The 144,179-nt window shown below is 46.7% G+C and overlaps 1 long non-coding RNA gene across 1 annotated transcript; it reads right to left on the reverse strand.

Moving 5' to 3' along the window:
* Nucleotides 1–32,097: 32,097 nt before the first annotated feature.
* Nucleotides 32,098–108,996, reverse strand: LOC138849181 (uncharacterized). Its single transcript, XR_011387601.1, has 2 exons — nucleotides 108,736–108,996; nucleotides 32,098–32,460 (listed from the first exon to the last, which is right to left on the reverse strand). It is a non-coding gene; the product is annotated as an uncharacterized lncRNA (long non-coding RNA).
* Between the last annotated feature and the right edge of the window lie 35,183 nt (nucleotides 108,997–144,179).

A 144,179-nucleotide genomic window follows, 5' to 3' on the forward strand; every position in this document is an offset into this window, starting at 1 on the left:
GTCTCTCTCTCACTGTCCACTCTGCCTGTCAAAAAAAAAAAAAAAAAAAGAAAAAAAAGGCAATCCAGAAGTGATGGGAAAAATGTTTGTCTATGAGAAGAGCCTGGAAAACCATGACGGGATTGGTTTCCTAAGGAAGCATACTTCCATCCTCAGGAGAGGCCTCACGACGCATGAAAGCTGCTCAGAACCTGGAAGAGAAGGGGACTGGAGGCCTCTCTTGCCATCCCTGCCTGTGGCCAAGACTTCTATCCAAACTCGAGTGTTACCTTGAAGGGAAGGGAGTGCATTATTTGTGCCCTTTTTTCCATAGCTACTATGAAGCTTGCTAGGTTATAGATTGGAGCAACTGAAGGCAAAGAAGCCTGGACATTAAGTCTGAGGAGGTACAGAGGACAGGCTCTGGGAGGGCCAGCAAAGCTGTCAGCGCCAAAAAAGCCAGATCAGTAACTGGGCAGATGGAGCAGGCGGTGTCCCAGAGACGTCATTTTAAATATATAAATATTTCTTTGAAAGACAGATACAAAGGAACACAAGCTGCCATCTGCTAGCTCACTTCCCAGATGCTTGCCAAGGCAACGGCTGGGCCAGGCTGAAGCTGTGAGCCAGGAACTCAATCTGAGTCTCCCCCGTGGATGGCAGGAATCCAATCTGCTGTCTCCCGGCCTGCACATTAGCAGGACGCTGGAATCAGGAGGGAAGCCGGGACACAAACTCAGGCACTCCTATGCGGGATGCAGACATCCCAGCTCGCATCCTAACCACTAGGCCAAAAGGAGAAAGGAGAAGATGCACAGCTGTGTTTCCCCAGATTTACTCTTTTGCTAGGACTTGTCTTTGAGGAATCTGGCTTTCAAAGAAGCCACAGGCGGTATGCAATGGCCTCAGAAACTTCCTGTGGGCCCCATTGTCTGAGGCAGTGATTTAAGCCCAATTGTTCAACTGTTAACAGTTCACACTGTCCAAATTTGAAAAACAAGCATGGTCCTTCATTCCTGCAGAGTCCACCCAGGAGAACTGCCTAGTCTAAGGCACACAGAACAGGCGGGTCATGTAAGCCCAATGGTCCCAGCTTTGATTTGGAACCTCAACTGGAACATCCTAAGAGGATTCACCTCAAGTGGAATCCCAAGTGGAATACAGGCTACAGGAATGAATGGAGAGGAGTACAAAATCATTGCAACCATCAACTCCCATTCCTCTGCCTTGCCACACAGGCCTGAAGATGAAAATCTAATTCAACCGCTGCATAATATACTGCTGTGGAATTGTTTTTATTAACTTTTTTCTTTTATAAAAGAATTCTATTTCTTGACCTTCTGGTTCTTACTCTGGAGATTAGACACAGTGACAGATATTTACAGAACTTTAGTCTGTATTTCTGATTTTTCTAAGGAAAACAACCCAAATACCAATTATTCCACCACCCAGGGAAACATCATTACTGTGTTATTCTATGTGTTTCTAGCCATCTTATCAAAGCTTGGTTAATGTAATTCAGATGCTGTCACAGAATTTGCCAATGGACTCAAATTGTTTACAATTTTTATGTAGTTACATAATATTCAATCTTAGGGATGTGCTGAAATTTATTTGATTGATCATATAATGCTGGGTACTATTTCAGAAAGTGTTTTCCTAATATAAATAATACTGCAATAGGTAACATTCATACCCAAAGCTTGAACCCCATATTAGATCATTTCCAGAGAATAAATTATCAAAATTTAAGATTACAAAGTGAGGGGCCTGCACTGTGGCACAGTGGGTTAAGTCACTGCTTGCAATTCTGGCACCCCCAGCTGGCTGGAGTCCTGGTGCTCCACTTCCAAACCAACTCTCTGCAAACACACCTTGGAAAGCAGACAATGGTGGCCCAAAGGTTTGGAGGTTTGGGCCCCTGCCACTCACATGGGAGACCCAGATAGAATTCCTAGCCTCAGCCTAGCCCAACCCTGGCCATTTGGGGAGGGAATAGCAGATGAAAGATATATCTGACTGTATCTGTGTCTGTCTGTCTCTCAGATGGAAGATGTGTCTGACTGCCTCTCTCTTTTCCTCTCTCTACATAACTCTGGCTTTGAAATAAATTAATCTTAAACAAATATTACAAAGTCAAACTGTATGAACATTTTAAAGCAATACATAGCACCAAACCATCTTCAAGAAAAGTCATCCTCATGAAATGCCCACAGCTAACTAGAATTTAACCTATACTCTATCAATCTCAGGACCACTTTCCAAATGAGCTACGGTGTCTGGGACTGGAAAGAAGGCGTGTCCACAGAGTGCAATGTCCACAGAGATCTGTCAGGAGAGGCAGAGCTGGAATCCAGCCAGGGAGGAAGAATGCAGTGGCTCTGTGCTTTTCAGTCACCAACCTCCACCGATCCTTTTTGTGGTACCAACTATCTAAGACCATCTGAGTGGTCCTTCCCTGCTCCAACACCAAGCATGTGTTATCTTTTCCAACACCAATTCTCTGACACCAGCTGGTGGTCCAAAAATCCAACATTAATAATAAATAATTCTAACATTATCCAGAGTTATCACAGACCCATTAAGGGCTTGGTCCTATAAGATCAACCTGCTTCAGGCACTAGTCACAGGTCCAAAGTTGCCACTTGTACTTCTAACTCACCAGCCATTCATGTGGGGGTTCCCACAAGGATCAATAACTCACTAGTCCTACTACTAGAACTCAAGCATGCTCTTACAACTTATTACCCCTGTGTTACAAAGACTGAAACTCAGGAGTGGCCAAATGAAATAGACACATGAATAAAGACACAGGGATTGGCACGGAGGGCCTCCATGCCTCACTAAGTGCACCACTCTCCCAGCAGCTCAGTGTGCTCAACCTGTAACTTCCTCAAACCCTGTCATTTTAAGGGTTTCATGGAGGCTTCATTGTGTAGCCACAATGGGTAAAATCACTGGCCGTGATGATTGAACCCAATCTCCATTCATCCTCCCATCTTGGGAGGTCCAGAAAGAAGGAGGTGAAAAATTCCAACCTCTAATTATAGTGTGATCCCTCTCTGATGACCTGCCCCTCTACTGAAGTTATCTAGGATCCACAGTCACCTCATTAACACACCAGCAACAGTAAGTTGCAATAACCTCAGGAGCTCTGGGCTGAGAACCAGAGACAAAGACCAGATGTTTACTTTGTATGAAACCACACCATTCCTTTCTCATTTCCTGTTTTTAAGGCTAGTATGAAGTCCTGTCGCCTTCTGACTCCAAGGGCTGGGCACCATAACTAGGCTCAAGCTAATCAGTGTGTCAAAACCCTACTCAAGCTGTAGAGATTGGCCCAAAGCTGAACATATGATTCAATCAATTCCATTACGTCCCAATGAGACTTAAAGGTAAGAGATTTCCATGCTTCCCCATGAGAGATGATATGGCAAAAACACCAGGTCTGGGAGTGTTGCAGCCATATTTTGCTAACAAATCATTACAAAACACAAGAACCAAGTGGTGATAAGCAGAAAAGCACCTAGGAGTGTTTGATGAAGCCATGCCCAAACCAGAACGTTCCTGGACTTCTAAGTCACATGAAAATTCCCATTTTGATTTAGCCAATTTGGATCACATTTTCTGGACTGAAATTCAAAAGACTGTTAACTGGCACAAAGTATCTGTAGACGCTAATCATCTTGGAATAAGGGGATCTGGGTCAGAAAAGCTGAACACACAGGTGAAGTCAGAGCCTGGGCTCACTCTAGAGAGGGGCCAACGGGATGGGAGCTGGACAAGCATGTGCACAGACACCTGATACCCTAGAGGTGAGCCAGGCCCAACTCATCAGCATCAGCAGGGGCAGGCTAAGCAAAGGAGGGAGAGCGTTCCGCATATCATCTAACACTTGAAAGCACACGGCCTGGGTTTCACGACCTAGAATCTAGGCAGAAAGGCAGGAGTTCTGTTCCAGAGCCAGAGAGTGGAAGGGTGCTGAACGTGCAGCACTGGGTTAGGATTTGGGCAAGGAGAACCGAACATGAGCCTGGGGCTTCTACACCCTAGGAGTGACACCAACAGTAATTTGATGAAGCAGCTATTGATACTGAGGTCCTATATTCCCTACCCTCATTCCTTCTGAAATCCAAGTTTCTGCAGGAAGACTGAGCCTCTCATTATAGCACTTAAACACCCTCATCTGTGAGCTGGTTGTATTAGACATGTGAGAAGATCAATAAACACTGGGCACAGGAGCCCTCTAAGGCAGGACTGAGAGCTCTTGAGGACACAGCTGCCTTGTGCTTCAGTGCAGTCATTAACCCCACAAGTGGAGGCAGGAAGAGGTGGGGCCCTGCCTCTTTCTGCCAGCAGGGCTTTAGCCTAGAAGCAGAAAGGATCCACAAGCACAGTACTCATAGCAGGAGCCACTAGACCTCGATGGATGCTAAAAGCAGAGCAAACAGCCTCTCCTGAGTACCCATGTAGGTGCAGGGGCATAAACTTCACAGGTGAGTTTGATTCCAGAGGCAGCTTATTACCATGTAAGGTAAGAGCAACATTCTGGCCAGGGCCAAGAGCTCTCAAACTCAAGTGTGCACCACAATCATGCAGAGGACTTGTTCAAACACAGACCTCTGAGCCCCACTCCTACTGTTTGATTCTAGAATGTAAGGACAGTGTCCTGAAAACTGGCTTTTTTTTTTGACAGGCAGAGTGGACAGTGAGAGAGAGATGGAGAGGAAAGTCTTCCTTTGCCATTGGTTCACCCTCCAATGGCCGCTGGGGCCGGCATACTGCGCTGATCCGAAGCCAGGAGCCAGGTGCTTCTCCTGGTCTTCCATGCGGGTGCAGGGCCCAAGGACTTGGGCCATCCTCCACTGCACTCCTGGGCCACAGCAGAGAGCTGGCCTGGAAGAGGGGCAACCGGGACAGAATCCGGTGCCCCAACCAGGACTAGAACCCAGGGTACCAGCGCCGCAGGCGGAGGATTAGCCTATTGAGCCGCAGCGCCGGCTGAAAACTGGCATTTTAATGAGCACCCAGGTACAGCCAATGCTGCTAACCTGGAGATCACAATTTGAGAACATCCATGCCCATGGTTTTCAGCCCTGACTGTATGTTAGTATTCTGATTTATTTATAAAGAGGAGGGGCCCAGGCATTTCACAGGTGCATCTGATATACAGTTAGGGTTAAAAAAATATATGAATTGTTCTAAAGTGCTAAACCAACTCAATGGGGCAAAGAATAGTATTGAGCAAATGGGGCTTGGACAACTGGATATCCACAACCGTTAGGACAGTCATGACTAAAATCAAGTTATTCCAAGTGTTGGTGAGGAGGTGGAAAATTAGGACCCTTGTACTCGCTGCTGAGAATATAAAATGCCACAGCCCCTGTGGAACAGTCTGGCAAGGGATGGTATTTGGCCTTGCGGTGGCTAGGACATTTATGTCCTTCATATGAGTACTTGAGTTTGATTGCCAGTTCTGGCTCCTTCTCCAACTTCCTGCTTGTGTGGATCCTGGAGACCCTGAGAGGGTAGCAGTGTTGGCTGAAGTATAGCTGAATTATTGGAAGCCATCTAGAAGACTTGGATTCAGTTCATGGCTCCCTGAACATTGTGGGCACTGGGGAGACAAAGAGTAGATGGAAGCTCACTTGCTTGCTCTCTATCTGCCCCTCAAAGAAAATTAGCAAATAAAGAAAAAAAAAGTCTAGAAGGTTGTTAAAAGCTAAACACATAGTTACCCTATACCCTAGGAGATCCACTCCTGGATGTATACCCGATATAAATAGAAATATATATATATATATATCCACACTAAAACTTACACATGGATGTTTACACAAGAGTTACAACAAATAGTGCAGGCAACCCCAAAGCCAATCTTTTTTTTTTTTCTTTTTTTTTTTTCTTTTTTTTTTTTTTGACAGGCAGAGTGGACAGTGAGAGAGAGAGAGACAGAGAGAAAGGTCTTCCTTTTGCCGTTGGTTCACCCTCCAATGGCCGCCATGGCTGGCGCACTGCAGCCAGTGCACCATGCTGATCTGAAGGCAGGAGCCAGGTAAAGCCAATCTTCTGATGAGTGTATAAGCATATCTAGTACAACCATATGACCACACATTACCTGGTGATAAGAATGGATGCCACTCCATGGATGAACCTTGAAAACACTATGCTAAGTCAAAGACGCCAATCACAAACACCACATATTGTACGACTCCACATACCTGCGATTCAAAGGAAACAGGCCAATCTCCACAGACGGACACTAAATGAGTGGTAGCCTAGGGCTGCTGGCAGCACAGTGCAGTTGATTGCTAGTGAGCACAAGTAAACTGTATGCTGTGTGAATAAAACCATCTTTAAAAACCTTTCTAGGCCTTTGGGAAAAGATAATATTAGTGATGCATGGCTGGAAATAAAACCCTGCCGAATTTTCTTAGGTCACTCACCCCTGCACCCTAAGAAATAGGATAGTAGGCAATTCTGGTGGATTGCACATTTCACAAGCCTCCTCTGAGCACCACTTCCCATCCCGGCTCTTCCTTTATAACCATAATCTGCTCCAAAATTTTACAAGCTGTATCATCACATAGAAGCTAAAGCACTACATTGCGTATTGATCCTTAAAAAGACACTGACAAAGCTGACTGCTCGGGGGCTTTGTTCCCCAAGTGCACTGTGAAGGTTGAGCCACTGTCCCTGGTGAAGTCTCCCACTCCGGTCACACCCAGGACTGAGCTGGCGTGCAGAAGTTCAGCGTTATACTAACGCCAAGCCCTACCTTCCCCCACCCCTTATACGGCACCAGTCAACTCTTCCTTGCCACAGTGAGCTCTCTGAGGCAGCTAACTCCAAAAACAGAAAAGGCTTTTTAGCTCACAGTTTTGGAGATTCAAGTCCAAGACCAGTTGGCCTCTTTGGTTTGGCACCTGGAAAACACGGGCGATGGCAACAGTAGAGGCAGAGCGTGTGCAGAGGCAGGGTCAACCAGGAAGCAGCCAATGTGCTGGCCCGATTCCACTTTTACAGCTGACCCTCTTGCAAGAACTACCTACCAAGGGCACCTGCCCTATCACCAAAGGACTTCCCACCAGGCCCACCTCCCAAATACCACAATTTCCTGAATTTTCTGCTCTCTCATTCCATTAATTTATACCTTGGAGTTCAAGGTGTCGCAAGTTCGGGAGCCAGATTGTGTTCCAAACAGCAGCAGGCGGCTATCCTTGAGCCATATCCGAGAGTCCCTACAGCAAGGCTTCGCTGCCTGGAGCCTGCGAATCACCAGGGTCTTGCCGAAAACTATCCTCTGATTCAGGCAAGGGCCCGAGAGTCTCCTACCAGACACCCAGGGGATTCTGAGCCTGCTAGTCTGGCAATCTTGTTTTGTGTAGCAAAGTCCTAAGTGATTCTGATGAGGGTGGCCTGTGAAACCGCATTCGAAAGCATCACTGCTATAGAGCTGTCGTGGTGCTCAGTATACCCAGCGGTTACGTCTTGGCTCACATACTGCACAGGAGATGTTGGTTCATCCAATAGGATGCCTGTGAAGATCATCCTCCCCTCAAGATTGTCCTCCCCTCAGGCCCCTGGTTTGGCTCAGTGCGTGACAAAGCAGAATCAGCATCACGTGGAAACTGAGTAGCAAAGTCAAGCCTCCATCAGAAACAATTCCAGGGTGAGTGAGCGCTCCAGCTGCTCCAGCCACTCCAGCCGGCTTTGAGGACCCCTGTGTTAAAGTCACAGACAGTGCCTGTGTGGCCTCCCAGGCCTCCTGCACCCAACCCCTGCCCCTCTCCTTCCTGTTTCCCCAGTGTGCCTTGAGGACTCCCTGACTGCTGTTCATTTCACGTGGTGAGGCAAACAAAGCACAAGTTTTGCAGGAAGAAGGTCTACTTTCTGGGTGAGCACGGTGCATCCCCTTGGTGCATAGCTTAAGGAGGGAGGCAGTGATTGCCCCCAGAGGCCTTTGTGAGGCATTGACTTCCCGCTCCTCTGCACCTAGGCCTGGGAACCCAGCACTGTCACAGGGAAGGCAGAGGGCTAGGCTCTGCTGGCTTCCTCTTCTTTTGAGAGGCAAGGTGTTCCGGAGCTCCCCTAGCTTCTGTGTTGGGTTGCAGTTGCTTAGTGGGAAAGGGAGTGCAGGCAAAGGAAAAGCACACGCAGTGTGCAGCAGGAGGCGATGCTGACGACCTGGACTCGGCACCCAGGAAAGTCAGTCACCTCGGCTTGGAGCCTGCACTTTGGGACCTAGGGCCAAGCACACCCACGTCTTGCATTGGCACTGCACTGTGGCCAATGAGTCTTCTCATCACTGTGTCCCCAGCACCCAGCACAGTGCTGGTGTAAGGTAGGAATGGACTGATTATTCCTACAGACTGGCTGCCTGCAGGCTCACCCCTGCAGCCTCTTCATTTAACTCCCTAGGAAACCCAAGTCCCAAAATGCTGGATGACTTCCCAGTGGCAGAGCCCACCTAGAATCCAGGCTCTTGGACCCGCCACCTTCACCCCTACAACTCACACCCCAGCTAAACTCTCTAAGGCCAGCTTTCTGTATTTTTCTGTAAGATTCAAGTTATATCTGGAGAAGTAGTTCAGGTCTGAGTTTTTTTGTTTTCATTAATATTAAATTATAGTGTGGAGAAAGGTCTCTGAGAGACAGGTCGGTCCATTCTATGCACGTTATTTTAGAGTCCAGTGTTACAGCACAGTAGGTTCAGCCACTGCTTGCAGCATCCCATATCCGAGTGCTGACTCAAGTCCCAGCTCCTCTGCTTGTGGTCCAGCACCCTGCTAACATGCCTGTACAGGCAGCAGATAATGGCTCAAGTGCTTGGGCCCCTGCCACCCAGGTAGGAGACCTGGATATAGTACCAAGCTCATTGCTTCAGCCTGGCCCAACCCCTTTCATTGAGACCATTTGAGGAGTAAACCAGCAGATGGGAGATCGCTGTCCTCTCCTTTTCTTTCTGTCCCTCTGCCTTTCAAAGAAATAAAAAAATCTTTTAAAAAAGGAAAAAGTCGCTTTTCATCAGCCTGGGTTTGCACTGGCTTTGAGCTGATGGCAGGCCTGGTCCATAGTCCAGGTGTTTGAACTGCAGTCAAGTGTGAAGAGCTCGTCCAACGAGAACATGCACTTGGGGTTTATTTCTGGTAGCAGTTGCTAGTTCGTGAGAAGGGGAGTGGCTGACAAGCCTCACAGCTGGGTTTTGGTTTTGGGGTTTTACACTCGTGAAAAGACTTGTTGGGGGTTTTACACTCGTGAAAAGACTTGTTATTTGCTACAACGTTAAACATGTACGTGAAGGGGGAAAACTTTCCTTAGTGAAAGGAAAAACCTTGAATTGGACTCTAGACAAGTGCTTGGAAATAAAATGATTTGCTAAGATTACCAGAATGCATTATTTATGGTATATGTTACGGAGCTGGGAGAAGGCATATGAAGAAATCCAGAGGACTAGAGGATTATAAAAACAAGGCAGGCTGAGACTTACTTGCTGTTCAGCTGCAGTACCACTGAACAGCAGCCTCGGGATTCCTCTTCATGCAACAGGAGGGCGTTCTCCAGGCCTCTCCGGGCACTCACTTCAGCCCCTCAGATGCAATGACAGCTCGCAGAAGAACCCAGACATCCTGCTGCTCCTGGAAGGGAAGAGCACATCTTCCAATAAGAAGTATCATGGTGATAATGTCATCGGCAATAACTGTTCAACAATGGATGACCTGGCTGTGTTTTCCAATCATTTTTAACTCTAAGAACTTTTATATGCATTGTCAGTTCGCCCTCACAACGCACCTGGGAGGCATCTAGACAGGTGATGTGCCAGTTTTATTTCTTTAGTGAACACCTTTCATGTGCCAGGCATATTACATGGGAATTATATAAAACAAAATAGAAATATCCCCTGCCCAAATGGAGCCAACAGTTTTGCGGGAAGGCAGGCATTAAAGAGTAAGTCTATATGAAAAAAAGGTTTGTACTTTGCAGTCATCCTTCAACAGCCATTTATCAAAAGCTTGCTTCATACCACACTCTGGCTTGTAGAAACTTCCTGTCCTTGTATACCGGAACTTCCTGTGGAATCAGGAAGAGACTCCAAACAAGAAAATGGCACTAAAGAGGGGGAGAGGGGTAGAAGATTTTACCAAAAAAGAGATATTTGAACTGAAAGTGAAAAAGCTGCTAGGACTTCTGCTTTTCAGAGAAAATGAGTTTTTCAAGAAGAAGGAGGGAAAAGGATGTGACCCTTAGGTGTGAGGGAAACTTGGGAGTTGGGGCAGCAGCAGGAGGGCTGCAGAGAGGGGCTACAGAAGGTGAGGCTGGCCATAGACAGGGGTCAGCTAGGACAGGGGATAGAACTCTTGTGCTGAGAGTTTATTCATTTTTTGGGCAACAGGGTCCCTTTAAGGGTCTCAGCAGGGCATTCATATAATCAACTTTACATTTATTAAAAAAAAAATTGTTTCCAAAGTAGAGTACGGATTTGAGGAAGAGGCCAAAGGAGTGATACCAGTGAGAAGTTACAATCTACAATAAGATCATTCAAACAAGGAATAAAATAAACTACATGGGGAAAGGGGAGAATTGTTCAATAAACCTCGCTGAGAAAATGGTGTACTACCTATGTCATCTACGCGATTTCATGCAATGCACACAACACCTTAACTGGGAGGATCTTAGTATTCTCATTTTGCAAATGAGATAACTGAAGCACAGAGAGCTTTAGTGATTTCTCCAATGTCACTTATCTACTAGGAAGTCGGAATCTGAGCTCAAAGCCATGCCACCTGTCACTGCACGTTGCACAGAGCGGACACTCAGTTTGTCTTGGCTGGGTGGGCACCTGTTGGTCCTGTATGGAGTAAATGCAATGAATGTAATGTCAGGGGTTCAGAGAAGAAAGTGGTTTAAGTGACCCTTTCCCACCTGGAGGGAGTTTTTACCCTGCAAAGTCCAACAGCATCCCTCGGTCTCCCTGTCCTCTGATGGCCAAAACCTGGTAGACAATGAACTCAACAGCAGTCTCCAAGATGAGCCACCAAAACTTCACGAAGTGAACAAAGCAGGATGCAAGTGGCAAGAAACAGGCCACTGGGAAGAGAGGCTGACGATCCTGGCTGGGACTTCTCTTTCCACCCACTCTGCCTGCTCAGCAGGCCCATACATCACTTTTCCCCCAGACTGTTAATTAGAGAGACACCCGCCACCCTGACATAACATGGTAATTATGAAAACAGAGCGCTGTGCACAACATAACATGGAAATGAAGTGACATGCATCCAATTAATTAAACTTTCACAGCTCTGATCGCTTTTAATTAGGGAAGCTATCCTTTTCACTCTCCTCGCGATCAATAAATGAGCTTTGCAATACATACATATTTTTTAATCAATTAGCAAACAGAAAAAAAAGTAAGAGTTTATTGCCAAGAGAGCCAGGAACTACTCCACAAGCCACACCTGTGTGCAGTGTCCATGTTGACTCAGGGCTAAATTTACAAGCCCCTGCAACATGAAAGGCCGCTGGTAAATGCCCCATTGTTTCCTCTCTCTCCCGTTATTTTTGTTTATGGATTAAGGAAATGCATTGAAGACTCCAGAAATGAGGAACAATATCAGCAGAAGAGCTCAAAAACTATGCTAGTCATGTCGTCAGTGTGGTGTGTGTGACTACAGAACAGCATCCTGTTGGACCCAACACACCGTTCCTGGAGCACTGCCCACAGATCAATGAGGGTCAGCCGAAGGGGGCACTAGCCAAGCCCCTCGGATCAACCAGCTCAGCCCTCCTAATGGATAGGATCACTGGTGCCAGCAGCCAGATCACCTTGCATAGGATCATCTCAACACCACTCACCCTGTAGGCCACAGTGTGCTGTGTTCTTATGCTATCTCTGAGCAGATTTTTAAATCCCAACACTGAGGAAGAGAGAAAGTCCTGAGAATGAAATAAGCAAAAATTTTGGCACTGAGGGTATGAAGAAAGGAGCAGAAGAAGTGCGGTACGGAACAGACAGGGTGATTCAGGAAGCTAAGGCCCAGAACGAACCACACAAGTAGGGGTGTTCGTTTTATGCAATGATCCCTGTTTGCACCTTAAAAATACTATGCTGGGTAGTATCGAAAGCAAAACCAACCCAACAATGAAACTGTGCTGGCCAAGACCGAAACCCTCACAGTTGACCCACAACTAATGGATTGCTGCCCACCCTCACACTGATTCCAGAAATGACTTAAGAAATCTTATCAGCTAGTTTCACTTCAGCTTCATGTCACAGAAACCTGGCCTCAGATCGGCTCAGTGTGGAAATGCATTCTCTCACATCACAGGACATCTGGAAGACCAGACGGGGTAGACTTCAGGGTTGGTTGATTCCATGGCTCAGTGAAGTTTGGGGGATCCAGTTTCTCTCCATCTGGCTTTTCCTCCACTCTCAAAGCCGGCTTCATCTTTACCCTGGTTGCAGGCTGGCTACAGCAGATATCATATCCAGGATGGCGAGGCCCAGAGGAGGCAGAGAGCGTCTTTCCTTACCTGTAAGAGAACAGCTGCCTCTCGCAGAAACCCCCAGCAGGCTTCTCACACTTTCTTGTTGAGTCCCCAGCGCAGGGAAGGAAATGATCTTGGATGCCATTGACTCAGCCCCCTCGGTCAGCTAGAGTGGAAGTTGGAGAATGAATCCTGGTGTGCCCTATGGAAATCTAATTCTTCATAGGATCATGGCAGCCGCTAACAACTACTGATTAATTGGCACCAAAGATAAAGATCTGTTAACCATCCTTGGACTTGGAGAAGAGGTGACAGTTAAGGGATCAGAAAGCATGGCTTAGTCAGGGTGAGGGCATGAGAAAGGTAGAGGAGAAACCATTTTGATTGGAGAAGAGTCTGGGTTATTGAGTTAAGAAGAAACCTATGCCCTCCTCCCCAAAGACCTGGCACAACCTGTCTAAACTTATGAAAAACAAGTTTTCCATGAATGGGACACACAAGATGTGGTTCCATATTATCAGTAAGAAATGCAGTTGGGGCTGGCATTGTGGCACAGCAGGTTAATCTGCCACTTGAGATGCCAACACCCCATATCAGAGCACTGGTTCAAGTCCCATGTGCTCTGCTTTTGATCCATCTCACTGTTACTGTGCCTGAGAAGGCAGCAGAAGGTGGCTCAAGTGCTTGGACCCCTGCCACCAACGTGGGAAACCAGCATGAAGTTCCTGGCTCCTGGCTTTGCCTGGCCCATCCCAGGCTGTTGCAGCCATTTGAAGAGTGAACCAGCAAATGGAAGTGTGCTTTCTCTCTCCACCTCTCTCTCTGTCTCTCCCCATCACCCTCTCTGTAACTGCCTTTCAAATTAATGAGCAAATCTTTTTAAAAAGAAGAAGAAATTTGGTCTGTGTGTGTACCGTCAGAAGAGCCTACATTAACCATCAGCTGAGCAACAGAAAGTTGAAGTAGGAACCGTATATCTAGAATTCAGGACCTCAGAGAGCAACCACAAGCAACATCCCCAAAGAGGACACCTGAGAGATTTGGTATCAAACAGAGAAAGCATTGGCCAATCTCCCTTTCTGACTGAGATCACCACTCTTTTGGAATGGCAGTCTTAAAGACCCTTCTCTTTTGGCTTGAGGTGGGAAGGGAACACCCACCAACCTCCATTCCTAAAGAAATTCTTACTCCCCAATCTCCCCCACACTTGTCCTGCTCTTCCTTATCAGCTGCAGGTGGAGATGAGCTAGATTCCATGAGTTTGTTGTTTTTTGATTGGGTTTTTTTTGGGGGGTGGGGGGTAGGGAGGCAGGTTCTGTATATAGAGTATAGCACTTCTGTTTAGAATGTGAGGATATCTGTCACTCATTGTTTTCGACTTTGCAGCTTTCCATGATGGATGTAGGGGCCTATTTAACATCCCAACAGAATGATAATCATCAAATAATCAAGGAAAACGAGGAAGAAGGAGACAGAGTGGGTGGGCATAGTGCAAATGAGTTAAATCCTCAATTTTCATAGTTAGGGTTAAAATAGTACTTAAAATCATAGATCAAAAAGCAGAAATATAGCCCATTACAAGGAAATGCCCACCAGAATTAAATCGTAAATAGTTCAACGCACTGGAAACAGACTCAGCTTGCCACCACAAGCTCATCTGTACATTGCTTTGCTAAATATTTGAGACAAAACACCTGAAAGAATAAATTATTGTCCACTCTTGTATCCCAGCTGCCTGATAGGTAGTAGGTATGCAATACTTGTTTGTTGAATGAGCCAATGAAGTGTTCCAAATAAGAGCAATCATTTGATACATGCGCAGCTATCTAGGCTGCAAGTTGTTGCTTCGTGCCTTAGTGCTAAGGTTCTAGGCTTTCTTGAATGGCATGGGCTCACCTGTGCCTCCAGATCTCAACTCTCAGTCTGGGTCTAGTCGGGTACAAGTCTAGGAGACCGATTTTGAGTGCTCTGTCAACCTGACATTTCTACATCAGAAGAACATCTCTTCTTGTTGATCCAATCACAGTTTCACAGTGTTCCGCCCAGTGAGTCCCATGCCAGGTATTCAGCTGAATGGCCACATTCTGGGCTCTCAGCATGAGGAATTTGCTCACAAGAAGGTCTTTAGAGCAGAGTCAAAGGGAGCAGTTGTCATCTGAAGCTGTCTCGCAAATTCACTGGTGATCTAACATGTACAGATGATAAAATATCTGGGGCAGATGACCACACTGCCACCCTACTCAGCATAACCTGCTGCGAGTCCCCCACCCGTCCATGGACGTTGACCAAGGAGTTTTTTCGGTAAGACTCCTCTGAGGACTTCTAGGACAAGAACTTTGAAGAGGCAGAATGTTCCTCCAAATGATAATGGGAAAATCCCTTAGGACCAGTATACACATGACAGGTCAGGTCCTAAGTCTCCCTCTGAGGATTTCAGCAGTGCTTTAAATATCATCAAGTGTTCTGACATGCTGATTTTCAGCTTCCATTGGAAGGAAGCTGTCTGAACATTAAAATATAAAAAACTGAAAATTCGGTTTTAAAAATTGTTTTGCAATGATACAGTAACTACTGACTTTGGGTTTGCATGTTTTAGTAAATCGCGTACTATGCAAATTACTTAAATTCTCAACGTATTTGAACTGAATTAGTTGTAGAAAATAAATGTGAAAAACACTGGTTCAATTGATCCCTCCTCTGGGGTCACCATCTGTCCACAAGACCTTCTCCTATTTCACTGCACCAAATGAGTCTCTGGCTCTGAGCTCAACAGGGCCCGTGGTAGATCCTGACAAGCTGCCTTTAAAGAGAAACACATTGAGTGCTCTGCTTCCAGCGAGGTGGGGCCAGACTGTGAGCCTTATTTGTCACCCAGGAACTGCCCGGGCTTGTCTCTACCCAAGGGAGACTCCAGCAGCCAGGAACAGTCCCACCTGCCCCCACTCCTCCTCTCCAACTCACCAGCCAAGCCTATGTGAGGGCAGCCCACTACCGGCTCCTCTCCATTCTTTGCTGTGGACCAAGAATGATTCTGAAGGATTTGTTAGGTGACAAATAGTCTAGGGGCTAAAGCTGAGCACACAGAACCCTCCCATCACATATTTGCACTGCCATCTCTCCAGCACCCATTGTCTCAAATCTGAGCTGCAGTAATCACTGGTCTGCCCCAGTGATTTGCAAAGTGGGGGCTGCCAGACAGCTTCTGATCTGGCTTTGCTGTTGCATCGTGACACATGCAAACAATAAGCCTAAAAGGATCCTACAGATAACCGAGATGGTCCCACACAAAAGGGAAAATCAGTCGTGCTGCCTTGCCCGTGGAGTCATCTCTAGCTGGACTTGGGTGCCTCAAGTCAGCTTTAGCCAAAGATAAAGCCAGGCAGCATCAGGGTGCCATTGTTTGTATGTACTTCCTTTCATTTTTACTGCAGCCAAGATAACACACAGCACCACCAAGAAATTAAGCTGAGGTCAGCTCTAGTCACGGACTCAGAGATCACAGCTCTCTGTCACCCTGGGGACTTCCACCAACAGCTGATGAGACATCTGTGTATTGATCAGTGCAGGGGCCTCCCTCCCGGGGTGAGAGGAAAACAGGTCATTGGAATTGTTTCTATCCAGCCTTCCTCTTTGCATCTGTACTTCCTGAAGGCTCCCAGAGCCACAAAGAGGGGACCCCTGCAATGATTTGGGAGGGGGGGGTGCCAAAATTATCTTGCTATTCTGCAGCAATATAGCACAGATTCAACTTCAAAGACAGAGTATCCCTTGCTGGCTGATGCCAGCAACATGGAGGAAGCAAAGAGCAAAAGGAGAGAGAGTTGTGCAAGGCAGAGGGTCCTGGTTCTGGTTTAGTTAGCCATTTGTCACAGTGACTTATATAGGGCCTCTTGCATCATGTTCACTACAATAACGTGTCATTTGTGGAAGACTGCACGGTCCCTGCTTTACTGCCACACAGCCCAGCAAGAAGATCCTCAGAGCTTTCTCTCACCAGACAGAAGACGTCTCTCCAAACTGGGACACTAAAACCAGTTCCTGAAGGTGTTTCTCAGATTCATAAGTTTCCCTCAGGGACAGGAACTTGGATCATAAGCTGTAGTGGGTCTGCCTCACCACCAGAGGGTGCCCTGTGGTCATTTTTCCTTCTTAGAGCGTGGGTGACCACAGCCCTCCAGTTTGAGGCAGGACCCAAATGTCAAGTGCAGTACACAAGTGGATGGTTTGTTTTGTTTTGCTTTGTTTTTAAGGAATGCCTCCTGGGATGATGTCAGACTTCCACCATGCATAGTTTTTGTGCTTTGGGCAATGTTCTTTGACCCAAGCTATTGTGAATCCTGAGGAATAATTATCTGAACATTGTACTTTCATTTATGACAGCTGCTCATGTTTGCAAACTGCTTATTTCCAAACAACACACTTTTCAGATCTCCATGATTACCGATCACAAGGAACAAGTGGAGAGAGCGTCTCTCACCAGCTCATCAGCACCCAGAGTTCTGCCAAGACAGGCAGGCTATGGGTTTCCAATTCCAAAGGTCCACTTGCCTCCCACATCCCAAATGCTCTTCTAATCCAATTCTTCCATCTTCTTCCAGTGGGAGGATGACGATGACTAACTCTAGCTCGCAGAGTACTTCCAACTGTGTTAATGAAATGAGTAGGTTTGATCATTTCTATGATCAGTTTACAATGAGGGTGATTATAGTCAGACAGATGATAGCCATGGGCCTGAAGTTTCTGGTGTAAAATTTGACTGGCCCATCATAACAGATGACTGATCTCCTTCTTGTCCCAGCCATCATTTTCTTTGAGTTTTCACCAAAGTCTCCAATATCACAATATCATCAGTTTGGGTGGCATGCTCCATGAACAGTTCTCTATACTTTCACTGCCTTATTTACCTATTTCAGTGCCCCATTTATTCACCTACCTCACCTACAAAGGTGGGGTAGGTAGAGAAGGTATTACTGAACTTTTCCAATTGCTCCAGGCAAAAAAGAGTTGGTCTGTACTGAGCTTCCATGTATTGTACACCCCTTCAATACAGATACTTGCTATGTTATAATGATTCCTTTGCCAAAAACTTCCACCATATGCTTCCCTAAGTCAGGGACCATATCTAGTATTATAGCTTTATATCTTCAAAGCTTTGCTGAGGTCTAGACATGCAGTAAGTGCTTAATAAATGTTTACTTATTTGAATTGCTATACCCTTTTGACAGATAAGGTAATCAAGTCACAGAGAGGTTCTCAATAATACAACATACTGCACCCTCTTCTTGAAGTGAATAATGGAAGGACACAGGATAGTACATACACGGTCCAACAGGAGGGACGAGCAAAGAAAGAGTGTGTGTTGACTCTAGAACAAACTTCCTGTCAAACCAAAAGGAAAGACAGGAAGATCAAAGAGCAGTACATGATCTAGAGTTTTAGCTTTTCACCCAGTGACTGGTGGGAGCCTTTATCTTCTCTGAGTTTTAGTTTTCACTCATTCAGGATGAACAGGGTGGGGTGGAGAATGAGATTATGACTCAGCTATAATGTGGGATGGTCTTGTCAGCATTCTCGCTGGGGAAAGGCACCATACACACGGGCATAGACATGCTGAACACACACCTGCCACATGGGAGGGACAAAGCAACACGGGAAAATGGGATCAAGGCTGAAAGAGCCGTCCAGACACACCCTGAGGGAAAAGGTCTGAAGGGAAAGAGAACCTGCGGAGTCCAAGAGTCAGTTAAGGAGGCAGCGTGGGAGATGCGAGCCCAGACTGAGCCTGAGGTTGAAACGTCTAAGTCAGGAATAACTGACGGGGATGTGTGTCCGTCAAGAGGGTGTGCACGAGTGTGTGTATTCAGAGGACAATAATATCAGGAAGCGGGGCAACCGCTTTTCCCATGGCCCATGTTCTTGTGAAAGGAGGGCTTGTGTTTGAAAAAAAAAAGTTCAATTCAATGTCATTTCCTCTCCCATCTGCATGCGGCTGCACTATATTTCTCCTCCCTGTAGAGCCCCCTATCTAAACTAGGTCTGCCCTCTCATGTGGCTTGGTAGCACTCTCAACTTTGGCTTCACAACAAGTCTTGATTCTAGATGTCTGTAGGCTACCATGTGTCAATTGCTTTATCCCCTGTCACAGTGAAAGCTCTCTGAGAATGAGACAGGTACCTGTTCTTTTCACCAAGAAATTACCCACGCGTGGTGCACACAGTAAGCAGTTAGCGTATGTCTGGAGAACTAAGAAATGGAGAACCAGGAAAACTTGCCAAGAGGTCCCACATAACGGCAGGGCTACCTTCCAGCCCCCAGTTGCTGTGGCTGCTACTGCAGCTTAACCGAAGTCAAGTGGGGACAGAAGTGACAGGTGCAAACCCAGCCACGGCTGACAATCTGGACCTCAGCCGCTGGAGGCACCGAGGGCGAGAATGTCCTATTTCCGATTGAGAAATAAGACCATGAAGTTTCATCAGCCGGCCCTGCTACACCACATCCCCTCCCCATTTCCTCTCAGTCAAAACGGAAGGCGCATTTCTTTCCAAACAAACTTCTCGGGTGAGTTTGACTCCCTCCCACCCAGGCCTCCCCCGGCACACAAATGTGAACACAAACCTGAGCATCCAGTCAGTCTCTGATGAATGATCCTCTCTGCACACACTCAGACCCCTTCCCCTTCCCCAACCCGTGGTCTACTGCAGCTATTTCTGTGTTTGAAGAGCTGAAGCAACTGTCAGAAAGAGTGGGTGATCCACTAAAGGGCAGTGAAAGGCAATCCAGCAAGCAGAGCTCTAGATCCTGACACTAGTTTGCCCCAAGTCTGGCATTCTGCTAAATGCTTCCCTAAATTATCCCTGTTAATCCTCACACCAGCCCTAGGAGACAGGTGTGTTATGGATCCCAATTCACAGAGAGACTGGAGTCACAGAACAGTTACATAACCAGCTCAAAGGCACTCAACTTGAAGTCTGGATTCTAATTCAAGATCAAATCTGACCCCTTAGCCTAAACTCTTCTGCTACCTACTCATCACATGGTGACTGGGGTCATCATTTTCTCTTCTGGGTGGTCAATGAATTGTACACTCTTTAAGCAGTTCAACCACATGGCAGATGAACTGGCCTATAGTTCACCAAAGGCATTTCACCCAGAAGGAGATGTCTTCAGAAAGAATGTGAAGACAGTCTCCAGCATCCCACCCTCACCATCCTACTTCCATGGGCGCCCCTTCTTGCCCTCCTGCCCGCATCAGAGCCTGGACCCTCTCGTCCCACCACAGAGTCCCCCAACCTGGCCTTCCCTTGAATTTCAACTCTCCTCCTCCCAATCATTTTGCCACTGAACTTGAACTCAGTTAATATTCCAGAGGGATGCACCTGACGAACAGCAACTGGGACTTGGACATCCCTTTAAACTCCAAGTACATCTTATTTCAAATCCGCAGGGACCCGTTCTGTCTGCTGTGCCATACCAGCTTGTGTTTAATTCCCCAATGTGATCTCCTGACACTGCTTCAGACCGGCATGTCTGATGTCCTGGGGAGGAACAGAGCTGTCAAAGCCCAGGGATTCCCTCCACTGGGCGCTCAATGCTCACATTTCAACATACAACAACCTTAGGCATGGCGCAAACACGCACACAGTCTGTAGCTGAGGAGTTCACCTCTCGCCCTCTCCCAGCTCCAGCCCTCTGAAACTGGAGGCTTGGGAACAGTTATGCATCACACACATTGTGTGTGACTTACCTACCTTTTCACATGTGATCCTTAAAAACGTTGCCCCGGACTAGGTGGCATTCTCCCAAGTTTACAGAAAAGGCGATCTGGAGATATCACATAACTTTCCACAAGGTACAAAGGATTTGGGGGTCAACTTTGGCCCCAAAACTTTGAGATTTGCCACTACCCCCGGGATGCTTCATGCATGGAAGAGTTCACAAAGGAAAAATCCAGCTCTTACCTGCCCACCCAATCCTGGCCACAAACTGATTAGGGGAACCGCTGATAGCCCACAGAGAGTAGGGATTTTGTGTGAGGCGCAAGCAAACATTTCTGTTCTAATGTGTAATTAGAGTTCTCCTTCTAGCTCCAAGAGTATTGACTGCGGAATTGTGGCCACAAATCCAGTGTGATTTGCTGTTCTACTTATTTGTCCTTTTCATTATAATTGTTTAGACCCACTGTACCAACCTAAGCTATAAATGGCCAATGAAACAAGCGGTAGATGAACTAGCATCAGTAAGGCTGGGGCAACGCAGAACACAACCCAAGTCTTACCGTATGGCCAAACTTTCTGAAAACACTGGTGGTTTTCTCCAAGGCCTCTTAATAATTGCAGGTCTGCTCCGGCTTTAGAATTGTCTCACCTTTGGGGAGAGGGGTGAAATCATAGTATGTTGTTTTAATCTCTTTATAATAGACTAGAGTTCAGATAAACCTGGCTCCTGTGTGCTAGAAGAGGCAGAAAGGGTGAGAAGGAGGTCCCAGAGCCACATAGTTCCCTCTAAAAGTCTTCACTGCACTCACTCTATGAAAATCACATGGGTTCCTGAGCCTGCTACTCTCAAGGGTGCCCAAAGCATGGATTCTCCCAACCTGCAATCAGCATCACTTGGGAAATTGTTAGAAAGGCAAATTCTCCAGCCCTTGTTCAGAACAACGCCTGTATCTCTAGCCCTTGACACAGCGGCTCACTCACAGCACTCACCCACTAAGTCTTTGTGTTTATCGAGTAAATAACACAGGAAGTGGCAACCAAAGAAGAATGAGGGTTGTACGGAACCCACTGGGTCCTGGATGCCATCCACTTGCCATTTGCCCAGCCCTGGCTTATATTCCCCATAGCAGCAGCTCTCTGACTTAAACATGCATCCAAATCACCTGGCTCTATTTCCAGAGTTTCTGGTCTGCCAGGTCCCACTGTGGACCAAGAATGTGCATTTTAACAAGTTCCCAGGTGACACTCATGCTGCAGGTATAGAAGCCTCACTCAAGAACTTCTGCCTCACAGGTAAGCCTCGCCTGTTTCCACCCCAGCCTCTTTCTGCCCTTCGACAGTACACTTATTTTGTAAAGATTTATTTATTTATTTGAAAGGCACATTACAGAGAGATGGGAGTCAGGGGCAGATCCTTAGAGATCTTCTATCCCCTTGATCACTACCTCAAAGGCCAGAGCTGGGCCAGTCTGAAGCCAGGAGCCAGGAGCTTCTTCTGGGTCTGTCATGTGATGGCAGGGACCCAAGGACTTGGGCCATCCTCCGCTGCTTTCCCAAGAGCATTAGCAGGGAGCTGGATTGGAAATGAAGCAACCGGGATGTGAACTGGTGCCCATATCGGATGCCAGCACTGCAGGGAGTGGCTTTATGCTCAATGTCACAATGCCAACCCCAGTATACTATTTTCAAAGGCTTTTCCCCTAAGGTCTCAAATCTGGGCTTAAAAAAGGGCAGACCCCAAAATCACTAAAAACAGAATAAGAATGAATTCCATTCTCTTTAAATCTGCCTTCCTAAGACATCAGTCACTTTCTTCATCCGGGAACTAGAAGCGGACGGAGGGCACAGTTGTTAGGAGTACAAGGCAATGTTTTTGCTCACAGTAGGTGGAGGACGCTGGTTTCTTCCCAGAGATTGCTCTCAAGTCCCTGGTAGACTTGAGAGCTTGCCCAGCCACCAGGTGGCAGCACGCAGTCAGCGTTCACGTGAGATGTGATGCTGGCCCCCAGATCCTTCCTCTCGTGGTTGATACACAGGGTTTCCCTCAGGAAACCTGGCAATGAAGAAATCCTCCATCCAGCAGATGCAGCCCCTAGAACAATGATCTTAAAGAGAGTTGCATGCTTTCCATTCAGTCTCCAAAGGCAGTCACAATTTCCCACACTCAAATTAGGAAACCCAGGGCCAACTGGTCATATGGTACCAAGGAGACAATTGGGCAGAATAATACATCTGTGGAACCCTCAAAAATACATGTGTTGTGTGGCCATCTGAGTCACAAGGCAAATGATGGTGACCTAAAAATAGCTGCATATTGAAAGGTATATTAAAAATTTTAAATCCTTTGCAAATGTTTGGTCTAGTGGTTCAAATGCTGGCTAAGACACCTGCATCCCACATCAGAGTACCTGGGTTCGATACGTGCCTCCAGTTTCTGCCCCCAGCTTCCTACCAGTGCAGACCTCAGCAGGCAGCAGTGACAGCTTAAGTGATTGGGCCCCTGCCACCACGTGAGAGACCTGGATTGAGTTCCCAGCTCCTAGCTTTGGCCACCGCTTGGGGCTATTACTTGGATTTAGGGAGTGAACCAGCAGATGGAATCTCTCCCTCTCCCACCCAAATAATTAAGTAAATAAATAAATCCTAATCCTCAGTACCATGGAAAGTTGTCTCAAAATACGTCTTCCAATGGTTAGCCAAAACACAGTGTGTTATAAACAACGGTCATCACTCCTCCGTGTCAGAAGCAGGGATTCATGGTTTGCGAGCTCTAAGAGTCTGAGCTACAAGTATCTTGGAAACAAAGACACCCCCAGCACATTCAGAATCTACAGCCACAGTGAACATAAAATGGCTCAGGAAATGCAATTCTTCCCTCTCTGCTCAACCGCCCACCACTGTCACCTTGTTCAGAGGCTTGGCCTGAACTGAAACAGGTACAAAGATATTGGTTTCGCCAGTTTGCTTCCCCCTCAAAATGTCTCAGAAACAGCTACTCCTGACTCCTGTCATCCTAATAAAATGTGAGTTCTGCTGGGATTATCTTGGTAATTGTTTCTTTTTGCTTTGGCTTTGCAGGCAGAACCCTAAGCTTCCTTTCTCTCAATTACCATTCACTAGATCGGTTGTTTGCAAACGTGGCTGATCATCCCCGTCCCCTGCAGAGTCTTGTTTTGTTTTTAATTTTTCAAGTGCAAGTCTCCTGTCACGTTCCAGCCTACTGAATGTGAGGAGAGGGCACGCTGGAAATCAATGCTGGTTCCTAACATACACAGTCATCCCTTTGTATCCATGGGGGACCGGGTCCAGGATGCCTCCCAGATACCAAAATCCTCTCACGCTCAAGTCCTTCCTCTAAAATGCTGTGGTATTTGCATAAGACCTACGCACATCCTCTCGTTATTTTAAACCAACTCTAGATGACTTATAATACTGACAACAGTCTAAATGCCATGTAAATAGTTGTTTGTATTGTTTAGGGAATAATAACAAGAACAAAGTCTGTTCATGTTCAGTACAGATGCAATTTTTCGTTTGTTTGTTTGTTTAAATACTTTCCATTCCAGGTTGGCTGTCTCCAAGAGGCAGAATCTGTAGACAGCGAGGAGGGAGGGCTGGCTGGAGGGAGGAACAGTCACCCAGTGAAGGGGGTTCAGATGAGCTTTCAAAAGGGTTACCCCAGAATCACTGCTTCCCAGACCACAAAGCACTCTCTCCCATGTCCAGGATGGCCTGTGGGGCTAGGAGGAAGGACACGGTATAAGTTGCCAGGACCTGCCTTCCAGAGTGGGGAAGAAAGAGGTTCGTTGGGAATCTGAGCAGCCAGGGACTCAAGCTTGGATCCACCCTGTTTTTAGGATGTTCTCCCTTTTTGTGAGCCTCACAGACTCATATGTACTAGACATGATGTGTTCCCCGGCACACAAAGGCCAGCAAACCCGTCTTCTCGCTTGCTCACTCCTCCAACCAGCTAGGCCCTCATAGAGGCCTTGTAATCCATCCCAGAATCCTGGCAAAGCACCATGGAAAGGAAATGAGTGAAAACAAAGACATATGAGCGAAGGGTCAAGTTGCCAGAGCTCTTTGAACACGAGAATCAAAGACTCGGGGAGGAGTTCATCGCGTCTGTGAGGGCACCGCGGGCCCTCTGAGCGGGGCCGGAGGCAGCTGGCGGGGACGGCAGAGCCAGCCTCCACCCGCACTCACGCCCACATGGAACATCTGTTCACACCCAGGGAAGTGCAGGGAGCTTTTGTTTTCATTAACTGAAGGAGGAAGAAGGCATTTGGCTGGGGTGGGGCTGGGAAAAGCAAGGGAGCTGCAAGACTTGGATTGGCACCCCTTCCCCAACCAACCCTGGACTTCCGTCTCTCATAGCAAGGGTAGTGGTCAGGCTGCAGACTCTTGGCTTTCAGGAGAGGCTTTTGTATAGGGGAGACTCCCCTGGTCTCAGGTGGCACAAAGCTGAGTGGAAGAGCTGCCTCCGTAAGGTTTCAGAGAAGTGGAGCCACCCTAAGTGACTGCGAATAAGGGACCGATGACAGGAGGTAGACCTTACATACTGGTGGGAGGTCAGAGAACATCCTGAGCAGCCCATTGCCTCCCGGGCCTCATGTTAAACTTGAACTTGCTAGGGGTCAGCTACACTGGCATCACGAAGGAAAACTGCATGTGCACAAGAGCAAGAACAAACAGGAACCTACGAGGACCAAGCGGGACCTGCATCTGTCTCTCTTCACCTCCAACCTCCACGCCTGGCTGATCTGCATGAGACACTCGCCCCCATCACCACAAAGCAACACATACATTTGGCCATGGGCTTGCAGATGCAGGACATGGGTAGGAGGTGCCCCAGCCAGAGAACAGACCAGTGACACACAGGACATGTTTTGTGGTGCCCACACGGACCAACAGAATGGAAAGATGTGGGTCCCACCTCCCAAGTGCCTTGCAAAATGTCTCTTGTGAGCGATGCTAACCTGGACCTGGAAAGGGAATTCTTTATAAGATAATCCTCACTCACCTGCCTGACACAAGGCAGATCCATGAGGAGACAGTCTCCCTGCTGCAGCACCTGGAGCTGACAGCGGTGAACACAGCCAGCATCTCACTCACCTTGGCTTGAAGCCTGGACTTCTCCCAGTGGGCTCTTTGAACAGAAAAATCAAGGCAGCCTATGTGGTCAGCGACCTGAGCAGTAGATATCAGGAGAGAGCTGGGAAGCAAACGATGAACTTTGTGAGTGTAGATGGGAAATCCCTCGTGGGGACTCCCCCAAATAACTGGAGGCTACTACAGGCAGGCAGAGGGTCTTCCCACTGAAATTTGCACATAAATGCAGTGGTGATCTCATGTTGTATTCAGAGATGGGGATGCCTGGAGAAGCTGGTGGTACAAGTAAGAGACATGCAGTGAGAATTCATAAACTCAGAGAAGGAAAGGAATCCGAGAGAGTCATTTCCTGCCTCTCCCCTCTTCTCTCCTGTTCATGAGCATCTTATGTTTCGGTCTTGCTAAGCCACTTGCGAGTCCCTGAACTCACCCCACTATCACGTGCTTTGGAACTTTCGGATTTGGAGGAGCTTCAGCGTGAAGAGCCCCCCACCCAGAATCTCCAGTCCCCTTAGCTCCCTTTCCTTGGATAATGTAAAGTCAGATGCCAAATCTCAGGCCAGCCATCCCCTCTTCCCTGACCTCTAGGCAGTTTGACTTAAGGGGGCATTTGCCATGTCCTGTCTATTGAAAGCACCCAGTATTTATGTCTTCCAAAGCATCTATCCAACACCCCTTTTTTCAAGTACCCTTACTGATCTACAAGACACTGCTTTTATTTAAACTGGACAATTTGACACATTTTGACATAGGTATACACCCATGAAACCATCACCACAATCAAGATAGTGAGTGAATCCATCACCCTTGAAATTTCTATATGACTGTGATCTCTTTCTCTCACCTCCCCTACTTTTGTCTGCAGGGTTTCACTATCCACTTAGCATCACTCTAGATTAGTTTTCATGTTCTAGACTCTTATTTAATGAAATAATCTACAATTGACTCACTTTTGCCTGCCTTATTTCATATACAGCAACATTAGACATCCATGCATCTCCTGTGTGTATGTGTCAATAGTTCAATCCTGTTGCTGTTGTTGTTTAGTTTTTATTTAATAATTACAGCTTAACTCTGTAATCCAACTGAACTTGGAGGGACATATGGAAACCAAAGAACTGCAACAATACAACAAAAAGTTATGGGACATTGTGAGCAGATGGGGTGGAGCGATAACCTTCTGAGCTACAGAAGGAATAGTCCGGTGAGTAAGAAAAAACATGAGCCACATGTCTTACGGTTGCACACAGCCAGTGATGGTGATCATCTTGCTGGGTTTGTCACTCCTGGGCCCAAAGCACTCCATGACTTCCAGAATTTTCATGCCCACTTCCACCCTGCTAAGGACCCCATGCTTGCCACCACTCGGTCTCAGCAGTGCAGATAAGAAACTGGGAAGGATTTGAGTTGGGTACAGCATTTGTCAGGACCTGTATGCTGCAGGATGTTCTCATCGTCAAATTTCTCCCAATAGGTGAACTTGCCACTGATGCCATTATAATGTGAGAAGCTGTTACCCTGGCACTAAACCACAGAATAAATCTGTTAAAGCTGAAATTCTCCACAACCTAATCCCTTCTTCCACTTTGCAGGGAACGAAAATTTTCTGCTGTTTTTGGAACTTAATCTGCAACAGTTCATAGAAGACGTGGCCCAAGGCCTTGCCATCCACGGCTATATGGAAGAACATAGTGGTGTGGAACAAGGCTCGTGACAGGTGGCTCTGGAAGTTGGCAATAGAGGCTTGGTAAAACAAAACAAACAAACAAACAAACAAACAAAAACCAAAAAGTATTCAATCGTTTTTTTTAAATTTTTTTAAAAGATTTATTTATTTGTACTTGAAAGTCAGAGTTACACAATGGGGTTGTGGGGGGTGGTTCCATCTGCCGGTTCACTCCCCAATTGGCCATAACAGCTGCAGCTGCGCCGATCCGAAGCCAGGAGCAAGGAGCTTTTTCCAGGTCTCCCATGTGGGTGCAGGGGCCCCAAGACTTGGGCCATCTTCTACTACTTTCCCAGGCCATAGCAGTGAGCTGGATCGGAAGTGGAGCAGCTGGGACTTGAACTGGTGCCCATATGGGATGCCGGCACTGTAGGCGGCGGCTTTACCCATTAGGCCACAGCGTGGGCCCCAGTCCTTTATGTTTTTAAACGGTAGTCCCTCATATAGATTAGCTCAATTGGTTACCTATTCACCCGTCAACAGATTTTTGAACTGCATCCAGTTAGGGGCTGTTACAAAAAGGCTTCCATGAGCACCCACACACTTGTGTCTTTATGGATCCATTTGTTTCCTTTATATATTTATGGATCTATCTACTTTCTGTATCTTTTTTTTACTTTTTTTTTTTTTTTTTTTTTTTTGGACAGGCAGAGTGTACAGTGAGAGAGAGAGAGACAGAGAGAAAGGTCTTCCTTTGCCGTTGGTTCACCCTCCAATGGCCACCGCGGCTGGTGCGTTGCGGCCAGCGTACCACACTGATCCGAAGCCAGGAGCCAGGTGCTTCTCCTGGTCTCCCATGGGGTGCAGGGCCCAAGCACTTGGGCCATGCTCCACTGCACTCCCAGGCCATAGCAGAGAGCTGGCCTGGAAGAGGGGCAACCAGGACAGAATCCGGCGCCCCGACCGGGACTAGAACCCCGTGTGCCGGCACCGCAGGAAGAGGATTAGCCTACTAAGCCGCAGCGCCGGCCTACTCTCTGTATATTTTGGAGTGAAAAGACTGGATATATGGTAGGAGGTATTTAATTTTTTTTAAGAAACTGCCAAACTGTTTTCCAAAGTGGTTGTATCATTTTGTATTCTTACCAGCGGTGAATGAAAGTTCCAGTGTCTCCGTACCCTAGTCAACATTTACAATGGGTTGATCTTTTTAATTTTAGTGATTCTAATAGGTCTGTAGTAGTACTTCACTGCAGTTTTAATTTGCATTTTCCTAACGACTAATGTTGAACATTTCCCTGTGTGTTTGCTTGCTATCAATAAATCTTTGGTGATAAAGCTTTTCATATCTCTTGTATGTTTTTAAATACAGCATTTGTTTTATTGTTATTTAGTACTGAGTGTTCTTTATATGTTTTTGACATGAGTCTTTTGTGAGATTTATGGTCTACAATTATTTTCTCCCAATCTGTGGTTTATCTCTGCATTCTCTTAACAATCTTTTTTGAAGAACAAAACGTTTTCATTTTGATGAAGGCCAATTCATCAATGTTTTCCTTTTCAGATCGTATCACCCTTTCAATTATCTGGTGATTTTCTTCTCATTTCCACTACTCTGTGAGCTCCTCAAGGGCGAAGACCACCTTCATCTTTCTTGGTGTTTCTAGCACAAAGGCAATAGTTGGCACTTAGAAGACACTGAAATAGGAATGCCTATGGACGCATTATTACTCCTGGCTTATTTTGGGAGCCAGAGAGGAGCCTCTACATAAGGCCTGAACCTCATCGCATCTGCTAAGGAATGCTGCTCCTTTTGTGGAGATAGGGGGTTTTCATCACTGTGATCACTTTCGGAGTAGGAATGCCTGCTAAGGCCCCTGTGCATATCTCTGTAGCTGCGTATTTATCCATAGGGGACAATGGCATAGAAAACTCCTTTCCATGAGGCCCTTCATGGCAATACTGCATGCTTTCTCTTTGATCAGGGAGAGCTCTTTTCATCTTGAATATACAAAGAAAAATCTCATTACTAGGAGTCCCCATAGGCAGAAGTCAAAGGGCGCTACACCAGGGCCCAAGTGAACTTCACCATGGGCCTGCTATTTTTGCCTTGGGAAAGGTGTTTTAAGAAAGGAATAAGACACCCCCTCCCAAGATAAGACCCACAGTCTGGAGGTTCCCCACTGTAGCCCCATTGCAGGCTGAAGTCCCCACCAGTATCCTCCACAGAGGACCAGGTCAGCAATGATGCTGGCTTCTTCTAGCTGACAGCAACAGAGAGCCTATCTAAATACTGTTGAGATGCAGAATTTGATAGAAAACGAACAGTTCAAATATTTCAGTAGGTGTTTGCCTCATTATTTCCTGAAACTCCCACCTTTCATGATTAAAAGACTAAGAATGAATTCTAGCCCCAGGGACAGGGAAGACTGAGATACCAGCCACCACCAACAACCTTCTTGCTTCCAAAACAAAGAACAGCTGATAAAATGCAACAAAAGTCTTCAAAATATGTAGGTGAGCTCATAAGAAAAAATACGAGTGGAAGCTTCCAGGTGCCAAAGAGAAGCATGAAGTCAGAGTGGTGTTTAGGAGCTTATAATTCTGTGGTTACCAGAAGGTAAATTATAACAGTGGCTTGATATTTTTAAAAAATGTAACAGACAAGATGCTGGACTCAACACAATATAGAGAGTTGGAATTAAGAATTCTCAAATTGGACCTCAGATATATACTCTCTGAAAAAGCAGACTAGAACAAAATCAAACAAGTTGTCATGTCTGTCTTTGAGTTCCAGAAGAGTGAAAAACATCTCCTATGGGAGCTAAGAAAGCCCACCAGACTGCAAGTTCAAATTATGCAACCCCTCAATTGAGATATTAGCATAGAAACTAGTCCTGGGCTAGTAACCAGAGAGGCGCTTGGAAAAAACAAAACTGTTAATGCCACAAGAAATTCATAGAAGGGAAATGTAAGCCAAACTCACAATTAAAATTTTTGAAATCTGCAGGGAGACATCTACTATAGACAAAAGATGGAACACACTGTAGAGGCAAGCTGAGACTTTTAAGTACTTGAGGGAATAGAATTACAATAAAAAATGGAATTTTAAGAAATAGTAGGTATTATTTAAAATCATCAAATATCTGGTAAATAAGCTGTGTGAAAGCATGATAACAAGCAGCCTGTAAGAGTTTGCAAGCGTGCGGCGATTAACAAGCTTGATGTCAGAGAGACATGCAAATCCAGTATCTAAGAATGATAGAGGCGGGCGCCCAGGCTCACTAGGCTAATTCTCCGCCTGAGGTGCCAGCACCCCGGGTTCTAGTCTTGGTCGGGGCATCGGGTTCTGTCCCGGTTGCACCTCTTCCAGTCCAGCTCTCTGCTGTGGCCTGTGAAGGCAGCAGAGGATGTCCCAAGTGCTTGGGCCCTGCACCCGCGTGGGAGACCAGGAGGAAGCACCGGGCTCCTGGCTTCGGATCAGCGCAGCGCACCAGCCGTGGCAGCCATTTGGGGGATGAACCAACAGAAGGAAGACCTTTTTCTCTGTCTCTCTCTCTCTCACACTAACTCCGCCTGTCAAAAAACAAACAAACAAACAAACAAACAAAAAAGAATGATAGAATGCATAGGACAGTTTTAGCACTTCAGTCATCATAATGAATGCCAGACAGCAAATATCACCTAACCATGCCCTCTGATTATAATGCCAAGAAAGTGAAAACCTACAACTGAAAGGGACTCCCTCAAACTCTCATGTGTTTGGAAATAATTTATGGGTCAAGAAAAGAATTTGAATCAAACATTAAATATCAACCTGTAGACAACACAACTTAGGCAGTACTTAGAGGAAATTTTAGAGAATGCTTGTAAGAAAGTACGATATGCAACCAACTCAAAAAGTATGACAAGAAGAACAAAGTAAATTCTCTCATATACAAGTAGGTAACAGGGGCCAGCACTGTGGCATTGCGGGTAAAGCAGCCACTTGGCAGTGCTGGCATCCCATATGGGCGCAGGTTCAGGTCCCGGCTGCTCCACTTCCGATCCAGCTCTCTGCTGTGGCCTAGGAGGACAGTGGAGGATGGCCCAAGTCCTTGGGCCCCTGCACCCAGGTGGGAGACCCAGAAGAAGCTCCTGACTCCTGGCTCCTGACTTCAGATTGGCGCCGCTCCTGCCATTGCGGCAGGTTGGGGAGTGAACCAGCGGATGGAGGACCTCCCTCTCTCTTTCTCTCTCTCTCCTTCTCTCTGCCTCTCCTTCTCTCTCTGTGTAACTCTGACTTCCAAATAAATAAATGAATATTAAAAGAAAAACTCGATAACAAAGTAATTATCAAGAACAATAGAGAAATTAATAACACGATAAACAATAGAAAAACAGTAAACTAAAAGTCATTGTTTGAAAAATAATTGATGAACTTCTGACAGAATTGAGTAAAACAGTGACAATTTTAAAAATTCCATGGGTACACATAAACCATCAATGAGGAAATGTAAAAAAGAACCTACTAACAAATGGGGTGGAGATTTTCAGAAATCATACAATAAATAATACTTTAATACAACACTGTGAACACTTGACTTAAATTAACCATTCAATACTATAGAAAAGGTACAACATCCTAGAAAAACATAATTTATCTAAGTCATCCAGGAAAATGAATACTGTTTGAACAGATCTATCATTAGTAAAGAAACTAATACTGCAAAATGTATTAGGGGAAGGCAGTTAGCCTAATGGCTAAAACAACTCATGTACCATGTTGGAGTACCTGGCTTCAGTTCCCAACTCTGACTTTTTATACCAGCTTCCTGCTAATGGAGATTCTGGGAGGCAGTGGCGATGATTCAAGTAATTGGGTTCCTGCCACCATTTGGGATAGCATTTTCAGCTCCTGGATCCAGCCTTGGACCAACTCTAGCAGTTGCAGGCATTTGAGGACTGAAGCAACATAGGAGAATTCACTCTATGTCTCTACCCACAACCCCAATAAATACATTTTAAAAAATTTTAAATACATACAAGCACACAGGCACACAAGCACACAACATACAAAAACACTCACAAAAAAAAAAATTTTTAAATGGTTCCATGAGAAAATTCTACCAAATGTTGAAGGAGGAGATATTTTCAATCTTTTCTTTTTAAAGAGATTTATTTATTTATTTGAAAGGCAGAGTTACAGAGAGGGAGGGAGGGAGGGAGGGAGGAAGGGAGGAAGGGAGGGAGAGAGAGAGAGAAGTCTTCCATATGCTGGTTCACTCCACAGATGGCTGCAACAGCTGGAGCTGAGCCGATCCGAAGCCAGGAGTCAGAGCTTCCTCCAGGTCTCTCATGCAGGTACAGGGGCCAAAGGACTTGGGCCATCTTCTACTTTTCCAGGCCATAGCAGAGAGCTGGATTGGAAGAGGAGCAGCGGGGACTGGAACCGAATCTCATATGGGATGCCAGCATTGCAGGTGTACTTGCTATACCACAGTGCAGGTCCCTGTTTTCAATCTTAATCAAATTGTTTCAAAGAAGAGAAAAAGAGGAAATGTTCCACATTATTTTTCTGAGAATAGCATTATCATAAAATCATAATAAGGTAGATGAATACTAACATAAAAATAAGTCTGAAAAGCAAAACTTGTAGAAGCCAAAAAGACAGGATAATATTAAGCTCCCATTCATGGGGAAAAATATTTTTCTTTCCAGCTTCATCAAAGTGTAACTGACAAAACTGTATACATTTAAGGTATACAGCAAGGTGATTTGATACATATATCAAAATATATATCAAATTTTATATATATATATAATGAAATAACCACCACAATCAAGTCAGTTAACAAATCCACCACCACCTCACATAGATATCATAATTCTTGTGTATGGTGAGACCATTTAAGATCCACTCTCAACAATCAGCGATCTAATATGTTCCGAACTGTGGTCACCCCAAAATACAATAGATGCCCAGACCTTATTCATCAGGTAATGGAAGTCTCTACTCTGACAGATGGCTCCCCTTTTGCTTTCCTTCCAGCCTCCAGCAACTACCATTCTGTTTCTGGAGTTTATCGTTTCAGATTCCACGTATGAGTATAAGAAAGATTTATAGCATTTGTCTTCCTTCACCTACCTTATTTCAGTTACTGTAATGTCCTCCATGTCTATCTGTTTTGTCACGGAAGGCAGGATGAGGGCAGGTGCAATGGTGCAGCTAGTCAAGCTACTGCTTATGACATTGATATCCCATATCAGAATACTAGTTTGAGGTCCAGATGCTACACTTCCAATCCAGTTCCCTGTTAATGTGCCTGAGAAAGCAGCAAATGATATTGCAAACACTTGGGCCCCTGCCATTCACATGGGAGACTTGCATGAGGTTCCTGGCTCCTGGCGTTAGCCTGGCTTAGCCCTGGTCATTGTGGCCATTTAGGGAGTGAAAAAGCAAAGAGTTTCTCTCTCTCTCTCTCTCTCACTCTCCCCATCTTCCTCCTCTCTTCTCTTTCCGTGTGTGGTTCCCTCTCACTCTGTCATTTTTCATATCAAATAAATAAATATACTTTTTTATTAAGAAATGGCAGGATTGCTTTCTTTTTAAGGGTTGGATAATAGTGGATTGTACATACACCAAATTTTATTTATCCATTCAGCCACTGATGAGCACTTGGATTGCTTTCATTTCTTGTGTATTGTGAATAATCAACAAATGAAGATAAGAATGCAGATAGCTGATTTGGGGGCTGAATTCAAGATAGCTGATCTGGGGGCTGGTGTGGCGTTGCCAGTAAAGCCTTCGCCTGAAACATTGGAATCCCATATGGGCACCAGTTTGTGTTCTAGCTGCTCCACTTCTGATCTAGCTCCCATTAATTGCCTTGAAAAAGCAGCTGAAGGTGGCCCAAGTGCTTGGGCCCCTGCCACCCGCGTTGGAGAATAAAATGAAGCTCTTGGCTCCGGGCTTTGGCCTGACCCCACACTGGCTGTTGTGGTCATCAGGGGTGTGAAATAATGGATGGAAGATCTCTCTCTCTCTTTCTCTCTCTCCCCCTCCCTCCCTCCTCCTCTTCCCCCTCCTCCCTCTCTATCTCTCCCTCTTTCTGTAACTCTGACTTTCAAATAAATAAATAAATCTTTTTTTAAAAAATACCTGATTTTGTATGTATACCCAACAGTGAGACTACTGAATTACATGGTTGTCCTATTTTATTTATTTTATTTGTTTATTCAAGAGGCAGAGAAAGAGAGGGAGAGAAGGAGCCAGGAATGGGTTGAACTGAAGTCAGGAATCAGGAATTCAATCATGGTCTCCCTGGCGGGTGTTAGGAACCCAGTTACTTGAGCCATCCCTGCTGCCCCTAGAGTCTGCATTAGCAGTAAGCTGGAGTCAGGAGCTAGAGCCAGGAATCAAATCCAGGGACTCTGATTTGGGGTAGGGGATTCTTAACTGGCATCTTAACCACTAAGCCGAGCACCTGTCCCCAGTAGTTCTGTTTTTCATTTTGAGGACCCTCCACACTGTTTTCCATTATCACTGAATCAACTTACACGGTCACCAACAGTGCGCAAGGGCTGCCTCCTGTCCGCATCCTCACCTACACTTCCTAGCGCTCTCTTTTGGATAACGGCCTTCCTAACAGATGCAAGGTGGTATCTCATTGCAGCTTGGATTTGCACTTCCCCAGTGATTTGTGACATTGAGCACCTTCTCAAATACTGACTGGCTGATGGACCACTTGCTGTCTTCTTTGGAAATACATCTATTCAGTTCACATATATGAATTCTAAATGGATTAAAAACCCCAATGTGAAAAAGCAAAATTGTGAAACTAACAAAATCAGATACAGAAAATTATATACTATGCATAGTTTGGGGAAGTAGAAGGAAATTTCAAGTCACAAAAAGACATAAAAGCAGGGAAACGAAAATATAAAGTTAATTTGAAAATAAAAGCATAGTATGATCATCTGTGGATACCTACACTAGTAGCGAAAATAGAGAAACAAACCTGAGAAGAATAAAGAAGAAAAAGATGGGATGACACAGTAAGTGGGTAGTCATCTCCTGTTTCAATGAATGTGACAAAATAATTGCCATTGTTTAAACTGCGTTAGATGCAAGGGTGTCTGTTACATTAGTTCCTCTAATCATCTGTGTTTTTAAAAAGATTCATTTATTTATTTGAAAGGCAGAGCTAGAGAGAGACAGAGAGAGAGTGTGTGATCTTCCATCTGCTGGTTCAATCCTCAAATAGCTACAACAGCTGAGGTCTAGGTCTGGCCAAAGCCAGGAGCCTGGGGCTCCATCCAGGTGGCTGGGCACAAGTCTTGGGCTGTCTTCCTCTGCTTTCCCAGGCATGTTAGTAGAAAGCTACATTGGAAGCAGAGTTACCAGTAATTGAAAAGGCGCTCTTATATGGGATGTTGACTGCTGCACCACAATGCCATCTATACTATTAAAAAAAAAATCTTGGGGCTGGTGCTGTGGTGTAGCAGGTAAAGCTGCCTCCTGCAGTGCTGGCATCCCATATGGACACTGGTTCAAGACCAGGCAGCTCCACTTCCTGTCCAGCTCTCTGCTATGGCCTGGGAAAGCAGTAGTAGATGGCCCACGTCCTTGGGCCCCTGCACCCACATGGAAGACTTGGAGGAAGCTCCTGGCTCCTGGCTCCTGGCTTTGGATTGGCACAGCTCCGGCCATTGCGGCCATCTGGGGAGTGAACCAGTGGATGGAAGACTTCTCTCTCTCTCTGCCTCTCCTCTCTGTGTTTAACTCTCACTTTCAAGTAAATAAATAAATCTTTTTTAAAAAAATCTTAGCGTGTTAACATGCTTTTGACCTAGAAAGACGGAGAGTCCTCTCAGGTATCCTAGCACCCCCAGAGAAAGTCTAGCCATCTCCCCAACACCACATAGCTAACTCGTGACAGAAATGGGGCGAACTCTCGGCTCCTCTCCACCCCAACCGCCTGCTCTTTCTGGAAACAGCACATGTCTGCCTTTCTGGGCAAACGTTCAAGTTATTTCCACTCTAAAGTGTTATATGGATTTACTAAACCAACAAGAAGTCAGGGGAGAAACTTAAATCACTGTCTTTGCAAGCTACTATTTTCTGCTAGTACCGAGAACTTATTCCAACATAAAATCAATGAGGGAGAGGGGAGCGAGGGAGGGGAAATGAAGTACTTTTATTCTGCTAAAGCGTACAACATTACTCCTACACTCCGGGGTCAATGGGGGAAGGGAGACTGTTTCTCTGCTTCCTACTCACCTGGGAAAACAGACACCCAGGCAAAGGCATCCGCCTGCAGCTGCGAGCCAGTCAAGAGGAAAAGGCTGGTCAGAGAGGCCCCCATGCAACCGGTCAGCCGACAAGCAAGGAGCGGGGACCCAGGGCAGAGCAAGCAGACTCGCAGGACTCCGCCCCCTTAACCCCAGATCAGGAGGCAGCAGCTCTGGGCAGAGGTTCTGGGTGCAGAGTGATGGACAGATGGACTCACTCAGCATTCCCTAAGGCAGCGGTAGTCACTACACATCACAGTAGCTTGGCGGGGGGTGGAGGGGGACAACGACACAGATGACCCACCCCCAAAGAATCTGGTGCGATTGGTCTGAAGCAGCCACTGGTATCAGTGACAAGCATCCCATTCACAGTCTCTGCCCCAAAGGACCAAGAGAAACAACTTGGGAGCACTTTAAAAAGAAATGTTTTCTCAGAGCTAACCTAAGTGGAATGAACTCAGATAACGCAGGCTCTAAAGCCAGCCCTGCCACTTGTTATGTGACCTGGAGCAAATGACTTAATTTCACTCAACCTCAACTTCCTCACCTGGACCATGGGGACAATACTGCCACCACACTACAGTGATGGTTGTGATTGGGACGACAACATGCAAAAGAGCGCCCGATGCTTGGCTGTCATCTCAACCCCGGAATAGCTCATCTGTGGTCAAGTACACCTTGTGGTTGTGATTCAGAACCAGAAAGAACCCAGTGCCTTACATGACTCATTCACTTGCACCCACACATGAGGAGAAAAGTGCTTGCCCACAGCACCTGCCTGGTTATCTCTGGACCGAACACTGGTCTTTGGTTTGAATGGCAAGTCCCAAAGCCAGAAATGAAAGAGAGTAATGAGCAAGTAACCAAAAGATTCCCAACTTGAGACTTAAATATTTCCCTGGCTCAGGTGTCTCTCACACACCAATAGCTTCCACAGCCCCTGACATGTAGAAGGTGCTTATTTCAAATGTAGACAAGGGAAGGAATTGATGGACAGAGGGAGGGAGAGAAGTTTGAACACCACATTTCGGGTCCCCCTCACCCTTCCTGCTGAGCCCAGGCGCTCATTTCAGGATCTCCAATATACAGCTCTGCCCATTCTCTGTGGTAAGCGACCCCATGGCTGGCATCTTCTCTCAGCCATCCACACAGTCTCTTGCCAGCAGTTGTCTAGGATCCAGCATTGTGGGAAAGGGAAATGAAGATGCCAGCACCCTCTCTAGAACTCTTCCACTGTGGCGTGTCTGTATTCTAATGGGCTGGACCAACTATGGCGTGTCTGTATTCTAATGGGCTGGACCAACCATGGCGTGTCTGTATTCTATGGCTGGAGATCAGACTGTATTTCCAAACCAGAAGAAAGCCATAATCCGTTGCTAACTGAAAGAGAACATTTCTTCCACAACTATTCATATCTTTTGGGGGCACCCACCCAACAATCTCAATTTTCAGAAATGAAACATTCAAGATACAGAAAATTGCCATCTCATCCACTTTTTTTTTTTTTTTTTTTTTTTTGACAGGCAGAGTGGACAGTGAGAGAGAGAAACAGAGAGAAAGGTCTTCCTTTGCCGTTGGTTCACCCTCTAATGGCCGCCGCGGCCAGCGAGCTGCGACCGGCACACAGCGCTGATCCGATGGCAGGAGCCAGGTACTTATCCTGGTCTCCCATGGGGTGCAGGGCCCAAGCACTTGGGCCATCCTCCACTGCACTCCCTGGCCACAGCAGAGAGCTGGCCTGGAAGAGGGGCAACCGGGACAGAATCCGGCGCCCCGACCGGAACTAGAACCCGGTGTGCCGGCGCCACATGGCGGAGGATTAGCCTAGTGAGCCGCGGCGCCTGCCCATCTCATCCACTTCTTAAAAATGTGACTAAATAGGTCTCAAGAAAAATGTCATCTCTTCATTAATCAGTATTATAAAGGAATTCACTTAAAAAGCATCTCACAGGCCCCTACTGTCCCACTGTGCTTCTGCTCAATAAAATTACTGTTCTTACATGCTCCTAGACACAAATTCCAGAGCTTGACAGAATTCTGACTATGAATATTGGCTGAAATGTGCTTCAAACATCATTTTTATTTATGTGCCATTAGCACCAGTCACCAAATCTGCTGGGTTTTCATACAGAAGACCCTCAACCCTAACTTGGCAAGATGTCCCTACCAGTACAGAGCACTGGAAAAACGAATCTTAAGCTTATAGGATTACAAAACTAAACTTTCAAATCAAAATGCATTAAACTTCACAGTAACCAGCCTTTAAAGCACACAATATTCAGATGTATCACTCTCCAAAAGATATTGTTGGGAGTGGATTGTTGGGAGTAGTTTTAGACAGGTCTAAGGAAAGAGGTCTCATCGATTTAGCAATTGTGCTGAGTCCCAACTGGGCAGAAACCACATAGCTGAAGTCTGATGCGAAAAAAGAGGCCCTTTATGCAAACTAAGATGGAAAAGATGAATCGAAGTAGACTTTTCTTTATTTGTATGGTTGTTTGGGGATATCACATTTTCTTCATAAGTGAAAACCGTAGTCCTGCTGTGTGTGGGAGAGGCACCATCAACAAAGTCAGTCCGGTACTTGCCACACTTTCCATGCATACACACTGGGGTGCAGAACATGGTTTGTGGCTGTGAAAGCTGTTTTCTCAGCTAGTCTCTGGTTGCCTTTCTCACTTCACCTCTTACCACTTGTTCACAACCCTTGGGCTTGAATCATATGTGCTAGAGTTACCCATGAGGCTAACTGGACTGCCTCTGAGAATGGTTTTTTAGCTGTGGATGGCTTTGCCAAAATAGACCACGGTGGTGAAGCCTTGGACTGTTGAATGTGCTGCTTGACCCTCAAGTTGTTCATCCCCATCCCAGACAGGCTACCCCAAAACACCTCCTCTGCCCCTGCATTGCGGGCCAGGCAAGCTCCTTACCAGTACTGCGAAATCTGGGAGACTCCACTCCTGCTCCCCTTTTCCAGAGTTAGGGGCCCCTTATCTGTGTTCCCTTTCTGCCCTGCACCTGCCTCTGTTGTCAAACATCAATGGAATAATACTGAGATAATATGTTTGCATGCTGAGTTGGTGCCATTTCTGAAGTATCTTTGTATCACCACGTGTAAAACTATGACTAACAGCTAACAGGTAGGTACGTGCAGCACATTTGGGTGACTGCTGAAGCTGTCTGCCATCAAAGAAAAGTTCAGAGAGTAAACTAAGCTCAGCAAGGACTTGGGGAAATCCCATCCAGGCCACCAGCTGGGGAGGAGACCCATCCCCATCCTCACGCACAGAGAGGTGCTGTAGTGAGTGAAGGAAGTCTGGGTCTGTATCAGCATCACTTTACTGGGCTGTGTTGGCCCTTTTCTTCATGGTGAAGAGAAAGGCTGTCTGGTCTGATGGGAGCAAGCGTCATGTTGGTAGACAAAGAGATTTCATGTCCAGACCTCACTGGGCAGCACATGACGCTGAACAGGTCCCCTCTCCTCCCTAGCTGCCGCTTCACACCCACCAAAATGGCTGCAATAAAAAGACAATCGGGGGCGTTGCTGTGGCATAACAGGCTATGCCGCATCCTGCAACCCCAGCATCCTACGTGGACGTGGTTTAAGTCCCAAGCTCCTCCAGTTCCAATCCAGCTCCCTGCTCATGTGCCTGAGAAAGCAGCAGAAGGCAGTGCAAGTGCTTGGGGCCCTGCAGTCCTATGGGAGACCCAGATGAAGCTCTGGCTACTGGCTTTGGTCTGGTCCTGCCCCAGCTGTTGTGGCCATTTGGGGAGTGACTCAGCAGATGGAAAATCTCTCTCTCTCTCTCTTTCTCTCCCTTTCTCTCTCTCCCTCACCCTCAGTAACTCTTTCAAATAAATAAATCTTTTAAAACAACAACAACAACAGACAATAACAGGTGTTGGTGAGGGTATGGACAAATTGGAACCCTTATACTCTGCTGGTGGGAATGTAAAACGATGCAATTGCTTTGAGAAACAGTGGCAGTGCCTCAAAAAGTTCAACTTAAGTCACCACAAGACTCAGAAATTCCACTCAAGGAATCTCACAGACTGGGCAATTTATGAAGAAAATAAGTTTACTTCTCACAGTTCTGGAGGTTGAGTGGTGTGAGAGCAAGGTGCTGCGTGCAGTGAGGGGCTCGCTGCTGCATCATAAGATGGCCCAAGGGCAAGTGAGCACGCAGGAGACAGCTAGCACACAACGTGTGGAGCGGAGCGCAGCCTTTCCTCAGGCCCCAACCCTGAGAGAACAGGCTCAGTGCAATCAGAGGCAGCGCCCTCATAACCTGGTCCTTCCATAAAGCTCCCACGTCTCAACACGATTGTAGTGGCAATTAAATTTCATTAAGAGTTTTACAGGGGGCATTCCAAGCATAGCCAGACCTCAAGACAAACTTCCAGACAAAAAGTTATACACACATGTTCATAGCACCATTCCTCCTCACAGCCAACCAGTGGCAACAACCCAATGTCCATTCATAGATGAGCAATACAACAACGCATTGTTGACCCCTTAAAGGAATGCGGTGCTGAGGGATGCTCAACGTGGATGATCCCTGAGAATGCTGTGTTCAGGGGTAGAAGGAATGGGGAGTGACTGTTTCCCAGGTACGAGGACTCGTTGGCGAGTGATGAAATGTTTTGCAACCAGAAAGAGGTGATGGTTGCTCTCCTTTATGAAAGTACTGAATGCCACTAAACTGTACACTTTACAGTGGCTAATGGTATGTTATGCACTTTTAGAGTGGAAGAAAAATGTTATAATTTTGAATTCAGCCTGGATTATATTTGTCTTTACACTAACAGCCATAAAATGTATTTTTAATATTTATCTATCTACATTTTTAAGAGAAAAAGGGGCCCGTGGAAGCTCCCACTCAGAGCTGAGGAGGGATGGTTCCAGGGGGAGGCAGACCCGCTGGTGTCACCAGTGTGGCAAAGGGGAAATGGCAGCTATGGATCTTTGGAAACGCACAGACTTTCAGAAACCGTTGTGAGGGACTCGCGGAGCTGTGGGTCCTGAAATAGCAGGTGCAAGTAAGAGCAATAAAAATACGCTTGTGTTCACATGACTTTATTTAACACCAGCCTGGAGAGGTCTTTAGGAATGTTACTACCTTTTTTTTTTTTTTTCGGGTAGACTCTGCTAGACATTGTACCTGCAGAGCTAACAGCTGAATCTGTAAGATGCAGAAAGCACTGGTTTACTGACGGCACAGCTTGGAAAGGTAAGAACCAAAGAATCACAAACCAAAGTTTATGTGTCTGGCTTTTCTCGCCAGACTGTGTGGCCTTCTGAGAAAGGAGTACTTGGTTCTTAACGAAAAGCATTTCAGCTCTAAGCGAACTCTTCATGCTGTGCTTTCCCCCTGAGCTCGGTCTCCCGATCTCTGATCACAATGGCTCTGGACTTCCAAAGGCAAACATGTGGGCAGCACCTGCCATGGGACTCTATAGATAATCTTGTAGAGATGATAGGCCCTAGATTTCTCTTTGCAAATGATAAAAAGAAGCACAAATAGGATCAGAGAAAGCTGTGGACTGTGGATGGGGGAATTTTCTTTCCTTAGCCTGCAACCATCGCTGATCAATTTCACTTAGGAACTGACAGCTAATCACCTCCTGATCTCATTAGCCATTCTAGGGTTTAAACATATTAGTGTGTCAGAGAAAGTGGGTTTACTGCGAACAGCAGAGGCATAGGGCAATGATCCTCATGCATTTGACTCTTTCTGGAAAGATTCACTTGGACCAGTGAGCTCAAGATTCACAGAATAAAAGTTGGGAGGGGAGTTGTAAATCTGATCGAGAGGGTGCCCCTTCGGAAAACCTGTGAAGCTGGGGGAGGGGGGGTTGGGAGGGTGCTTTTAGACCTGATTATTTAACCAAGAGCTTCCTTCCAGGCCAACACCTGGGGCAGCTTGGCTGCAGAGGCTGACCTTTCCAAGTCCATGCCCAATTACCCTGTTAAGCAAACAGAGCCCCAGGCGTCTCACTGGATACCACATTTTATCATCTTTGGCCTGTTTACACTGTTTCCAAGAAAGCTGTCCTATTGAAAAATTGCTGGGCTGTGAGAGAAATCAGTGAAAGGTGCATATTTGTAAACAGAACCTCTAATATTCATTATTTTTCCCAGAAGGGATAAGGCCAGCTCCACTGCCACTGGATAAAAATGGCTTTAACTGTTATGGCTGTCATTCCAATGACAAATGTATTTTTCTTTGCTGCCCAGAGCAAGTCTCTTGACACATTCTGCAAACTGAGGGGGGATTTTAATTGCTAAGCCCCCTCTCCACTGGAAGAAGACATGCATGCTAGCGATGCATGTATTTTAACTTTTTTGTTGTTGTTTACTTGAAAGGCAGAGTGGCACAGATACACAGAGAGAGAGAGAGACAGAGAGAGAAACAGAGAGGGAAAGAGAGAGAAAAACTCTGTGCTGATTCACTCCCCAAATGGCTGCTACAGCCAGTATCGGGCCAGGACCAGTACAAAGCCAGGGACCTGGAACTCTACCCAGGTCTTTCACATGGGTGTCAGGAGCCCAAGAACTTGGGCCATCGTCTGCGGCATTCCTAGCAGTATTAGCGGGAACACGGGTCAGAAACAGAGCATCTGGGACTCAAACCAGCATCCTGATCTGGGATGCCTGCATCTCACACAACGAGGGCCCCAGGCACATATTGTCATGGTAGGGTCTGTACCAGGAGGAGTTGGTCTAAATCCGTTCGTTGCTCCACAGCCTTTTCTGCAAGGAAAGTTCTCTGGAGGAAAGAGGCAGCAAATAGAAAAGAGGTGATGAAGAGCTGACCTTGGGAATTGTTTCTTACTGGTGCAAGTTCTCAGTGGAGCTGGCAATTTCCAGGATGGACCTGGTGGGATAGAGGCAGGCTAGTCTTTGCAGGCGTGGGTCTAGGCTGGTTATGCAAAGACCTCTGACTCGATCCACCCATGCTTTTCTAATCCAGATCCCAGCAGCCCACAATTCTCTTCCTGCTCCATGACAGTGTTTCAGATCAGGGAATTTGATTGCTGAGAGAAGCCACTAGTCTATTCAGGAAGGGATATCCAGGCTTGGCGTGACACAGGGAGTGTGTCTTTACCTCCTCCTATGCTGGGGCAGACATCACTAATTGATCATGCTGCTTTTTTTTTTTTTAAGTCTAGATGCAGCCTCAGTGATCTTCAGCTCAGCATTCCAGACAGCCACAGGAAGAGTCTGTATACCAGGTCAGACATGCTACCCAGTTTTAATCTTGCCCACTCGTGTCTCATTTTTGTTGCTATTGTTTAAGTTATTGTTCACTTGATTAAAAATTGCACATTACACTGTTCTTTACTTTCTTCTTTTTTCTTCTGTTCTCCACTCTTCATCTTGAAAAAAAAACTACTTTATTGAGCAAACCCACATGTCCTAAAATTGACCCTTTTTAAATGTGTGTAATTCAGAGGGTTTTAGTAAATCCACAAGCTCGTGCACCCTTCACCGCTAATTTTAGAACATTTTCATTATGCCAAAAAGACACTCCAAACCCATTGGCTGTCACTCTGCCCTTCTTTCTTCTCCCCTGCACCCAGCAACTAGTAATCTATTTTTCTGTCTCTTCAGATTTGCCTATTTTGGACATTTCATATAAATAGAATCATAGGAGTGCACTTCAAAGAGTTTGTGGAAAATGGGATTAAAAGATGTTTATTCTGGTGCAAAAAATGTTGAAATCCATGCATTTTTTTTTATAACACATCCTTCCCATGAACTTCTTGAAAACCTCTAGTATAATATGTGGCCTTTGGTATTTTAAAAGTCCAGGTTGTTTTCCATCTGAGAGCAAAGCATTGCTATGGTGCTGAGTAGAGCCCTGGCCCTGGTCACTGTGTCTGCTGGAGAAATGGATCCTGCAGCCCAGCCCAGCCCAGCCCAGCCCAGCCTCTCTGACTCTGCAGGACCCCTGCCCTGCAGCTGCTGACTGTGAATACCTTCCCAGCACCGCAGGAGCTCCCAGAGTCCCCAGAGGGCCAGACCAAGTGTGCAGCGCTGACATACTCCCTGTGTCACGCCAAGCCTGCCCTGGGCCCTTGAGTCCTGGACATGGCACTCACCCAGTCCTTAGATCCACCAGCCTCAGCCCAGCCCACCCTCTGAGGCGTGTTGCTTTGATCCCAGGCCAGGCTCCTTGGCCTGGTTCCTTTCTCACTGAGCACTGTTTTCCCCAGAGGGTTTCTTACGCAGAGAGGCCGTGCAGCACCAGGGCTGAACCGAGGGTGGGCCAGTGAGTGCTACGCTGTTAGACCTCCTCTGCCTCTGTTATCGACAGGGTACTGCTTTGGAGGCAGCTCAGAGCCGGGTGTGGGCAGCAAGTTCAGGGCTCAGAGAGACCAAACATGTGCCTTGGTCGCTTTTCCTGGCTCCTCCTCCCTGGTCTGTTCCCAGAACACTCCGTCTGTTCCCTGAGCCTGTCCAGCTGGAGGGGTGAGAAAGGAAGACCGTCTGTCAGATTGTGCACAGGGACTTCCAGAAACTGGGGTGGGGAGACAGCCTTTGAGAAGAGGACCACACAACGGGGCCTCGGGGAATTCACTTCTTCTGCTTGTGATTAAGTGGCCGCTGGGGGTGGAAGGGAGGGCTGAGAGCCAGGAGGCCCGGGCTGGGAGGCAAGCGAGTCAGCAGGAGGAGGTGCTGGGTTGGGTTGGGGCTGGACGGCCACCACCACCGAGGTCCTGACTCGCCTCTCTCCTTGTCTGGAGCCCCTCAACTCTTCCTTGAACTGCCACCTTGTACGTGATTCAATCTTCCCACAAGCAGCTGTAGGACCTCTCATAGGGGCTTAAAGCATTCCGCAGTTCAATCATTCATTCATTCACACACCTTGACCCAAGCATGGGATGTACTCAGCAGATCTAGATCCTTCCAGGATTGCAGAAATGAGCCAGACATGGCCCTCAGGGAATGTGTGGCCCAGAAGGGACAACAACACAGAGAACAGGTCAATAAACAGGACCTGGTAAGAGCACCAAGGACAGGATGTCCATTCTACCCAGGGCAGGTCTGGGTCTTAACAAGGATTTACAGAGTGTTGATTTTCTCAGGCTGCCATAATAGAATCCCAGGCTGAGCGGTATAAACAGCTGAAATTTATTTTCTCATAGTTCTGGGGGTTACAAGTTCAAGATCAATTTGCTAGCAGGTTGTTTTCTTCTGAGGCCTCTCTCTTTGATATGCAAATGGTGCCTTCTTGCTGGGTCGTCCGTCCTGTGTCCTGTGGACATTCCTCCATGCAAGCACACCCCTGGCATCTCTATGTGTGCCTGAATTTCCTCTTCTTATAAGGATGGCAATCAGACTGGGTGGAAATCCAGCCTACCAGCCTCATGGAAGCTGGGAAGTGCTAGATCAAGGCTGTCAAACTGGTCATCAAGTTTCCACACCTAAATTTTACACCACAGCTGATCCTATCTGCAAATACAGTCATGTGTTTGAGGTAATGGGGGGTAGGGATTTGACACGTGAATTTTAGGGGGGCCAATTCATCCTATAGTAGGGAAGTTACCTTTGGACTGTACCTTGAAAGCAGAGCCCGCGCAGCCTCATAGGCAAACAGAGAACTAATCTTCATGCAAACCTAGCACGGCAAACACCCAGAGATATCAACACCTCTCTCCTTTAGGGAGTGGCAAGAGGTTCCAGCAAAGCACTGGAAAGAGGTCCAGAAGGAAGCACGTCAGGGGAAGCCTGCGTATTTTCCTGGTGGTTGTGTGAGGGAAGGTAGGTAGTAGTTAGCACCTCCGGCTCTGAAGTGCCTCGTGTGAGCAGCTATGGTACAGTTTACATAAGAGAACGCTTATTAAACACTTAGTGTTTACAATAAATGTATGTCATGATCACAAGTGCTGCCTCCATTCTCATGTCTCACGTTCTGTACAGGTGGTATTCTTCAGGGACTATAAGTTTTTAAATGTATTCATTTATTTATTTTCATTTTATTTGAAAGGCAGAGAGAGAGCGAGATCTTCCGTCCGCTGGTTTACTTCCCAACTGGGCTAGGTAAACATCAAGAGCCAAGAACCAATCCAAGTCCCCTCTGTGGGTGGCAGAGATGCAAGTACTTGAGCCATCATTGCCTGTGGCCTCCCAGGGTGTACATTAGCAGGAAGCTGGAACATAAGCAGAGTAGCCAGGACTGACAGCCAGTTTTCCAACATAATATGCGGGCATCTCAGGCAGCAACTTAACCACTACATCACAGAACCACTTCTATATTAGTTCTTTAATGTAAAAATAAGTTCTCAAAAGAGTGGTCACATGATAGCAGGCCCTGGACCAGTCAGGGGGTGAGAACGCAAAGACCGTTGAGGTTTGAAGTGGGTTAGTTCTGTGTTCAGTGCTTTGTGGAAGGGGAGAAAACGCTAAGGCGGGCTCCTGCTGGGGCACAGTTCACAGCTCCACTGGGAAGGTTCCTTCATAAGGAAGAGGAGCCCACCCCAGGGGATGCTGGCGGGGGGGGGGGGGTGTAATCACAGCCCTCCCTCCTCTAAGCCCCTGAAGGCACAACACTCAGAACTGGAAGCTAAATCAAAGCAGGAGGGACAGAAACGACTTAAAAGACCTCCCAGAGAGTGGCTGGAGGCCCTGGAGGATGTTGTTCCCATGAGCTGTGCTGTGTAGGGCTCTGGGGCTGGTGTTTGGGTTTCCTTGAACCTGTAACCAAAACACTTGACAATCTGGATGCTCCTCTAATCCCTGGGAGGGGAGAGGGCAGAGCTGGGGACCTCAGGCTGGAAGAACACAACTCGGGTCTGGCTCTGCCTTTTCTAAGCTGTGCAACTTCAGGGGCATCTGCAGCCAAAGAACCTTTCGGAGCAGTCATTTCCTTCAACTTTGAAATGAGGAGCAGGACCTACTGCCAGCCTCTACTTGCCCTTGCAGTGATTTTCATAAGATCAGCTGAAGTCACTCAGGTGAATACGCCTGGACACACGAAGTCACATCCTTAGACACCTCCCAGGAGGGTGAGGTCACTGGGCTTCCCGGGTGGATGTAAAAGGCTGTCTCCATAGTTCCCAGGCCAGGTGCACACTGCAAACACCTGGCTGTTGGTAGGAAATAGTCACCCCTGGGCTCTCCAACATGGGCCCTGGGTTTTGGGGGTTTTCAGTGCTCCTCAGGTGGTTCTAATATGCAGCCAGGGTTGCGAAGTTTAGCTTATAAACTCATCTGTCTGAGTTGTTTTATTCCTTCAAGCAAAACACATGCCTTCCATAGAGCAGGGAGTCAAATCCTCCCACATAACCAGTAAGGGCACTTGGTGTCAAAATGATGCTATATAAGGCTCTTCTGGGTTGCTTCTTAAAGAGAAAAGATCAGATCCTGTCAGTCTGAATAAATGTTCTCGGGATACCTTCAGTTTAGTAATATGGGGTAAAGAGAAGGCATTGGTACCAAAAGGAAAAGCATACAGTAATAATACAGTTATTTAACTCTTATTCTTGCCCTCCTACCAACACAATGGGTTATCTTGAGCTTAACTTCTCACAGCAGTAATAACCTCAATAGCTATCTTCTGCTGAGCACAAACTGATGTAGGCAGGAAAGCGGTGAGCAAAGAGGAACTGAGGACTTCCAGCACCTGCGGCACAGCCACACTCCCTTCCAAGCAAATCACAGCTGCCAGGGTTTCACCACCTCAAAAATCAAGCCAACCAAAAATACCCAAAACGGCTGCCGACTGTGCACCTGTGATTACATTAAGGCCATTGTCACTATAACAAAATTATCATAATGGGTACACCCACTCCTATCATCCATCTGACGCCTCGAAATTTCCAAAAAGGGGAATGGAAATGGGCGCTACCCAAGCCCTGCTCCGAACGCCACCTTCTTTAAATATTCAATTAAGCCATGGCCCAGGGACATATCCTTATCCTATAAAAGGATGATCCCAAACTTTGGTAGCGGCAACACTCTTTATCTTGAGGTTGCCTGCACTGTCTCTGGAGTGTGTCCCTTCCCTTTGCTTTTAAATAAATCTTGCTTCTCTGTTCACCTTTATCTATGCCTCTTCTTTGAAGGTTTTCTTCCAGGGAGACAAGAATCTGGACCAAGCCTAGCTGGGGGCCTCCCCATAACGATACCATGTGCCTGATAGCTTAAATGCACTATACGATGCCTTCAGAAGAGCTGTGAGGTGGTATTCTGGATCAGTGTATTTGTACCCTGTACCCTTCCCTTTGGAAATAGTTCCCTTTGTGTTGAGGAGGTGTCCTTGCAGCATTTCATGAGAGTCTAGTCGAACTGCCAATCAAACTACCCAATACCACCCCTCTGGGGAGAGGAAAACATGCAACTCAATTCTAGGTGCCTTCCCCTGGGAAGCTGACCCCTGGAGACAAGTTAGGGTAGTGGGCAATCTGCTTCCCTAGGTGGAAGGTGACCCAGCCCTGCCAAAGATTTGGGTGTTTAGCTCTTTTCCTCTGTTTAAGGAGCTACCCAGTATCTATCCTGCACACCCAGTTCTTGCTTGAGTTCATCAGTCAGTGTCATGCCTTAACTGATGAAATTAATAAAATACTCATTTTACAGAGAAAGAAGCTGAAGCTCTGAGGAATTAAATGAAAGAAGCAAGGCGCTGTAGCCATCATACAGCAAGAGGGGCTCACAGCCAGCCCCTGCCTGGCTTCGGGGTGCACAAGCCTGTCATTAACCTCACTCACCTTAAATCTTCCTTGGAGCTCAAAAAGAGGAGGAAGAACAGGAGGAGGAGCTGTGTGTGTGTGTGTGTGTGAGCACACGCGTGTGTAGGGTGCTTGGAAGGAGCATAAGGAGAAACTTAAAAATTACTATTCATTCTCTCGCTTGTCCCCAGGTAGGTCTAAGGCTCTTGAGTCAAAGGATGAGGCTAATTATCAATTTAACTTTTAATTTTGTCCATTTCTACTGTATGTCCCAAAGGTCTAACCACAACACCATACGTTCTATAAAACACACGGCAGAGAAAGGGGGCATAGAAAAGTCAGTAGCGGTTCAAGTTGGCAAGATGTGAAAGAACATTCCAACAACTCATAATCAAGGCTAGAATTCACTGCCACCCCACTGTGTTTCTACGTAATTTTATTCATTACTAACTGGCCTCTTAAAGTTGTGGATTCTAGGTTATCGTCTTGAAATCACAAAACAGAAGCTAGACTTGTGAGCGAAACGTGACCAAGTCATTTTAGAGCAGTGATCTTCCATCGCTTGCTTCTGTAACAACTCCGTGACTCCTTCCAAGCACACTCTTGAGACTATCAGAGAAAAACTCTGTATCTCTGATTCTGTAAAATGACTTTTGTCCTTCTTGTTCCGGCAATCCAAAGCCAAGGCCAAGTCAAACAGAGTTAATTTAGCAGAACTTACTTTGGAATCTATACATATCCCTTCTTCACTGAGTTTTGACTATACAACTGACAGATTCCATGCAGCCTTCTTGTGCCCAACATCCTCAATGTGTGACCTATAACAAAGGCCCCTAAACAATACCCCAGCCAAGTCACACGCACACTGCTCTCTGCACTCCTGTTCCAGAATCAAGCATCATTTCATTGGCAAACCATTGAGTCTGCTTCAAGAAATTTAGTCTAAGCTGTTATCATCAGTACATACAAATACTTAGCCTTAAAGCTGTGCAAGGCATAACATTGAAAAAATAGAAACAATGCAAATTTTTAAAAAATAAAAGATTGCAAATGGTCCCTAACTTATGCTTTGCCTTAGAATTTTTCTACTTCACCCGGCGCCGTGGCTCACTAGGCTAATCCTCCGCCTTGTGGCGCCAGCACACCGGGTTCTAGTCCCGGTCGGGGCGCTGGATTCTGTCCCGGCTGCCTCTCTTCCAGGCCAGCTCTCTGCTGTGGCCAGGGAGTGCAGTGGAGGATGGCCCAAGTGCTTGGGCCCTGCACCCCATGGGAGACCAGGATAAGTACCTGGCTCCTGCCATTGGATCAGCGCAGCGCGCTGGCTGCGGCGGCCATTGGAGGGTGAACCAACGGCAAAAGGAAGACCTTTCTCTCTGTCTCTCTCTCTCACTGTCCACTCTGCCTGTCAAAAAAAAAAAAAAAAGAATTTTTCTACTTCACAATGGTATGAAACCATACCCACACACTCTTCTGTTTTTCACTTTCAGTATAGTATATATAAATCTCATGAGTTATCCCATACCTTATTGTGCAACAGTCTTCATGCTGGATGGTTTTGCCCAAGGGTAGGTTAGTTTAAGTGTTCTGAGCACAGTTAAGGTAGGCTGGGCCTATAATGGTCCATAGGTTAGGTGTGTTAGATGCAGTTCTGTAATATTATCATCTTAGGACGGGCTTCTTGGGGCATAACACCACTATAAGCTGAGTAGCACATTTAATTGAATACGTCATGAACAACTGTTTTAGAAATCCTGTTAGAGAACAGTAAATGCTCATGAGAAAAATGTTCATGGAAAACATCCAGGCCAGCGCCGCGGCTCACTAGGCTAATCCTCCACTTTGCGGCGCCGGCACACCGGGTTCTAGTACCGGTCGGGGTGCCGGATTCTGTCCTGGTTGCCCCTCTTCCAGGCCAACTCTCTGCTGTGGCCCGGGAGTGCAGTGGAGGATGGCCCAAGTCCTTGGGCCCTGCACCCCATGGGAGACCAGGATGAGTGCCTGGCTCCTGCCATCGCATCAGCGTGGTGCGCCGGCCACGGCGGCCATTGGAGAGTGAACCAACAGCAAAGGAAGACCTTTCTCTCTGTCTCTCTCTCACTGTCCACTCTTCCTGTCAAAAAAAAAAAAAATCCATGAATTTTTTTACTTTTTTTTACATTTTTATTTATATAAAGGGAACAAATTTTAAGATATTGTTAAATGAAAAAATTAATTATAGAACACTTAGTGTGATTCCATTTTATAAATACAATTATGTATTTATAAATATAATGTTTATATATATGAGGGGCTTCAAAAAATGCATGGGAACTTGGTATAGTAGGTTAAGCCTCCACCTGATCCTCCAGCATCACATATGGGCACTGGTTCTGGTCCCAGCTGCTCCTCTTCTGATCCAGCTCTCCTGCTATGGCCTGGAAAAGCAGTAGAAGATGGCCCAAGTCTTTGGGCCCCTGCATCCATGTGGGAGACCCAAAGGAAGCTCCTGGCTCCCAGCTTCCAGCCATTGCAGCCATTTGGGGAGTGAACCAGCAGATGGAAGGCCTTTCTTTCTGTCTCTCCCTCTCTCTATCTGTAACTCTACCTCTCAGATAAATAAATGGAATCTTTTTAAAAAATCATAATAATTTTTATTTTCTTACCAGTCTATTTCACTTAAATTTTAAAATGGCAGAACGTTTTAAAAGTAAACTACCCAGAATGGCAAAACTAGTTAAATCTGCAGTTGTTAGCTGGCTGCTGCTACCCACACTACTGGACATCTGGATCCTTAGCTGCACACTCCCCGGGGAGACCATTAGAATGACTCCAGATATCGAGTGCCATGTATAAAGCTGTCAAGGAAGAATCCAAAAATACAAGTAGATTCCAGGGGTTCCAAAGCAGGAGGAAAGACAAAAGCAAGCAAATCACTGTAGGTGAAAAATATTAACAGTTCAAACCTAACATATCACCTGTGATGCCTTACTAACGTGCTTGTTACAGTAACAAGAGAAACCGACCAATGCAAGTAAGAGGGCTTGGTTGAAGAAGTCCAGTTTCAAGACAGGCTGGGAGGTCACTGCCACTTTGGAGCCTAAGGCAGGTCTAACAGAAATAGGAAAATATAACAATCACCTATTTCCCTCTGGATCCAAATCCATTCTCAACTCCACGGGAAGGCAGCTTGCAGGCAATGCTTTGAGTAACAGCATCCAAGATGGAGCGGGCCCCTGGACCATCATCTCGGTTCTGACCCAACCTCCCAAAGCATCTCACATCGAGAGCTCCTTTTATCACTGCCTCCCCAGCACCGAGATGCCCAGGATTAAGGAGAACTCCTCACTCAGACATGACACCACCCTCCTTCTGCTAATGTGATCAGCCAGTAATTAAAATTCTCCATGTCTATTCACTGTACCAGCAGAAGGTTGTATGTTGGCGTCTTCCCGGAAGCAGCATTTCCTACAAAAGCAAGCAGCGACAGAACAGCCATCTCTCAAAGCACAGCCTCGGGACCCCGGGGATTTCACTCCCCTCAGCTCTTGTCCCCAAGAAGAGAGCAGAGCCAGTTCTACCCCTTTGTTGACTCCTAGCAGCCAAACTTCCTCTTTTTTTCCTCTGAAGGCATAAACTGCCTCTCACATCAGTGACCAAAAGCACCACATAGCTGTTTTCCCAGCCTCCCTTGCAATAGGCTTTGTAATTCCACTTTGGCCAGCGAAGCATACGAAAATGCCTGCTAAGAACTCTTGAGGGATATTTTCTTCCCTCATAAATAGGGCCACATAGAAGAACTTTCTTGCCCACCACTTTACCCTCCTTTGGGGGATGTTATGATAAGACAACTTGGAGCTACAGCAGCCATCTGGAGGCCGTAAGGAGAAACACTGTTAGCTCACTGTAGACGGCTTTTTTTTATTTCCAAAAACTCTTGCTTGCATGTCCTTCAGTTTACAGCTGAAAATATCTTCTCTGCTGTGATCTGCATGTCTGTGTCTCCCCCAGGATCCACCTGTAGAACCTAACCTTCAGAGTGTTGGTATCGGGAGGTGGGGGCTTCAGGGAACAGTTAGTCATGGAGGCAGAATGCTCATGATTGAGACTAGTGTCCCTCCTCATAAAAGAGGCCCCAGAGAGCTGCCTGGGCGCTGCCATCAATTTGCCCCTCATCAGACATAAAAGTTACTGGTTCAATGATCATGGACATCCAAGATTCCAGAACTGCAAGAAATACATTTCTGTTGTTTATAAGCCACTCAGCTTACAGGACTGTGTGTTGGCATTTGAGACGCCACTCATTCTATCCAGAGAGCCCTAACTGCTCCCTGGACCTCAGAGGGCTCCTTTCCTGCTTCAGATGCCTTTCCTTTATTCACAGTATACAGGGCCGGGGAGGCACAATGCACCAAACCGCCGCCTGCGATGCCAGTGTCATATTCTAGCACCAGTTCAAGTCCTGGCTGCTCCACTTCCAACCCAGCCCCCTGCTAATATGTCATGGAGAGAGGCAGAAGATGGCTCAAGTCCTTGGGCCCCTGCCACCCATGTGGGAGACCCAGATGGGGTTCCTGGCTCCTGGCTTCAGCCTGGCCCAGATCCAGCCTTTGTGGCCATTTGCTGAGTGAACTAGCAGATGGAGGAGCTCACTTTCTCTCTGTCCTCCTCTCTGTCACTCTGCCTTTCAAGCAAATAAATAAATCTTTTGTAAAAAAGATATACAAGGTGTATCAGTTATGTACTGCCTGCAACAAACCACCCCTTGAACTTAGTAGCTTAAAATGGCCATTTATTTGTGCACACTTTCTTCGGTCAGCAGTTCAGGGCTGGGTCCCTCAGGGAAAGCCCAGCTCTGCCCATTATGGGGTGCGTGGGCTCCCTTCGCACTTTGCAGGATGTTGGCAAGGTCCTGAATGGCCCTGCACACGTATCTGACGGTAGAGCGCCAAGGAGAGCCACTTGGTTCTCCTCCACGACCTCTCCAGCACAACAGATCAGCTTCTGCACATGGCAGTAGGGTTCCAAGAGCATGGCCTGAGTTCGGAGGTCACGCACCACCTTCATCAAAGCCCAAGCCAGTCATGAAGCCAGCCCAGCTTCAACCAGCATGGAACGAGGCTCCACCTCCTGATGAAGAGCGCGTCAAATAACGGAAGGCCAAGTTTCATTGCCTATTGCAGTCTCCACAGTGTAAAACTCACAACTACACACCCAACTCTTTCACAACAAATTTCTTTAGTTGGACACGTTGGCCTCATGGCTTCATATATGCTAATATGTTTACAAGGATGAAAATCATGGGCTAATTTGGTGGGGAGGAAAGACATATATTTTTATTATTTTCCAGCTTGTAGATGAGATAAAGAAACAAAAATTCTTACAAAATGAATTTTCTGTTTTTTTTTTTTCTCACAAAATATATGTCTCTAGATAAATGATAATTATTATTCTGTTTAATGCCAGGCTACCTTTAGAAAATATTGTAGTGGTTGTCGCACGTCTGGCTGCATCACCAGCCAGAGAATTTGTCAGGGGCCTTTAAAACTCCTGATACCCAACCTCACTCCTGGAGATGGTGGGGCAATTGGTTGGGACGGGAACATCACTTACTTGGTGCATGTCTAGTTTTTCATTCTTCCCCGTATCCCACACAGGAGGTGCTCTCTCTGAATTCCAGACCTAGAAGCAGCAAGGTTTCCTGACTTTTCTGCTGACTTCCAGGCAGAGCATGGGTTTAGAGTCTAAATAAGTTCCCGTGTGGTTGTCTGGACTCACCATGACACACTCAGGCCCTGATAAGCCATGCATCTATCTATTATCCCCCTAAATCCTTCTGTGGAGAGGCTGCAGAATGTGAGCAGGTGGGCTGGAAACAATCTAAGTGTTCTCTGGCCTGTCTACACACTCACATTCTTAAAGGCGAGACAGGAGTCAGGCGCCCATGTTTATAAACCAGAAGGCTTTACCTTAAGACCTGAAGGAGGGCTCCTCTGTGTCTTAGTCCATTTGCTGCTGTTTTAAATGACTACCACAGTCTGGGTAATTGATTGACAGGGCATTTATTTGGCTCATGGTTTTGGAAGCTGGAAAAGTCAAGAGCATGGTGCCAGCATCTGCACCCTGAGCCAGCCCAGGTGGCTCAGGGTATCACAGGGCAAGATGGAACAGCCCAGCTCAGTTCTCTCCTCCTCTTCTTCTAAAGCCTCAGTCCCACTGGATTAGGACCCTGCACCCCCTCCCACTTATGGCCTCATTTAACCTGAATGAGCTCCCAAAAGTCTCAGTTCCACTCTCTTACTACCTCACAACAGACATACATTCCCACGTGAGTTTTCGTGGGAATACGCCAACCATTGCATCTTGAAAGTATTAAAGAACTCAAAACACAGCGGAGCTAAGAGGCTCCAGTCTTCAGTGTAAGGTGGTTTTATCATCTGGCTGCCTCACTCACTCACGTTGTCTGTGTCAGCCCCATAAACATCTGAGATTTCACCCTTGTTCTCGTTCCATTTCAAATGTCATTTAATAAGCAAAGATTCCAAGGCCCAGCAACTTGGGTGGGGTGGTGCTGTTGAGTTTTCTGTGCTGTACTTGGTGCCACACACACATTATTTTATTTGATTTTCATATCAATCTTGGAGGAAAGCATGACCAGCCCATTTCGCAGATGATGGAATTGAGTCCCAGATAAGTTGAGGAATTGCCCACAGGCACACATATTTGATACAATGGAGCTGATACTCAAACCTAGCCCTTTGTGAATGTAAAGTCAGGGCTCGGCCAGCGCTGCAGCTCACTAGGCTAATCCTCCACCTGCGGCGCCAGCACACCAGGTTCTAGTCCCGGTTGCTCCTCTTCCAGTCCAGCTCTCTGCTGTGGCCCGGGAAGGCAGTGGAGGATGGCCCAAGTGCTTGGGCCCTCCACCCACATGGGAGACCAGGAGGAAGCACCGGGCTCCTGGCTTCAGATCGGCGCAGAGCGCCAGCCGTAGTGGCCATTGTGGGAGTGAACCAACAGAAGGAAGACCTTTCTCTCTCTCTCTCTCTCTCTCTCTCACTGTCTAACTCTGCCTGACAAAAAATTAAAAAATAAAAAAAAAAATAAAGTCAGGGCTCTCTATACTCCTCCATGGGAATCTCTACCAGCCATGATGACTGTCCCTTATCCCTTGTCACTTCCATCTTCCCCAATAACCCTTTCGCTTCTGCCTTAGCATGTGCATACATTTCTGGACTCTCTCTCTCTGTGTGTCTCTCTCTCTCTCTCTCTCACACACACACACACACGCATTAATAGTCTAGCTACCTATTAGTCTCCCAGCCCATATTTTCATATCACACACAATATCACAGTTGTAAAATATCTTGTTCTGCAGTAGGAAGGGGTCCAATTACAACCCATATAATTGGCAAAAGAGCTTCATTTATCACAGTGGTCCTGGGATTGGAGGTTGTCAGAGCAATTCCATTTGCTGGACATTTTCCTGTTTGCCTCAGCTCTGGTTCCATCACAGTGCTTACATCCCAATGGACTCGCCAGGACATTTCACAAATTATCGAATACCTGCATTAAGGATTGTTAGCAGCAGCCAAGGAGCAGAAATCATTATGTGAGAATAAAATGCATTGCATAAAATGAAATTTTCGCATGAAGGAGTGGAAAAGAGGTGATTATTTTTTCCCCTCCAAGCCACCCAATGGGCTTTGTGTCGCATGGAGGAAATCTGCACCCTATAAACCTGAAAAAGAATGCGCTGGGCATCCCATGGCCCTGCTCCTTGCAGCAATCCGTCCACACTGTGTGTCTGTTTTCTCTCTGGCTTTGAGGAGACACTTGGTGGTTTCGAAGGGAGCATGTTTTCCCCATTGGGTTGGAGAGACAAAGAAGAAGGGGCAGTCTTTACCATTTAAGTCAAACAACCCGATTTCTGATGGAGTGTGTATGTTTCCCTCTACCGCAGTAAGGATGGATACAATTCAATGGAAGTATAGCCTTCTGCACTAGATCAGAACACAGGATAATTTTGGAAGGAAGATAGCCAGTCCCGGGGTCCATCCTGTGCCCACCCGTCAGCTGGTTTTGTCTGACCTCACAAAGTTTTGGTGAAAACATGGCTTAGTAACAACATTTTAAAATAGGTGATTTACTGTTTTGTTAATTCATTTTCTAGCTTTTCTCTTTAAAAAAGGCAGTGCTGGGCCAGCTTTCCAGGAACAGGAGTGGCTGGAGCTGAGAAAGGCCATTCTCTTGTCAGTCACCCCTGTCTGACCCACACCCACTGCCTCTCGACTCTCCAGCCAGGGGGCACTGCCCACCCCACTCATTCATATTTTATACACGCAGAGCATCTAAGTCGCCCAGGTATGCCAAGGCTATACATCCAACTCAGTCAATAGATATTTGTTGAGACACAGACTCTGTGCCAGGTAAACCAACGTCCAGTGGGGTTTACATTCCACTGAGAGCCAAACAGTAAACAAAAGCAGGAAAACACAAACTATTAAAAAATGGTAATTTTAAACCATGGAGAAAAATCAAGCAGACAGAGGGTATGAGATTGCCAGAGCGTTACAATCTTAAATAGGATGCTGAGGAAGGGCTAGTGAAGAAGCTAAGTGGCAGGAAAGCACAAGCTGAGAGGAGGAGGAGGAAGAGGGGAGAGAGAGAGAGGAAGAGAGAGAGAGGGAGCCAGCCACATGTAAATCTTTGGGGAGACCATTCCCAGTGGGAGGAGTAGGATATGCAAAGGGCATGGGCTGTTACCACCAGGAATGAGCCATGCATCACAGCCAGGCTCCAATCAAAGAGGATGCCATTGGCCATGAACCTCAGGCAGAACCTCCAAGACAGGTTTTTCCACAACACACATCATCTGGGTTTGCATGGAAACACAGAGTGCCCCAAGTGAAAATGCAGATTTATGCCAAAGATTAGAAGGAGAAGGATTATTATTCACTTTACTCAGGGTTTCACAAAAGGAGTCTTTTATTCTGGAAACTCCCCTGGCACATGTAAAATGGTCTTTGATTTAGAATTGTGATTCTCACCATTTTTCAGAATCTCATTTACTGCACAAAGCAAGAATCCCCTATAGTGCAGATGCCTAGAGTCTGGCTGGGCCACACTCCCTCACTGATTCCCTGGGTCCTCTCTTCCTTGACAAGAGACATCTGCAAGCTGCCCAGCTAAAGTTAGAAGCAGAGTCCTCCATCAGGGCCCATTGCTGGCCACTATTACAGGCACTGTGAGAAACCTCTGCCCTGTCCCACCTGCCCCAGCCTGCAGAGCTCCACTCAGAGCAGTGGGAATATTTCATTGTCTTACTACATATGAGAACAAGGAGCTGCTTTCTAAAACCCCCATAACTCTACCACTCAAAGTCGCTCCAGCCACTATGGCTGGCTGCTCATTACTGAAGCTGCAGGGATTTCACTGGGGCTCTGCTTTGTGTCTCCACAATGCTTCTCTCCCATGATGCCATTCCCTTCAAGACTGCTAGAAGCCAAGGCTTGGGTGTGGGCAGGTAGAGAGGGCAAAAAGATGCAAGTGACTTTAGATCAACTGGTTCAAGTCAAGTTGCAAACGTACCTGTGTATAACCAGCTGCCTAGATGCTGAATCTATAGAAGGGGTTGAGCAGAGTACATAGATCTGCAGGTTTCTTTTTGGAAACCTGGCTTCAGGTAGATGCTGAGGTTACAGCAGAGGGTGTCTGCTGCATGGCGCAAGACAGGGGGAGGGCCAGCATCGCGGCTCAATAGGCTAATCCTCCTCCTGCGGCGCCATCACCCCGGGTTCTAGTCCCGGTTGGGGTGCCGGATTCTGTCCCGGTTGCCCCTCTTCCAGGCCAGCTCTCTGCTGTGGCCCACAAGTGCAGTGGAGGATGGCCCAAGTCCTTGAGCCCTGCACCTGCATGGGAGACCAGGAGAAGCACCTGGCTCCTGGCTTCGGATCAGCCGCAGAGCACTAGCTGAGGCGGCCACTGGAGGGTGAACCAACGGCAAAAGGAAGACCTTTCTCTCTGTCTCTCTCTCTCACTGTCCACTCTGCCTGTCAAAAAAAAAAAAAAAAAGACAGGAGGAGGACCCATTTCCTTCCCTCCCAGGGCCTGGGCGTGCCCCTCAGGAGCTCAGCCCTATGAGAGGAGCTCAAACTCCTGCTGGAGCTGCTGGCACCCCCAGACAGTGAGGTAGCAATGACAGAACAGAGGGTGACGGAAAGAGGTGGGGGTGACAAGTGCAGAGGCAGAAGGAATCCATCAGCCATTGCTCTATATGCTGTATGACAAGTCAGCTGCAGACAGAGGGGCATGGCTTAAAGCAACCTTTGGCTAGTCTTCTTTGTGTATGTGTGGGTTCTATCATCAGCTGGTCCAGGGTGGTATTAGCTGGACTGGGGTTCAAACTGCAGGTTGGGGCCATAACCTCTCAGGGTCTCTCTAATCCACTTGGAGCTGTGAGACAACTACGTTACATTCTAGTGGCAAAGGCAGAGGAGCAAGAGAGCAGCTCAACTGTGGAAACACATTCTAAGCCTTTGCTCACATCACATCTGATAACATCCAATAGGTCAAAGCAAGTCGTGTGTCCAAGTGCAGTATCCACAGGCTGAGGTGTTACCCTGTCTCCAGGGAGGAGGAACTGCAAACTCACAAAGAAATGGGTATGGAAATAGGGAGGGGGTGAAGAAGAACAGACAAAAATGCAACCCACCACTCAGATGATTTGTGAGTCAAGAGTTGTAGCAATTCAAGTAGGACCACAAGTGGATAAAGCACCAGAATCACAGAATCCGGGGGAAAGTCACTCCAGGCTCAGGGGAAGCCAAGATACATCCAGTGTGAAATGGCTATGGACCCCCAGTGCTGCTTGTCCTGATTCTTCGGATGCCTGGGGGCTGCAGAGTCTGCCACCCTACTGGTTGGTGGAGGCTCAGGAAAACCTCCTGGTCACTCCTCCCCTTCAACTCTTGTCCAACAACTCTCGAACTCTGGGCAGATTTCCTCTGAATTCCCCACCTCTCTCCTGATCCCTTTCTTACCTCTGCATGCCTCTTCATGAATGCTACCTCTCCAGTGAGGTACTTCGCCAAAGCTGATGGAATCACAAGCAACATCTGAAGGGCAGGAAAGGACATGTCTGTGTGGGTTGCACCTTCTTGGGGAAAGCGATTCAGCTATATGCTGCATGGTCCAACTTTAGCATTGGATAGAAACGTGGCTGAGTCCCGGCCATATACTCTCCATCAGTGTGATAACTGTAGAGTCTCTTAGCCTCATCTATAAACTGGGTAGAATCATTTTTACTTTAATGTTGCTTTAGGAACTGCTCTGACATAAGTAGATGATGGGCAGAAATTTGTTAGCACAATCCTGGATGAAAGAAATGCTACATTTCTTTATTTTCTTGAAATAAAAGTAAGTCTCATCTTGAACTTCCTTCCTGAAGGTTAACAGTAAAACATTACTGGGGTTCCCTCCTAATTTATGCCATAATTTAAAATACTCTCAGATGGCATGAGATAAAAGCATTATAAATTATATATAAACATTATATGAAATTAATAAATATAAATGTGATTCCATGTATGCGTTTAAGCTGAGCTCCAGAGCCTGTCACTTTCTGTGTCATAAAGTCACTGGTTTAGCTGGAGGATTGACTAGGATTTACTAGAAGGCCATACTTGAGAACCACTGCCCGTGCTTCAGTGACCTATGTTACTATAGGCTAAATAGCATCCCAAAAATCAGAAAGGGGTTTCACTCTGTAATGGGTTAAATGATGACCCTCAAAAGTGCATGCCTCAATCCAAATCACTGGAATCTGATTTATGATTGTGAATGTTATCATATTTGGAGAAAAGGCTCTTTGCAGATAATAACTGAGAATATTTCAATAGTAGATTATCCTCAATTACCTAAGTGGACCCTAAATTCAATGACAAGAATCCTTGTAATAGAAAAAGGCAGAGGGAGGATAAACCAGCAGAAGAGAAGGCAATGTTGAAACAGGCAGAGAATAGAGTGATGCAGTCACAAGGCAAGGAATGCCTGGAGCCACCAGAACCTGGTAGAGGCAAGGAAGCACCCTCCTGTCGAGTCTCTGCAGGAACACAGACATGCTGATCCCCTGCATGAACTGAGTATAAGAACCTAGCAAGGCCTCTCGCTTGGACATATAGAGATGGCACTTGATCTACAATGCTCTGCAGGGCTTTTGGTCTGGAAAGTTCTGAGTGCTGATGCCCAACTATAAAAGAACTAGAATCCAGTCCCTGGTATACTATTATGTGTGTATCGAGTGAGTCATGCACACCAAATAGTGGTCAAAACACCTAAAAGGATGGAGAGCTGGAACTTCAGTGAGTATATAAGAAAAAGGAACAGGAAAAGTGCTCCCTGCTTGTTGAATGGCATTAATTCAGAGATGGCCGCGTGGCAACAGTTTATGTAAGTGAGTTTATGTTGGCTACTATTATATTGCAAAGAAAATTAAGACTGACATGTGCCATGGTTTGAATGTGTACCCCTCAAAAGCCAGGTGTCCACATAACGAGCAGTATGGGCAATGGGGTCTTTGGGAGGTGCCTGCATCATATGGGCTCTGCACTAAGAACAGAGTTATGTGTCCTAATATAAAAGCTTCATAGAGGGAGTTTGCCCCTTTTCGTCCTGTCATGCACCCAAGGAGGGCACAATGTTCCTTCATTCTGCAGGATGGATCACTTAACGGGCACCACTTGGAAGCAGAGTCCAGAGCCTCACCAGATGGCAAAGCTGCCATCATCTAGATCTTGCAATTCTCAGCCTCCAGAGCTGGAAGAAAGAAATTTCTGTTATTCACAAATACTCCAGTCTGAGATATAAGAACTGAGAATAAGAACCTAGCAAGGCCTTTAGCCTGGACACATAGGGATGGCACATAGCCTTGATCTCCAATCCCTGCTGAGTACAAAATGGACTAAGACAGTGTGTGGCCCAGGTAGCTTAGATCAATTCTACAAAGCCCAACGGCCTCAAGAGTCATGGAAACACTGGGCCGCCAGTCATCACTCCACGCTGGTCAGCAAGCAGGTGCTCACTATCAAGGTTTCTGTCTTCCCTGGAATCAGGTGGCTTAGTTTTCTCTTATGAAGTGAAAATACAGTGTCCTTGGCTGCTGCAGCAGCACAGGCACCTGCAGCCTCCCTCCCTGGCTACCCCCAGTCTTTCTCCTCCTAGAGTCCCAGGGAGGAGGATGCAGCTCCCCCATGCTTTCAGCCAGACCCGTCTGTTCCCCCCCAGTCCTGCAGAAGCTGTTGGCTGTCTCAGACCCCACCTGCCTCTCTCAGACCACGCTCCTCTCACCCCTCCTCCTCTGGGACTTTAGCCACAGCCTCCTCCTGGAGATTATGCCAAGAGGCTTCCACAAAAGCTGAGGGCAGAGGGTGTGCCCTGGCGACACAGACCTCCCCAGCAGTGCAGGCTCACCTCCTTGGAACAGGGAGAAGGGGGAAATCTGGAAGAATCCGCATACACTGAAGGAATTGAGTTTTCCTGACACTAAGGTAAAGTGCTAACACAACACTCAGTAAGTCATATTCAGACCTGTCAACACCTATCAGCTCCCACTGGCCAGGGATGGTGCAGATGTGCAGGCAACTCCACATCTGTCTGGCTCACATATATATCCTCAAGGCCTAGAGGAATTCCTGGCATGTGGAAGGCATTTACGGTGTAATGAACTAGCAACTTGTGCAGTTTGATACATGGTTGTATGCAGTATCTATGCTGTTTGTGGGTATAATCCAAGCCATTACTGAAGAAAACTACAACCATCTCTGCTCTGATGCCGAGTGAGATCTTTCCTGTTTATATTCATAGACAAATTTGCATTCTTTCTACTGTTCTATATTTTCCCCAAAAGTCAGTGGCGAACATATAACAATCATGCGTGGAAAAATTTGATTAACCTCCTAAAAACATATTTTCTTCTACATCTTCCTTTACCCACTGCTGGTTTTTCCTATTAATTTTCATGACAGAAAGATGCTTAATGCCCCAATACTATGAGCTCCCATTTGACCCTACCAGGTGTGAGGTAATGAAACCCATTTATAGAAAGTGAAAGTGGATCTAAGCAGCTGCTGACAGGCCAAGGTAGTGGCACAGCAGGTTAAGCCACCACCTGCAATGCAGACATCCCATATGGGTACCAGTTGGTGTCCTGGCTGCTCCACTTCCTAAACAACTCTCAGCTAAGGGCCTGGGAAAAGCAGAGGATGGATCAAGTCACTGGGCCCCGGACACTCACATGGGAGACATGGAAGAAGCTCCTGACTTGTAGCTTCCTCCTGGCCCAGGCCTGGTTACTGAAGCCATTCGGGCAAGGAATGAACCAGCAGATGGAAGATCTCTGTCTCACCCTCTCTAACTCTGCCTTTAAAATGAAAAAGTTCTTAAAAGTAACAGCTACAGACAGTGGTTACCTGCTCTTTGTAATCCCTCCCACAACCCATGGGTGGCAAGAAGGATGGCTTCAGTGAATACTTCAGTTCCTTTATTTGTCTACCCTGAGCTATTAGGTAGGCGGGAGGAATTTTCTTGCCATGTGTTAATAGATGTTTCACAAGCATGTAGAGCAAACACCTTCGTTAGCGAGAAGCACACAACGTGGGCTCCACAGGAAACAGTAAAACTGCAAAACATTTTGGGCATAATCTCATAGAACTTCCCAGAAGATTGTCTCCATCGGACAATCCAACTGCGAGTCCATGCATGTGCCCGTGATGCTGAGCCTCTAAGGAGACTTCTCTCGGGAATGGGGGTTCTCAGAGTGGTCACCATTTAAATGCATTGTGGGGGAGGGGTATTCTGCCAGCTCCCCTCTGCCACCATGGAGGTCCTCAGAGGATATGAGGGTGGGAGCTGTGCTCTTCTAGGAAGAAGAATGCCGTTACTAAGCAGCAAAGAGAGACCTGCCCGCCTCGGCACCCACACGCCAACGCCCAATACCCCCAGCAGCATTGCTCCGTCTCCATCGCCCTTGAGAGAAAACAAAGGGAAGTAACTTAGTCATCAGTTAGGAGAAATACTTAACTCCCTGCAGGAGAAACTTCCTGCTAGCTGATGGTAGCAGCAGCTGAGATGTCGGAAGGCTCAGGGATTAGATGGTACTCAAATCCCCACTCAGGGGAGGAGGAGCTGAGGTGAGGGTTTTCCTTGTGCTGGTGGAGGAAACTGGGCTACAGGTGGGTTACACAAGGTGCAGGGCTGCGCTGGAGACTGGTCTTGATCCTGAAAGCAACTGGAGACCCCTGAGTTCAGAGAAGGCGGAGCCCAAGATGCAGCATAGGCTGTACAGCCAGAAGAGAAATCTGGATGCTTCCAACCACGGAGGAAACGGGCGTCTCAATCAGAGAACCAAGTGAGTGCTTGGAGCCAGAACAGGTGTCAAGGCGGCAAATAAGGGCAGAGCTGGCATGAAGAAGAGCCTCAGTGAATGGGTGCATGAGGGCCATACCTTCAGAACTGGCCCTGGCAGGTAGCTTCTGTGCTCCAGCCAAGGGGTGATGATGACAAGGTTTACCCCTGCTTCAAGGTCAAGGGCAGAAGCAATGCAGGGTTGCCTGGAAGGTGGGAAAGGCCTGGGTCATTCTTTCAAAATTCCATTTCTCAGGATGCCTGTCTATGAAAGATCCTTGAAAAATAACTCCCCCAAGAAACAAACAGGAGGAGAGGCTGTATACTGCGGGCCCATCTGGGCACTCTATAGTACCCTTGGTTTGCCGAAGGCTCAGAAAAGAGCTGTGCTAAAGAAACCTGTTGGACCAAACATTTCCCGATCTCTGGACAAGGACATCTCTGGCCAAGTCTGTAAAAAAAATTCTCCCATAAAACACCAGGACTCCTGCTTTGAATACATTTAGGGGGGCGCAGCTTCCATGAACACCCCCTTCGGCCACCTAGTGACAAAGATCAAAGGCAGCACCTGAAAGCACTGTGTTCTGTTTTCTTGCCTCCTCTCTTCCTCTCTTTCCTCCATCCCTCCCTCTCTCTGTCTACCCTTTCTTGATCTGAGAGCCCCCTTTCATTTCTCTCTTCCCCTCACTCACCTTCGCCAGCAATGCCCTGGGAGCCCCCCAACAAATCCTCAGGCCTGGGAGCTGAGTGCCCGCACGGCTGCAGCTGAGCTGGCACTGTTCGTCAGGAGACATCAAGAGATCCCTATCTCAGCAATGTGCAAATGGGCCCAGGCCCTAGCACTGTTCCAACAGTGGCCCAATTAGCTGCCAGCTGCATTTCACCAACCCACAGGTTAATTGGCTCACCTGACAAAGATGGAGTGGACACTGCACCCCATTTAATTGATCCGCTCTAGGTAACAACCCGCTGTGCTTCCCGCCCATTTTCATGTGTCCATTCCAAGAGCCATGAGGAGGGCACAGGCTTGAAGAAGAGGAATGGCTTCTCATTAGCATCCCCCACGAGAGGTCTCCAGTTCCTCCCTGTCCCTTCTCCCACTCCTGGAGCAAACCCTAATGCAGTGTGCACGCCCGTTCTGCGGCCTCACAGATCCATCCACAAATCAACTGGATGTAGCGCATTTTGTCGTCTCCTGGATCCACCCTGCTTTCACTGTTGGGTTTCTGATCTTTTGGGGACAAACTTCCTCCTTCCTTCTGAGAAGCTTTAGCTGATGGGTTTTCATTTCTTTCTTTCTTTTTTTTTTTTTTTCAAAGCCCACTTAGATTCTCCCCAAGACTTCTCAAATAATTACCAGCCCACCGGTTCCAACATGCTGTTTCATCATTCTCACACATTGACCGCTGTGCTGGAAATCTATATTCCCTCTCATCCTTAAGAGCCCATATCCCCTGAGTAATGTCTGCCCTGCGATTTTGTTCCAGGTAATATTGATCTCCCTGCTCTCCTCCAAGGCCCCTTGCAGAGTGCCAATAATTTTGTAATAGAAACCTTTTATTAATGGACTCCCACAACTTAATTTTGTTTAGATAAGTTTCAAAAGAAAAAAGAATATCAGGAGAAAGAGAGTAGCTGTTGACAAACTTTTATTTGTACCAAAAGTCAGGGCTGCTGATGGAGTGCTTTATAGGGCTGGGGGTGTGGGGCAAGCTGGCGGCTCTTCTATAAACAAAACTTCAACCAGCTGCCCAGGCACTCTGAGTCACCCACAGCAAGCAGGATGTCCCGCTAAGTTACAGATGGTTTGATTACACCTGGAGCTGGGTGGCAGCTAGCCCAGCAGTGACTGATGCATCACGGCCTAAGGCAAGCCAGACACCTCTTAGCTGGCTGCCCCATTGATGCCAACGGGTCCCCAGGACATGTTGGGAGTGGCTGTGAATCACCACGCCCTCTGTTTGACATGAGAAGGAGTGTAATTTTCTCCCAAGATCAGCTCCTCCACCAACAGATTAAATCAGTCTCGTACAGAGGAACTGGTTTTCCCATGCTGACCCACGTGTGTGAAAGGCTGTCGAAAGTTCTTCAGAATGAAGCTAATCAGAGTGAAAGTGATGACAGGACAGATTGCACCCAGCCTCCCACTGACCTGACCACAGGAGAAGCCACCACTGAAACCCTCCGAGGAGGTCAACAAATAGACCCAGGGCAGGTGTCACAGAAGCCACCACATCTGCTCCAGAACTGCCCTCCGCCCAGGCTCAGCAGTGGGGCATTTGTGGCCATAGATGCAGGTTCAGTTCACATTCCATGAAGACAGGAGTCAGTCACACTGACAATGGACTGAGCACAATCACCTTCAATTGGCATTGATCCTGACATAATTAGCCAGCTCTATCAGTTATTTTTTTTAAGATTTATTTATCCATTTATCTGAAAGGCAGAGTGACACAGAGAGGGAGAGACAGAGAAAGGAATCTTCCATCTACTGGTTCATTCCACAAATGTCTACAATAGCCAGAGCTGGGCCAAGCCGAAGCCAGGAGCCTGGAAGTCCTTCCTAGGCTCCCACACAAGTGGCAGGGGCCCAAACACTTGAGCCATCTTCTGCTGCTTCCCCAAGCACAATAGCAGGGAGCCAGGTCAGAAGTGGAACAGTCGGGACTTGGTGTAACAGGCAGCGGCAGCTTAATGATTAAGCCAAAGATACAAGATATCTGAACCTACAGGTGTTCTCCCCAGATGTTTTCCCCTTTGCAATGCTGTTATGCCAGAAAAGGCAATAACACAGAAATTTAAATTGGGCTGTCTAGGAGCGGGCATTGTGGCACTGTGGATAAAGTCACCCCTTGGGACACCCACATCCCATACTGGAGTGCCAGGTTCTAATCCTGGCTCCTCCACTTCTGATTCCACTTCCTTTTTATACACCTGGAGAGCCAGAAATTGATGGCTCAAGTGCTTATGTCCCTACTATCAACATGGGAGACCTGGATGGAGTTCCTAGCTCCAGAATTGGGCCTGGCCAAGCCTGGCTGATTGCACATTTGAGGATGAGCCAGTGGATGGATGGACCATCTCTTCTCTTCAACTTGTCACCTCTCTTCTCTTCTCCCTCTCTCTCTCCTCTCTCATTCTCCCCCTTCCCTTCTCCCTCCTGACCTCTCTCTTTCTATGTCACTCTGCCTTTCACATAAATGTCTTTTTTAAAAAATAAAACAAATTTCACTTCCTGAATGGCTGATTGGATGAGTGAATGGGAGAATGGAAAGAAAGCAGGCCTGAACTCCAGAAAGTATAGAATAAGGGAGTAGAACACATACCACTCACAGTGAGAAAAGAGGAACAGGCAACACAAGACACAGCCACAGAAGACAGTTTCTGGAGGGGCGAGGGCAAGGAGGACCAATATTCCAGCAGAGAATGGCAGAGACATGGAACTCCTAGGGGAATTGGAAAAATCTTAATATTTTCTTTACTATTTTGACCAGATGTCTCTCACAGTTAGAACCTTGGATACTCCTGCAGTCCTCCACCCTCAGCTGGTCTCATGTCATTCAGCAACTCATTCCGACATCGCACTAATCCCCTCACTTCCGCACCTGTGCAATGGAAAGCATAAAGGACCCAGAGGAAGTTTTCTGGTTCAAGATGGATATTGAGTAATCAGGCCCCTAAGAGACTTTTCAAGACCTCACTTTCCTCAAGGGTTGCTGTGGGCCTGCTGGAAGCCTGCATCGTCAGCTGCAGGAAGGCTGCATTTTCTGACCCTGGAAATAGCCTTCAATGCCCCTGGCACGCCATTCCTGGAATCATTTACTCCACTCACCAGAACGCCACTAAAGATCAGGAAAAGGAAATTCTTTCCAGAACCCTACTATTTTGCTATTTGTTGACTGTGAAAGGTTTAGTCAAGAAGATAAGCAGTTGGCCAGCATGGCACTGAGGGTCCAGTGGGAACGTAATTACTGATCCCTGACCCTGGGAGCAGAGACAGCCAAGAGTTGGGGAGCACCACCACCAGGAGTCACTTCCTCCAGGAAATCTCCTGCCTGCTGCTGCGCTCCCTGAGCCTTTCCAATGAACACGCAGTCTGAGTCACACCATTCAGCACTTAATTAACCCCTGTCTCTAGCTGCTCCCTGGATACCAAACTGTCTCCCACATCTTCTATGAGAATATTCCCACAGTGTCTGGAATCTTTACACACAACAGGCCCTTAGTAAACACTGTTAAACTAGCATGTCTGTGCAATTTTGGTAGACCCAAAGTTTGGCATAAATCACAATAGAAAACAACCTGGCATGAGTCTCCCAGCTTGGTCCACCAATAATCATTCTCTTCACATTGAACATGAGTTCTTAAATTTTAATTAGGTGCAGAGCCAAGCTACTCCTATGGCAATTGAACATGTGGCCATGGGACTGGGTCTTGGCAATGAGATGTGACTAGAAGGATGTGTGTGTGCCACTTCTGGATCATGTTCTGCTAAGGAAAGTGTGAGTGTCTTACTGTTTTCCTCACATGTTGGCTGGGGTGGGATGAGAGCTGGAGCAGCGATGCTGAACAAGGCAGGGAAGCTCTGTGCAGACAATGGCAGAGTTGCCCTGGACCACTTACTTCTGCAACGTTCTATGGAAGACAACTGAACTTTCCTCTTTATTAACTTACTATGTTGGGATGGGGTTGGGGGGTGGGGGTATCTCGCAGTATTTAGCCTTACCGTGCAGAAAGGTAACCAGTATCCTAACCATTGCAAGTATTAAAATAGTCTATGGTTCAGTAATTCTACTTCAGGGCACAATGGTGAGAAAGTAACAATAATGCCAACTAGCAGCCACAATAATAATAATCACAAAGAAACTTTTGTCCAATTGAGCTATGAATTTTAAGATAAAATTTACCTGCATCCTGGGGCAAGTGTTTGGTGCAGGGGATAAGCTACCATTTGAGACACATCAGAGTGCCTGAGTTCAAGTCCCACCTCTATTCCAAGTCCCAGCTTCCTCTACCCTGGCAGGCAGCAGTGATGGTTCAAATACTCGGGTCATTGTCACCCAGATAAGAGACATGGGTAGAGCACCTGGCTCCCTGCTTTGGCATGACCCAGCACAAGTCGCAGGCAAGTGGGGAGTGAAGCAGTAGATGCCAGGTCTCTCTCTCCATGCCTCTCAAATAAAAATGAATCAATAATTGTTTACAATTGATCATGTCCTGGGGCTGGCGCTGTGGCACAGCGGGTTAAAGCCCCAGCCTGCAGCACCGGCATCCCTAATGGGCACCAGTTCAAGACCTGGCTGCTCCACTTCTGCTCCAGCTCTCTGCTATGGCCTGGGAAAGCAGAAGATGGCCCAAGTCCTTGAGCCCCTGCACCCACATGGGAGACCCAGAAGAATATCCTGGCTCCTGGCTTCAGATCGGCGCAGCTCCACCCATTGCGGCCATCTTTGGAGTGATCCAGCGGATGGAAGACCTTTCTCTCTCTCTGCCTCTCCTTCTCTCTGTGTAACTCTGATTTTCTAATAAATAAATAAATCTTAAAAAAAAAAAACTGACCATGTTCTAAACGCAGGATGCCAAATTCATGCCACTCAGGCCTCACATGCGCCATCAGACCCTAGCACTTGAGACGTGAATTTAACCTGCATTTCTTTGTCTGAGGACTTTGCCTGAGCACTAGCAGGCTGGACATGGAGGGAAATCAAAGCCTCCCCTTGGCACCCCTCACCCAATGATTCGCGGGACTTGGTGTATCTTCTATATTCTATACCTTAGGAAAGATCTCCCAGCCCCCTTCACTTTAGAGAGAACAATACTGAGAAGGGAAATGACTTGCCCAAGGCAAGAACTGAGCTAAAACTCCAGTCTCTTGACTCTCATTTGCCTTTCTGCCATCATACCACATTGCAGTGTCAGGTGGGGATAAATGAAGCCATCCTGGAGGGCTTGTGGACTGTCCCAGAAAACAGCAGACCCAACAGGAGCTCAGAGGTAGGAGTGGCAGGAACAGTACATTCAGAATCATTAAATTAATTGCTGATTCAGCTGCAGTCTCCTAAAGCTGTTGTTCCCATCCATCCCATTTAGTTAACAGGTTCAGACCCCAGCTTCACTCTAAGACTTCATTCAGGTAAATGGACTCCAGAGAAAATTCTAGAAAGATCTGCCAGTGAAATTCAGCTTTGATTCCCATAAGCCCTCCTCTGGGGATAAAGTCAAAGGTGCAACTGCCCTGGCTGATTATTCAGCTTTAACAGCCCCCTGAGAGGTCCCCACAAGGAAGGCAGGGGCCGCTCCAGGCTAACTTCATGTGGGTTTGTCCTCCTCAGGCCAGTGTCCCGTGTCTGGGCAGCAAGTACAGTGTTTGCCTTCCATCCTTCCTGTCCTTTCTGTTGAGGTTCCTCTTCTTTGTCTCATCTCCATGATTGCAATGTGGGGCTGGGTGAGGAAGCACGTCAGAGAGCAGCTGTCTGGCCCCTCTGGTCCTTAGCTCTGTTGGCACAAACTCGTAGGGGGAAAACAGGTCCTCCTAGGGTGGGAGACAAACCAAACCCAGACATCAAACCTCCACAGGCAGGCCTCTGTCTCACTGCCTGGGCCCTAAGGTATTTCTATTTGGACCTTGGGAAAACCTATTCTGGGAATTTCAGCTCAGTGCTTTCTACTAGGCAAGAAAATAAAGGCAGCAAAGATCTCTCCCCCATTTTCTTAACAGTCAGGTCCAAAGAAGGCATTCCCGACCAGTTAAGTGTATTTAATGAGAAGGTGTCAACTTTAAGGGATCACATTTTGGACTCTCCCCCTCCTCCTTCGGAAGCTGCTTCTCCGTTGGAAGAACAGAGCAGGTCCCCATCATCCAGTTTCATCTTCAGATGTCCCAGTGTCTGGGAATGTACAAGGTGGCAAAGAGTGGAAGAGATGGATGGATAGAGAAAATTTGCTATAAACATGTAATGAACACTGAGTCATAAAAAAACAGTTCTGACACACGCTACCACATGGGTGAACCTTAGAAACACGAAACAATCGGAAACCAGCCACACAAGGTCACCTACTGTATGACTGTATTTATACGACACATCCCGAAGAGTTAAACTCGCAGACAGAAATCAGAGGGGCGGCTGAGAGGAGCTACAGCAGGGAGGAAGGGAGAGTTTGGTGAAAATATTCAGGACCTAGATGGAGACTGCCCAACACTGTGGATGCGCTGTCAATGAATTGTACACTTCCATTTCAGATCAGGTGGGTTTACCTCGATCAGAAGGGAAAAGTGACAAATCAGGGAGCCACTTCTCTCCTCCCAGACAAGCTGATCTTCCTGAATGCTTTCAAAATAGTTCATGAAATTTCCAAATTCTCAGAACACACCGCCGTTAAGAAAGGTGAGGCCTAGACAAGCTTCCACAAATGCTTGACCAGAAACCCCAGAGAGGTTCAGCACAGCCTCGCTGTCAGGGAACTAGAGGATCGTTGTCTGGACTGTTTCAACTCTTGACCTAGAACTGAAAGTGCCCTGCGAACTGACATTTGGGGAGCGGGTGGCGCCCGGCTTTGAATCACTCTTTCCTTGCCTGGATTCTTTCTGAAGCTCTCGCAGACTGTGGGCCAACCCAGTCTGGAAGTTCAAGTTTTATTCTGGGCGGGAGTCTGATCTGAGAAGGAAGACAGCAGGGACAGAGAGAGGAGGGTTGGGGGAGAACCAGATGGAACCCAACAATATAGATCTTGCCCAAATCGCTCTGACCCTTAGGGAGTATTGTACAGGGGGCACTGGTAAGTTCCCCTTTTCTGGATGCAGCGGGAGGGATTTTAGCCGACTGACTGGTCCATAGTCCAGATGCCCCCTGCCCTCATCCCCTCCCCAGGCTCCTGTGCAGCTGCTCTGTGACCCTCCCCTGTGTTCTTCCGTGAGGTGGGCAGTGACGCTCAGACCCCTGGCTGAGGGTCCCTGACCTCCTGACTACGCCGTGTCTTCACTTCTCCCAGAACCGTTATCTCCAGGCTCCCCCCGTGGGTTTGGCCAGCTCAGGGCCATCTGTCTAACAGCTGCAATTGGGATTCCAGGCTTCGCAATGGAGATTTGGCTTTTAATCAGCCACCTCTCTGACCTGACTGGATTTCCCTGCCTCCTGCTGAGGCCAGGACCTGAGTTCTTACAACATGATCTCTGTCTCTGTCTCTGTCTCTGTCTCTTTCTCTTTCTCTTTCCCTTTCTCTTTCTCTTTCTCTCCCCGCCTCCATTCTGTGCCCAGTTCATAGAAGACCTGAAGATCAGCTGCTAAACGATTAAAATTAGTGAAATTCAGAAACTGAGTTCATGTGAGACACTGGAAAAGGCCTCCAGGGTCAACAATGGGAGAGGCCAAAGAGCTGCTGTGTGATGACAGGTGCTAGCCCAGCTTCGTGAGCACACACGAGCAAGGGAGACGCACCAGCCAGCTTTCAAAGTTAGATGTGTGTCCCCCTGAATCCTTTGGGCACTAGGCTTTTTATTTGTTCCCCTTCATTTTTTTACCCTCTTTTTCCCCTTTGGAATATACAAATGACCTTTTTCTATAAATATTTTCTTTCTCCCTGACTTAAATGTTTAGAAAAAATAAACGGAAAGAAAGTGAAATGGGATATTCTCTGTATATATACTTTAAAAAATAACACACAATCCATAATATATGCATTAATGATGCACTTTTTACTTTCCATTCTGGGATCAGCTTCACAGATGGGTTCTTGGATGGGTCCTGCAAGGACATCTCATGTGCCCTGCCTCATGTTGCCACAGCCATCACAGAGGCAAAGCCACACTCAGGAATAACTTGACAACACTTTGACTCAGTCCTCCAGGGATCTCTGGCATCTATCCCAGGGGTAGCTGAACCACCACATGGGACACCATGCATCTCTCAAATGTGCACAAGACCACCAGTGTGAGGAATTAATATCCCGCAAAGTAATCTCCGACGAAGGGAAAAAGGGAGACAGTGGATTCGTTGGATAGACACTCCTGAATGTCCTGAGCAGCAGTCCTGGGGCACACACTGCAGAGCTTCTCAGAGGTACCCCACTGGGATCAAGCCCCAGTCTCCCAAGCAGATGATCAGCTGATTGACTTAATGATTTCCCCACTGGATTAACTTCCCCTCATGCCTGTTACAATCGTCCCAGTCCTTGACACCTGCTCTTTAGACTCACTTCCTAAAATCAGCCATCTGGATGCAATCCCCTCTCATGGCACACGCTTTTGGGGAAAAGCCAGGTTAAGGCAGCAACTATCAGAAATGTGCTTTGAAAGCAAACCCTTAAAATAGGATTTCTGAATGAGATCATCATCCACAGCTCAGAGTGCATTAAAATTTTGCTGGGAGTAAATAAACTCAGCTTGCAGCAGCATCACAGCCATGGAGACCCTCACCAGTGGTCCATTCTAATGGCACATGGGTGGAAGGGGAAGCATTGCTGATGTGGTCATGGTAGACCTCAGTTGGTAGAGGCCATGGGAATATTAAGGACTGTGGAATTTTCCAGCTTTTGTTCATGGCTTTAGACAACTTGGAAAAGAGAAAAGGGGAGGCTCAAGGCGCTTTCTGTGTCAGGACATCCCGCAAAAGCAAAAATGGCTCCTCAACAATGGTGAAGCTTGTCACCTACATTCAGACACCAGCCTGCACCAAAAGCCAGACCCAGGACTGAAATGAAGAACCACGAGGAAGACTGAATGCTCAGCCTCAATACTTTCCTATGCCCAGAGTCCTGATAGAGAAAGAGTTGGATCCTGGGACCCAGGATGGGGACATTTGGCTTTTGAGCCTGAGAACTGGGAACACACGGAACCCTCTTAACCTTTAGACTAGCAAGAGACTTCCTTTCCCTTGCTAGAAAAAGGCAGCCTCCCTGGCCTGGAGGCAGGTGCACTGTTTGATGTTGCTTGTCTTCCTCGAGACCACTTTGCCTCCCTTTATTAATTCCAGATGATAAATCAGAGTGAGTTTAAATAAAACGTAGATGAGTCTGCTATGGGAAGAAATAACATCTTCAGGGCTGGCGCCATAGCTCAATAGGCTAATTCTCCGCCTGCGGCACCGGCACCCCAGGTTCTAGTCCCGGTCGGGGCGCTGGATTCTGTCCCAGCTGCTCCTCTTCCAGTCCAGCTCTCTGCTGTGGCCAGGGAGTGCAGTGGAGGATGGCACAAGTGCTTGGGCCCTGCACCCCATGGGAGACCAGGAGAAGCACCTGGCTCCTGCCTTCGGATCAGCGCGGTGCGCCGGCCGCAGTGGGCCGGCCGCAGCGGCCATTGGAGGGTGAACCAAAAGTAAAGGAAGACCTTTCTTTCTGTCTCTCTCTCTCTCTCACTGTCCACTCTGCTGTCAAAAAAATAAAATAAAAAATAAAAAAAAGAAATAACATCTTCAACCGAAGTAATCTAAGACCTGACTGTGTGGGCTAGCAGATTGAGGCAGCTCATGGGAGTGCATCTTGAAGATCAACTATGAGGGTGGAAAAGAAATAATTCTGCTGACGTTGGAGCATTGCTCCATGAATCTGGCTTAACTTCTGGTCCCCTGGCACTAGTCCCAATCCACTGCTAGGATGGTTCCTTGAAGTTTGGACACAACAATGGGACTCAAATGACATAGGGATGCCCTCTGTAAGACAGAGCCAATGGGGACGAGCTCTTGGTGATTCGTAAGCTGATACCTTTAATGAATGTCATAGAATTTATACACTAAAAACCACTCTGAAGACCTTGACTGCTGCTTTCCTCCTGTGGCATTGACTTGACTGACTTTAGAGATGAACAAAGGGCTCCACAAGGCAGAAGAGAGGTTGATCACCAACAGAGGGAGGAGAAGAAGTCTATTTTGAAGCATTGCCATACCAATTTCAAATAGGGAGCTAGCCAGCAATTTCACAAAGCACTTAAATCAAGTCAAACCAGAACATTAGCTGTGTCTTGTAAGTGAAGGAAATTTTGCGAGACGACTGACCAGAGCACGTGGTTTGGACACCTGCCCCTCTTTAACCCTATCTGCCTAAAGGAAGCTTGGGATCCCATGCGTCCCCTCTCCTGCCTGAGAATATTTGTGAGCATGTGGATTCTCAGGGCCACCCCTGGAATAAACGTGGAACACCCCAATCACTAGTTCTCAGACACAAATGATCCAGAATGGAATATAGAACATTAAAAACATGCGAGTTCCAGATCCAAACTCTGAAGATTATTTTGATGGACTAGGTTGGTGGGATATGGATCCCCAAGCCTAGTAATGTGAATGGTCAGACAGGTTTGGGAATTGAGCTTCTACATTTTTGTAAAATCTCAAAGTTATTTAATTTTATACATTGTTATACACCCACAAACTGTGTAAAAGAAAAAAGGCAACAGATTCAGAATAGGAGAAAAATAGTTTGTATCTCTCTGAGTCTGCATTTCACCAAGTTTACTTTTTCAAGATATATTTATTTGAAAGGCAGAGTGATAGAGAAAGGAGTGGAGGGAGGGAGGGAAGGAGGGAGAAAAAGAGAGAGTAAGAGAGATCTTCCACCTGCTGGTTTACTCCCTAAGTGGCCACAATGGCCAGCTCTAGATCAGGCTGAAGTCAGGAGCCAGGGACTCCATCTGGGTCTCTCACATGACCGGCAGGGGCCCAGTACTTTGGCCATCCTCCACTGCTTTTCCAGGAGTATTAGTAGGAAGCCGGATTGGAACCACAACAGCCAGAACTCAAATCAGTGCTCCAACTTGGGACACTGGTGTCACGCGTGGCTACACCACAAGGGTGGCCCTTCACCAGATTTACAGCCTGAAGAAGGACAGGTGTACTGGCAGTTTACTACAGCAGGCAAGCAAAAGAAACAAGAGTGAGCAACTAGGAGGAATAAAATGGAGAAATAGGGAAGGCTGGGGCAAGGCTACATCACTGTAAACACCTGGTGTCAATCCCACCAGGAATTCTCTGGAGAGATGTGCAATGTGTACCTTAGGAATGTCTAGTGGAAGGAAGGACTAGAGGGGCATTTATCCACAAGCTTCTGCCACCCTTGATCAACAGTTGCCCCATAGGCTGATAATTCCCTCAAGCTCCCAGGTTTTCGAATGTTTCAGAATCACTGAACATCTCTGGCTACAGCATGGAAGCCCCAGGGCAGAAAGCAAGAGAAATGAGGCCCAGCTAAGGACAAGTGCTGTCAGCATGCACTTGTACAAGCAGGAGCCACAGCAATGCTGACATTAGCAAGGTGGACCAAGATGAGAGAAAGCAGGGCACGGAAGCCATCCAGTGCAGTCCACTCCTTACACTGCTCCGCCCTGCTCAAATCACACTTGGAATGAAAACCGTCACAGAACCTTCAAGGTGGTACTCAGCTAAAATCCCTGTACAAGCGTTCACGCACAAGCTTTTTGGTACAAACTCTGTTCCTTGCTGATAACACTGATCCTGAGCCCATCACTGATATCTTCCATCTTTCCTGTCACAGGTGTTCGGTTCCCCTCCCCCTCAGGCAGCACCACAGTGGCCCCCGATCTTCATGTTCAAAGAATCCAGACCTCAGTTGCTTTACTGTTCTCAGGCTGTGGGCCCTGCACTTTCCCATGAATGGTTAGCTTTGGGCTTTGGAACATTGTGCAGACAGGAAATCCTTTTGGTCTGAGACATATCCCTTCTCTCCCTTCTGTGGCAGCAAATCTAATTCTTCATGATAACTGGGGCCCATGTGGTTTATCACCATGCGGCGCCTAAATTGAGCAAGTGGTAGTATTATCTTCAGATTCTCAAGTATCCTTACGGTCTATGAGGAAGTTCTTTGCCAGGAGAGAACCAGGACTTTTATTCCAGCAGAGCTTAAGTTTCCAATGATAAGAAATATGAATTCTACAAACAGGTCACTAGGAGGGTTAGATCTGGGTAATCTAGATGTTGGCAATGAAAGAAGGCAACAATCATGTAACAGCGTCACGTGCTCGATGCCTTATTACTTTTATTTATTTATTTATTTATTTACTAGAAAGACAGAGGGACAGACAGAAAGCTCTCATCTCCTTGCTCACTCCCCAAATGCAGGCGACAGCCTAGTCTGAGCCAGGCTGAAACTGGGAGCCGGGAACTCAGTCTGAGTCTCCCACCTGAGTGGCAGGGACCCAAATACTGCAGCCATCACTTGCTGCCTCCTAGACTGTGGGTTAGCAGGAGATGGGAACTGGGAGCAGAGTCAGGACTCAACTCCAGGCATTCTGGTATGGGATGCAGGTGCCCCGGAGCAGCATCTTAACCACTATGCCCAACACCCAACCCCAATGTTTAAAAGACTTTATAACTTTAAAGCAATTTATATACAGGGCTATTGCAAACAGTAGGCATTATGAACAAAATTCTTCTCAAGAATCTATATAAATGTTAAGGGACCAGGTGGAAAATTGTATTGTTCCCCCAATGCAAAAATTAAATCACAAAGTCAAAGTAAATGCTTGGGGCTGGCACTGTGGCGTAGCAGGTAAAGCTGCTACGTGCAATGCCAACATCCCATATGGGCGCAGGTTAGAGACCCGGCTGCTCCACTTCCGATCCAGCTCTCTGCATAGCCTGGGAAAGCAGTAGAAGATGGCCCAAGTCCTTGGGCCCCTGCACCTGCATGGGAGACCTGGAAGAAGCTCTGGCCATTGCGGCCATCTGGGAAGTGAACCAGCAGATGGAAGACTTCGCTCTCTCTGTCTTTCCTTCTCTTTATGTAACTCTGACTTTCAAATAAATAAATAAATCCTTTTTTAAAAAAAGTAAATGCTTGGGCCGGCGCCATGGCTCACTTGGTTAATCCTCTGCCTGCGGCACCGGCATCCCATGTGGACGCGGGTTCTAGTCCCGGTTGCTCCTCTTCCAGTCCAGCTCTCTGCTGTGACCCGGGAAGGCAGTGAAGGATGGTCCAAGTGCTTGGGCCCCTACACCCGTGTGGGAGACCAGGAAGAGGCACCTGGTTCCTGGCTTCAGATCGGCACAGCGCCGGCCATAGTGGCCATTTGGGGAGTAGACCAACGGATGGAAGACCTTTCTCTCTGTCTCTCTCTCTCTCACTGTCTATAACTCTATCTGTCAAATAAAAAAAAAGTAAATGCTTAATTTAATGTCTACAAATATAATATAGATGTTGTGGCATCATTAAATTTAATATTTATAAAAATATAGCATTTTAAAACAATTTGTAGGATAGATTTCTTTTCAAAAGAATTTCCAAATTATATGTGAATCATGGCCATGAAATTAGAGCAAATTACAAATAAATATTACAGGTAATAACAGGTTATAATGTAAAAATCCAATTTCTAAAAATCCTTAAAATTATGTGTTGATGTGTGTTTAATGACAAATGCGAGTGCCTTGTTATATGTGTGATTTAACATTGAATGAGTTCTAGGAATAGTAATTTGGTCCACAAAATTCTTAAGCAGACCTTGCTTATAAACACTGCATTGATCTTACCATTCTCGCCATTCCCACTATAATTAGTTCTAATTTATGTATATGTTGACTTAACATGGAAATACCTTTGAAAATATCTGACTCTTCAATACAAAATCAGCAAATACTTGTTAATATGTATTATTAGAGCTTAAAATTTTAATATTCTTATGTGGAATAGTTGGCTAAAATACTTCAATTACTACTGATGGGGAAATGCATTCTATTAGAAGAAAATTCTACCAATGACACAACTGGCCCAGAAAGTTTCAACACTGGATAATATGGATTAGAAATTCAAGTCTCTGAACTTCAGTTCAACTCTCCACTGTTTAACCCAGGAGGAACAATTGGTCTTGCCTTCTATTACCATAAATTATCATCTTTTTCGGATCATTTCCTAGTTCTCTCAGGAGTGACCGCCAGTTGGGAGGCATATTCATTTACAAAAGGATTATGAAAATGCAATAGTTTAAAATGTAACAGGCCAATCTGCTAAAGATGAATGATGCCTTAAGAGGATAAAATTGTGAAAGGCACACGGTGACAATGCTGTCCCCAAGATCTGCTTACTTTACTTGGGGACAACTTCAACCCCGCTCCTCACTAGTTGAAGGAAACTTCGCTCTATTTTGTTCGACTGTGGAAGTCACAACGCAGATTTCTTGCTCTTCCTTTGGGTGGACTCTGGGCCACCCAGCAAAATTTCCCCTTTGCTTCCATTTCTCGCATGTTACCACAGTCTCTCGCTGGCGAGGCTGAGGCGCTGCAGTCACCGTACAAACAAACCGGCAAAAACAGATGCCCACAGATGACAAAGCACATCTTGGTGCATGGACTGTGGCAGGGTGGGGTGGTTTCAGTGCCCTCCTGACGGCTTTGACGCCGATGTGTTTCCTGTCTCTGAATCTGCTATGCAAAATCTGACCTTACATTGGGCTAACCAGTGCCAGCTCAAAGCTTTGTGGCTTTTCTTGAGTAATGTGTATCACTTCTGATAGTTGGGAAGGAAGCCCGGAGGATTTGTGCATATGAGGTTTATGGGAACCTGACGCACATGTCTCTTGAGGTCCTCCGTGGGCACTCACAGTCTTTTCACTTAACTGTCCTTAAACACCAAGTCAGAAGCATTGCTTCCCTGCTCCCCGTTCCTGTCTTCGAGAGATGATCCAGCCTCACACTGGCCCTCCCCGTCTGTATTGTCTGCCCTCACCTCTGCCCCTGCCACCAGGGGAATCCGCTTATGGAGCCATCTGGTCTCCCTCCAGAAGCGCACCGCCTGTCCTCCTTACCAGCAACTCCGTCTTTGCACAAAGGAAAAGGGGTCTGCATTTTTGTTTTCTTAAGTTAGTGAGGTCAGCAAGGTCTGGTAACTTCTTTGGGAAGTTTCAACTTGATACATGAAAACCTAAGTCAGAGAAAGATTTGTTTTCCACACTTCTCCTCCATCCAGTTTTTAGAACTACACTCTGCTCTCTTTCATTTGGCCAAGAATTGCAAAAATCATTTGGAAAAGTGGTTGAGCCCTGTGGCAACGCCCAGTGGGCAGCCAGCTCTTCTCTGTGTCTGAGAGATCAACAGAGCCTCCAGTGGATTCCCACTCCCATACAACATTTGCAACCCAGAGCTCTGCACACATTTAGAGAAAGCATCTCATAAACCATGGCGAAGTCTGCAAATTCAAAAGCATGACACACCGTGAGCACGGGGTCCGTGTCTGCGTTTCAGAAAGGCGGGTTTGCGAGACGATGGAGACAGGAGGTAGGGCAGACACCTCAGGGTCTCGTGGGTCCAGATCCAGCCTCTGAGAGTGCTGCTGTCAGGGCTGTCTTGGTGAAGCCCAGCCGCCCACACACAGAGCAGATTTGACGAAGGTTCACCAAGCGCCTTGGGGAACTTCTGTGGCCTGCCAACAGTTGTCTGGTAACGTGTGCCTGGGGTTTCTCGTACCTCGCTGGGAGAGTAGCAGTCAGGACTTCCTGGGAATACAGACGGCACCCCGGGTGGCAGGGCTTGGGGGTTTCCAGGGCTGAGCAATGAATAAAGGATGCTCCTGACAAGTCTCCAAAATGGGCTGCGTCTCTCAAGGGTTTTTCTTCCGTTGTGTGAACCATGCCTGCCACAGAGCAGCACCTGAGCAGATGCCCATCCTTACTCCAGCGCTCATGATGGGGAGTGGACAGAGAGAGCAACTCTTAACAGAAAGGTTTACCATCTACCTGACTCCGATCCAGAACCTCAACTGCCTCGTCTTTAACTTGGGGCCAGTAACCCCAACACAACTGATTTTGAGAAGCAGAGATATGTAACAGGACTTAAACATGTAAAAAGCTCAAAGTCACTGGAAGATCACCAGGCTTTGTTCTGACACCACCTGGTTGTACAACCCAAGAGACTATGAACAGAATTGCTGAAGTTCCTTCTGAAAATGCATGAGCCTGTGAAAACCTGATCAGAGACCACAAATCACCAAGGCCTTTCTGTCTGGCTAACCTGAGGCCCACCTGAGTTCTGCAGTTTTCTGGCTCCAGCGTAAGCGGTGGTCCCACTCCTCTTTCCCCTCTGCCACTCTGGGAGTCTCTGAAACACTCCAGGAGTTTGCTTTCAAGGCATCCCGGCTCTGAAGAGGAAATGCAACTCTTTGGCAGAGCTCCAGGCAGCTCTGTTCCTGTCTCTTGAGTTTTCATCCATGAACCAGTGAACACTGGGAAGCCCACGACGTGACTGTGCGAGTGAGGGCAGCCGGGACCTGCTTCCTCATCGGTGGGGACAGGCACTCCAAGCTCTCAGAGCATTTCCATTGGAGTTGACCGTCCTGGCTAAAATCATGCCCCAGATGGGGTCACCTTGACTCCAGAGAGCTAATCTCAGTAGCTTTGCAGGAAAGAGAGTTTGCAGTCTGCAAGGTCAGTAAATAAAAGCGAACCAGAGTCAGATACATGGCCAGCTGAATTTGTTAGCTTTTGTATTACTAAAACAAAATACCAGAGGCAGTTAGCTTATAAAAAGGAAAGGTATATTGTGCCCACAGGTTTGGAAGTTCAAACTCTAAATGGCCCAATGGAAGCTCTGGGAAAGGCCTCACGACTGACGGTAGAGTGCGTGCAGAGGATGAACCCCATGGCGAGCCGGGAGGCAGAGGAGGGAGACTGGGAGCACACTCAGGCTTTTACAAAAACCCTCCATGATCTAAGGACCTCTCACTACGCCACCTCCTCAAGTTTCCCCCAATGCCCAAGGGCACCCCCTTGTGGAACAAATCTTCAACACATGGACCTTTGATGCACACTCAAAGACATGTCCAAACTACAGGATAACTGAACCCCAAAAGTAGGGAAAGGGGTCGTGGTACTCAAGAAGGGAAAGGGAACTGGAACAGTTCAAGGCCATGAAGCTCCCAAATGGCCAAGTTTAGAATTGTCTTGAATCAAACCATCACTCCTGGCCAGGCTGACCCTATATCCTTGAACAATCCTAGGCCTGCCTATATCCATGCCTTTGCTCTTTCAAACATCAGAGAAACAGACAGCAGACTCCCACCTGCTGGTTCCCTCCCCAGATGCTTGCAACATCCAGGGCTGGGAACTCAGTGCAGGACTCCCAAGTGGGTGGCAGGACCCAAACACTTGAGCCACCACCTGCTGACATCCAGGGTGCACATCCAGGGTGCTCTGCAGAAATCCAGAGCAGAGCCAGGACCAGAACCAAGCCACTCTGAAAGGGGAAGAAAGTGTTTTGATAGCTAGGCCAGATGTAAACCCCGTTGCCTTTGTTGTGGCTGTTACTTCTCTTCCACTATGGCCTTCAAGTTGGGCGTGCAATAAATATTTCTTGAAGACTATTTGTGGCACAGTACTGTGCTAGGTATTGTGGGTCTAGAAAGAGAAACTTGATCTGATCAATGTTTTCAAGAAATTTGTTCTCTAGAAAACCAAATGGGGCACAGGTCGAAGGAATTTCAAAAGTGAAAATCTAGTGATATCCTGATGGAATAATGACTGGAGTATGAAGAAAGGTGAAGAAAAACTGAAGACTTCCTGGAGGAAGTGGCATTGATGGCAGCCTTGATACAGGGTTTCAAGAGACTGAGGCTGGCACAAAATGATGTGGACACAGCCACAGGCTTGACTGGGACTGCAGTCTTCCGGTGAAAAATCTGAAGGGACAGTAACAAGGAAGGAAACCAACATTTTTTTTTTTTTTGACAGGCAGAGTGGACAGTAAGAGAGAGACAGAGAGAAAGGTCTTCCTTTGCCGTTGGTTCACCCTCCAATGGCCGCCGCGGCCGGTACGCTGCTGCAGGCACACCGCGCTGATCCAATGGCAGGAGCCAGGTACTTATCCTGGTCTCCCATGGGGTGCAGGGCCCAAGGACTTGGGCCATCCTCCACTGCACTCCCTGGCCACAGCAGAGAGCTGGCCTGGAAGAGGGGCAACCGGGATAGAATCCGGTGCCCCGACCAGGACTAGAACCCGGTGTGCCGGCGCCACCCAGGTGGAGGATTAGCCTAGTGAGCCACGGCGCCGGCCTGGAAACCAACATTTGTTTAGCACCAACTATGTGCAAGTACATGGGCTTTCATATAATCATTACCATTTTCTTATTCTCACTTTGTGAGAAGAAAGAGCAACAAAGAGATTAAGTGCTTTGCTTTAGGTTCCAACAGCTAGTGTGTGGTAGACCTGGGTTTCAGCCAGCCTCTGTACACAGTTTCAGTCCAATTTCTCTGCACAAAGCTACCTTCCGAGATCTGTTACTCAAAACAGCATGTTATGGCCCTATTCTAGGAAGCTGAAGAACTTGGCTTTTTTTCTGGGGAAAGCATTCCACACCTGACTCAAACCCTGCCCTTCCCAGTAGGCTTCTATTGGGTGTATTAGGCCCTGGAATACTCACGGACGTTGTTACAGGGCCTCACAGCCACACAGTGATCTTTGCTGACTCACATGAATCCATCACGAATCCCCAAGTAAGTTATAAGTTTGTAGAGGAGGTAAACTGACCTTGCTCTTCTTCCTTACCCCTGAATAAGTCATGTGGACTCAATGATCTCTTTTTGGAGAACATGTGGAGACCAGTGTGGTGTGTCTGCATGGATATCTACCTTCTTTGAAGCTGATGTTTGGCAGGATACCACGAGGAGATATTCCCCCACTCTGCTAAGAGCAGCCGACTCAGACAGCCACTGTGATACAAGTGGCCACGTATGGTTATGCATCCTGGACCCGGATTATGGGATTTTTATTGGACAGACCTGGGGAGCTGTACCTCCCTCCCTCAGAGTGTCAGGAGAAGCTCCCAGCCTAGACCTCTGGCTCCTATGCGGACAGCCCTGCAGATGGTGCAACAAGCAGACTGGGAATTATCCAGCGATCTCTGAATTAAACGTCTTGATGGATGTGTCAAAGGGAGGAGGCAGGCATACCTGCCCACTGGTGTGGATTTGATGGCTTTGATCATTTCCAAGCCATTTAACACCTCCACTCTTGTAACGGTTGATTTTCCAGGTCACAAATTTCATGGGCATACTCACTACTTACAGGATAACTATTGATTATTTAATTGCAAGGTAAGTACCATAGAGAAGATGAGAAAATCACATGGTAAACAAGTATAGTGTAACTGCCTGCTTATTCTTGAGTCAGCCTGGCTAACAGTCACTTATTTTCAAAGTTAAATTTAGTCTTAGAATAATCCCTTTCGATTTATACAAGAATGATAAAAAAGCGTTGGCTTTTTAATACTTCACTATGTCAACGTATATTAAAAATATCCTTATTTTACTCTCCCTGGACCTTCACATGGCCATTTTATTTAGATGCCATATCCCTCAGGGTAGCAGAAAATAGCCTGAACATCGGATACGAAATGTCAGTCCCATCGTTTTCAGGTGTGATACCTTGGGAAAGATGCTTCAACTCTGTTAGCCTTAGTTTTTCATCTGTCAGATGCATACGAATAACTATTTTGTGGGGATCTTTTGAGAAATAAATAGCACAACTTATGTAACATGCTTGGCACATGGTAATAATGACTGTAAGTCCTCGAGTGGTGCTGAATCCATGCCAGCCACTGACTTAAGCACTCTAGAGTATAGACTAACTCAGTCTTCACAATGACTCCCACAAAGAAGCAACGACCATAACCCTCATTCTGTAGGCAGGAAAGTGAGACATGGACGGGTGAAATAAGTTGCCTATGGTCAAGAGCCAGCAAGTGGCAGAGCTGGAATTCAAAGCCAGGAAAACAGGCTGTGGAATCCATGCCCTTGACCTCTACTCTAGACTTACCCACAGGGCAGACACACACATTCTTTGCATGTGGAAGGCACTGTGTGATGATGTGGATCCACAGGAATTACAAGAGTGTCGGATGTTAGGTTGAGAGGTGTGGTAGGGAGCCTTCCTGATGACCCCCCCCCGCAAAGATCCACACTTCCTGGTATTCATACCCTTACATGATCCTCTCCTCTTGGGTGTAGACCTAGTTTCTCCAGTCTGAAAATTAGAATACACAGAACTGATAGGATGTCAGTACCAAGATTAGATTGCACAAAGATTGTGGTTTCCCGCCGGCACCATGGCACACTAGGCTGATCCTCCACCTGCGGTGCCGGCATCCCATATGGGCGCTGGTTCTAGTCCCAGTTGCTCCTCTTCCAGTTCAGCTCTCTGCCATGGCCTGGGAAAGCAGTAGAAGATGGCCCAGGTGCTTGGGCCCCTGTACCTGCATGGGAGACCAGGAAGAGGCACCTGGCTGCTGGCTTCAGATCGGCGCAGCTCCAGCTGTTGCAGCCATTTAGGGAGTTAACCAACGGAAGGAAGACCTTTCTCTCTGTCTCTCTCTCTCTCACTGTCTGCAATTCTACCTGTCAAATAAATAAATTAAAAAAACTTAAAAAAAAGAAAAAGATTGTGGTTTCCATCTTGGGTGGTCCAGCTCACTCTCGCATGCTCACTCTGAGGGAGACCAGCTTCTAAACTGTGAGCTGTCCTGTAGAAAGACCCACGTGGCAAGGAGCTGAGGATTCTAGTGGACCAGAGGAAGGCCGGCAAGAACTTGACATTTGCCGATAGCTGTCCCAGCAAACTTAGAAGCACAGCTTCCCTAAATGAAGCCTTGAAAAGACTATAATCATCTTTCCAGATAGCATCAACCACAGCCTGCTGCTTCTAAACCCAATCACTGGGCTGGCACCGCGGCTCAATAGGCTAATCCTCCTCCTTGCGGCACCGGCACACCAGGTACTAGTCCCAGTCGGGGCGCCGGATTCTGTCCCAGTTGCCCCTCTTCCAGGCCAGCTCTCTGCTGTGGCCAGGGAGTGCAGTGGAGGATGGCCCAAGTGCTTGGGCCCTGCACCCCATGGGAGACCAGGAGAAGCACCTAGCTCCCGGCTTTGGATCCGCGCAGTGCGCCGGCCGCAGCAGCCATTGGAGGGTGAACTAACGGCAAAGGAAGACCTTTCTCTCTGTCTCTCTCTCTCTCACTGTCCATTCTGCCTGCAAAAAAAAAAAAAAAAAAAAAAAAAAAAAAAAAAAATTAAACCCAATCACTATACAAGTAAGTGGTTTTTTCCACCACTTTCAGATTCATTACCAGCAGCATCTCCAAAGATAAATTTCACAAAGAGAAAGAGAAAATGAGGAAATTAGTTTTGTCTTGTTTTTGTTTTCTGCCTGGCAGTGTGTGTGTGTCGGGGCTTGGGGGGAGATCTGCCTGTTATCAGAAGAAATAAGACCCAGGTCCCAGCCCTGTTTTAACTGCAGTCTCTCCCTAACTCTGCCCTCAACAGCTGCAGAGCTCTGGGGAAGTCTCTGAAGCCTCTGAGTCTGTGTTGTCTTATCTGTGAGGAGGGTAATCCTCAGCCTGCCTGAGCAGGCAAAGGCTCCAGGCCAGATCCTCCTGCAGCGATATTCTTCTCGTTCTGAAATGTACAGTTCTTTGTGATCGTCTTCAGACTGTTGTGTGTTTTTTTTTTTTGAAAATATTTATTTACTTATTTGAAAGGCAGAGCAATAGAGAAGGAGGGAAGAAGAGGCAGAGGCAGAGAGAGACGCATCTTCATCTACTGTTTTACTCCCTACGTGGCTGAGATACGCAGTGCTTAGCCAGGCGGAAGCCAGGAGCCAGGAACTACATCTGCATCTCCCGTATGGGTGCAGGGACCCAAATACTCTAGCCATCTTCTGCTGCTTTCCCAGGTGCATTAGCATAGAGCTGGATCCAAAGCACAGCAGTCAAGCCTGGAACTGGTGCTCAGATATGGGAAGCTGGTATTCCAAGTGGCAGCTTTTCCCGCCATGCCACAATACCAGATCTCAGACTCAGTTTTTACAGCTCCATCACTGTGGTTCTCAAACTTTTTGGCCTCAGGACTTCTTTACTGCAGATTTTGAGAAACCAAAAGCAGTTTTTTAAAAAATTTTTATTGATTTTATTTGAAAGGCAGAGTTACACAGAGAGAGGAGAGGCAGAGAGAGGGAGGGAGAAGTCTTCCATCTGCTGATTCACTCCCCAGATGGCCACAACAGCCAGAGCCACACCAGTCCAAAGCCAGGAGCCTGGAGCTTCCTCCAGGTCTCCCATGCAGGTGCAGGGGCCTGAGGACTTGGGCCATCCTCCACTGCTTTCCCAGGCCATAGCAGAGAACTGAATTGGAAGTGGAGCAGCCGGGACTCGAACCGGCGCCCATATGGGATGCCGGTACTGCAGGCGGCGGCTTTACCCGCTATGCCACAGCACCGGCCCCTCAAAAGGGCTTTTGTATAAAGTGGGTTTTCTGTGTTTATCAGTCTTTACTGCATCGTAAATGAACATGGAGAAATTAAATAATATATATTTATATTAGTTCACTTAGAATATGAGGTTGATCACATATTAAGACAAAAATGTAATTTTATAAAAGGTCACTACATTTTCAAAAGAAAGAAAAGCACCATTGTTTTACACATTTGCAAATCTCTTTAATATCTGACAATCGAAGATGGCTAATATCTCCCATCTACTTGTCTATTCATTCTGTTGCAATATCAGACCACACAGCCCCTGGAAACTCCTCAGAATACTGGAGAGAGAATGAGAGGGAAAGGGAAACTAATGTCTTAGTATTCATTTGACACTGCACATTCCCGGAAAGGATTTCTGGACCCCTGGATTCCGTGGATCACACACTGAAAACTTTAGCTCTACCAGTTCTTACTGGAAGTGTCGAGATTTCTTCTACCCACCCACACCCCGCCCCCAAAGAGAAAAAGAAACACACACACAGCCGCAGTCTCCTCACTCTAGCTTCCCAAAGCCACTCTCTAAGCAAATTGTAAATCAAAACATGAACCTTGAGCAGCCCCTCCGCAGACACACCACCCCTCAAAGCTGAGTGTCAGCAGCTCAGCCTCCCAAAAGGTGACTCCCTGCTTAACTACTCTGCACCCAGTGAAAGTAACAAATGGCTTCTCAAGGGTCTGCCTCTAGCTTCTCCAACTAGATGAATAGCTGAGGAATTTCAAATGCAGCTGGCCTTTGAAGCTTTGGCTTCAAAAACAAATGCCTGGAGGAAATCAGCAATGAGCAGGACAGTTTCACACAGCAACAGCTAGCAAATCAATCCCCCCCACCACCACCACCACCACCATCATCCAAAAACAACAGGGACCTTCTAAAGCCCCTGTGGTCAGCCAATGGGGAGGCAGCCCAAATGGGGGGAGGGGGAAGCTAATGGACAGCTGTAGACCAGACAGGGTTTTTGAAAAAGAAATCCCTAGATCTGGTCACACTAGGTAGGTGCACTTGGGCTGGGAAGACCTTTAGTGAAGACTCTCAGTTCTCGTTCTGCCACCAGCTTGGTGTTAGCAAAAGCAAGGACTTGCTCGGAAGAGGAGCAAGAGTACAGGATGGGCTCTGAGTTGCCTCCCAGCTTTTTCATGCTATGCTTCTCATCATTACCACATATAGGTCAACGAAGAGGTTTCTGAACTAAAGACATGGCGTGTCTCTTATCCCAGTTAGCTGGAAATACGTCACTCTTTCATGTATTCCACAATTATCAAGATCATCGTTTGTTGCAGGCGTTGTTCTAACTATGGAGGACACAGCAATGACAGAACATTGACCAAAATCTTTGTCCTTGGAGTTTCATTCTAGAGGGAGAGAGACACCAAAAAAATGGAAGACAGCAGCAAAAAGTCTTACAGAGAAACATAAAGCAGGGAAGGGGGATATGGACTGCAAAGTGGAGAGTTGTTTGCATTTTTAAATGAGTCGATCAGTGTAGGCAAATGCATAGGTCTAAGAATTTGAAATTCCGTATAACATTGCTTGGCTTGGCCATCAGAAAGCCAATCAGCATTCATTCCTTTTAGTTATTCAGTCAGCAAACATTTATTTGGAACATGATTTTACAACTTTTGGAGCTTGGATGGAGATCAGCTTTTGTTCAAGAGAAAGCAGAGCGTAACAAGTTAACCGTGGAGGATTTGAGCCAGATTGCCTGAGTTTGCATCCTGCCTGCTAACTAGAAGTTTCCTGGGCACCTAACTGAATTTGGAGTTCTATTTCCCCATCTTCAAAAGGGGAATAATGATGAAAACCTGTGCTTGTTGTAATTTATGAGCTTTGCTCACACTGGACACTGGACATAAAACCATGTCTCAAATAGTAGCGATCAAAACAGAAATCAGAAGAGACCAGAGAGGACTGTTGGTGACCACATGGGAGACTCCCTTTAGGAAACTCCAGAAACAAATGGAATCCAATGACTTTGGAAGCTTACTTCCTTCTCATTTGCCTAGTAGGGTCTGGGGACGATCAGACCACACTGCAATTTTTCCGTAGATGCTGCTCAGGACTCTGGAGGCAGACAGGAAAATAGGGCTCCAAGGACCTCAATCGTCCAATAGAGCTGGCTACAAAGGGGGGCCTCTCTAAACAGGAGAGTCTAATCTGATCAGAAAAGGAAGTTGCTTTTCTCTGTGCTGAAGGATTGATGTGTCTTTGCTTAACTGAGCCTATCCCCGGCCATCCACGCTGTCTGAGTACAGGAGGCCAATCCCAACTGGGACAACGGCATCCCCACTCCTGCCCCCCGAATGTTGCCACCAAATTATTTTAGCCTGTCCTCCTTCATTTGCATAAGAATCCTGCTCCATCTGTTAGAAGGAGCAATATCTGTTCATGCTAATCTGATTGCTCCTATCACTTGTATTAAAAAACATGGAGGTTACCACAAGCTTTGCTCTGACCTTTGATTTTCCAATATCGCATCTGGGGAAAGCACTTCCTTTTAATCTCTATGGACAATAGGCAAAATTTCACCAAGGGGACTGGGATAGAGGCGGAGATCATAGAGCATGTGTCCATGACCCCAGGTTAGATGATTATAATAACGCTTTTTAGGCTCTTCTAATAAAGAATATGCTGAACAGGCTCCAATGTGCGTGTGCAAAAGTCTAATTGCTGTTAACATGTCACTCCCATCACAGGCAGGCAACAATGTACTGACGGCTTGTCAAATCCAGAATTGATTTTGAAATTGCTTTAATGAGGTTGTGAATAAGTTTGCAGGGGCCTAGCCATCTGAGAGGCCTCTGCGGCATCAGCCAAGATCACCTGCAGTTGCTTTGTTGACTGTTCATGAATGAGGCGGAGGCACACAGAGGGTCGCTGTTTGGTTGCTGAGGATTTGCAAGCTCGAAGCTGGGATTTCAGCCCCTGCCTCCTCCTCTGAAGTCCTTTTCCTTTTGGGCTTGTTTTGGGGCATCTATCTGTGTGTGTGCCTTTCCTTCTAACTGTTGTTTCTATCGATAAATACCTCCAAGGAAAAGGGCTGGGCTGGTTTCTCTCAAAAGCGCAAAGAAAGATTACAAGTTCCTTCTTGTTCCTCACACAACATGGGTAAAAGGTGTCCCAAGAGCAATGTGCCTCCCAGTTTCGAGCTTTGCCCTGCCAATCAAGCCTGTTTAGTGGCTAGACAGAGGCTCTCGGCTATGGAATGATATTGTTTATCTGCAACACTGGCCAAAGTGAAGGATTTGATCAGCTGTCATTCAACCTCCAGAATTACCTTGCTGGCCTTTTGTTTGCCCTGAAGGAAAAGTTGATAAAGGTTTTCCAGGTTGTCCAAGGTTGCACCCAGGGCCATTTTGCATAGCCAGCTAACTGACGTCAAGCCTGGTGGGCGTAGATGGGTTTGTTACATCATCACATTCTAACAGCAACTGTCACCAGGTATTTCCACCTTGCAAGGCAAATGGAGAAGGGACCAAAGTCACCTTCCAAATGCGACCAGATCTGAAGGCTAGTTCCTTTTCCTAATATGGTTTTGGATCAGTGACGAGGCAATGATATTTCTCCAACCAACAGCATGGACTAAGCTTTCCTGCTACCCTGTCTGTCACTTGTTAACAGTACCAGCATTTTAACAATGAAGACAAATCTATGCCCAGCTTGCGGTGAAAATGAAAAACTGCCAATAACACTTCACAATTGTTGCTTCTATTACCTGTCTCCCCAGCTCAGAACTTTATTTCATCCAGAGCCAAGGTAGACAGCCAAATTGCCTTATTTCCAAAGGATAAGAGCGTATTTCACAAAACCACGTGTGTGCGCTATAGTCCGTGGGGCATCGCCTCATTTCTGTTGCCGCTGCATTTCTGAGTGCCTGACCGACATCCTTATCAGGTATGGAGGACTTCAAGAAATTGGATGCTACAGGGTCCATACATCACTGTTATGATGATGTATTTTTCACGAAATCTGTAAATAAGGCCAGCGAGGAAGGGGTATTTCGGATGACAGATTCTTTAATAGTTTTTGAGAAATGGTCTGTTTCCCAGTTAAAAGTCAATTTTGTTTTTTCTTTTTTTTTTTTTTTTTACCTTTGCTCATTAAAATGCCTGATCTGGATACCTGGGCAAAGACCAAGTCCACCCCCAGCATGTGGAGAGGAAGGCCATGGTTATTTTCGATAAACCAATAAGGAGGGATGCAAGTTGCCAGCATGCAAGGATACATAATTGGCACCTTTGGGGTTTCTCATGCTCTCTCTTTTCTTATCACCTGAAACATTATCTCCAGCCTGAGGAACAGGTGAGTCGGTCTTCAAAGAGAGTGACAAAAAAGGAAAAAGAAGACACTCAGGGTCACGAATGCTACGATTTAAAGTTCAGTAATGCTGTTTTTATAATCACAATGATATTGAAAAGCAGCCTCAGCTTCTCCCAAGACCTCTGTCTGTCCCAGGCATCAATGACGCTTCGCGTCAATCATTCCAAATAGTGTGTAATTGGCTCTTTCGTCCTGCTGTCTGCTCCCCACTGGTCCCAGGCCACTCAGGGCTGAGCCAAGCAAGGTCCCCAGCATTGACTCACAGGTCTGTCTCACTGTGCTGTAGACCAAGAGTGAGGCAGGGTCACTAGGAGGGAGAGTGAGAGGCAAGGGGCTGGAAGTGAACACAGCTCAGAGAACCAGAGAGGCTGCAGGAAGCTCCCAGACCCGCTTTTGAGCCTTGAGTGCCTTCTTTCATTTTTCTGGGTCCTCCTTTCTAGAGCTGTGAAGTAGAAATAATAGGACCCCATGTCAAAGGCAATGATGGGGCCAGCATTGTGGCACAGTTGGTTAAGCATCTGCCTGCGGTGCTGGGATTCCAGATGGGCACTGGTTCAACTCCCGGCTGCTCCTCTTCCAATCCAGCTCTCTGCATGGCTTAGGAAAGCAGTAGAAGATGGTCCAAGTACTTGGGCCCCTGCACCCGCATGGGAGACCTGGAGGAAGCTCCAGGCTCCTGGCATCAGATTGGCTCAGCTCCGGCCATTGTGGCCATTTAGGGAGTGAACCTAAATGGAAGACCTCTCTCTGTGTCTTTCCCTCTCTCTGTATGTAACTCTGCCCCTCAAGTCAGTAAATAAATCTTAAAAAAAAAAAAAAAGGCGGCAATAAAGAAGAATGGAAATACTAAGGTTGCCAAGGCTTGGTTCTGTAGCATCAGTTAATACAGAACTCATGCTGTAGATACATACAGACCCTAACCTTCTCACTGCTGCACATACATGTGTAAATACATATATGTGTATGCATATACATGGGTTGACTTCCAAAAGTTCATGGAAGATGGACTTAAAGGTAAGTTGATCTTGGTGTAAAACTTTTTATTAAGTCTATCCATAGTTTTTTCATAATGTGCATTTCTGTGAACTTTTTGAAAACTCCTTACATATGTATATCTCTGTGTATATAAAATATGTATATAATATATGTGTTATACCCACACATAAATATGAAAAAGAAAAATATGGGTTTCTAAAGGGGCAGTAATTTTTAAGCAACTAAAAGGAAAATAAAATATCCTTGTACCTTAAATATGTTATTTTCTTATTATCCTTATTATTAACAAACTAGTACAGACAGCCTCTTCCAGGCCAGTGAGCATCCCTTCAGGCCTAACACGAGAGCAAACATGAATCCTGAGTGACAGAGCCTGGAGTTTCACTTGCTCCCACCACCTGCTCCGGGAGGTCAACTGTACTCAGTGTGTAATTACCAACCTCATGGCCACCCTTCGAGGCCCCGCTCCCACTGTCTAATTGACGGCCCTGACACCCGTGCTGGGTCAGCCCTCTGGAAACACTTGGGGCACAAACCGCTCCTCTACCCTACAGCTGCTGCTCACTCAGAGCACAACCATGACAGCGCCAGGAACTCAGTGACGGCTTGTGTTTGCTCAGATGTGGGGGAAAAATGATAAACAACAAGATTACAAATCCACTGTAAGTAGAAGGAAAATTATCCAGTCCAGACTTCAGTCTTCACTGCAACAACTGGCCCTCCATCCAGGACACCTGGGCTTCATTTCTCATCTTTATTTCTTTTTTTTTCAACTTTTATTTATTAAATATAAATTTCAGAAGTACAACTTTTGCATTATAGCGGCTTTTCCCCCCATAACCTCCTTCCCACCTGTAACCATCCCATCTCCCACTCCCTCTCCTATCCCATTCATTTTCAATTATCTTTATATACAGAAGATCAACTTAGTACATACTAAGTAAAGATTTCAACAGCTTGCACCCACACAGACACACAAAGTATAAAGTATTGTTTAAAGACTAGTTTTACCATTAATTCGTATAGTACAACACATTAAGGACAGAGGTCCTACATAGGGAGTAGCTGTACAGTGACTCCCGTTGTTGATTTAACAATTGACACACTTATTTATGATGTCAGTAATCACCTGAGGTTCTAGTCATGAGTTACCAAGGCTATGGAAGCCTCTTGAGTTCACCAACTCCGACCTTATTTAGACAAGACCATGGTCAAAATAGAAGTTCTCTCCTCCCTTCAGAGAAAGGTACCTCCTTCTTTGATCTTATCTTTATTTCAGGTCTCACTTGCTCTCCTCTGAAATCTCTCTCTCTCTCTCTCTCTCTCTCTCATACACACACACACACACACACACACACAGAGTTGCCTTGACAGATGCTGAAATCGTGTAAGGAGTCCACATGGCAATGGACCGTTCATATCTACTATGGCCACAAAGAGAGCTCTGGGATGGACACAATTATAAGTCACCCATCCAAATCCGGGATTCTGTCTACATGCTGACTTCTCCAAAGCCAGAACCAACCTTTTGCCCAGGGGAATTTGGGGACATGGGTCTCTTCCTGCTCATCTCTGAGCTGCTGGAGAAGAACTCTCCTACACATGCGCCCTTAGAAGCGTGCACCTTCTGTTCTCCCAAGCATCAAGGTCCAATTTCTTCAGGGAACACTGAAATTCCATGATGTACCTGGTTTCCATTCCAGACCCTTCTCTGTTTCAGCTCCTCACTGTGACCCAGCTAACACAAGAACAGAAGTCTCACTTTAAGAATGACAGGACATCACACCAGAAGCTCGGACTACGAAAGCAAAAACAAATAAATGGGACTACATCAAACCGAAAAGCTTCTGCACAGCAAACAATCAAAGTGCAATGCAACCATGGAACAGGGAAAATTATTTGCAAACTCCATCTCTGATAAGGAGTTAACTGTCGCTCCCCCTCTTCGTGGAGGAACGACACAGGAGCCTGCGCTGTTCTTTCTGTCTGCTCAGCCCTCCCCGGGTTTGCTGCTGGTTCTTCCCGGGTTGGCTACTATCCCTTCCACCTCCGTGGAAGGGCAGTTCCCCCTGGCCACATTCCCCACTTCCGCAGGGGAGCGGCACACCGCCGGCCGGCTTTCTCGGGGGCTGCACAGGTGTTCCTTCAGCTAGATGTTCCCCTTAGATGTTCCCGGTGCATGCCGTCTCTCTCCTCCTTTATAGTCCTCCTCCGCCAATCCTAACTCGGCTGCCCACACGCCGAGTACGCTGCTCTCCTCCAATCAGTAGCAAGTCCTACAGTTTATTGGTTGAACTGGAGGCAGCTGTGCAGAAGCTGTTTACTTCTCTCCCAGCGCCATATTGTGGGAGAGCAGATGCATAGAATAAGTCTTAATTCCAGTAACTCAGTCCAGTCCGGGCTGCTCCCCACAGTTAACTTCTAAGATTTATAAAGAATGCAAGCAACTCAACAATGGAAAAACAAATAACCTGTTTTTTAAAAGGCAGCAAAAGGGCCTGGCGCTGTGGCATAGCAGGTAAAGCCACAGCCTGCAGTGCTGGCATCCCATACAGCACGGGTTCCAGTTCCGGCTGCTCCACTTGCAATCCAGCTCTCTGCTATGGTCTGGGAAAGCAGTAGAAGATGGCCCAAGTCCTTGGGCCCCTGTACCCACGTGGGAGACCCAGAAGAAGCTCCTGGCTCCTGGCTTCAGATCAGCGCAGCTCCGGCCATTGCAGCCAGTTGGGAAGTGAACCAGCAGATGGAAGGAAGACCTCTCTCTCTGTCTCTCCTTCTCTCTGTGTGTAACTCTTTCAAGTAAATAAATAAATCTTTTTTAAAAAATTGGCAAAAGATATAAAAATGGCCAGCACCTATATGAAAAGGTGCTCAGCTCAGCATCATTAATCATAAAGAAAATGCATATTGAAACTTCTAGAGATATCATCCTCCTACTCATTAGTGTATCATCAGTCAAGAGCTAGGTGCTGGTGAGGGTGTGGAGAAACAGGAATCCTCGTATACTGTTGGTAAGACCATAGATTGTGCAGCCATTATGGAAAGCAGTATGGGAATTACTGAAGAAGATAAAAGTGGAACTACCGCGTGGCTCAGCTTTCCTCCTCTGGGTATATACCCAAGGTAGATGAAATCCCCACCTCACAGAGATACGTGCATCCCCACACTCACTGAAGCACTGTTCACAACAGCTGAGATGTCCGTGTCCACAGACAAACAATTGCAGAAGGAAATTGGTATTTACATACAATGAAATCTTTTCCAGTGGTTTGAAAAGGAGCTCTTGCCATTTGCCACAAGATGAACCCAGAGAACATGCTATGGGAAATCAGCCAAAGAAAGAAAAATACAGCATGATCTGGATATGAGCAATTACTGTAGAAGTGCATTTCCCAGTTTTTCATTCTAGGCTCTTGTCCTCACATAAGATAAGAATTCAAAGCAGAGGCATATGTGCAGTGCAGTAATGAGAACAAGATCGTATTTAAAGTGAGAGAGGGAGTATACACATGGGCATAAGTGCTGGCAAAGCCACGAGGACTGCAACTTGTCATGAGAGGGCCAGAGGAGAGAACATAAAGGAAGGCCACAAAGGGCCGCCCCATGATCAGTGGTCTTCCGTATGGGGTAGGAGTTGGTACCCTAATTGAAATATACAAGTGGGGTAGAGTTTGGGTGGGAGTATCTACCTGCCAAACACTATTCCAGAGTAATGGGGATACATAGATGGCTAAGACACATTTAATTATAAAGTATGTGGGGAATACACAAGGTGGGGGGAGGGGGCTCACATGCTATCGGGAGATGTATTTCAAATAGCAGGGGATGCCCTTTGTAGCACTCATCATTTTCATCTCTGAGAGAGTCCTTCTGTCCTTGCATTGCAGGTTTGACTTGTGCAGCATTTTAATTGCAACTAGTAGGTTTTCCTGTGTGTGTGTGTGTGTGTTTGAGTGAGAGAAAGAGAGGTATGGATGTGTAGGTATATGCTGCTTGTCTGACTTGTGTCTGCCCTACTCAAGCCTGAAGTCAGTACAGGAAGGTTGCCAGCTATTTGCCCACCAGCCAAAGGGGCTTGGCCAAGATGATTGGCACACCTTTGTGGCCATCTGGAATGCAGTGCAGACAAACAGGTGAACCTTGCATTACTGGACATTCCACCTCCTTGTTAAATGTCCCAAACAACTAGAAAAGCCTGGGTCAGCCCAGGAGTGATCTCTGAGCTCCAGCACAAATCCATGTCAGTTTTCAACTTCATGGTCAAGTCAAGGGGACCTGGGTCAAGTGCAGTCTAAAGGGCTGGGGTATAAGGGAGCCTTCAATATCCAGGTTGGCTGGGAAATACAGTTAAATATCTCTTGGGAAGCAATGATCAGAGGGCTGCAGTGACCTGGTCTTCCTGTGTGTCACACTCCATGGAGAGGTTGTAACATGATTTCTACATGGCCCACGGGCCTGGAGCAGAACCAGGAAGCATGTTAGATTGGGCATTACTTATTCCATAGAAAAACAAGTAAGTATTTCTTTGCTCTCAATTTTAAAATGTACTCCTTATAAAAAGCTTTCTTTGTAAAGAATCACTTAATAGTTTGGTATTTGAACAAAGGAAACAAATCTGTATTCTCTTGAGCAAATACCTAAAGCCAGTTCCTTCATTTTTCTATCAGTGCACTTTGGGTAGCGGTGCCTGATATGCAGTGGTCGTCTATAGAATGTTTTCACTTCTATTCCATAGGACAGATTGCTTTTACCTTTGTTTCCTCCATGGTGTTGAGGCACTTGCTCAGTAATCACAGTTTGGGCAGCACTGAAATTACAACTCCTGTTTGTCATTCTCCTAAGAGATAGTTGGACTGGTCTGTTTATGTGTAATTGTTAAATCTTAGCTCTTATAACCAGGATCTAGTGCCTATGAGTTTCCCATGTATTTTTTGGTTGGATTATGTGAGTTTTTTCAAACTAGTGAGCAGGCAGAAGATTGCTGACTACTACCAGTAATATAATAACTGGGCAATGTGAAGACAATCAGAAGAGCAGGGATTGGTAAATTATTTTTAGAGGGTCAGATAGCATTTTAGGCTTTAAAAATCATACGGTCTTTGTTGTTACTGTCGCTCCCCCTCTTCGTGGAGGAGCAACACTGAACCCTGCACTGTTCTTTCGTCTGCTCGGCCCTCCCCGGGTTTGCTGCTGGTTCTTCCCGGGTTGGCTACTATCCCTTCCACCTCCGTGGAAAGGCAGTTCCCCCTGGCCACATTCCCCACTTCCGCAGGGGAGCGGCACACCGCCGGCCGGCTTTCTCGGGGGCTGCACAGGTGTTCCTTCAGCTAGATGTTCCCCTTAGATGTTCCTCGGTGCATGCCGTCTCTCTCCTCCTTTATAGTCCTCCTCCGCCAATCCCAACTCGGCTGCCCACACGCCGAGTACGCTGCTCTCCTCCAATCAGTAGCAAGTCCTACAGTTTATTGGTTGAACTGGAGGCAGCTGTGCAGAAGCTGTTTACTTCTCTCCCAGCGCCATATTGTGGGAGAGCAGATGCATAGAATAAGTCTTAATTCCAGTAACTCAGTCCAGTCCAGGCTGCTCCCCACAGTTACCATTCAGCTCTTTGTGATGACACAGCTATGTAGAATATGTAAATGAATGCATATGGCTGTGTTTGAATAAAAATTCATTTACAAAAACAGGCAATGGGTCAGATTTAGCCTGTGGACCATAGTTTGTGACCCCTCAACTACATCAAGTGATAGAAACAAGCTGTGAAAAATACCTAGCTGCTCCCATTTGCCTTTATTCAGAAGCCTCATTTTCAAGCTGTCTGAATGTGTATGAGAACATCGGCTGTCCAGTTTGGTTTTGTGAGCTCTGGGTCTATAGGTGGAGTGAGAGGCTAGTGAGAGAACGCTTGTAGGAATATTTGATGACCAGAAGCCCTGGGTGGCACCTCACCCACTCATTTGAAAAAATAATTAAATGTATTTATTTATTTATTTGAGAGGAGGAGAGAGAGAGAGAGAGAAACACACACACACACACACACTTCCACCTGCTGATTCATTCCCCAAATACCTGCAAGAGCCAGGGCTAAGCCATAGCAAAGCCAGGAGTCAAAAGTCCCCTAAATTCTTCCACATGGATGGCTGGGTGGCAGGGACTCAAGTACTTGAGCCATCATCTGCTTTTTCCCAGAGTGTGCATTAGCAGGAAGATGGATATGAAACAGAGTAGCCAGGACTCAAACTAGGCACTCTGATATGAGATACAGGTGTCCCAAATGATGAGTTAACAGCTGTACCATACACCCGCCCTCCAAAATAGTTTTTAAAGTTTTATTTATTTATTTGAGAGAGAGAGGTCTTCTGACTGCTGATTCACTCCCCAAATGCCTACAACAGCTAGAGCTGAGCCAGGGCGAAACCAGGAGCCAGGAGTTCCATCTAGGTTTCCCACGTGGGGGACAGGAACCCAGGTAATTGTGCCATCATCTGCTACCTCCTAGGAGCATTAGCAGGAAACTGGGTTTGGAGTAGAGGAGCTCGGACTTGAACGGACACCCTGATACGGGATGCGAGCATCCAAAGCAGTTAAGCAGGGCTTAATCCACTGTGCCACAATGTCCATCCCGCAACATAAATTTTGTGACTACCTAAGGAATACAACATGATGCTATAGATTTGGTCTAGATGGTGCAATGGTCACTACAGGGAAGCACATTTAACATATCTATCATATCGCATAACTATCCATTTTTGTTTTCTTTTGGTTTTAGTGGTAAGAATAGCTGAAACTGCTCACTTAGCGGGACTTCCAAATACAGTATGTTTTAGCAACCCTAGACCTCATGTTGTGCATGGTATCTCCAGACGTGTTTATCCTAGAAATCTGCTACTGTGTATCTTCTGATCTGCATCTTCCGTTTCCTCCCCTCACCCCTGGTAACCACTGATTTATTTTCTATCTCAGAGCTATTTCTTTTGGGGGAAAATGAGATGAAGCTCCTGCCACCCCCCGCCCTCACTGTGGTTTCTGTTTCTAACCTTTCACCTTAACTCTACCCCCTTACATGCCAATGCACCGCTCCCACTTCTTTACGTGATGCACCTGAGTCTTCCCCATGGTGAAGGAGAAGGCGCGGCGAAGGGCATGCGTACACAGGGCTCTGCGTGAAGATGCCATAAAACTCGAGGACCTCACGCAAACTATTGATACTCAATAAACATTTTCTCTTATATTCATTCATATATAATTAGTAAATGTCTATTGAACACCTAATGAATTCAATACCATTTATGGGGACTGGCACTGTGGTGTAGCTAGTAAAGCTGCTGCCTGCAACATCATCATCTCATATGGGTGCTGGTTCGTGTCCCATCGTGTTCCATCTGTACCACTTATGACACAGCTCCCTGCTAATAGACAGGGAAAAGCAGTGGAAGATGACCCAAGTGCTTGGACCCCTGCTACCCAGGTGGGAGACCTGGATGAAGCTCCTGGCTCCTGGCTTCAGCCGGGCTCAGCTCTGGACATTGTAGCCATCTGGGAAATGAACCAGCAGTTGGAAGATTCTCTCTCTCTCTCCCTCTCTCTCTCTCTCTATATATATATATATATAATATCATATATTATATATATAATCTTTCTCTTTCAAATAAATAATTTTTTTAAAAGAATACGATTTATGTTCTCAACATGTTCCAGCTCTAGGAGAAAAGGATCAAATAAGCAATTGAAATATAAAGTGAATATGTTTCAGTCAAGATTTCTGGAGTTGGGCACTTGACCCTCCCAGGAGTGAGCAGGTAGGGAGTACTTAAGGCTAAGAGCCCTTCCTCTCTCTGGAAATACAGCTGAAAATCATGGTGATGACATGGGTGACCTTTATAGGGTACAATGAGGAGCGTTTACTTTTTGACCACTGAATCCATGTTTATCAGAATCACCATTCACCGTGGTGTGGGTGTGCCCCTCACAAGCAGAGAAATGTAATAAAAGCCCGCAGGAACATCTCATCATTGCACAAGTCTTGCCTTTCTCTGGGCACATAGCAGTTAAAACCACCACTACGAAAAAAAAATCAATTAGTCAATAAGTCAGAATCAGAAGATCACAGAATGTTAGAGCCTATAAAAGGGCATTTAAAATGTCACTGAGGTCTCTGTGATGGCGGATGATGTGTGACCAGCGTGGTTCTTCTGTTCAATTGATAAAGTGACGGACAGGTCATCTGGGCTTCGCCGGAAGGGAGAGTTGCACAGAAAGACTTGGCATGGGGAAGTCATTTGATAAATGTGTTCGGAATGAATGAAGGCAACACCTCGGGGTGTGTCGAAAAAAGTAGGCCTCCAAATCCAGAAGCTCAAATAACAAAGCCACCCTGACCTCCTCATCAATCATCAATCAATATCCAGCAGTGTTCTGGGAGCAGCGGAGACTGCAGGAGAAATCCTATGCGGTCTCTGCTTTTAAAGAGTGTTCAAACAAGGATCTAAGCAGGCAGCCTGTGGAAGGGGAAAATCAACAGTGTATGGAGAGATGCTCACACCACTGATGAACAGGAAAAATGCAAACTGGCATATTAATGAGATATCACATACAGCCCAATCCCTGAAAAACCCTCTAATTCTGGATGATCACAGCATGAGTTGGCCCAGAGATGCGCACAGGACCCTTTCCATGGCTGGTGTGGAGGAAGACCCGTGCAGCATCCCTGTAAGACATCTGGCAGCCCCTAGTCCAACTAATTCTATCTGACACCTGTGCATCACCAACTCCAATTCTGCATATGCATATATTCCAAAGATACCGTCACACAGGTTCATAAAGGGACTGCGAATGCGCAGCGTTATTTGTCATGGAGCTGGAGTTAAGCTGGGGGCTCCTCCCTGAGGGATCAGACAGATACAATAGGAGAGGAAAGGCTCACCTCCTCGTGCGACACCCAGTGGGAAACGACGGCCTAGATGTCCTGCTAATACCATGCACGGATCTTGAAAGCAAATGACGGTGGAAAAGAATGAGAACATAAAATAATGCCATTTAGGAAAATAAAACCATGTGCTATAAAACGATATGATTTGTCTTCGTAACAAAACGGTGTTCTTTAAACCCATGAGAATAGTTGCCTCTGCAGGTAAGATGCCCAAGGATATATAGAGATTTGTGTACCTGGGAGTGGGTATTGCCATGACAGATACCCAAACATGTGGGACCTTGGAAACTAGAGCAGGCAGAGGCCGGGAAGAACCAGAGGAATAGTTGAGAGAAAGCTTACATGTGTTGAGCAGAGTATCGGTAGAATTCTTGACTTAGGGGACCCTGGTGGTGAGGGCTCAAGAGGAAGGGGGGAGTCTTGCGCTGGGAATTGGGGGAAGAAGGACTTGGCAGTGTGCCAGCACAAACTTCAGCCACACTGGCACTGGCACTGGCACTGGCACTGGCACTGGCACTGGCACTGGCGGCTCCATGGGAAATAGAACATCTGCCTAGGGAACCGTGTCAGGAGTGTTTTCCAAAGTGGTCAGGGTGCCACTTGGCCTCTTTTTGGTACTCTTAGTCACATGGAGGAGAAAAGAGACAGACTGAGGGAGGAAAAGACTGTCAGATGACAGAGAGAGAGAGAGAGAGAGAGAGAAGAGGAAAGGAGAAGAGAGAGGGGAGGGCAGGGGGGAGGGGAGAGGAGAGGAGAAGAGGGGAGGGGAGGGGAGGCAAGTTTAAAGATTGTTAATATGAGAAAGAGAGAGAGCCACATTTTGAAAATGTTCAGCTTTTCTAGAGAGCAAACGATGCTACAATGAAGCAATAGTTTCTCAGCAAATCCAGGGCCCTGCCGAACCTAAACACGAAGCAGAGTGTGAACATAAAACCTTCTGCTGTGACCTCAGAAAGGTCACGATTCCTGCCTCCCCGAGTCACTTAAAAGGCCACTTAATGAGATTAAGGAAGTGCCTCACAAATCCTTGCCATCAAATCCCGGGGTCTCCAGGGAAATTAGAGGTGTTGGACCCCAGCCACGTCAGCAGCAGCCCCAGGTGGAAGTGTGCCCAGCTTCTTAATGCCGTTGCAAGAAGAATTCAAAGCCACATCCCAGTCAGATCCAATCGGGCAGGCTCCAGAGAAAGGGGCATCCGCCCCATGGGTCTGAGGCAGGTGGAATATTCAAGAGACAGGGAGGAGGGTCCGCTGAGCAAAGCAGGGCTTTTCTGGAATAGGGGTGCCACCTAGTCTCTTTCCCTAAAAGGATCCCTGGGATCCATCGCGGTCATTTTGCAGGCACGTGGTAATCGCAACTGCAACGGCTGCGCAGCTAAGAGTGGGCAGCCATTTCTGGGAGAGTCGCCGATGAGGCAGGTTCTGAGTTCAGCTATGGAAAGCCTTGGGACTCTGTGGGACATCTGGTGCTCCCTCATGTCTAGCTGTCTGCCTGAGCTAACAGGAGGAGGCTGTTCTCAAAGAAACCTGTGGGGGTGAGCTTCGCCTCCCACCGCGGACCCCAAGGAGATTGACAGGAGACCTACACATTTTTTAAGATTTGTATTTGTTTAACCATTGCGAACGTGGACTGAGAATGACGGGTTGCACGGAATGTGGAGCAGACTATGGACCCCCTGAATTCTCCTGGCAGGAAGCAGGCAGAACAGACAGCTGCTCAGCTGCAAACACACTGTACTTTCTTAAAAATAAATAAATAAGGAATTAATACATAAAGAAATTAAAAGATGACCAAGAGGGCAGAATCAATCGCACCAAAAGTGGAACCTGAGCTACAAAGGGTTGTTCCTGGGTCTTGAGATCAGATCTCCGGCATTTGCTTGGCTGGATTTTCACAATTTCTCTAGACCAGTGCTGCGCATGTGCCTCCAGCATTCCCCTTGCTGAATAGGAACCATTCCTGACTCCATTCTGATTCCAGCAGCGACCACCTTCAGAGCCCTGTCCTGTGCATCACGCAGCAGCAGATAAAAGGTTCTTATCTCCTAATACCCGAGAGGGAAAATAAAATTATTGAATGGCGATTCTTAATAAGAAGAGTTTTCATCCTGTTCATAATCACCTCACGGAGTGATTCACGTTACAAGCAACCCACTTCCGTTTCATTCAGCTAAGCTCCCAGTCTGTGGTTTTTTTGCTTGATTCTGTGTAAAAGCATTGCTGTGACCGAACATGAGTCTTCCCCAAGATCCGTATGTTGGAATCCCCACCCTCCAGGGGAGGAGATGAGGAGGTGGGGGCTTTGGGCAGTGATTAGGTCATGAGGGTGGAGTGATCAGGAATGGGCTCAGGGTCCTTATGAAAAAAAAAATAAGAAAGAAAAGAGTGTGCTTGTCCTGGTTCCTCGATTGAGGTCACAGCAAGGAGCTGGCTGTCTACAAGCAAGTGGACCCCCGCCAGGCTCGGAATCCACTGAAGCCTTGACCTTGGACTTCCAAGAACTGTGAAAACTCGGTTTCTGCTGTTTATGTGCACCAGTCCGTGGGTGCTCTACTGGCGTAATCTAAAGGCGGCAGATGTGAGGTGTGCGGACTGTCTACGGAGAGAGAGAGAAAGATGGCGAGTCCCCTGCTTTTCAAGAGCCAGTGTCCCTTGGGGAGGAAGGAGTGTGAAGTAGGACAGCCCAGGGTGATGGAAACCACGATGAAGGCACAGGAGGAGGAGTTCCAACCAGGGGAGGCCCTGAGGGTGCACGCATGGCGCAGGTCACAAGGCCAGTATAGAGCATGCCCAGACATGAACAACTAAAGTCCAGTGTTGCCCTGGTGTCTAGCACAGCAAGACTTAAGGAGCCAATGTCATCAGAGAGGCCCAGTCACCTCTGTCTTCAGCTCCGTCTCCCCTGGGTGGCTCCACTCCCAAGCCGACTGTCGCAGCCAAGACTGCACTGAGCTGCCAGGAGCCAATGGGGTGGCCAAAACAACAGCCAAAGGTAACAGTGAAACCACCACTGGCTGCAGCGGTCTAAGCAAGAGGCTGAAGGGGAGAAAGCGCCAGCTCCTTGGTGCTCCGGCTTCCCCCATGGAACTACACCTGCTGAAGGTCAGATGGGTCCACACAGATGGGGAAATCTCACCCACCCTTTTGTACATCTAGGGTAGGGGGCCTGGGGGAGGGCTGGGAGTGGGGAAATGCTGGCTACTGGGTCAGAGTGGGACTGAAGTGCCTTCAAGGGTCCCTCTCCTTACCATGAGTAGGTTTCTGCAAAGGTACCTGGGGAAGGCCTTAGCCACAGGCCCTGGGGATACAGAGGCCTCTGAATGGAGGTGCCCAGGCTAGCCTTGCAGGTTATAGGTAACAACATGGCTGGCCAAGGACCTGAGACCTGGACCACAACCCCTGCCACTGGCTGAGCACCACCCCCTCGAGGCCTGCCAGGGGGTCTTTGTAATCCCCTATGGTCAGGCCTGAAGGATCATACCCAGGTTCTGGGCCGGGGGCTACCTCCCAACCCATCCTTTATGGTGGTAAGATGGCCACCAGCAGCCGCTCCAGGCTTTGCCCCGTTGCTCCCAGAAACACCAGGAGGGAAGGTTCCGCCTCAGTGCCTGCAGAGATGAGCGGACTCCTATCCACCTGACTTGGGTTTAAACCCATCCCTGAACCAATCACCAAGGCCAAGTGGACGGAATTCATGGACTGGCCTGGAGGTGTATCCACCCCTGGATCTGTATTAGGGACAGGACCGTCCCAAACCACTTACACAGAGAGAAAGGAAAGTACCAAAGAGTTTAAAAGCAAGTGGACAGTGATGGAATTCTACACACCGGAAACAGGAGGGAAAGGGGATGACCTGTTCATAGATTGGGAGTCTCAGCCCAAGTCCCCCAAAAACACATGAATGAAACAGTGCCATTCTCATACACCTAACGCTAACCTAGGGTTTCTTTGGTACACTGGTGATTCAACCCAAGACCACTGATGAGCTGACGGGGATGGATTCCCATCTGCACAACAGGATCTGGAAGAGCCAGCAGGGACTCTAGGAAAGATGGCCTCAGGCTTGACCCTGCACATTCTGAATGAAGAATCTAGGCCCTGGGGTGGAGCTTGGCCCAGCAGTTATGACGCCACTTAGGACACCTGAGTCCCACATCCAAGTGCCCAGGTTCAACTCCTGGCTTTGGCTCCTGACTCCAGCTCCCTGTGAATGCAGACCCTGGGAGGTACAAGTGATGGCTCAAGCCATTGAGTTCCTGCCACCCACATGGGTCACATGCTCTGAGTTCCCAGCTACTGGCTTCAGCCCCAGCCCAGCCCCAGCTGTGGTGGGCATTTGGGGAGAGAACCCGAGGATGGGAGCACTCTCAATTTCCCTCTCTCTCTCTCACTCTCTCTCTCTCTCTGTCTACCTCTCTAACTATGCCTTTCAAATAAAACAAACAAAAATTTTAAAAAGGCTACCAAGAAAGCATGAAGAAGGAAAGGAAGATGGGAAAGTATGGTATGAGAGGGTATGATGCTGCAATTTGGGATGGGAAGCCAGAAAATTCACTAAAAAGGGGTCATTCTATGCTGAAATTACACACAAGATTTTGAATGTCCCTTCCTAGGAAAGTGGATACACAACTTGTAGGAGATTCACAAAGAGATTCTGCGCCAGTTCAGGGCTCAGAGCCACTGTGGATCTGTTAGCCAAAACTGGATGGAAGTTCAGAACACGTTTGGATTCTGAGTGTCCATAACACTTGGACCTTAAACATGGTTCTCAACTTTGGTTCATATGGGAGCTACGTGGGGAGCTTTAGGAACGAATGATGTCTTGGTCTCATCCCCCGGAAAGTCAGATTTAATTGGTCTGGGAACTGAGAGAGTGAAAGCTGCCCAGGAGATCCCAGCTGCATGGAAGAAGAGAGAAAACTGCTTAAGGGCTTTGGGTGAGCCTGTGCTTGTGGCGGGAAGGCTGCAGACTCCAGAGGACGAATGAGCAGTCCAAAGTCCGATGGCTAGGGAATAATCCACAACTCAAGACCAGCCTCTCAACTCCCCATTCGATGTCCTGGCCTCTATCTAAGCATAGGACCAAGGCCAGCAGGATTTGATAAGGAATGAGCTTCTGCAGTAGGAAGAGTGGTCCCCAGTGAGCCCCTCTGGGAGCATGGCTCAGAATCCAGGGAGCAGCAAGATGGGGGTGCTGCCCACCTGGGTGCCCAGGGGAAGGGGAGGCAGCTCACAGGAAAACAGGTCAAGAGCTGACACATAGGTGCCAGCCCACTGGCCAGGACAACACCCCACTGGCCAGATCCTGAACAAAATAGCAACAGCAAACCCTCTGAGATAAACGGCATTAAGGGCTTTGTGGCCTCAGGGAACCCAACTGCCTCTTCATTCCTTGATACCAACCCAGATGTGCTAGGGGAGGGGGTAGCTACAGTACCCTGGGAAGAAGCCACTCTCCAAAAAGGCATGCTTCTACCTGCTAGGTAAAATCTTAAAACAAAGCTCTCATTATCCCAGCCATAATTAATAATGACTTCAAAAGCAAATGCCCCTAGGAGACACAAAACCTTGGAGGAAAAGCCCAAGCCCTTGGTTTTCAATGTTTCTTTTAAAGAGAACATTTCAACAAAAGATACTTTATGTGTGCATTTATACAGATGTCATATTATTTATACCTGCTATGTATAATCTGTATATTCTTGTTATGTTATCTATAGGACACGTAAGACACACAATAGTTACGATATATCAACTACTGCTGTAAACCAATTATAGGAAACTTGCTGTGGACAAAGCAGGGGCAGGGACTGGAAATCACCTAAGGGAGCGGCAGTGGGAGAACAGAAGGTTCCTTTTTGTTCCCCCTCCTTGCACCAAGCTGGATTGCCCCTAGCCACCTCAGGCGGACCCTGGGACTATCTGAGAGCTGCAGAAAGTAAGTCATTAATTCACTGGACGGACAGTGTGCCTGGCGCTGTGCTAGGTGTTAGGACCACACATGGAGGGCTGACAACGCTTTTCCTCCCCCATCTCCTGAGGGTCGTTTTCAGGAAAGGGAGAATTAAGCAAAATGTGATAGGAACTGGACAGGGGAAGAAGTGGCGGGGCACGACTGACTATGGGCAGGGGCCGGGGGCAGGGGGGAGGGAGCTGATGCAACTGCTTCGTCCTGGGTAGGGTGGAGGAGACCCCTGAAGTCCAGGGCAGCTTCACTCCGGAGAGAAGATTTTTATAAGATAAATAAGGACAAGGGAGCGAAGTTGGGCTGCTGGCCGATGGATGGGGCAGAGGCAGAGAGAGGAAGAGGCTGGGCATCTGTGGTGCCAGAGTCCAGGGCATCTAGGACAAGGCTGGCCGTGTCACAGGCACGCCCAGGCGGGGGTGCCAGGTTCCTCCAGTGGAACCTCAAAAAGGAGCCAAGCCCCGTCCAGATCCACAAAACCAAGGGACAGGCCAGAGGCCATCACTGGGACGTGGGTGTGAAAAGAACCACCTTGGAAGTGAAAATATCAAAATGATTTTTGGGAAATCAGATTCTCTGGGCTGAGTCTCAGCGCTGAGTGCTGCTTTTGCCTAAGTCACACAAATAAAGGAGCGCACTCACCTAAAGCTCTGAGGGACAGCGCCGCCTGCCCTCCCAGAGGGCGAGGAGGGGGCGGGGCAGGCACAGGGGGACTGGGGCAGGTGTTCTGCAGGCCGGTGCCCAGAAGACTGTGGTCACAGGACTTCCCGCTCAAGGCGAAGCTCCCACTGTGGGAAAGACGGCAATGCCCTGCGTGGGAAAGATGGCGACACCCTGCATCCCAGCAGTGTTCCCTTTCGGACAGCAAGAAAACAAAGAACAGGCCATTCTGGGGGTTTTGCTTGCCTTTCACGCTCTCTTGTCTACTCTCTCCAAAACCGCTTTCCTCCTCACCTACCCCCTTCTTTGCTGGGCCTGGTGAAAGCATGACAAAGAAAAATGCCCGCACGGACCTTGTTCTCCCGATTCAATCAAGGCTCTCGAAGCTTCTGTCTTGCTCTTCACAGCAGTTCGCACCGATACAGGTTCCCCCCAAGATCGATGGGGCCCCTGGCCCTGTGGACAGCAGCATCCTGGCGTGGTTTTCCAGATGGAAGAACTGCGGCCGTGGCTGTGCACCCAGCAGAGCCTGCAAGCTCCTGGGGCCACCGCCTCGGCCACAGGTCCGGGCCACCCTTCTCTCAGACACCCACCTCCATTGCCACCAGCACCGCTGCCAGGGGATTTTTCAACCAGGCTACAGGCTGATGGGGCCCGCCCAGCTCACAAGAGAGGAAACCGAGGCTGGGGGACTTCCCAGTGGCCCAGCCCAAGGCTGTGAGAGCAGATGAGAGCTGGCGGGAGAATTCCCCTGCTGGGTTCCGGGCTGCTCCATCATGTCTCCCCTTTACCAGGGGGCAGTGGACTCACGGGGCACAGGAAGCCGCATTTATAAACAGCCTGGAGAAGTCCAAAGCGTGGGCTAGGGCCCCCCAGAGAAGCCAATAGGCGCTCCTTTCCCCCATCACCTCCCCCTGCGGCTGGCACACAACTGGAAATCACAGCTTCAATGCAAGCAGGTGCCAAGCTTGCATTTCACACTCAGGAGCAAGTACCAGGCACCTAGACCTACCTGGTGCCATCTGGAGTCACCTGCAAACTGTGGTCAATGACACTGGGGCTCCAACCTGCATGAAGGGGAGAAATGCTAAGCAACTAAGGGGTTAGGAAGCTGGGCCTCTGATCATCTTTATTTGTAAGAAAAGCTCTTTGAATGTATCAATTGGTAATAATAACTGTTAAGTTTTGGTGAGTACTGTGCTTTGAGGAGATCTCTTTCATTTAACCTCACTGAAGCCCAGAAAGTAGGCACAGAGAGGTTGAGTACCTTGCCCATGGCATCCAGCCAGTAAGCAGTAGAGCTGGGATTTGAACTCAGCACCAAAGCCCATGCTACAAATTCCTCTTTAGGCCACTGAGCAAAGCTGGGCTTCAAGGCAGAAGTCATAAGATGATGCCCCATTTCCTCACTCAAAGATGTTTTCCAGCATGGACAAGAGAAAAATGCTCACTTATCCAGGATGATGTTCTAGAAGGAACAGGCTGTGCACTCCCCGAGGCCAGGGCCAGATCTGATTCTCCTGTGCATCCTAGCACCTGCCTGGAGCAAAGCAGATGCTCACAAAGCACCTGCTGACTCCTGGCTCAGCCACAGGCAGACAACGAAGGCCAACACAGCTATGGACATCCGTGGGTTCTAGTTCCCCGTCTGTAAAATAAGGATGACAAGGCAGCCCCCCACCCCCATGTATGATTAGAGGCCGTATGGGTAGCCTGGCACCCAGGAGGTGCTCAGCTAACAACAGCGGTCGGGGCCAGCATTGTGGCACAGCTGTTCTGCTTCCCAACCCGGCTCCCTACAATTGCACCAGGGAGCCTGGGAAAACAGGGGAAGATGGCCCAAGTATTTGGGCCCCTACCGCCCATATGGGAGACCCAGATGGAGTTCTAGGCTACTGGCTTCAGCCTGGTCCAGCTCTGGCCATTGCAGCTGTTTAGGGAGTGAACCAGGGGCAGAAGATCTATCTCTCTCTCTCTCTCTCAACTCTGCCTTTCAAATAAGTTAAATAATTCCTTAAAAAAAAAAGGGTGGGGGGGGGGAGCAATAGCTGTCAAAACTGTTCTTCAAAACCAAGAGTGGGATGAGGATAGACAGCCTTGTACTAGTTCCTGTCTAAAAACAGGATGGGGCAAAAAAGGAGATGACTCAAAGTATTGTCCTGGGTGTTTTTCCAGGAGCCACCTTTTGTTTTAGAACTGCAGGGGCTCTGAGCTTTTCAGCATCCCAAGAGAGGAGAATCCGGGGACTACTTCCTTTATGCTACACTTCAATGGGTGTTTCCCTCAGTTCTCCCCCAAAGGAGAAGTTGTGCAGCTGGCGACACTCTTCAGCAGGGCCTGTGGTCCCAGGAAGCCTGGCCCCAGCCCTAGGAGATGCAGCATGATTGGTCTAACCTATCATGATGGTTCATGCACGCTGTCAGAGACTCATTTAGGCACTGGCATAGGACAGGATTATGGCTAATGAAAAATCAGCAAAAGTCCCGTAAAAGCCTCTGGAAAGATTTTTCATTCTGGGCCAAAGGGATGCATCAATACAAACCTCCTTGTTTCTCCTCCTTGGGTATTACTATGATGGTGTGACACTTGGAGCTGTGGCAGTCATTTTGCACAAATAAGGAAAGTTGATGCAGAGACAAAGCCAACAGACTGAGAACGGCAGCAAACAGAAGACGCAACTTGGTCCTTACTGACAAGATGGAGCCACTGCATTAACCAACCCTGCAGCACCTCTGAATTTCTTATCACATGAAATAATTAACATTGCTTACTATTCAAGCCAGTTGACCTACTGACTTCCATACTAGCACCCTGAAGTACTCTGACAAACTTGCCATCTTAGAAAGAGACTCTCTAGAAAGAAGAAATCATTAAAACGCCCTGGAAGAGGACAAAATATCCTGTGTTTTTAAGAACCCTGTGGCTTATGGTCCAACACTTCTGCAGGCCCAGGGTGAAGCCAATCACAAACACCTTAGTCCAAAAGGGAAACGTGCTTTCCTAAGGAGCAGAACAGGCCTCTGATTCCAGCGCAATCTTGGCTTCTTGATTAACAATCTCAGAAACCCAAGGAGCCACAGATCTTAGGACCCTGTGTCCAGGCCGGAGCTATGGCCTGACTCGGGGAGGGTGCTGATGTCCTCCCAGCCAAGGGCCACCATGCTCCATCCTTGGTGAGCAGATCACAAAGGCTGCTATAGGATTTGGTCAGAGAAATGCAGAAGCAAGAGAGTGGTCCAAGCAAACACGCACACAGCCATGAGCTGCCAAGGGCTCCACAGAGCACAAAATAGCTCCAGCTTGTCTGCTGCTTGAGTTTCACCACCAGGAGCAAGGAAAAGACAGGAAGCCAGAGGAGTGCATGAGACGGCCACTCAGTGTACCTGCTGTTCCCTGTGTGTGTCACAGGACCCGAATGTTCTGGATGCTGGCAGGAGATGAAGGGGGGGGGTCACCACTCCTGCCCTCAGGGCACTCTTGGAGAAGGGGGTTGGGTGGGTGATGTGGGAGGAGACACAGGACAACAGCCCTGGCTCCCGTGAGAAGACCCCTGCCACAGTCAGGCAATACGTGCCAAGGGCCAAAAAGTTTGCGCAGGAGCCGTGGGCATCGAGGGAACAGGGCAGCCACGCCATGGGGTTGGTCACAGGGTCTAAGGGACCATGAGGCTCTCAGTCCCTGTCTGCTTGTTCCCAGAGGGCCCCTCAGACCTCAGGCTCACTGCTGGCTCCTCACCATAGGATCTCTGAAATGTCATTGTGGACAGCGTAGAAATCCAGTGCATTGTCACAGGCACGTTACCCAGGGCAGGAATGACTTGGGCTGAGTCCAGCCCGCACCCATGGGCTCAGGGTGGCTCTGACATTTCCACAGGGTTGTTCAAGCCACAAAGAAGAAGACTAAGCCAGAGGACTCTGAGGCCTTCAAGGTCTAAAATACTCTCAATCTGGTCCATTAGAGAAAACGCTCACCAGCGCTTCAACTGGGGGTCCACAGTGGCCAGACACCTAACCTGGATTTGTTGGAGTCTCCTTGAGGTCCTCTTGGGAAAATCTGGATGCCTTTGGCCACTCAGAGCCAGCCATGTGGCTCCTGTCTTGGTTGGCCCAGGTGTTCCAGTGTGGGAATGGCTGGGTGGTGGGCTGAGGGGTTCTCCTGTGTCTTAGAACATGCTAGGCTGTTCCCGCCTGCCCAGGCTCCCTGCTCTGGTAATGACTCACACAGGACAAACCCAGCGTGCTCCCTGCATCCTCCCCCCTCAGGGCCAGGCCTGCAAGGATGCTATGTGGATTTAGCATAGCACACAGCCCACTGGGCACATGCATCCTGTTCCAGGTAGGCTGAGCGGGTGGGGAGAAGGTAGGGGACCAGATGCCTGGAGGACTCGGGCACCCGCCAGCTCCTCATGCCTAGGAGATCACTGGCTGGGATCCTGCCCCTCTCCAGCCCTGCACTGCCCCAGTGCACCAGCACTACCTGCACTGGCAGGAAGCCCTGCCAGATCTCCATGCAGAGGCCAAACATCTATTCTAGGGCCCCTTATCACCACGGAACAGAAGCTGCAAAGACAGCCAACCCTCTTACGTATTCCAAATGTGACTCTGACCATGTGGGCTTCTGCTGCAGTCTTCCAGCTGGCCCACAGCCCAAGCAGCAACAGACAGAGGCAGCTATTCTATCAGCTCAGAGAAAACACTTTCATAATCAATGAAACTCATTATATTGGAGTACCAGGCCCTGCCAATGCACAATTGAAATCACCACTTCAAAGCAATTTGTTATATAATTACCAGGTCTTCCATGATTATGACACTCCCTGAAGAAGCAGAAGGAATTTGGGAGAAGAGAGGCAAAGGGACACCCAGTGGCCCTGGACACGTGGCCACAGGTGTTCTGTGATGAGAGCAGCAGGGGATGGCTCTGTTGGAGGCGCCGCTGGCTCCTCTGCTGTTCTGGCTTGAGGGGGACATTATTAACCTAAGCGCACACAGAGAAATGTTTTCATTTTTGGCAAAATGTTAGCCTTTGAAGAATGTCTCTTCCAAATAGTAACGAGAATGCATTTTGTACTGGAAAAATGATACACTTCCTAAAGAGAAATAAGTGTGCTTTCCTGATGCGAGTGGTGTCTGATGCGAACTTTGCCAAAGAGAATGCTTTGTGCTGGGGGTGGTGAGTGACAGAGGGTGAAGCAAGGCCCAGCAGCAACAGCGGCCCAGAGGGCTTAGCTGGACCTCAGGGTCCATGAAAAAGTGCTCCTGGCCTTAACTCAAGAAGAATCCAGTTCCCGGAGGCCCACATAGGATCAGTGTGATACTGGAGCAGAGGAAGAGCCCTCTTTCCACCTACTGCACCCCGTCTTAAAAATGTTTCTTTATTTTCATCTGCTTAAAAGGCAGAGTGACAGAAAGACAGAAAAGCAGAGAATCTTCGATCTACCGGTTTACTCCCCAGATGCCACAACAGTCAAAGCAGGGCCAGGCTGAAGCCCTTCATCTGGGTTTCCCATGTGGGTGGCAGAGCCCCCACACTCTTAGGCTATCATCTGTTGCCTCCCAGGACGTGTTCACAGGAGCTGGATCAGAAGCTTAGCAGCCAGTACTCAAGCCAGGACGGTGATATGGGGTGCGGGCATTGTAAGTGGCCGTTGAACCCTTGCCCCTGAACCATTTGTATTTGTTAGGAGAGAAACCCGGATGGCCATGGAGTTGGGCAGGTACATAAGTGAGGGAAGTGGACAGGTCCAAGTCAGCAGGAGATTGTGGCACCTGCAACAAGCTGGAGAGCGCTTCTCTCTAAAGGCGGAAGCCACTGCTCAACCCTTGTGCAAGAATGCTGCCAGGTCATGTAATTTTTTTTGAAGAATTATTTTATTTATTTGAAAGATAGAATTACAGAGAGAGGTAGAGCCAGAGAGAGAGAGAGAGAGAGAGGTCTTCCATTCCGCTGGTTCACTCCCCAAATGACCGCAATGGGCCAGAGCTGAGCTGATCCAAACCCAGGAGCTTCTTCCCGGTCTCCCACACAGGTGCAGGGGCCGAAACACTTGGGCCATCTTCTACTGCTTTCCCAGGCCATAGCAGAGAGCTGGATCAGAAGAGGAGCAGCCGGGACTCGAATTGGCACCCATATGGGATACCTGCGCTGTAGGCTGGGGCTTTAACCCACTGCACCACAGTGCCGGCCCCAGGTCATCTAATTTTTTTAACTAAAGTTAGAAATGCAGACTATATGTTTGATATCCCATATTTGCATACGGATTCATTTTTTAGAATTGCAAAGGCCGAACAAAACCCATCAGCAGAGCATGTGTCCACAGTCTCTTGTCTGTATAAACCCTGATGCTGATCTCCTTTGGATGGTAGGAACCAGAGCCAGTCCTGTCTCAAGCTGGCTTCCCTCGAAGCAGATGCTGAGACAGGCTGCGAGGCGAGGATGGTCACTAGGCAGGCACACCTGTGCCAAGAAGGGGGCTGAAGCAGGTCTGGCAGAAGGACAAGGCAAAAGGTGAGGCAGGCTGGGCAGCGCTTCTGCCAAGTTGGCAGAAAAGCCCAGGCCAAGTATCGCCTATTAGGCTGTCCCCAGGGTGGCCAAAGTGGTTGGACTTCTGCAACCCCCCTTGAACAGTCATCTGGCACAGTAGTCCTGGAGGTATTTGACCTTGGCCAGGGCAGCTCTCAGCAGCGGAGACTGCCAAGTGCTGGAGGCTGTTTGTGGATCTTTCTAAAAGGAAGACCTTGGCATATGGACAGTGGCTCCTATACCCACTGCCGTTACACATAAACACGGACACATGGACACGGCGTAAGGGGATTGATCAAGCGCATCATGGGGGCCTAGGACGCCTTCTGAAAGCGGTCTGAAGGAAGGAAACAAACTGACGGCCACAAAGTCTGGGAGTTAACCCCAGGACTCACACTTGCTTTCCTGCTTGATTGTTCTCCGTTCTCGAAAATACAGAGAGTGACCTTTCTCTTCAGTAGCTCTGTGGTACAGAAAAGAAAATACTGTGAAAGTTCTTGAGAAAGTTACAAACACGTCACAAACGTCTGTGAGCGGTCTTTGTTGTAGTTTGTTTTTAAATTGCTTTATTGATTGACACAAACTATAGATAATTCACACAGACCTCTCTGAGTTTAGGATGAAAAGTACGCACCTGTGAAACTGTCACCGCCCGAAGCACATCCATCACCTCCCAAAGCACGCCCCTCCCTCTACCAGACTCTGCCACTGTGGACTGGGTTGCGGGGTATGTGGGGAGCAACTGGGAGCAACTCGGACTAGACTAAGTTACTGGAATTAAGACTTATTCTATGCATCTGCTCTCCCACAATATGGCGCTGAGAAGGGAGAAGCAGCTTCTACACAGCTGCCTCCAGTTCAACCAATAAACAGCAGGACCTGCTCCTGATTGGAGGAGAGCAGCGTACTCGGCGTGTGGGCAGCCAAGTTGGGATTGGCGGAGGAGGACTATAAAGGAGGAGAGAGAAAACATGCACCAGGAACATCTAAGGGGAACACCTGTGCAGCCCCCGGGAGAGCCGGCCGGCGGTGTGCTGCTCCCCCGCGGAAGTGGGGAATGTGGCAGGGGGAACCGCCCTTCCACGGAGGTGGAAGGGTCGGTAGCCCACCCGGGAAGAACCAGCAGCAAACCCGGGGAGGGCCAAGCAGACAGAAGAACAGCGCAGGGTCCTGTGTCGTTCCTCCACGAAGACGGGGAGCGACATAATGGTGCCAAGACTTGGATATGAAGCCTAGGCAGGGTTTAATGTCATTCCTCCATGAAGAGGGGGAGCGACAGGGGTATTTGTTTTCCGGAAAGAACATTTAACACAAGATCTCTCTAACCAAATTTTGAGCATACGATGCAGTACCATCAGCTGTAGGCACTCTGCTGTACAGCATTCATGGCATACGCAGGACATCCCTACCTGGCATAACTGAAAAGCTGTACCCTTCAAACGTCACCAGCCCCAGCTGACAGCCAACACTCTACTGTGAGTGTGACCAGTGTGCATTCCCGTATAAAGAAGCCACACAGTACGTGTCCCTCTGTCTCTGGCTTATCTCGCTGAACACAGCACCCTCCAGGTCCATCCATGGTATTGCAAGTGGACTGCTTCCCTTCTAAGGCTGAAGAATACTGTATCACATGCATGAGAACATGCCACAACTCCAGGGCATGTCCAGGTCTCAGCCAGTATAAATAATGCCGCAATGGACATGGGAGTGGAGATACTGCTTCTAGATCCTGATTTCAATTCCTTTAGCAATCTCTCTCTTTCTTAAAAATAATAATAGCCATCCTATGATGTGATGTGGGCTCTCACTGAGGTTTTGATGTGTATTTCTCTGTTGATTAGGGATACTGCACATGTTGTCATATATATGTTGGGCTTTTGTATGTTTTGGAAAAATCTCTCTTCAGACCTTTTGATTGAGTTATTTGGGGTTTTTTGTTGTTCAGTTGTGTGAGTTCCTTGTATGATTTGGATGCTAATCCGTTATCAGATCTATTTGCTCCCATTCTGTTAGTAACTTTTTTGCTGTGCACAGTCTATTTGTTTTCTGTCGGATGTAGTATCACTTATTTAGCTTTGCTTTCCTTGCCTGTGATTTAGTGTCACACCCAAAAAACTACTGCTAACACCAACAGCATGGAGCTTTTCCCTATGCTTTCAGCTAGGTATTTTATAGTTTATGGTTCTATGTTTAAGTCTTTAATCCAATTTTTATAAATATTTGCTTATTTATTTGAAAGGCAAAGCAACAGAAAGAAAGAAGGAGAGAGAGAGAGGAAGCATTGGAGGGGAACGGAAGAGGGAGAGAGACAGGAAAGGATCTTCCCTTGGCTGCTTCACTCCCCAAATGCCCGCAACAGCCTGGTTTGGCCCAGGCCACAGCCAGGAGCCAGGAAATTGACCCTGGTCTCCGCATGGGTGGCAAGAGACCAAACACCTGGGTCGTCTTCGGTTGCCTTCCCAAGCATGTTAGCAGGAAGCTGAATCAGAAGCAAAAGAGCTAACACTCAAACCCATGCTCCAATGTGGGATGCTGGCATTAACCCACTATGGCACAATGCCAGGCCCCTTTAATCCATTTTGAGTTGGTTCTTGTGTTTGGTGTAAGACAGGAGCCCAATTTTCATTCCTTTGCATGTGGATATCCAGTTATCCCAACTCCGTTCATTGAAGAGCTATCCTTTTCCCAGTGTGTATTTCTGGCATTCTTATTAAGAATTAATTGGCCCAGGGTCAGCGCTGAGGTGTAGTAGGTAAAGCCTCTGTCTGCAACACTAGCATCCCATGTGGATACACGTTCAAGTCACAGCAGCTCCACTTCCAATCCAGCTCCATACTAATGCTCCTGGGAAAAGCAGCAGCAGATGGCCCAAGTGCTTGGTCCCCTGCTATCCATGTGGGAAACCTGGAGGAGCTCCTGGCTTTGACCTGGCCCAGTACTAATCATTGTAGTGCTCTGGAGAGTGAACCAACAGATGGAAGACTTCTCTCTCTATATATATATATATATGTGTGTGTGTGTGTGTGTGCATGTTTTGGCATGATTAATTCTTCTGCTCTGTGTGCACAGGATATAGTTCCATTTCTTTGTGTCTAATTTCTTTCATCAATGCTTCACAGTTTTTGGTGTACAGATAGATCTTTTTATTGTTTTGACAGGCAGAGTTAGTGAGAGAGAGACAGAGAAAAAGGTCTTCCTTCTTTTCTGTTAGTTCACCCCCTAAATGGCTGCTATGGCCAGCGCTGCGCCGATCCAAAGCCAGGAGCCAGGTGCCTCCTCCTGGTCTCCCACGCGGGCGCAGGGCCCAAGGACCTGGGCCATCCTCCACTGCCTTCCCAGGCCACAGCAGAGAGCTGGACTGGAAGAGGAGCAATTGGGACAGAACCCGGGGCCCCAGCTGGGACTAGAACCCGGGGTGCCGGCGCTGCAGGCAGAGGATTAGCCAGTAAGCCACGGTGCTGGCCCAGATAGATCTTTTACCTCCTTGGTTAACTTTATGTCTAAGTATTTTATCTTTGTGCTACTATTCTAAGTGGGACTATTTTATAAATTTCTTTTTTTTTTACATAGTTCATCATCAGCACAAAGAACCCCAGCTGATGTTTGTATATTGGTTTTGCATCCTACAACCTCACTGAACTCATTTATTCGTTCCCACAGTGTTGCCACACAGTCTTCTGGTTTTTCTAGACTGACTTTGGGTGTGATTTGCCCCCCACAGAGTCAGTGTGCTGGAGGTTTTGTCCTCAGTGTAGATGTGTTAAGGTGGTGGGCCCTTTAAGAGGTGGGGAGGCTAGGAGAAGGTGACCAGGTCATTTGGGAAGCTGCCCTCAGAAGGAAGGACTAATGTTGGTCCCATGGAATGAGAGTTCTCGGGAAAGCAAGCTGTTATGATGAGTGGGCTTAGGGTGGACATTCAGCCTCGTGGTCAAGATGCCATTTAAGATAGGCGTAGCCAATAGGCTAATCCTCCACCTAGCGGCGCCGGCACACCAGGTTCTAGTCCTGGTCAGGGCGCCGGATTCTGTCCCGGTTGCCCCTCTTCCAGGCCAGCTCTCTGCTATGGCCCGGGAGTGCAGTGGAGGATGGCCCAAGTGCTTGGGCCCTGCACCCCATGGGAGACCAGGAGAAGCACCTGGCTCCTGCCATCGGATCAGCGCGGTGCGCCCGCCGCAGCGCGCTGGCCGCGGCGGCCATTGGAGGGTGAACCAATGGCAAAGGAAGACCTTTCTCTCTGTCTCTCTCTCTCACTGTCCACTCTACCTGTCAAAAAATAAATTAGAAAAAAATAAACCTCTAAAAAAAATTTAAAAAGGCACAGCCCACATCAAAGCACCTGGATTTGATACCTGGCTCCAGGCCCTGACTCCAGCGTCCTGCCAATACTCACCTAGGAGGCAGTGGTAATGGCTCAAGAAAATTGAGTTCCTGCCACCCACAGGGAGACCTGGATTGAGATCCTGATACCAGGCTCAGCCCAGCCCATGTAAACATGTAGGGAGTAAGCCAGTATATTGAAACTCTCTCTCTCTGTCTCTCAAAAAATTGCTTTTTAAATGATTTATTTATTTGAAAGGCAGAGTTACAGAGAAAGGAGAGACAGAAAGAAAGATTTTTCATCCACTGGTTTAATCCCCAAATGGCCACAACAGTCAGGGCTGGGTCAGGCTGAAGCCAGGAACCAAGAGCTTCATTCTAGGTGTCCAGGGGTTTCAGGGACCCAAGTTCTTGGGCTACCCTCTGCTGATTTCCCAGGTGTATTTGGAGGGGAGCTGGATGGGAAGAGGAGCAGCCAGGACTCAAACTGGCACACATATGGGATGCCAGAGTCACAGGTGGTGGCTTTACCCACTACATCACAATGGTGACACCTAAAATATTTTTTTAAGTTAAAAGAGGGGTAGGTGTTGTGGTGTAGCAAGTTAAGCTGCCGCCTGCAGCGCCGACATCCCATATGGGCACCAGTTCATGTCCCAGCTGCTCTACTTTTTTTTTTTAAAGATCTACTTATTATTTGAAAGTCAGAGCCACACAGAGAGAGAAAACCAGTACCCATATGGTTCTGAACCTCTAGAACCATGAGGGAAATAAACCTCTTTTCTTTATGAAGTACTTAGCCTCGGGTATTTTGTTACATCGAAAGGAAATGGACTACGGCAGGTCCCACGGTCTGCAATTGGCAGCCAGAGACAAGGCAGAGCAAGGTGGGGCCAAATAAGACTGTGGTCATCTCCCAGTAGAGACACCAGTAAGAATGGCTGTTTGTGCTTCAAGTCACCGTCCCGAGAGCCAAGGAAGCCAGGTAACAGACCACAGTGCCTGACTTCAGTATAATAAAAATAGACAAAAGACCTTGAAGAAGGAAGGAAGGAAAGAGTCACTACATCACTCCCTCCCTCAGCCTCATGGAGACAGATGTCCCTTGCTTAGGGACCAAGAGGAAATAAAGGCCAGATTTTAGGCTTGAAACCCAATACCAGGTCTGCTATGGTGAAATCAAGAGTCAGACAGGGCCCCACTGCCTCTGCCCCCAGGCCAGTACCTGTCCACCCAGGCTTGGGGTGGGGGTGGGGGGTGGAGAGGGCGGCTCCCTTGACCTCTGGCAGACAACAGAGAAGATTGTAGCCAATGAGGTGTAAGGCGAGGAAGTGACCTCTGCCTCCAAGCTCAGAGCTGAGCTGCCAGGTGAGACCCAGAACTAGATAAAGCCCAAGGCCTCTTATCTGTGGTACTCACAGGTACAGCCTCTAGATCCACCCCAGGTACAGCCTCTAGATCCACCCCAGCGTCAGACAAAGACCCGCACCCTGGTGGGAGGGATGGGTGTTTCAGCCTGCATCGCCCCAACCCCTCCCAGGCTTCAGGATCTGCAAGACAGGACAGGGCCCTGCTGCTGTGAGACTCAGGTGCAATCCAGGTTGCTGGTGGAGTAGGCAATCCAGCGACTGCCTTCACCACCCCTCCCCCAACTGTGGGCAGGCAGCAAAGACCCAGGCTCCAGTTGTGGTGACAAGGGGCACCAAAGTGAGCACACGTCATGGATCTTGTAAAACCATCACTGAGCAATTATTGCCAGTCACTGTCCCCAGGCTGGTGCCTGCAGGTGGAGCCCCCGGACCTGCCCCACTCTCAAGAAGAGACCTATAGCCCTAGTCAATTGGACTTAAACTCTAGCCTGCAACTCCTGTGGTTGGTTGCAGGCCTCAGGCTGCAAGTCCACCCCAGCAGCAGACAGCCCATAGCAAAGTGGGCCTATTCCATGCTGCTCTGGTCTTGAGGGGCTGTAGGCTCTGAGATCTAGCATTGCAGCCTAGGTGGCCACAGGACTACTCGATCTGCTCCTCCCCCAACACTAGGCAGCATAGTGTGTAGAGAGTAGTTGTATGCTTCGAGAAGGAAAAGGTAGATGGGTGCCAAGACACTGCATAGAAGTCTGGGGCTAGCACCATGGGGACTCTCATGTATCTGCTGAACTTTAGGCCGGCACTACCACAACCACAACCACATTCCCATCAATGCAGGTACCCAAGCAACCCCTCCAGGAATCCAGGGTAGTGCTCCCACAACCCCAGCCCTAGGGGACTGAGGACTGGTGCACCCAAGACCTCATAGTCTGCCCCATTGGCTGCTAATGAGACCTACACAGTCTTGCTGGATGTGAGAGGAGTACCCCACACCTTCACTGTCACTTCTGTCAATCACTATGGAAGCAGATACAGGGAGAGACTTTACTATAGCATCCAATTGGACATAAAGCCAAATGGCCTAGCAAACAGACTCCAAAAACACATCTTCAGGAACAAGCCTTTTACCATGCAAACTACTCGTTAGAAGTAATGGAAGCGAGTAACCCACCTGATGTTTAAATACTGGTGTAGGGATATAGGAATGCCCTCAAAGAGACACTATACTGCTTACATAACACATGACAAAGTAGAAGAGATGGATAAAATGTCTAGTAAAGAATTCAAGGAGCCAGCGCTGTGGTGTAGTAGTTAAAGCCATCACCTGAAGTGCCGGCATCCCACATGGGCACTGATTCATGTCCTGGCTCCTCGACTTCCAATCCAGCTCTCTGCTATGGCCTGGAAAAGCAGCAGAGGATGGCAAGACCCAGAGGAGGCTCCTGGCTTCTGGCTTTGGATCAGCACAGCCATTGTGGCCATCCTGGGAGTGAACCAGCAGATGGAAGACTCTCTCTCTCTCTCTCTCTCTCTCTCCCCCCCTCTCTCTGCCTCTCTATAACTCTTTCAAATAAATTAATAAATCTTTCTTAAAAATTTCAAAAAAATGATTATATATATTCATATATATTCGATTATATATATTTACTCAAAGTGACTCGAATACAGACAGGTGAACGAAATCAGATAAGCAATGCTTGATATGAATGAGAAATTCAGCAAAGAGAGAGCTTGAAAAACATAAGTCATGGAAATAAAGAACTCAACAAGTAAAATTTTAAAATACAGCTAAGGGGTGGACCTTGTGGCCCAGAAGTATAAATCATTGCCTGGGACCCCCATATCCTGTGTTGGAGTGCAAGTTCTCACCCTGATAATTCTGCTTCCAATCCAGCTTCTGCTAGTGTACCTTGGAGACAGCAAATGATGGCTCAGATGCCTTCATTTTCATCCTGCCATGCATGTGGGAGACCTGGATGGAGTTCCTGCCTCCCGGCTTCTCCCTGGCCCAGCCCTGGCTATTGCAGCCATTAGAAGAGTGAATTAACAGATGAAAGATTCTCTCTTTCTCTTTCCCTTTCACATAAATAAATAAATCTTTTAAGAAGTGGAAATACCTGGGGCTGGCACTGTGGTGAAGTGGGTAGGCCACTGCCTGTAGCACTGATAACCCATATGGATGCTGGTTCAATTCCTGGCCACTCCACCTCCAATCCAGATCCCCACTAATGTACCTGGGAAGGCAGAGGAAGATGGCCCAAGCACTTGGGCCCCTGCTCCAATATGGGAGACCTGGAAGAAGCTCCTGGCTCCTGGCTTCAGCTTGGCCCAGCCCTGGGTGTTGCAGCCATTTGGGGAGTAAACCAGAAAATGGAATACATGTCTTGCGTGCGCGCGCTCTCGCTCTCTGCCACTTCTTCTCTGTAACTCTGCCTTTCAAATAAATAAATAAATCTTTAAAAAAAAATACAGTTGAAAGCTTCAATAACAGACTAGATCAAGGAGCAACAAAAAAAAATGAAGGCAGATTTTAGGTATTTAGAACACAATTAAATGAACAAATACTTAAATTGTGAGAATTCCTGCTGTCAAAGAGGAGTAGAGGCCAAGAAAACCTATTCAGTTACTTAATAGCTAAAAACTTCCCTAATCTGGAGAAAGAAATGGATATCCACATACAAGAGTTCAATAGTACCCCAGACATCACCAGAAAACATCCTCATTGCAGTACATTATTCTCAAGTTCTTGAAAGTACAACAGTATGATAGAATCATATAATTTGCAAGAGAAAAATGACAGGTCACTTAGCAGGGAACCCCTTTTGGTTTAACAGACTATGATTCAACAGAAATCATATAGGCCAGAATGGAATGGATTAATACATTCCAAGTTCTAAAAGAAAATAATTGCCAACCAAGAATCCTTTAGTAAGCAAAGTTATCTTTCATACTCGAAGGGGGAAATAAAGACTTTCCAAGACAAGCAAAAACAAGGAATTCATCAACCAGAGATCAGGCTTACCAAAGATGCTTTAGGGAGTCCTACATACAGAATCGAAAGGAAGATAGCAACTGTCATGAAAGAATGATAGAAACAGAACAAAGGATATTCAAAATAAACAAAAGAAATTTTTATGAACTTATAGGACTGGGTCATGACTTTTTAATAATAAACTTGAATGTAAATGGACTAAATTCACCAATTAAAAGATAATGATTGACTGAATGGATTAAAAAATAAGAACTGGGGCTGGCTCTGTGGCATAGCAGGTGAGGCTGTGGCCTGCAGTGCCAGCATCCCATATGGGCACCAGTTTGAGTCCCAGCTGCTCCACTTCCAATCCAGCTCTCTGCTATGGCCTGGAAAAACAGTGGAAGATGGCCCAAGTCCTTGGGCCCCTGCACCCACATGGGAGACCCGGAAGAGGCTCCTGGCTCCTGGCTTCGGATTGGCACAGCTCTGGCCATTGTGGCCAACTGGGGAGTGAACTAGCAGTCGGAGGATCTCTCTCTCTCTCTCTGCCTCTCCCTCTCTCTCTAACTCTGACTTTCAAATAAATAAATAAATCTTCAAAAAAAATTAAGAGCCAACAATATGCTCCCTAAAAGAAATTCACTTCCTCAGTGAAGACCCAGACAGACTGAAAGTTAAAAGATAGAAAAAGATAATCCATGCAAACAGAAATCAAAAGCAGGCAAGAGCAGCTATACTAATATCAGACAAAACAGAATTTAAAACAAAAACTATAAAATTAAGCAAAGACACTGTCTATGTAATGATCAAGAAAGCAATTCAATCAGGACAATTATAAATGTATATGCCACTGAACCAAACTTTACGAAACAAAGGGAAAATGGTGGGGGACTTCAACACTCCATCTTCATCACATCAAACAAATAAGCAAAGAAACATTAACATAAACCTGTACGATAAACCAAATGGACCTAAGAGACATTTAGAGAACATTCCATCCAACAGTGACAGAATCTACATTTTTACATCAGCATGTGAAACAGTCTCTAAGCTAGACAGATATTAGGCCACAAAACATGTCTCAACAAATTTAAAAAAATCAAAATCACATGATGTATTTTTGGCCACAATGGAAAAAAAATAATAAACTCTAGTAGGCATATAAACCATGGAGAATGAACAATATGTTCCTGATTGAACAATGGGTCATTGAAGAAATCAAAAGAGAAATTTAAAAATTCATTGAAACAAATTAAAATAGAAACACAGCATAGCAAACTTAAGGGACACAGTGAAAGCAATAGTACTAAGAGGCAAGTTTATAGCAATAACTACTTACATATGAAAACTAAAAAGACATTAAGTAAACAACAATGTATCTCAAAGACAGGGGGGGCTGGGGGGGGGACAAATCAAACCCAAAGTTAGCAGAAAGGAAGAAAAGATTAGAGCAGAAACAGAAACTATTCTAATAAAGGAAATAGAAACTAAAGAATTACAGAGTAGTTAAAGTAAGAGTTGATTTTTTGAAAAGATAAAACTGATCAAACTTTAGCTAAACTAAAAAAGAAAAAAGCGATGACTTAAAAAATATAATCAGATATGAAAAAGAAGCTACTACTGTGGTGGAATGAGAAGGCCATGCCAAGGTGGCCGCTGGCAAGCGAGCGTCAGTTACTCAGGAATGGCTTTGAAACCCACCTAGCAACAGAGCCTGCCTGGCAACAGGCTGTGATTTGTTGGGGCATAGACCGTCCCTTGACCAGATTGGCTGCTCTTGGCTATATAAGATGTTGTACCAACTGAAATAAATGAGTCTGCGGGCTGCTCGCCTCAAGCCTGCTTTCACCCGGCTCCCGGGATCTGTGTGGTGACTCCCCGCCTCTTGCCCCCACCACGCTCCTCCTCTCAGAAAGGAATCCACTGCAACATTGTTGAGAAATCAACTGCAACATATTACAATTAGCACCACTGAAATACTAAGGGCCATTAGGGACTATTATGAACAACTATATGTTAATTAATTGGAAAATATAGGGGAAAATGAGTAAATTTCTGATTATATGCAGCTCACCAAAACTGAACCCTAGAGACATAAAAAACCAGAACAGACCAATAGAGAGTAATGCAACTGAATTAGTGATCAAAATCTCACAACAAAGAAAAACCTGGGCCAGATGCCTTCACTACCACTGCAGAAAACTGAGATAGTGACCCCTTCCAAACTTATCTACAAGGCTAGGATTACCAAAACCAGATAAGAACACAATAAAAAAAGAAAATTATAGCCCTGATGAACATAGATGTGGAAAGTTTCAACAAAACACTAGCAAATTGAAACCGACAGCATATCAAAGTAGGATTTATCCTACATATCAATAAACTTAATATATCCCATCAACAAAATGAAGAATAAATATCATATGATCATGTCAATGTGAGATTTATTACAGAAAAAAATCCAATAAAATTAAACATCCATTCATGTTAAAAAAAAAAACACTGAAAAAATTAGGTATATAAGGGACATACAACATAATGAAGTCTAAATATGACAAATGCACAGATAACAGCATATTGATAGGGAAAAGCTGAAAACATTTCCACTAAGATCTGGAACGAGATAATGATCTTATAAAATAGAGTATTGGACATCTTAGAGCCATTAATCAAGAGAAAGAAACAAAAAACATACAAACAGGAAAGAAGAAAGTCAAACTCTGTTTTCAAATGATGTGAATATGAATGAAATGGCACTCCACCAAGACACTATTAGAACAGACGAACAAATTCAGTAAAGTTGCAGGATACAAAATCAACATACAAAAATCAGTAACATTTTTTATAAAGATTTTATGTATCTATTTGAAAGTCAGAGTGATGGGGCAGGGTGGGAGGGGTGCAGACAGAGAGAGAGAATGACAGACAGAAAAATAAAGATCTTCCATCCAATGGTTCCCTCCCCAAATGGCTGCAACAGCCGTTGCTTGGCCATGCCAAAGCCAGGAGCCCAGAGCTTTCTCTTGTTCTCCCACGCAGGTGCAGGGGCCCAAGCACTTGGGCCATCTTCCACTGCTTCTCCAGGAGTGTTAGCAGGGAATTGTACCAGAAGTGGAGCAGCCAGGACTTACACCATGGAATGCCAGTGTCGCAGATGACGGTATAACCTGCTGCACCACAGCACTGCCCCAATCAGTAGCATTTTAAAAAACTAATAACAAACTCATTGAAAAGGAAATTATAAGAGCAATTCTATTAACAATAGCTACAAAAAATTTAAATGACTTGGAAAAATTTTACCCTAGGATGTGAAGAATGTCTATAATGAAAATTACAAAACACTGAAGAAATTGAGTAAGACATCAAAAAATGGAAAGAGCTCCTGTGCTCATAGATTTGAATAATTAATATTATTAAAACATCTCTGTAACTCCCACCAAATTACATTTTCAACATAATCTGCATCAAAATACCAATGACGTTCTATATGGAACTAGAAAAAAAAACTAAAATTCATATGGAAGCATAAAAGACCCTGAATAGGCAAATCTGAATTGGATAAAAAGAACAAAGCTAGAGGCGTCACAATATCTCATTTCAAGACATACTACATAACCACTGCAACCAAAGCAGCATGGTACTGGTATAAAACAGACACATAGACCAATGGAAAACAACAGAATCTTAGAAATTATTCCATGTATATACAGCCAACTGGTTCTAGACAAAGTTGCTAAAAACATTCACTAGAAAGCTATACTCCGGCCAGTGCCGCAGCTCACTAGGCTAATCCTCTGCCTTGCGGCGCCGGCACACCAGGTTCTAGTCCCGGTCACGGCGCCGGATTCTGCCCCAGTTGCCCCTCTTCCAGGCCAGCTCTCTGCTGTGGCCAGGGAAGTGCAGTGGAGGATGGCCCAAGTACTTGGGCCCTGCACCCCATGGGAGACCAGGATAAGTACCCGGCTCCTGCCATCGATCAGCGTGCTGCGCCAGCCGCAGTGCACCGGCCGCGGCGGCCATAGGAGGGTGAACCAACAGCAAAGGGAGACTTTTCTCTCTGTCTCTCTCTCTCACTGTCCACTCTGCCTGTCAAAAAAATAAAAATAAATAAAAACAATTAAAAAAGAAAGCTATACTCGTCAATAAATTGTTCTGGGCCAGGGCTGGCATTGTGGTGTAGTGGGCTAAGCTACCACCTGCAGTGCTGGCATCCCATATGGGTGCTGGTTTGCATCCTGACTGCACCACTCTGATCCAGCTCCCTGCTAATGAACCTGGGAAGGCAGTGGAAGATGGCCCAAGTGCTTGGGCCTTTGCACCTATGTGGGAGACCTGCAAGAAACTCCTAGCTCCTGGCTTTGGCCTGGCCCAGCCCCAGCCATCTCGGCCATTTGGGGAGTGAACCAGTAGATGGAAGACCTCTCTCTACCACTACCTGCCCCCTCCTCCTCCCTCTTTCTCCCCCCACCCCATAACTCTGTCTTTCAAATAAATAAATTAAATCTTTAAAAAATAAGTTGTTCTGGGAAAACTGGATATCCATACACAGAAGATTCAAACTAAACCTCCCCCCTCATCTTTAAAAATAAAAATAAAACCTCAAAATTGATCAAAGATTTAAATGCAAAACCTGAAACTTTGACGCTTCTAGAAGAAAACATAGGGAAAACCCTTCAAGACATCGGTATGAGCAATGATTTTTTTTAATAAGATCTCAAAAGCACAGGCAACAAAAGCAAAACTAGACGAATGGGACTGTATCAAACTAAGAAGCTTCTGCACCATGAAAAAAATAATCAACAGAATAATGAGACAACTGATAGAATGGAAGAAAATATTTGCAAACTAAATGCATGTGACAAAGGATTAATATACAGAATATATATATATATAAGGAATTCAAAGAATTCAACAATGATAAAGCAAATAATCCAGTTAAGAAACAAGTAAAGAATCTGACTAGACATAGAGAAAATACAAACAGCCAGTAAATACATTTTAAAAAATGCTCCATATCTCTAGCCATCAGGGAAATACACACATGAAAACCACAATGAGATATCATATCACCCCAGTTAGCACATCAATTACCAAAACAACAAAATATAACAAATATTAGAGAGGATGTGGAGAAAAGAAAACTCATACTCTGTTATTAAGAATGCAAATTAGTACAACCATTATGGAGAACTCAAAAAACTAAACATAAGTTTACCATATGACCCAACTATATCAATTCTGAATATATAGATAGGTAGCTATCTCCAGCATTGTATATATGTATCTCTAGAATTGTGTGTGTGTGTGTGTGTGTGTGTGTGTGTGTGTATATCCAGACTAACCAAAAAGGAGTGAAGTAAACCTATGAAAGGGATGCCTGTCCTCCGTGTTCATTGAAGAAGTATTTACAATAACCAAGATATGGAAGCAACCTAAATGTTCATCAGTGAATGAATTAGTAAAGAAAACATGGTATATATCCACAATGGAATGCTATTCAGTCACAAAATAATGAAATCCTGACATTTATAGCAAAATGGATGGAACTGGAAATAATTATCTTAAGTGAAATAAGCCAGACACAAAAATAAAAATAATATACATTTTCTCTCATATATGGAAATTTAAAGAAAACAAAAAGAGTAGATCTGGACTTCCAATAATGTCTAGCAGAGGATGGGAAGAGGGGTAGGAGGAAGTTGGATAACAGCTATCAAAACCCAGAAGTAACAAATTCTCCCATTCCACAGCAGAGTGGGACAACTATAGTTCATAATAACATATTATATACTTTATAGAAACCTGGAAAAGAGGAGCTGGTAGGCTCCAGGCACAAAGAAAAGATAAGGAAATGGGGCTGGGGTCATGGTGCAGCGGGTTAATCTCCCGTCTGCAATGCTGGGGTCCCACATCAGCACTGGTTTGAGTTCCAGCTGCTCCACTTCTGATCCAGCTCCCTATAATGTGCCCGGAAAAGCAGCAACAGACGACCCAAGTACTTGGGCCCCTGCACCCATGTGGGAGACCCATGTGGGAGACCCAGAGGAGGCTCCTGGCTTGGACATGGACCAGCTCTGCCTGTTGTGGTCATTTGGGGACTGAACTCTCTCCCTCTCTCTCTCTTTCTCTCTTTGTAACTCTGCCTTTCAAATAAATAAATAAATAATCATTTTTTCAAAAAATGATAAGGAATGGAAAGGCTAGTTACCCAGTGCACATGTGTTAACATATTACACTGTACCCCATTAAAATATGTAAGTATGGCATGTTAATAAAAATGTTTTTTAAAAATGTTTTTAAAATTATAATGGAACTGGGTTCTTGTCACTAACCACATTGTATGTTTAGATGTACAAAACTTGCCTTTGTATTACAATTACCTGCAATATTTATAAGAGTAACGTGTTGTACAGGTTTGTTTGCACCAGGTAGCCAAGCTGTATAGTAGGCTATACAATCTATGATGTTAACACAAGGAGAAAATCATATAACTACGCATTTCTCAGAATGTATCCCTGTCACTAAGCAACACATGACTATATAAAAGCATATCACCTCAGAGACTACTGAACTTCCTTTCCCACTTGAATGCCTTTTATCTCATTTATTTATTTATCTATTCATTCACTCATTTAGCCTAAATAGACTAGCATTTCCATTACTGTACTGAATAGCAGTAGCAAGAGCGGATACCCTGGTCTCATTTCCCTGGCCTTAGGGGAAAACTTTTTCAGCTTTTCCTCCTTTGCATATGATGTTAGTTATGGGTTTGTCTTGTGTGGCCTTTACGATGTTGAGGCACAGTCATTCTATAGCCCATTTGTTGAGGATTTTTACAATGGAAGAATTTTGAATTTTGTCAAATTCTTTTTCTGCATTTGTTAATTTAACCATGATTTTTTATTTTTCATTCTATTAATGTGTATATCACATTTGATTTGCATATGTTGAATCATTCTTGCATCTCAGAGATAAATCTCACTTGATAATGGTGTACAAACATTTTACTGTGCTAACTGTTCATTTCCCTCTCTAAATTAAGGGAATTTTGTATCACGATTTCTTTAAATATGAGTTCTGTGTCTTTCTTTTTCTCAGCTCCTTCTGGGACAACCATCAAGCAAATACTGGCTAACTTAATGATGTATCGTAAGTTTCCTTCACTCTTTTATACTTTTCTGTCTTACTCCACTGACAATATAATTTCAAATGATCTGTCTTAAAGTTTATTGACTCTTACTTTGGCTTCACTGAGTCTACTGTTGAATTTTTTAATTCAGACACTGTATTGTGCTCCAGAATTACCTTGTTTTGTTGTTGTTTGCTTTGTTTTTAAAAATTTATTTTATTTGAAAGGCAGAGTTACAGAGAAAGGGAGACACATGTACACAGAGAAGAAAGAGGGATAAAGGAAGGGAGGGAGGGAGGGAGAAGAAGGATGGAGGGAAGAAGGGGGGGGAGAGAAAGCCACTTGTTCTCTCACCAGATGGCCACAATGGCCAGGGCTGGGTGGGCAGGGATGGAGTCAGGAGCCTAGAACTCCATCCACATGGGTGGCAAGAACTCAAGCACTCAGGCTCTCTCCTGCTGCTTTCCCAGGTGCACTATCAGGGAGTGAGATCAGAAGTGGAGCAACCAGGATTCAAACCGGCACTCATACAGGATGCTGGAGTTAAAGGCGGTGGCTTAACCCACTGTGCCACATTGGCTGGCTGGGGTGGTCCTCAGGTGAGTTGTCCTGTGGTGCATGCACTCGGGCCTCTTGGTTGAATTGGCAGGACCCATGGATGACAGTTGGGAACCACATCCTGGTTGCTGAGTACTCCTTCCTCTCTCTAGACAATTCAGTCATGTTGACACCCTCAGTGAAGTGTTCCAGGTAGAATGAAACAGAAGTGGGTCTCCTGCAAGCATATTCAATGCTGTAGAAACCTGGTACTCACTTCACTCTCACGGTCCCCTATAAGAAATCAAGGGCAAAAGTAGCCTCTCTCCTCACTGAGGTGTGCACCTTGAAATAGGTGATGCAGGGGGTCTGCGCCATGGCTCATTTGGTTAATTCTCCGTCTGCAGCGCCGGCATCCCATATGGGCACCGGTTCTAGTCCCGGTTGCTCCTCTTCCAGTCCAGCTCTCTGCTGTGGCCCAGGAAGGCAGTGGAGGATGGCCCAGGTGCTTGGGCCCTGCACCCGCATGGGAGACCAGGAGGAGGCACCTGGCTCCTGGCTTCGGATAGACGCGGCACACCGGCTGTAGCGGCCATTTAGGGGGTGAACCAATGGAAGCAAGACCTTTCTCTCCATCTCTCTCTCTCTTACTGTCTAACTCTGCCTGTCAAATAGAAAGAAAGAAAGAAAGAAAGAAAGAAAGAAAGAAAGAAAGAAAGAAAGAAAGAAAGAAAGAAAGAAAGAAGGAAGGAAGGAAGTGACACAGGTAAAGATAAACTATACTTCTTACCCTTTTCACTGTGCCAATTTTCAGATTTTTTTTCCTCCAGCAGTAAGCTGAATCCTCAGCTAGACTCCAGGGCTTCCACGAAGATATTCTCATCCATAGGTGGTTGCTCAACTCAGCATCTCTATGGAGGGATGAAACTAGTTCCATCTTGTTGATATCACTCCAAGAATGGATACACTTAAGCCACCCCAGGCCGATGACTGCCACACATGTCCTGTGCTATGGCACAGTGGGTAAAGCTGCCACCTGCAGTGCTGACATCCCGTATGGGTACGGTTTGAGTCCTGGCTGCACCGCTTCCTATCCAACTCCCTGCTAATGCACCTGGAAAAGCAGCATAAAATGGCCCAAGTCCTTGAGCCCCTGCACCCTTGTGGGAGACCTGGAAGAGGCTCCTGGCTCCTAGCTAAAATTGGTGCAGCTCTGGCCGTTGCAGCCATCTGGGAAGTGAATCAGTGGGTAGAAGACCTAACTCTCTGCCTCTGCCTCTACCTCTCTGTAATTCTGCCTTTCAAATAAATAAATAAATCTTTTTTAAAAAATTACCAAAGCCTAGGACTCTATGCTCTGAGTCAACCAGACCTCTGGGTTCCAATCCAGTGTCCTTATGGATAAACATGACAGGACTGTATTAGTCCACTTATATGACAATGGCATCACTTAGACTACTGTCATAAGGAGATAAAAGGGGCTTTACATAGCTAAAGATCACACCTTGGATCTCCTGGGCATTAACTTAGAAATGCACAGAATCGGGATGTCCTCTGCAACTTAAAACACCCCCTTTTCACTCTGAGAGTGTATAAGACACCAAACACAGTTAAACTGAAAATAGAGTTAGCAGTTCACATGTCCTGTGTCATGCCTTTGGAAACTCATGGCTCTAGAACCTTCATGCCATTTCCCATATAACTCAGCAAAAACTAAGCCTTACTGAGAACTTGTCATATAACCACTTGACTACAAAGATATCAAGAAATGTAAGAGCTGACCTCAGCAGTCAGAGCCTCTGGTTTCATGGGAATGGCAAGACACAAATCCACAAAAAATGATGTTGGGAATCAAATGAACCAGGAGCATTATTCCTGAAGTCTCTTCCTACTCTAAACATCTAGGAGCTAACAAGTTACTGTCCAACTTGTTTTGTTTCTCAATAAATTTTAAAAATTTAATAATACTTGGTTGTTGTATTTTTTTCCTCTATATCAATCATCTAATGCTACATTTTTTTAAACAGCAAAATTTTGTGGCTTAAAATAATCTTTAAATTTTTTCTTATCTCTTCATGATTTTCTGAATTAGCACTCAGATAAGACTCTTGGGGAGTTCCTCCTCCATCTCACTGAGCCACGCATATACCTGAAGCCTTCCATAGACTTGATGAGGACTGGGCAACCTAATGTGTCTCAAGACAGTCTCACTCCTGCGTCCGTCCGCACACTGCCACTGGCTGACTACTCCTGGGTAGGGAAGTGGGGAGGCCTCAGATGGGTGGGCTCATCTCTGCTCTCTGGCTTCACATTCTCCAGCCAGCTAGATCAGGCTTCAGGCTGCTTCACACGACAGAAGACAGCATTGGGAACTAAAGGCTTGTCAAGATTTAGGCTCCAAAGCGGTACAACTTCCACTGCATTCTATGGATAAAAGCAACTCACAAGGTCATATAGATTCAAGGATAAGGTAATGGACTTTACTTCTTCATGCGCGGAATTACAAAGATCAATGAAATTAAACTTAAGTCATTTGTAGCTTAGCCTGACTTTCTCTGCTCACTTATCTCTCATAGCTCATTGGTCCCTGATGTTCATGTTTATTTCTTTGAAAATCTGTCCGCAGTGAAAACAAGATGTTCTAACTACAATCACAGAATGTGTTTAAGCACAGTGAGGAAATTTTTGGAAAACTGCCTTCTACTTTCCCACACATACAATGTAAATATAGTCTACTTCCTCACAGTTACTGCATTTGACCCAGTATCTTCACAACGTCTACCAAAATATTTCAAACAAAACAATCAGACATTTCCTTTGCAATCCTGGAACCAACATCTGAAAAGCTTTGACGACAATGTTCCAAGCCACTGTTGGCAATTGACAAAGGTAAGTTAAGAATGATGCATTAAAGAGAGGCCAGCTGGTCTTCATAGTTTCTGAACAATCCTAAATGCATTTCAGGTCTCAAGGCCGAGTAATTTTTCACAGTTATGCTAGAACATCATATTACAAGCAAGTTGTCTGTATCCCTGCCATGGGGACTGTCTGATTATTGACCGTGTTCCTTAGGACTTTATCATTTTACAGCCTCCCAAATATTTTCAGGCAATAATCCAAGTAGCAAGACACAGATCAAGTTGCTCAGCAGTCCAAAGATCTGAAACAACTCATAAATCAAAATTGACAAGTAATTAGCTGACTCACTTATATGGGGAAAATCTTGCCACCGAATCTTACAGCCCAGAGGCTCACAGACACTTGATGCCCCTTGATAAGACAGCATGTCGCCTGTGAATAGCAAGGGCTGTCACGTTGCCACCTTGGCTGGTTCACACTGAACGAACCTTATCAAGAGTCAGACCCTTCCAGCGACACTTCGCCCCTTCGCCCCAAACACCTGTAGCTCCCATAGCCCCTTGAGAAGGTACTCAGAAGGACAAAAAAAAAAAAAAAAAAAAAAAGCTCAGATCAAGTTCAGCTGAAATTCATCCGAAATTTACCACTTCCTCAAAATTTACTCAGGTTGTCGCTTAAGCAACTTCTCTTTCTAGTGTTTGGAATGTATTCATTCCATTATTTGAGGAACATTTCTTCTAGGGGTTAAAATGAAGAAATAAATAAGTAAACAAAAACAGCTTCCATGTTTAAGCAAGGAAAGGAATAAGGCCAAAGAAGTAAGGCCAGTGAACTCAGTGTTTTCCCATATTCTTGTTTCAAGGGTTGGGAAAACTGAGGCCTTAGTTTGTAAGCAGCAGAATCATGATTGAAGTTCATGGAAGGACAGAAGGAAGAAGTAGCGCTGGGAGGGAAGATGAAACTCTAGGGAGACAAGGCAGGTAGGGCACTTTCTCAGCAGCCAAGGGCTTTGTAAATACTGCTCATCGTAACAGTGATGAGGATGAAAGGGACAGGACGGCCAAGTAAAGACTGCCCAGTTTTGGAAAGTGGGAGACTCCTGCAAGCCATCCAGAGAGGCTGCGAGTGCATGAGAGATGCAGGGGTTGGAGGGAGAATGTGGGTGGGAAGGAAGTGAGGAAAGCACTGCAGATTCTGCTTTCAGAAAGTTTCCCAAGGAAGGAATAAAGGAAACAGAAGACAGTGATAGCCAGGCGATAGCGAGATCAAAAGAGGGAATGCGCTCCTGACAGCCAGGAGGAGGGGCGAGCGTGCAGACTGAGGACCATTCCCAGCACAGCTGTGGGAACGCGTAGGGACAGCTGTCATCGCTGCTGCACCAAATGAGAACGCATGCTCCTCTTTTCTCATCCAACCACATTCTATTAATTCTTCCTGTTCAGTGTCTCTTGCACTCATCATCCCTTTTCCGCCATGACCCCTGAGAGCAGGCCTCTCCTGGACCTTTGGTTTTCCAAGTCTTCCACCCCTTCCTTCAACTTGAATCTGAGCCAGATTAACCTGCCATAAAGCCTAGTTTGCAAACTTGAAAAGCACTCTATTGGTTCAAGTCCCTCAGAGGGACAGAAAAAAAAAAAAGAAAAAAAAAGAAAGAAAGAAAAGAAAAATCCAGTAATTTCAGTAATTTGAAAGTGCTATCAGGAGGGGCCAGCACTGTGGCTTAGTAGGCTAAGCCTCTGCCTGCCTTGCCAGCATCCCAGATGGGCACCGGTTCGCGTCCCAGCTGCTCCTCTTCTGATCCAGCTCTCCTCTTATGGCCTGGGAAAGCAGTGGAAATGGCCCAGGTACTTGGGCCCCTTCACCCACGTGGGAGACCTGGAAGAAGCTCCTGGCTCTTGCTTTGGATCGGCGCAGCTCCAGCCATTGCAGACATTTAGGGAGTGAACCCACTGATGGATGACCTTTCTCTCTGTCTCTCCCTCTCTCTCTCTGTAGCTCTGCCTCTCAAATAAATAAATTAATCTTTTCAAAAAAGAAGAAGTAGTTCTACCAGGAGTCTTCATTCTTCATTTCTTTAAAATATTTATTTATTTGAAAGGAAGAGTTACAGAGACAAAGATATCTTCCATCCACTGATTCACTCCCCCAAACAGCCAGGGCAGAGATAGGCCAAATCCAGGAGCCAGCAACTCCATTCTGGTCCCCAAGATGGGTGGCAGGAGCCCAAGCACTTGGGCCATCTTCCACTGCTTTCCCAGGTGCGTTGGCAGGAAGCTGGATTGGAAGGCTGAGCAGCCAGGACTCAAACCCACATCCCTATTAGGGATACTGGCATCGTAGGAGGTAGCTTAACTCACTGTTCCACTTAGCTGGTCCTGTCTCCCTTCTTAGAAACCAACATTTTCTTAGACTCTTCCTATATGACTCGACAAGTCCCCGAACTGTCTGTCCCCAGGACTGGCTGCACACGAGATTTACCAAGGAGCTTTACAAGTACTGTGGCCCTGGTACATCCCAGATAGTCTGATCTTCTGGTCTGCAGTGAGCTTCAGGCATGGCATAGTTTAAAGCTCCCTTGTGGATTCTTCCCTGTGACTTTTCATTGCTCTATGGAAATTTCAGAAACCCTATTCTGAACGTGCTCAAAATGCCTTCCCATGCTTGAAATGCCTTCCCCCTTCCTTTCTCTGAATCTCAATGCCACATTTCCCAAAGGCCCAATTCAGCCTGACTTTTTAGGGAGGGTTTCCCAGATCACCCCACCAATATTGATCTTCCTGGCCGGTGCCGCAGCTCAATAGGCTAATCCTCCGTCTGTGGCGCCGGCACACCGGGTTCTAGTCCTGGTCGGGGTGCCGGATTCTGTCCTGGTTGCCCCTCTTCCAGGCCAGCTCTCTGCTGTGGCCCGGGAGTGCAGTGGAGGATGGCCCAGGTGCTTGGGCCCAGGAGAAGCACCTGGCTCCTGACTTCGGATCAGCGTGGTGCACCGGCTGCAGCGCGCCGGCCACAGCGGCCACTGGGGGGTGAACCAACAGAAAAAGGAAGACCTTTCTCTCTGTCTCTCTCTCACTGTCCACTCTGCCTCTCAAAAAAAAAAGATCTTCCTCACATTCAAGGCCTGATAGCTCTTATAGATGGCACCATGAAATCCAGCCCTTCATTCAACAAATAAGTGCCTTCGGAGAGTTTATCATCATAGCAAGGCATGGCTTGGGGCACGTTGGTGGTGCACACAGAGCAGAGAGGGCTGTACATGGAGTGCAGCCTTGGCATGGAGGCTCCAGCATGGTCTGGAAGACCCCAGAGGTTCAAGCGGCAGGTCATAAGTCTGGATCTGCAGCCTGTGGGAAGATCATGAAAGATCTTGTACAGCTGTGACAGATTAGATCCTGTGGTCCTCAAACCCTTGTCAGCCCAGAAACTCTTTATGGGCTCAAGTTCTACAGAATGGGAAGTGGGGTCCCTTCCTAACTGCACTACCCTTCAAGAATCCCTTTGGCTGTGCCACTCAACAATGAGGGCTGCTATACAATTTAAAAACCACTCCCGTAGACTGTCACAAGTCCTCAAAGGTAAAGGCATGGGTTGCTCTGTAATCACTCCCTGTGGACAAATCTCAACTCCCCAGTGCACTTGCAAACACAGAAAGGCAAGAAACGCCTCTGCTCTATGTTTGCATCCCCCAGAGCACCTTGTCATTCTGAAGCTGGTATGTAATGAAGAATCAGTTAATGGACACACTCGAGCAGAGGAGGTGAACTCCAGGCAGGACATGTGGAAGAATTTTCTAAGGGCTATTAATATTTCAAGATGAATTTAAGCATCTAAGTTGTCCACAAGGAATAAAAGTGAGGTGACTTTCAAGAACTTGGAAATGCAGTTGCCCTGGGAAAGTGACTTAGGTGAAATTCATGCACAATGGATGAGTTTAGCTGATTTGCTAAATGAAAGAAAAAAATAACCTAAACAAGTTTCTGCAAGCATGTGCCCAAAGAGTTTGGGAATGCCTACAATTCCTTTCAAAGTGACAGGACTGAAGCCCAGGGTGACAGGGTTTAGCAAGTGGAAAAAGTTTAACAAATGGAAAAGAAATCAGCCATTTCATGTACTGCCTGGAGACTTTCTGCACCAACAGAAAGTGGCTGAACACACAGAGGAGGGAACACCACATGGTCCGAGGTTGCTCTGCTCACCTTTGACTTCCAGGGCAGACAGAGAGACCATTAGATGGACAGAAGCCGCATCATTAGTGGGTGTACCCGGAGAGAGGCAGGGAGGGCTCCTCAAGTCCAACTAGCACCTGTTTCTTTCAAGGTTTTCAAGCACAGCAACTGATTCTGTACTATTTCATGGAAAAAGTTGGGGATGGCGGGAACATCATGGAAAACCCAGAGGATCAACCCAGGCTGCAAATCAGGCTTAGAACAGAAGGGAACCTGCAGGTCTTGGTCTCAGAAGCTACTACGCAGCCTCATCTGAGTGCTCTTTCCAGTAGAAATAAACTCTCATCCACCTCCACTCAGAGTCCTGGCAGCGAGTGCAATGGATTCACTGAAGTTTCCTGCCTACCACTCAGCACAAGGACCCAATAGGCAGAGGCCTTCATTGTAATGCATGAGGGCAGATACTGGGTCAACCAGTGCCAAAGCCTGAAGCCATGGGAGAGAGACAGATCCCTGAATGGGAACCAAGGTACTGCTGGGAAGAGGTAGTAGCCACTGGGCTGTCAATACCCACAGCCAGGCTGAGGACGTGCCCTCCATGGCTGTTGCCCTGCCTGTGACTTCATGCTCCTCCCCCCCTGCACCCCCCTCACCTTTCCATTTGCAAACCACCTTCCTTGTGCTTGGGTAGGAGGTTCTTCCCAAGGGCAGATGTAAACTCCTCTTTCGAGGGAGAAAACTCCCTTGCTGTCAATCAACAACACTGTCCATCACTTAGGACCGTGTCATCTCAGGGCAGTTCTCCCAAGTCAGGTCTTAGAACAGGCAGAGCTGAGGGCCAGGCCTGGACAGATGTAATAATGAAAGCAACTCTGATCCTGTGTATCCAGATGCCATGAGCTCCACCTAGCAGTGTGCCTCTCCAAGGCCACGGTCACGCAATGCTGAGTCTCACGTGGCCAGTTTGGACCCAAACTTCTGGCGGGAAGTTGACTTTCTCTGCTGGTATTCTCAGTGTCTCAACTTTCATCCATATGAAATCAAAGTCTGTACACTGCTTCCTCATTACATAATTCAGGGCACATTCTCCAATCCTTTCTGGACCATCTGCTGCTGCTTGAGTTACTTGTGCATTGTCTGACAGTAATTGACTGTCTGCTACATCACTATCTGCAAGTTGGAGGAAATCAGTGCTGCATATAAGATATTCAGGCATGAATTAACAGACCAATGGCCACAGGCCAGCCTGGGGAGACTTCAGAGCTGGCACCAGGACTTCTTCATTTTTTTATTTTGAGATTTATTTATTTATTTGAAAGTCAGTGTTACAGAGAGAGACAAGAAGAGGCAGAGACAGAGAGAGAGAGGTCTTCCATCTGCTGGTTCATTCTCCAGTTGGCCGCAATGGCTGGAGCTGTGCCGATCCGAAGCCAGGAGCCAGGAGCTTCCTCCAGGTCTCCCACGCGGGTGCAGGGGCCCAAGGACTTGGGCCCTCTTGTACTACTTTCCCAGACCATAGCAGAGAGCTGGATTGGTACCTGGGACTCAAACCAGCGCCCATATGGAATGCCAGTGCTGCAGGTGGTGGCTTTACCCACTACAGCATAGAGCCGGCCCCAGCACACCAAGACTTCTATGATAATTACCCTTTGGACCATAATTAGAGATGGAAGGACTTTTAACAAACACTTTGTTTGGTTTCCCTATTTTTTAGATGAGGAAACTGAAGCCCAGAGAGGGGGAAGTGACTTGCTCAAAGTGACACAGTTCAAAAGTGGAAGAACTAAGACAAACCCTGATCTCATTTGTCCTTTCCATGACATCAAACACTGTCTTGAAAAACGAGAAATTTCAACAACTTTCCAAGCCTTCTAAAATTAAAGTGAGTGTTCTTGGTATCTTTCAGTTGGGAGCAATTATGAAAGCAACCCTACCCATAGTATCCAAACACTTTGTATGCCCACCTGCCTCTGTGCGCTACTCATCTGCAAAGCTAATAATCCCATAGCTCAGGAGCTGTGCTACCCTGGGAATTCAAATTCCTGGATATCAACTGAAAAGAAATGAGATGAGAAAGACCTTTCTTAGAAACAATTGTTGAAAACATTTCTAAATGTGTGACTCTGTGTGTGTGTGTGTGTGTGTGTGTGTGTGTTTAATTTTCTACTTTGGTAAATATCTCCAGTGCCAAGTTCAGCCCTGAAGTCAGGGCACCCTCAAATCACATTTTTGCTGCATCACCTTGGGCAAGTTCCTTAACTTATTTAAAGGTCAATTTCCTCTTCTATGAACTAAATAACATACCTCAGCAAGTCATTCTGAAATTTTAATTAGAGAATCCACAGAAAACATTTAGCGTAGCACCTGGCCAATAGCAAAATCCTCAAGTATCCTTAAGTTATTATGAACATAATGAAATCTTCAGCATATATTCTTTCTCATAGCACCTTACAAACACCTTGCTAATGCTTTAAGGCATAGCACTGGTTCTCACACTTGGAAAAACCCAGGGAGTTTTTTAAAGTGCAGAGGCCTGAGATTGTGCATCAGTTGCTCTAAGGTGCACCTTGAAGTTTCTCATTTCATAAAGCTCTCATATAGGCGGTCCTATACGTGGCAAAAGTTGAGAATCACTCATCTATAGAACTGAACCTGCAACCAGAGAACAGATAAGCCAAGGACCACCCAAGCAGCCAGACTTGCAGCTACTTCAACCTCACCACATCTCGTAGCCACACTGACGTCATATCGAGGAGGAACCCAGAACTGTAACCCCCTGTACCAGTGACTTCAAGCCTTCTCATTCCAAAACATTTAGAAAGAGAAATTAGAATAAAGCTGAATGGATTCCAAACCTTTCCCTCGCAGCAGAAATTTTTTCTCCCAAATCTTTTACCATTTTCTCCTAAAACAGGAGGATAAGAGACAATGGCCCTGGAAGTTAGGGGAGTCACTATTTCATTTGCAATATGAAACAATGGGTTCTCATTTGTTCCTATAAAATTATTTCTATCTGTTAGAGTTTGAGTTTTCTGTATTTTAACAAGACATAATTGATCAGCATAGCCCTGACTGTTAATGAACAACTTTATACATTACCCTCTTAGTAGTTTTTTTTTGTCTGTTCTACTTAATATGACTGGTTTAATTCTGTAATTAATACACAATTATTCTTAAGTGTTGAAATTTAACTGAAATGTGATCCCTGTTAAACATAAGAGTGGGAATAAGAGAGGGAAGAGATGTACAATTTGGGACATGCTCAAGCTGTCTTGCCCCAAATGGTAGAGTTAGAAACATACCAGGGGACTCCAATTCAATCCCATCAAGGTGGCATGTTCCAGTGCCATCTCACTAGTCCAAGTGATCAATTTCAGTTCACAATTGAGCATAATGAAAGGACTAAGAGTCAAAGGGGTCACATAAACAAGTCTAGTACCTGCTAATACTAACCGATAGAATAAATAAAGGGGAGAGTGATCCAACATGGGAAGTGAGATACACAGCAGACTCATAGAATGGCAGATGTCCCAAACAGCACTCTGGCCTCAGAATCAGCCCTAAAGGCATTCGGATCTGGCTGAAAAGCCCATGAGAGTATTTCAGGCATGGAAAGCCAAGACACTCTGGCAAAAGATCTCTGCGAGTGAGATCCCAGTGGAAAGAACAGGTCTTCAAAGAAGGAGGTACCTTTCTCTGAAGGGAGGAGAGAACCTCCACTTTGACTATGACCTTGTCTAAACAAGATAAGAGTTGGAGAACTCAAAAGGCTTCCATAGCCTTGGAAGCTCATGACTGGAGCATAGGGAGATTACTGATGCCATAAACAGGAGTGTCAATTTGTAAAGTCAACAACAGGAGTCACTGTGCACTTACTCCTCATGTAGGATCTGTCCTTAATGTGCTGTACATTGAGATTTAATTCCATAACGAGTACTCAAACAGTATATTTCACTTTGTGTTTCTATGGGGGTGCAAACTGTTGAAATCTTTACTTAATGTATACTAAACTGATCTTCTGTTAAAAAAAAAAAAAGAAAGAAATTATCAATTCCCAACTTGACTCTCACTGGGATTAAACATGACAATAGGTCTGATCTGATTTCATCATCATTTAAAAACTCATCTATTATTTTTCACTTTATATTTCTGTGTGGGAGCAAACTGTTGAAATCTTTACTTAATGTATGCTAAACTGATCTTCTGTAGATAAAGAGAATCGAAAATGAATCCTGATGTGAATGGAAGGGGAGAGGGAGTGGGAAAGGGGAGGGTTGCGGGTGGGAGGGACGTTATGGGGGGGAAGCCATTGTAATCCATAAGCTGTACTTTGGAAATTTATATTCATTAAATAAAAGTTAAAAAAAAAAAAAAAACAAGACATAAGAGAGTCAGAGGAATTTTTTTGGGTGTTGAACTTTCTTTTCCAGGTTGGCTGGGGGTGGGGGTGGGAACCAGGCATGTGACTTCCTTTCCAACTGATTTCACTAAAGACCTCAAAGAGGAGGGGCCCTGGAGGGGCCCCATGAGTCCCTGGCTAGGATCCACGCATCTGCCTGTCTGCCCTTAAAGATCCCAGGGTTCTACTGCCAGGCCAGGCACATGTACCGGGTTTGGGGAAGTGAGGCCTGGGAAAGCTGCAAGACCAAGGCAAAATTTGCCCCACATGGACGGAATTTTGTTCTGAGAGCCCAGCTTCCTCTTCGCGGAGTGCTAGTGCTGGCAAGTCCCTTCACGAGCCACCCTTTCCAAAGAGCAATGCCTGAGGGTTGACTCCAGCCCCTTAGCTTCCTCTTTCTTCCCTGTTCCCCTGCAGAGCTGGTCCCAGGGCCCCTGATTCCCAGCAGCTTCAAGAACCACTGGGATGAAAATCTTGAGGTTGGGAGAGAAGAACAGGGACTGATGGCCTGAAGCCAAGCAAGCCAACAGGAGGCTTGATTTCACCTCGAAGTAGGCAATAATTTCCCACGAGTCCCATCTGGGGAGAGCCTCAGTGGTTAGAGATACACATATATATCAGGGCAGTTGTTCACACAGGGCCATAGGCAAGTGATGAAGACATTCTAGAACCAGGAAAAGGTTGACCAGATGTTCTCAAGGACTCTGTCCCCCATTAGAAAGTGTTTAAGAATCTTCAAGTTAGTGCCATTTATTCGAACGCTCAAACGCTAGGTATGAAAAAATAGTTTTTTAACTGTTTTTGATTCAATATTGCAAATAACAAATATTTCAATCACACTGACTTGCAGAGAAAATAATATACTAGATCTCTATAAGCCTATCACAATGATTAAACATATTTTGCCATACTGGCTTTGGCTGGCTTGCTTGATCTCTCTCTCTCCCTGCTTCTCTCTCTACTCCCCACATTTCAAAGAAATAAAAATGTCCAGATACAAAGAAAGCTCCATTTCTTCATCCTTTGCCCCTCTTTCCTCAAAAGTAACCATTAACCTAAAGATGACCCATATCACTGCCACGTCTGTTTCTTAATAAATACGAGAATATTCATGAAATCACATTGCTGGATCATGAGCAGTCGCATTACAGTCGCAATGCTATCTTAGGAGTTCAGCTGTTATCCAAGCCCTCCCAACTATCTGAAGAGTTCAGCCGTTAGCCCATGCTATATGAGCCCCTAGTCTGTACAAGAACAGGCTCTCTACTGTGTGCTCTCTGTTCTCGCCAGCAGTGGCTCCCTCTTAGATTTGTCTCTGAATAAACCTGTTCTGGCTGTGAGTCCGTGCTGTCTCTTCTTTGTCTTTTTCTATCTCCTCTTTGTCTTGATCTTCTACTCTTACACATATTATTTACATTTTGATGTAAATTACCTCTAGGTATGTATACATGCATATAAAACATGACCCTTTTGACAACTTGCATTCTCACTGGACATTATTTTTAAATTTATATATGTCAGAGCCAACGT

This window comes from Oryctolagus cuniculus, chromosome 3 (assembly GCF_964237555.1).
Source record: "Oryctolagus cuniculus chromosome 3, mOryCun1.1, whole genome shotgun sequence".
NCBI classification, from domain to species: Eukaryota; Metazoa; Chordata; class Mammalia; order Lagomorpha; family Leporidae; genus Oryctolagus; species Oryctolagus cuniculus.